This window comes from Mirounga angustirostris, unplaced genomic scaffold, assembly GCF_029215605.1.
Source record: "Mirounga angustirostris isolate CCGP_5_RB_7025 unplaced genomic scaffold, mMirAng1.0.hap1 SCAF_3, whole genome shotgun sequence".
NCBI lineage: Eukaryota > Metazoa > Chordata > Mammalia > Carnivora > Phocidae > Mirounga > Mirounga angustirostris.
This window is the reverse complement of record NW_026991711.1, coordinates 60007921-60152099: the sequence shown is the minus strand read 5'-3', so window position 1 is coordinate 60152099 and position 144179 is coordinate 60007921. Positions and strand designations below refer to the sequence as shown.

At 42.4% G+C, this 144179-nt stretch overlaps 1 protein-coding gene across 5 annotated transcripts; it reads right to left on the bottom strand.

The window, feature by feature from the left end:
* Window positions 1-54196: 54196 nt before the first annotated feature.
* Window positions 54197-138975, bottom strand: RNASEH2B (ribonuclease H2 subunit B). 5 transcript variants are annotated; one of them, XM_045869388.3, is made up of 12 exons: window positions 138506-138971; window positions 128254-128301; window positions 115858-115929; window positions 113914-114021; window positions 109867-109943; window positions 105635-105749; window positions 96394-96458; window positions 89940-90045; window positions 87089-87170; window positions 85449-85491; window positions 81044-81124; window positions 71738-78445 (listed from the first exon to the last, which is right to left on the bottom strand). In XM_045869388.3, exons 3-12 carry the CDS (start codon window positions 115901-115903, stop codon window positions 78329-78331), a joined length of 840 nt encoding a protein of 279 aa, XP_045725344.1. In that variant the 5' UTR covers window positions 115904-115929; window positions 128254-128301; window positions 138506-138971; the 3' UTR covers window positions 71738-78328. The 5 variants fall into 5 exon arrangements, with proteins under 5 accessions (XP_045725346.1, XP_045725344.1, XP_045725343.1 ...); XM_045869387.3 differs by lacking the exon at window positions 128254-128301 and having other exon boundaries at window positions 138506-138964; XM_064586136.1 differs by lacking the exons at window positions 128254-128301; window positions 138506-138971 and adding an exon at window positions 137908-137991.
* Between the last annotated feature and the right edge of the window lie 5204 nt (window positions 138976-144179).

Below are 144179 nucleotides of genomic sequence, written 5' to 3'. Positions count from 1 at the left end.
CTACTAGGGGGAGGTGGCTCTGGGGGCTGGGTGGCCTGCAGTCCCTCCCAGAGGCACCCAGGACCACCATCAGGGCATACAGGGTGGTCCTTCCACCACCCTCCCAGCCTGGGGTGGTTCCACACGAGGGAGGCTGGGCAGGGCTGCTGCTTTCCCAGAAGCCTCAGCTTCCTTAGCTCCCAAAGCAAATCTGATTCATCATGGGCTTAAGTGAGAAGTTCTCAAACAGTTTGGCCGTAGGAAGCCTTTTTTAATCTTAAAAACGATTGAAGACCCAGAGAGCTTTTATCTATTGGCATTTACTGTATTGGAAATTAACCCGGGGAAATTTTAATAGATGGTTATTTCTTGATTCGCCTAAAATGGCAATATAAGTCTATTACATGTGAGCATAAATAGCCCATTATTATGAAAAATAACTATTAGCCAAATAAAACAATTAGTGAGAAGAGAGACATTGCTTTATATTTTTTTTTTGCAAATCGCTTCAATGTTTGACTTAGGAGAAGAATGCTGGATTCTATTTTCTGCACTCTATCTATTGTGATCTTTGGTTTTTGTTGAAATTTATGAAGAAAATATAGAAGGAGGAAGCACTTTCAGGCTCTTCTCAGATCACTGTGGAGGTTCTTTTAAACCTCACAAAAGCTCCACTAGGTGGTAGTTTTTCCAAGGTCAGTTACAATGTTGAGGGCAAATCCTTTGGCCTCTGTTGCACTTTGAAATATCTTTTGCCATCATTTTGAACTATCGTGCATTAGTCATTTGGAAAATATTAGCTGGCTGAGTTATGCAGATCTTACGAATATTGCCATAATGCATCATACAATATCAAAATCACATTTGTCAATATCACCACACTCTCATCAAAGCCTCTAAGAATTGGGAAGCTAAAGAGCTCACAGTAGCAGATGCAAGTTTTCCAAAATTCCAATTCTCACTTGAGAGCTTGAGTTTTATCATTGGCAACAAATTCTGTCAGTTATTTTCCTTGAAGTGACAAGTTAACTTTGGTCTTTTCTTTTTTTTAAGAAAAATGTCTGCCAAATATCCAGTTCTGAATAACTGTTGTCCGTCTGTCAGTGGTTCTTTAAAGTAGAAATGATGTTGCATGAGAAAAGTGGCTAATTCGACTCACAAAGGCGATCATAAAAGTGCTTTTCCTTGAGCTGACCTAGGCCTCCTGTGTAGACAGTGGAAATGCTTTCTGCACTTCCTGCTTCGTCATGCAGAATGTTCAAAAGATTGTGTTATTGCTTCATTAAGGACGATTTGACATGGAACTGGCTTTTTCTTTACCACGAGTGCATGGCAGCAAATATGATTACTTAGTTCGGTTTAGTACCACTGACTTGATTCATGCTAAGGCCCTAACGGGTTTACCTACCCATGCTTTTGAACCATTAGAAGACATTTTAACCAGTAAAAAGGGCAAATAATGTCTTAATTTTATTATGCAAATAGTTTTGACTTCTTGGACCCTAGAAAGCTTCCTAGGGTCTCCCCCACCCAGAGCTTCCATGGAACACACCTTGAGAACTGCTGGTTTAGGTGCCAGAGTCATTCTCAGTGAATCTACATTGTGTGTTGGCTGGGAGGGTTGTACATCAAAATCTCCACGGAAACACTGACCTAACCTAATACTGTCACTGTAAAAATAAGAAATGGAGGAACAGCGAGATTTGTTTCAAGTCATGCAGCTCGACTGCGGTAGGGTCAGGATTCGTTCCTGGCTCTACTGACTCACATATGGTGGACACGTAAGCCTCTATCAAGTTAGGTCTCTCACACTTCGTAAACCTCTTATAACTCCCTGTCAGACTGCGATTGTGTGCCAGGTACAATGCTAGGTATTGAAGACAGGAAATCAAATGATATTTGCCTATTGGTTGGGGCCCATTGTCTAGGAAGCCTGGGGACAGGTACATCAAAGGTTACAGGTGCAGCCGGTCATAAGGCAGGTAAATAGCAGGGACTCGGGAGCTCAGACGAGGGGCGCTGGGATCTGACGGCAGCTCATAATGACCAGAGCTGGTGATTCTCAGGCTAAGTGGGGAAGGAAGAACAAAAGTTGGCCAGACTCTCCTTCCTATCAGGGGAGAATCCGTGGGAAGGAAATGGCATGGCTGGTCACAGGGACTTGGGGCATCTTGAGGAATGAGGAGGGGAGGTGGCTGGAGGTGAGGGGTAGGGTGCAGGGGCTAGGTTGTATGTGTCAACCCAACAAGTCTGGAGTTTGTCATGCAAGCCTTTGGGAGCTGGAGCAGTGGGCTAGAGCGTTGGCTAGAATGACAAGCTGGGACTTCTTCTAAATACCAGGTGGTCACGACACCAGGACACCAGGTCATGGCACCATGTAACTCTCAGGGCCTCTTCTTCCCCAACTACACCTTGAGTCACATGGTCACACACAAGTTTGTAACAGGAATTCTCTACCTACCAGAAAGGAGCTTTTGAAGGAACGATTTCCCATGGCTTAGGATGGATCCCATTTTCTTGGCCTGAAACTTGCTACAACGTGCTATTTATTTTTCCTGTGGGCTTTATGGCTCACTCTGGACTCTTAGAAACCATTACCTCAGTTTTGTAACACTGAACAATGTTAAGATCTGTAATTTGTAATGTGTGGCCTTGCCAGACTGAATCCTAGAAAGTGTTTCTGAGCAGTGGTTTCCAAACCTGGAGAGTCATCTGAGGCAAGTGGTTAAATAAATATGGATTTCCAGGTACCACCTCCAGGTCCCAGGAATCTGTATGTTTATTTTGATCCCCAAGTTATTCTGGAATAGGCAGCCTGGCCCTGGTTTCCTGCCCAGTTATTTTGGGTATCGTGAGTTAAAACTAACTAAAAAGGAACACACATTTAATGGCTGAGTATTCCAGTTAAAAACTAATTTGTCAGATCTCCTGAATATGTGTATATATGGTCACCTCTGTGGTTGGCATTTTTCACATTACATGAAATACGCTCCTCTTTGTGTGAGTTGGAAACATCAACTTACTTCATTTCCCACAATGCTTCTCCAATCCCCAATCTCTTCAAAATGTTTTTTCTTTTTTTTTCTTTTCTTTTTCCTTTCCTTTTTTTTTTAGAGAGAGAGAGAGAGAGTGCAAGCAGGGTTGTGGGGAGGAGAGGGGTAAAGGGAGAGGGAGAGAGAAAGAATCCCAGACTCCCTATCGAGCGCATGAGCCCAACGACTTGGGGCTCAATCTCACAACCCTGAGATAATGACCTGAGCCAAAATCTAGAGTGGATGCTTAACCCACTGAGCCACCCAGATGCCCCTTCAAAATGTTTTGTGATGGCCATTTTTCTCTCTTTCCCTTCTTATCAGAGGTATTGCCATCTCATAGGGAGTCATCAATTGGTTTATTTATTTATTTATTTATATTCTTGGTGAGCATATTGTTTCACTATAGCAGTTTGAATGACTGTATATTGCAAGTGTACATGGACTCTGTGGGAAGTGTTACATGCAAGATCACCGAGATCGACAAACAAGGCTGACAATTCCCGTGCAATCATAACAGTCTGGGCATGTCTGGCATTCCAGAAATGTGCAACATATATACAAACCAAATAAATATTTGACACTAAAGTGTTATCAGCTCAGCCTACAGGAAAGAAGAGGCTGCCAGACCCAGACAGGGAGGAATGGGTGGTCCCACCAGAAGCCTGAGAGGTGGCACAGAGCTTGTTACATTTTCAAGGGTCTTGGAGATGACATAATCCCTTTGGGGGCCTTCTGAATAAATTATGATAACACGTTAGGCTTCAATATGGATTTTGCTCATCATGTTTCTATTTTACTCATAGGCATAGAAGCAGGGTCCAAGTTTTCACAAAGGCCCACAGGCCCGGCAGGAGTGGATGGAGGGTGATGACAACATGGCAGAGATCATCCCACTTAAGGGAGGGATGGTGGTTAACAGCATCCTTTGTCTGCCCTGGGCCCAACATCCAGCTTCTCTGAACACTTGTGTCTGATGATACTTAGAGACCACTGTACGGACAGGGACCAAAATAGGAAGCTTGCAGGTGGAGAGCAACCCAGAGAACTTCTAGCTCAGTGATGGTCATGTGCAGGGGCAAGGCCCCTGTAGTCTGTTTGAGAAGCTCTAGCAAATGCATGTGGGCTGGGGAGGGGAGCGTAGATTTAAAAAAAAAAAAAAAGGTTAAGGAACACTGATCTTACCAGCTACCTCCCTTACTTTACTGATAAGGAAGTTGAGACCCAAAGAGAGAAAGTAATTTTCCCTCAGAGCTCATTAATAGCAGGGTTAGATTTGGAACCAGGGTGTCCTGTTTGCTGGCTGGGTCGCCCCCGGCACAGCATGGCACCTCTGTGCTCTTGCTATTATATCAGCTTCCCCCTGCGTCTGTGCGGAGGTTCTCATTCTCTCCTTTCACTCCTGTTACTCTCTCTTATCCTCATCAATACTCCTGTTGGAAATGTGGGACAAGTGTCATTCTCCCATTTAACAGTGAGGAAGATAAAGTCCAGGGAGATAAAGGCATGGATAGCTCAGGAAAAAAAAAAAAAGACTTAGGAATGAATAAGGATCTTCAAGTATTAGAGGGCTGGTATCTGGAGGTAGGAGCATCCCTGTCTGCATGTGCCCCAGGGGCAGATCCAGGACCCGGGAGAGGGACGGCAGGTGGCAAGTGCTAGAGCTAGGGCTTCAGAGCTCAGAACCCAAGACCCTCACGTGTCAGCTGGGGGATCCTGGCAAGACAACCTCTCTGAGCTTCCATTTCCTCCACAGTAAGTAAGATGATCACAAAGGATCTGTCATTGCCATGGCCAAAAGCAGATGCCCAATAAATAGAAGGTATTATCAGGGTCTAGAAGTAGGTGTTAGTTCATCATAAGAAAAAACCTTTCTATCAAAGAGAGCAGTCCGTAAATGAAATGTGCTGCCTTGCAGAGAAGTGAGCTTCCTGTCACTGGAAGCATTTAAGAAGAAACTAGAAGACTAGCAGTCAGAGGTAGTATAGAATGGAGAATTGGACAATTGGGAAATTTCACACTTCTCCCAATTCCGAAATTCTGTGCAGTGATCTGGGATAAACTCAAATGTTTTCTATTTTTTTCGGTTCTTCAAACATTCTCTCTGCTGCCTTGGCCTCTTCACTCTGTCCAGAATGCTTGGCTTTGCCTATCCACCCTTCAGTCTCAGAGGAACCGCCCTTTCTCGGGGAAGCACTCCCTGCCCAGCCTCCTGTCCCGACTTGACGGAATTGCTAACTGCAGTTGAATGGTTCACATAAGGAGCAAGCCAGGAGGGTAACTCCCAGGTGAAGCCACTTTTCACCGGGTTTGGCTAACTGTTAGAAGACTAAAGTCCACCCATAACTCCTAAAACATAGCTAACCATGTTTCAAAACAGTGAGATTCACAAGCAGCTGTTCTCCTTGCTTCAGAGCATGAGGCTCTGGGACCTCTGAGTTCCATGTTCGCTAGTGTGTGTTGGGTTCTTAACATGTGCCAAGCACAGTACCCCCTGCTGGGGCTTCAAAGATCAAAATAAGTCACAAGCCCATGCTCAAGGAGCACAGTCTAGGGGGGAAGACTAATAATCTTGATACCAACTAGGGAAACACATAGCCTACTGGGGATCCTTGAGAAGGGAGCTCTTGGCCCAAACTGGGGTCCAGGGAAGACTTCTTGGAGGAGTTGACACCTAAACACTCCATGGCCTCCCATTCCTGAACACCAAGAGTGTGATCTTATATCTTACTCAGTCAGTGGGTATATCCTGGAGGCAGAGCTCCAGTTAGTTGCTGGGTTTTCATTGCCCCTTGATTTCTCTTTCAGAGCCTCTGCAGAAGTGCAAGATGCCTTCATGACCTACACAGTGTATGATGACATCATCACCATTAAGCTCATCCAAGAGGCCTGCAAAGTTCTGGGTAAGGAGGAAGAGGGCTTGTTTTGGTGTCTTAGGGCTGTCGTACTGAAGTACAACCAGTTTCCATCATCCACAGTCGTTCTGTTAAGTCGCTGCGAACACTGAGTTAGCAATCCTGAGCCATTGCTCTGAGAAGGACAGGCTAGGTTCTGGAGAGACTTTGGTCCCATTTTCATCAACCGATAACTATATACCCTTGTTTTGGGTGTTTCTGTTTCGAGATCCCTTATTTCATATATATTGTTATTAACATCGGACGTGTGGGCAGGAGCACTATAACTCATACCCGAAGGAAGCTTCTCTAACACACATCTTTTGTCTGAAAGGCACATCACACCCTTCTTGTACTTAGGAGCACTAGGCAGCACTTCAACATTGTTCTTGGGGCATTTTCAGCAGCACAATCACCCACAAAAAAGCACAAAAATGTAAAAACATAGCGCGAAGTGGATTGCAAAAAGGCCACTTAATTTAGAGTATGAGAAATGAGACAAGAACGCAGAGCACTGCCTCATTTGACCTTTGCTAGAAACGTGTGTGTTGGGGGAGCTCAAGTTTTTGCCACTGCACCTGCTCTTGAATGACTGCAAATGCTCTGTGGGACTGATTTTGGGCTTGCAGATTCGTTTTAATGAGTGGGTCAGTTTGCAGATATGGGATCTGCACATGATGAGGCTCGATGGTACCACAAATTGGGTACTTTAAAACAAGGGAAATCTATTCCCTCATAGGGAATAGGTCAGGGGGCTGGAAACCTGAAATCAAGGTGTCAGCAAGGCCATGCTCCCTGGAAGGCTCTAGGGAAGAGTCCTTCCTCTTGCAGGTTCTGGTGGTCCAGGTGCTCCCTGGGGCAGCGAAACTCCACTCTCTGCTTCCATCTTCTCCCCGTGTGTCTATGTCTCTATGTCCAAATCTCCTTCTTCTTATATATAAGGACCCTGGTCGTATTGGATTTAGGGCCAACCCTAATCCAGTTACCCACCCTTTCCATTTGAGTAGCCTTAAGCTTCTCACAGCCAAAAATCGTGAATGTCACTCTGTGTTTCATCATCTGTACCACCACTCTCATGGGTGGCCTTGATGATGGCCTTGACAGAGGTTGTAAGACCTTTGAAATGGATCATCATGATTACCTCTGGGTGTTGTGGGGAACAGCTTTGGGAATCCTCTGAGGCCAACCATACTCGTGTTTATCTGGAAATAGAGGTGGTGTGTTTTGTGGAGGTGTTGAGGGCCCTTCTTCCCCATCTGCTCTGCCATGGGATGTCTTCCCATCTATCCAGACATGAAAATGCCATTGACAGGGTCATAATGGGGGGCCCAATGTGGATGGTCCCACTTACAATGCACCTCTACTTCCAGGATGATTCCTCGCACAGATGTATCAGCAAGGGATGGTTTATTATATTAACTTGCTCACTCCCCAGGCCTGGATGGGAAGAGGTTCAGGACAAAGTGAGAATACAGTTCTGCCTCTTTCTAGTTTAATGACTGAGGACAAGTTACTTACTCGGTTATAGTTTTCTCATTGGTCTACGAGAATAATATCTACCCGTCAGTTATTTTGAGGATTAAATGAGATGATATATGCGAAAATGTCAAATGGGCTATCTGGCATAATAACGGCTTTCAAAATATATTTCTTCCTTTCTTCTTTCTTTCTTTCTTTCTCTCTTTCTCTCTCTCTTTCTTTCCTTCCTTCCTTCCTTCCTTCCTTCCTTCCTTCCTTCCTTCCTTCCTTCCTTCCTTCTCTCTATATTCATTTCCTATTTCTCAATAAGGTTCTACTTGGAGGTTCCAAGTGGACATGGATTTTGGAGGAACACTTCAAACCAGTCACCCTCCTTTCCTTTACCCTTCCTTCTCACCAGCACGGAGCACATAGTGAGCTGGGGCCTGGGGAGGAAGGAGTTTCTACTGTCCCAGGCTCCAGGGGGCTTATGCAGGAAGGTGAGAGAGTCCTCTGGTGCTTCCAGGTTCTTTGATGACATCCCTCTTTAGGTCCCAGTTGAACTTCCTTTGCCTATTCTTACAGGCACTGTGGCTTTGGGTCATGTTGAGATGGCATCTGGGGATTACTGCAGGCAGACTCGGTGTCAGCATCCTCTGCCTGGCCCCCAAGACCCTGGGACAGAATTGTTGCAGGTGTGGGTAAGGCTCGGGAGCTCAGGGCCTTCAGGCTGGATCCGGTGCAGCCCCCAGGGGCTCAGGCAGCCGGGGCTGTGGTTTCCAGCTGTTTTTCCTGGAGTCTCTGAGGGCCCAGCAAGTGGCCTTCTGTCCTCAGGACCGCCTCCAAGGGTGGTCACAGGTAAAAGCCCGCCCCAGGCACGTAATAGTGCTGGAGAACGTACCAGGGCAGTTAGGTAACGCTAAGCCTGCAGACAGGTGGCTTCTCCAGAATGCAGATGTGGCAAGTGCTGGTGTTGGACGAGGCCCTGAGTTTGTTTCTCTTTCCTCTGAATATCAGAGAAATTCTCTGATTAAAAAAAAATAAATTGTGCCAGCTTTAACCCCATGCCCATGATTTTCCCCTTGGTTCCACATGGCAGTTTGACACCCGTGTCTCTTCTCACGGTTTCCTGGTCATTTCCTGGATGCAGAAAACCTTTCAGGTGTCTGCATCGGGGAGAAGCCCCAAATCTCTGCAGAGCTGGGAGGGGGAAGCTTTTGAGGCTCAGGGAGCTGAGCTCCTGGTCACTTGCCAGCCACACCTCCTAACAGAGCTAGACAAGGTTGTGTCTGAGACTGGACACCAGGTACAGGAATGAAACGTTCATTGCTCCTTCAGCTCCTGGAGCTCGGGCTCCAAGGGCAGCAACATGTCCTGGACGCCTTCTAAAGCCGGTGCACAGCCTCGCTCTGCAGTGGTCCTCGGGAGGCAGGCAGAGGAGGAGGGCCGACAGGGCTCATGGGGTGTCCCAGAATCACAGCTGAGCACCCACCACTGCTCCCCCCTTCCAAAGAGCTTCACAGAGTTTCTAGGAAAAAGAGGGGCCAGGGTCTGGGTAGCATCAACGGCACCTGCGAACGCGCCTCCTCTACCCTGTCTGACCTCTTTAGGGGCTCCTAGACCCCTTCGCCTCCCCGGCAGCGGATGCCAGGGCAAATTTATGCAGCGTTTGGGCTATCCCGAAGCGGGTCGAGTCAGGACTTCAGGAGCAGTCTGACCCCAGGTGTGTACTGTTTAGAGTGCTGTGCTGCCCGCCCTGGGCTGGGAGCCTGGAGACCCACCTTCTAGACCCAGCTCCCCGCGTAGGCAGCAGGCTTCTTGTCCTTCACGCAGCAGCTCGCCCGCTCCAGAGTGAGCCTCTCGGCCTTCTTGTTTAACACGCCTGCTGAAGAGATTATTTTCTTACACATTGCTTTTTAATATTTTAAAACATGTCATTATGGCATTATACATGCTTTTCAAAGCATGAGGGCAGACGCCTTCCTTATTCTGATGTGCTCATAGGCGAGGCCTGGCCCTTACCCAGTGCGGCAGGCCGGCCCTGACCCTGAGTGGGGGCTGCTGGGCGCTGGGCAGATCTGCGTGTAGAGGGGCCACCTTTCTCCCAGCTAAGTCGGGGGAGCGTCCGGTTCCTTTTCTCCCACAGAAAGAATAAAAATCACGAGGTGGGAGGTGACTCTAGACTTGACCCAAAAAGCTGGAGTTTTGACAGAGCTTAGGACATAAAAGGGCAACAGAGCTTGAACTGGATGGTGGGATAAAGCTTTCCTTCATTCTTTCCTTGATTTTCTTTCAAGGGATTGGGGCCCAAAGTAGGTGCTCAGCAAATGTCAACTGAGTCTGATGGGGGTGGCAGAGGCATTTCTATGTTTGGTGTCTCTGGCTTTTGTCCCTTAGAAGTAGGGCTAAGCTTGGCTGTTCGCCTTAAACGGCTGTAGTATAATGTTCTGGGCCCTCTGAGCAGTGACTGGTAAACCACACACAGCCCATGGGCCAAATCTGGCTCCCTGCCTGTTTTTGTAAATAAAATTTTATCGGAACTCAGCTGTGCCCATGTGTTTACATACTGTCCAGGGCTGCTCTTGGGCAGAGCTGAGGCACTGCAGCGGAGCCCTGGAAAACTGAAAATATTTACTATTTACCCTTTACAATTGTCACCGAATGCTCTGGAGAACGGATCTTCTTCACGATTTTTTTAAATCCCTTTTTACTTGAGAACCGCTATGGACCAAATTATATTCAACCCCCACCACATTCCTATGTCGAAGCCCTAACCCCTGATGTGATGGTATTTGGAGATGGGGCCTTTGGGAGATAATTGGGTTCCCATGAGGTCATGAAGGTGGAATCTTACGATGGGAGTAGTGCCCTTATAGGAAGAGGTCTCAGACCACTGGCGCTCTCTCTCAGGAAGCATGGGCATGTAGTCTTTCTCTCTCTCTCACACACACACACACACACACAAATCCCCAGCCCCACATTGTGTGAGGACATGGTGAGAAGCCAGGAAGAGAACTCTCTCTAGAACCTGACCACATTGACACTTTAATCTTGCACTTCCGGCTTCCAGAACTCTGAATAAATAAATTTCTGTGGTTAAGCCCCCAGCTCATAGTATGTTGTTACAGCAGCCCGAGCGGACTGGTGCAGGAACTTGAGAAAGTTTTTACAACTCCAGAAAGAACAATTTCCTGTGTCTAATATCACACCCAGGCTATTTGTAACTGTGTGTGATCATGAACACCGTTTGGGGTGGCCAGTACCATCAGCAGAGAGATGCCTTCCCACACCCACCCCTCATGCTTTCATAATTCCAGACCAACCAATACATTTGGAAGCGGCAATGATTTTATAGACTTTTGTAGATTTTATAGTGTGTGGGGCTTTCCACCAAAAGCCAAAGTCTATCACTGTGGTTTCTAACTTCTTGTTGCTTATCCCAGTAATATCTCTTGGCCTATACCTGAAGGGGTATATAAGTACGGTGAGTGCATTTTCAAATAAAAAGTTGGGATGTGGGATGCCTGGGTGGCTCAGTCAGTTAGCATCTGCCTTTGGCTCAGGTCATGATCTCGGGTCCTGGGATCGAGTCCCGCATCAGGCTCCCTGCTCAGTGGGAGCCTGCTTCTCCTGCTTGCTGTTCCCCCCGCTTGCACGTGCTCTCTTTCTCTCTCTCTCTCTCTAACAAATAAATAAATAAAATCTTTAAAAGAAAAAGGTGGGATGCAAAATTGAGTAAATAATGCATGTGTCTTGGAGTCAAGATGGCTCTGGGAAACATGGGCTGTAGGTTTCTCTCTCTCAATATATACATGCACATAAATATACACACAACACATACACACTGATATATATATTCCATGAGTCAGAGAGAGCATGGCCCTGCCAGAAGGTAGTCCACAGGAAGGACATTTAACTGTTTAACAAAATACACTGGTCAGTTGAGACAAACTCTTCTCTCAGACAAAGAAAAAAGCTCGCTCAGTTACCACTAGTCAATGCTTTGCTTTCCAAGTGAGCTCCAGAATGCAATTTCCCTACCTTTAAGCAAATTGTTGGGACTTTTCCAGACCACTCTGCCACTGCATAGCTCTGTGCTTTCAATGAGCATAATTCAGGATGGGACCAGATGGCAGGTTATGCATTGCATAAGGAATTGTCTGTGTATGAGTAAGTGCCTGCTTAGTGTGTAAGTGGGTTATTAGTGATCTGAAGTGACAAAATGCAAAACACTGTACAACAGCCATTTGGCACAGCTGTGTCGGTCTAGGCTTTGCTTGCTAAGAAACCAATAGTCAAACACGTTTCAACAGTTAGCTCCTGGCGAATGCCAGCGAGCCTTCTCGGCACTTGCCTCTTTTATAGTAAGAGTAACAATGTAAAATTGACAGGGTCCCAAAATCAGGCATTATGACATTTGATCTTTACCATGACCCTCTGAAGTGGGACCAGTAACCCTGGAAAGGCGACCACCTGAGGTTGAAGACTTGAACTCTGGCATGTGGACTCTGAGCCCGGTGCCCAAGCGCACAGACCGGAGGAGAAGCTGACCGGTGGGCACGGGCTCTCTAGCAAGGATTTTGGCATCAGACAGACGGGGGTGAACCCCTGGCTGTACTGTCCCGTAATAACTAACACAACCTGGGCCAAACTCCCCATCGGTAAACAACCATGAAACCTATGACCCTTACCTCAGAGGGCCCGTCCGAAAGATGAAGTACAGTAACATGAGCCAAGTACCTAACACAGAGCAGATACTCCACAAAGCTGACCCTCGCCCTGCCCCCTTCCCCGGCCTTACCCAGGAGGCCACTGGTTGGGTCAAATGCTCTGTTCCAAGGTTTGCCGGGAAGCAGGCACCTTGTTACCTGCTTCATCGCTGCAGAGGGCCTCCCACCTGAGCTGGTGTGATCTATGGCCCAGCTTCTTTTTCTCTATGCCCTGGTAAACGAACTGCTGCATCTGGACCCCGACCCTCCCAATTTAAAGTCTGTTTCTTCCTTGCAACCTATCGTACTCACATGGGTAGCTGTTTCCTGTTTTTTTTTTTTTTTTTTTTTAAGATTTATTTATTTTATTTTATTTTTTTTTTAAAGATTTTATTTATTTATTTGAGAGAGAGAGTGAGTGAGAGAGAAAGAGCACAAGAGGGGGGAGCGGGAGAGGGAGAAGCAGACTCCCCGCTGAGCAGGGAGCCCAATGCGGGACTCGATCCCGGGACTCCAGGATCATGACCTGAGCCGAAGGCAGTCGCCCAACCAACTGAGCCACCCAGGCACCCAAGATTTATTTTTTGAGAGAAAGAGAGGGGTGGAGGAGCGTGCACAGCATGAACATGAGCACCAGTGGGAAGAGTGGGGGAGGGGCAGAGGGAGAGGGAGGAGCCGATCCCCGCTGAGCAAAGAGCCCTATATGGATGTGGGGCTGGATCCCAGGACCCTGGGATCATGACCTGAGCCAAAGGCAGATGCTTAACTACTTAACGGACTGAACCCCCCAGGCGCCCCCTCCTGCTTTTAAGCTCCTTCCTCCTACTTACAAAAGATTTCTCCTACTTATTATCTCATACCTGGCTTAGGTGATATTATTTGAGAAGGAGAATATTCTAGATGAATGGCTTTTCCAGATATCTGAAGTGTATTCCTTTGGATACATAAGCCTTGGGGAAAAGTTACCCATTTTTGATGGAAAATTTTCTAAAATGTACTGCATACACATCCCTGTCTTGTGGGAGAACACATGCTTCTCTGGGCCCCTCAGGTGGGTCACTATGAGGAATAGCTCTTGTTCCCCGTATCTGAGTGATGGGAGGTGGGCCGGGGTCTTGGAGGGGCAACCCTGAGTGGGCCCTGTGCCCATAAGTCCCAGCATAGGCAGCTGTGGCTCTGTGACATTCTTCTGCCTGTCAGCCCTCACTCAGGGGTTAGCAGGTATCCTGTCCCCCAGCCCTGGACAGCCCACCTCGGCTCTTTCCAGTCCCTTGAGCCATCACCCAGGAAGAAGTCAACATTTCCTGGTGATGCTGAAGAGCCAGGCTTGTTGAGACAGAAAATTTGAGTTTAGACATCATTCCAATCGAAAAGCTACTTAAAAGGCTCCATATCTCTCCTGGGAAGCCAAGCACCTCGAAAATGGACACCTCCTGAGAGTGATTTTCCCGCCAACAAAGAAGTCTTCCATTAAAAAACAAAACAAAAAACCAAACAACCCTTTTAATAGAATGTCTCTCTCTCTCTCTCTCTCTCTCACACACACACACACACACATACACACGTAGGGAGAATTGTATACTTAAGCACTTGTGTCCCTCACCCAGCTTTAATAATTATTAATATTTCACCAATCTTGTTCCATCTCTCTGGTCCCTCCACCCTTTTTCTGGTTTTGTTTTTCCTGGAATATCTTAAAACAAATCTCAGGTTTCCCATAATTCTACCCATAAATATTTCAGTATGAGTCTCTAACAAGATAAAGACATTTTAAAACATAATCATAATGCCTTGATTATACCTAACAAAATTCATAATATTACAGAGGCCCAGAATCCAGCTGTCTCTCAGCTGGCCATGGAGAAATGTGGTCTTTGTGGTCTTTTTATATTAGATTTACTAAGGTCTTTTCAGGACAATCAGCAAAAACTTCTCTTTTGACGTAATTTCAAACTCACAGGAGGTTTGCAAGAATAACACAAAGATTTCCCATATACTTTTCATCCATATTCCCCAAATGTTAGCATTTTACTATATTGGCTCTATCCTTCTCTCTGTATCTATAATTTTTTTTCCTGAATCATTAATATGTTGCAGATATGATGTCGCAGCCCTAAAAATTCTCTTACATAACTACATTATAACTACCAAACTCAGGAAATGAACGTGTATGTAGGACTATTATGTAATCTACAGACGTTATTGAGATTTTTCCAGTTGTCCCCGTGACATCCCTTAGAACAAAAGAAAACCTTGGATCGTGGCAGTTGTCACATCTCTTCCGTCTTCTGACATCTGGAACAGTCCCTGGGTCTTTCTTTGGGTTTTATAACATTGCAATCTTTGGCAAGTTCTGGTCAGCTATTTTATAGAATGCCTCTCAACTCAGAATTATCTGATATTTCCTCTTGATTCAATTCACGTTGTGCTTTCTTGGCAGGAAGACCACAGAAGTGATGTTTTGTCCTTCCCAGTTCATCATAGCAGGGGGCATATGATGTCCATCTGTCCCATTGTCCCGTTATTGGTGTTAACTTTGATTGCTTGGTTAAGGTGGGAACTGCCAGGTTTCTCTACCACATCGTTCCTGTCATTCCCTTTGTAATTAGTAGTTTGTGAGAAGATACTTTGAGACTATGCAAATATCTAGTTGCTTCTCAAACTCCTCCCTCCCCAGTTTTAGTACTCATTGGTGATTCTTGCCTGAAGCCATAATCACGGTGGTGGCCAAATGGTATATTGTTTCTTTTACATTTATTAGTTGGATTTCTACTGGGAAATAAAGGATTTTCCCCTCCTTCCCATTTATTTATATCAATATGAACTCTTGATTATGATTTTTTAAATAGGTTGTGATCCTTTGATTTCATTATTTCTTTTGATGCTCAAATTCTCCAAGATTTAGCCAGTGGGAGCCCCTTTAAGCTGGTCCCATTGTCCTTTTGACACATCATCATTCTTTGATTATTTCTTTACTTTCTGGTGTGACTAGATGTTATAGGCTTGTCTTATCCTTTCTCTGCCCCAGCCCTGAAATCTACCATTTCTCCAAGTAGCCCTGAACACACACACATCCATCCATCCATCTAAAACCATGATGGGTCTTATTGTCTATTATGGTAGATTTGCTAATCTACCTCACAGACTTCATTCTGTTCTTTCCCTCTCCTTAACTGTAACTTCCTTCTCAGACAGTGAGGAACTTGTTCCCCATTTTTCACAATATATTTACTTATATGCTTAATCCTCAAATGTTCAGAAAGTCATTTCAGAATTGCTTACCAACACCATTGTGGGAAGGAAACCTACTAACCACAGTCAAATATTTATTTAAAGTTTGTTTGTTTGTTTTTGGGTTTAGCCTGAAGACAGAGCAGTGTAAATACTATGTTCAAATGTTACTGGGTTAATTTTTTTTCCTGGGTAATTAGATTATTCAGAACTGTTCTGTTCAAATACTATTCTGTTAATCTGTTTCTGTTTGTATTCTATCTCAGGGCTTTCCCTATCCTCATTGACTGGATTTGTTTTCTTTATTTTCAGTATATGAGTCATTAACATGATTACCCAAACCAGAACTGTCCAAAAAATTATGCTCAGAGAAATGTCAGTCCCCCACCCTCCACAATTTTTCTAACCTTTCTGCCTCATTCCCACCAATGCCCTGTAGGTAAGCAATCTCAATAGTCCCTGATTTATCCTTCCGGTGTTTCATTTTGCACAAATAAGCAGATAAATGCATATTTCCTTATATCCCGTGATTGGTTACACAAAAGATAGAATATTAAGCCTACTACAGATTCTCCTTTGCACTATCCAAACATATGTTAAGGCACCTATGGCTCTTTTAGTTTTCACATCTTCTTGCCATTTCCTATATATCCCTGACTCCCTGTGACTTAGAGAACTCACAGAATCCTAAATTCACTGAGCTGAAACTGTGTAACAACACAACACAGGCATTGGTCTTTAAAAGTTACCTTTGTCCTCTGCTAGGCAAGCATTCTCAACCAAGAATCCGAGAAGAAGCCCCAAACCCAGCACGGATGGAAGACGCCGCACCCAAACCCGAGATCCATGTTCAAGCAACCATTAGTCTCTGAACCAGCCGGCCTTTCCTATTAACAGAGCTGGGTGCCCAGGAACAAAATAACCAGGGTCTGGAAAAAGCATCTTCATGGATTTTTGTAGGTTTACAGATTTAAGAGAAAAGTCAAGCAGGTAGTCTTTCTACACAAGGCTGCCACTGTCACTTTGCTATACCTTGCTTGGCTTGCAGACAGCCCCGCCCTCCTGAGCATGGTTCCCGGGAGAAGGAGGCCTCTGGGATCTGTGCTTTCGTGGCTGGTAACAGGATGCACCTGCTCAGCACTCTAGCCCGGGGGACGCACAGCACAGCTGTTTTTTCTCAGCTTGAATAAGCTAGATTTAGCAGGAAAGGAGGGGGCAGGGGGAAAGAAAAGAATGATTCCACACCTGTCCATGTACTTTTCAGGAGTTCTCCCAGGGACTCATAAGCAATGGAAAGGACTTGAGTGGAATTTATTTCAGTTCTTTGGGGCTTAGCATGTGGCTCGTGATTGCTATTATGCACAAGTCTGCCTTCGTCCAGTTCGGGACAGACCCACAAGCAGAGAACGCAACAGAGGCAATTAACACAGGCCAGTCCCACCTTCCACTCTGCCGTCCCAAGCTTTGTCTAGATTCAGAAGACCTGGCTAGTGTATTTTTGGAATGTATGTATAACTCATCCCTGATAAGACCAGACCAACTCAGAACAGGAGTCTGTCCTGCTCAGATTGCAGAACAATTATCTGCCCAAGAGTCTGGGTGTGAACAATGAGTCATAGGGAATCTGCTTCTCTGACCATCTCAGGAAACAAGTAGAGGCTGGGAAGTGCCCAGACCTCCTCTGATCCCCTGCCCGCCCCCCCCCCCACCCCCCTTGCAGGAATTGTTCTTAGATAGCGCAAGAGACCTGGAAACGCCTTGCTGTGAATTCCAGATCCAGCCAGAGCATCACAGGGCCCTTCAAGGATCCAGCCAGGGATTGTGGTGATGGTGAATTCCGCAGGTCTCCCGTGAGCCTGGGCATTCCAGACCTTGTCCCAGCCCCCGAGACCTACCAGAGTCACCACACCACAGTACATAAGAGAATGTTCTCTCACAGATGCGCCAGTCCACCAGCATCAAGGAATGCCCTGTCTCCCGTGTCAGTGATGACAACCCATAAGCAGTCTCACCCTGGAGGAGACCTCTTGTTTCTTTGCTGCTCCAGAGACTGTGGGATGTGGTATAGAAATCACTGAATTTAGGGCGCCTGGGTGGCTCAGTTGTTAAGCGTCTGCCTTCAGCTCAGTTCATGATCTCAGGGTCCTGGGATCCAGCCCTGCGTTGGGCTCCCTGCTCTGCAGGAAGCCTGCTTCTCCCTTTCCCTCTGCCTGCTGCTCGCCCTGCTTGTGCGCTCCCTCTCTCTGTCAAATAAATAAATAAAATCTTAAAAAAAAAAAAAAAAAAGAAATCGCTGAATTTAGAGTTAGAGCCTCTGCCTCTGGTTTGGGTCAGTTCACAAAGATGACTCAATTTCAAAAAGGGGACACCTCACCTGTAATAAAGGGGATGTGATAATGAGATTAGCTAGCTTACAAGGTTTTGGCAAGTGCCGAGCAAAATATTTGGTGATTTTGATTAATGAGTACTTAATGATTAATGAGTGTTTCAGGAACCATAAAATATTCTTTAACAAAGACTCCTGCCTCAATAAAGCAAACCATCACGTTCTGTCTATTGCAACAGCGCAGAGAGCGGTGGCAGCCCAAGCAAAGGACAAATCTACCCGCAGGTATTTATCAAGCACCTACTTCGTGTCTGGCACAGAAAATGTGTAGAATGAGGTCATTACCCCTCAGAATTATCACATGGTTGGGAAGAAAATAAAATGCAACACTTAGGAAGAGTCCTCAGGGTGACGTGGGATATTCAGAGAGATCTTTATGGAGGATGCGATGTGCAAAGTGCACCCCACAGGGAAACGGGGACGGGGAGAGGATGAGCGAGAAAGGGGAAGTCATTGCAAGCATTTGGCATCATCAAGGTAAGTTTGTCAGTACTGTTTCTTAGTTGCGGTAGTAGTTCTTTCTCGGAGATTGCTTTTTATTCCACTTCAAGGCCATTGGATTAAAGATGTCTAGCGCTGGTAGAGGAGACTGCAGAGGGCCAGACACCGCCCTGCTCAGAGCGAAGCTCGTTCCGGGCGCCAGAGTCAGCCAGCATAGGGATTCGACAGCTTCCCGTCCCCTTCTGGACCGTAGAGGAATTGCTGCCGTGGGGGCCACAGAAAAGCCTGGGGTACGGTTAGGAGAAACTCGCGCTCGGTGCCAGGGCTGTACTCTTCCTCACGGTGGCACCACGCCAGAGACGTTATGGGCATCTTACTGCCCAGGAGAGTGAAACCTTTGGGAGCCGCTCAGTAACGTCTCACACAGGCAGGATTTGAACCCTTTGGAGATGAAGGAAGACCACCGGAATGAGAAGGAACACTTTGCCGGTGCTTTTATTTTGGGCCTATGCTTTGGGTTCCACAGGTGGGTCCATGGAAGCCATTCTGAAGCTCTTTGGAGAATACTTCTTTAAATTCTGTAAGAAGTCTGGCTACGACAGGATGTTATGGACCCTGGGAGGAAACCTCACGGAGTTTACTGAAAACCTGGATGCCCTCCACAGTTACCTTGCACTATCTTATCAGGGAAGGCTCTCTGAGGCCGGTCTTGGTGGCTCTAAGGGGAAGCAAATGCCTGAGGCAGTTCTGGGTCATTGCCCCCCACCCCCACCCCAGGAGGGGTGCAGGTGCAGGGGGCAGGCAGAAGCCTTGGTGCGCGGTGTCAGGAGTTCTCTGAGGGAAGGACTGGACAACGAACGCCTGTTGGCCACTTTTATAAGCTGGCCGGCAGCTGTCAAAGAAGGACAAGCTGAAGAGGGCGGCTTTGTGACAGAGGGCAGCCTATTCCGATAGTCGCTGGTGTGGCTCTGGAATGAAATCTGGAAGATTGGGGCGCCTGGGTGGCTCAGTCGTTAAGCGTCTGCCTTCAGCTCAGGTCATGATCCCAGGGTCCTGGGATGGAGCCCCGCATCGGGCTCCCTGCTCGGCCAGGAGCCTGCTTCTCCCTCTCCCACTCCCCCTGCTTGTGTTCCCTCTCTAGCTGTCTCTCTCTCTCTGTCAAATAAATAAAATAAAATCTTTAAAAAAAAAATCTAGAAGATTGATCACAGTGGGAACAAAGGCAGGGAAACAATCAGGTTTCAGTGGATTTGCAAAATCACTCCTCAGGTTTCCTGGCCTGGACGGAGCTGATAAATAGCTTCTGCAGCCAGATTCATTTTTTTCCTGTATCAGAAGGAAGGATGGGACAGGGCCAAGAGCCAGAGTTGGAAACCATCCCCGCGCTGAGTAACCCATGGTGTGATTGCCCGAGGGGTTAAGAAACTAATTCCCCTATTGGGATATCCTCTTCAAGTTCTTTCCTTGGTTTTCTTGCTTGTAGGCATCATTGGAAATTCAAATGCCTAGACTTCCTTTTCTTTTTTAGAAAAGAAAATGCTTCATTAAAAAGGCAAAATGGCATTCACACATTTTTTGATAATAGCTTATTTTATATAAAATTGTTTATATTTATTTTTAGGACTCTTTGTAGTTTACCAAGCTCTTTCTTCCCTATTTTTATATTGAATGTTCATAACCACCCTTGAGGGGTTGTCATGAGGATAGAATGGGAATATATAAATGCTAAAGTGCCTCCTCAACCATAATGCACCCTTATGCGTGTTCAATGGGAAAATTAGTATTTTCTCAGTTTTTCACATAAGGAATAAGAAGCTTGGAAACCTTAACTGACTTCAAGTAGGCTGAGTAGGTGGGTCTATCCTGTCCTTATCATGTGAACTACTCAAGGGCAGAGGGAATAGAAGGAGCTCCAGCTATGGGGTCAGATGGGCCTACCGTGCTGTCTGACCAGCTTACTAGCTGTGTGGTGCTCTCTCTGGACCTCGAGTTTCTCACTTATTCATTTAATAAATATGTATTAAGCATCTACTCGGTGCCAAGCCCTTTTTGTAGGCATTGGGCAAACACAGAGACAAAAAGGAATAAATAGGAAAAAAAATCCTATCTCATATTATTGTGTTAATTATAAGAGATCACATGTGGAAGTCCCTAGCATCGTGATCAGTCTAGAAAAGGCATTTCATAAATAATAAAAACTTCCTTCTTTTCCCTTTTCTCTCTGTTCAATATGGCCAGTTTTAAAAATGACAATAATTTATATGGCAACTTCCTTTAAAATTTCTTAGCTAAAGCACGGCAATTAGGATACAAAGAAATACAGTTGGGCCCCTTCAATAATCTCCCATAAGATTTTTTATTTTATTTTATTTTTTTAAGTTTTTTATATTTTCTTTTTTTTTTTTTTAAGATTTTATTTATTTATTTGACAGAGAGAGACACAGTGAGACAGGGCACACAAATGGGGGAGTGGGAGAAGGAGAAGCAGTCTTCCCGCCGAGCAGGAGCCCGATGCGGGGCTCGATCCCAGGACCCTGGGATCATGACCTGAGCTGAAGGGAGATGCTTAATGACTGAGCCACCCAGGTGTCCCTCCCATGAGATTTTTTAATATAGCATCTTTCAGTTGAAAATTTGGCTAATACTTCAAGTCACAGTTCTGGAGGATGTTAATGTTCTCCCATTCATTCATTAAACCAAAAAAATATTATGCTCCAGATACTGTACTCACCATATTACTTCCTCTCTAATTACTGAATAAGGGTGGATAGGATTGAGGGTCTGAAGTCCCAGCCCATTGTTTGTACACCCAACTCCTATCTTTCCTCTGGGGGTAGTCATCTGTCATTCCTTCACGTGCCAAAACCAATGCTAAAGGATAGAACTTCTCAGGGGCACCTGGGTGGCTCAGTCGGTTAAGTGTCTGATTCTTGATTTTGGCTCAGGTCATGATCTCAGGGTCGTGAGATTGAGCCCTGCGTCAGGGTCTGTGCTCAGAGGAGTGTCTGCTTGAGATTTTCTCTCTCCCTCTGCCTGTGGCCCTGCCCCACTTGTGTGCATGCTCTCTCTCTCAAAATAAATAAATAAAATCTTAAAAAAAAAAAAAAGAATAGAACTTCTCAGGGTGTAAGTGAGGATATTTTGCACATGATGAGGTGAATAAAATATATAAATGTTATAATATGCAAGTTGTAATAAAATACATGCAGTGATACCTGATAGCTAGCTATAGAGCTTTATACTGGGCAGAACATTATAGATTGTCTCTCTAGGCAAAAGTCAAATAAGACAATGCTGACTTTTCTTTATGTCTGCGTCCAGTGTTCTGTCAGTGCCTTAAGGCATACATTTCTGATTATAGCTGTGCTGTTAATCTTGTTTTTTTAGCTAACTTTCATTGGGTGCTAATTATGAGGCAGATGTTGGGCTGAGTAATTTATAAACATTGAATTGTCCTCCTTACACCCCTAAGATGAGGTATTCTTATTTTTTCTCATGATGTAGATGAGAAAACAGGTCCAGAGAGGTCAAATAATCACCAAGTTGCCAGGTCATGGTGGCCGAGCCAGGATGCAACCCCACAGAAGCCTGTCTCCCAAAGACCATGCTCTGGTCTGCTTCCCATTGTTTTCCCTTTGCCCTGATTCTCTACTTTCATAAAACCCTATTTTAATCAAGAAATAAAAGTATAGGATGGGTTAGCCTGGTGGTGGGTATTGAGGAGGGCACATTCTGCATGGAGCACTGGGTGTTATGCACAAACAATGAATCATGGAACACTTCATCTAAAACTGGTGATGTAATGTATGGGGATTAACATAAGAATAAAAAAATAAAAGAAATAAAAGTATAATCTTACTATTCAGAGAGTTAGATAGACTGACTAGAAGAATTAAAAACACAGACTTTGAGAAGTGTCTCTGGGAAGTGGCTTAGGCTGGGGGTGAGGGGTGAGGGTGGAGGTGGTAGCAAGAGGGTGTGAATTTTTCATTTGACCCTTCTGGACTCTGTTATTTATTTATTTATTTTTCACTATGTAGGGCTTGGGTATAATTTTTTTAAATAACTTTTTTTTTTTTTTAAGATTTTATTTATTTATTTGAGAGAGAGAGCATGAGAGGGAGGAGGGTCAGAGGGAGAAGCAGACTCCCCGCCGAGCAGGGAGCCCGATGCGAGACTCGATCCCGGGACTCCAGGATCATGACCTGAGCCGAAGGCAGTCGCTTAACCGACTGAGCCACCCAGGCGTCCCGATTTATAAAGTTTTTTAAAGATTTTATTTATTTATTTGAGAGAGAGAATGAGAGAGAGCATGAGAGGAGGAGGGTCAGAGGGAGAAGCAGACTCCCCGCCGAGCAGGGAGCCCGATGCGGGACTCGATCCCGGGACTCCAGGATCATGACCTGAGCCGAAGGCAGTCGCTTAACCGACTGAGCCACCCAGGCGTCCCGATTTATAAAGTTTTTTAAAGATTTTATTTATTTATTTGAGAGAGAGAATGAGAGAGAGCATGAGAGGAGGAGGGTCAGAGGGAGAAGCAGACTCCCCGCCGAGCAGGGAGCCCGATGTGGGACTCGATCCCGGGACTCCAGGATCATGACCTGAGCCGAAGGCAGTCGCTTAACCGACTGAGCCACCCAGGCGCCCTTAAATAACTTTTTAAAATATTTTTTTCCCTGTCTTATTATATGCTTTTTATATGTGCTGCCTCAAATCCTCTTAAGATTTAATCAAGATGTAAACATGCACATATACAAACATATTTTCTCTATGTATCTGCTTTTAGATTTTACATATATATATATATATATACATATATATATATATATATTTCTTTTTTTTTTAAAGGAACTCATTTTAACTGGAAACCCTCCCACCATAGAAGAAAGCGAAGATCTTGGTAGGAACCCACCTCACTAAATCTCTTCGCTCACTCAGACCACAGGCTCTGAGCCTGGGTGCTGAGCTGCCTACTAATCAATGTGGAGGGGGGAGGCTGTTTCTCTCAGGGATTCCCCCAGGCAAAGTCTGCATCCTTATTTCTTGACATACATTTACCATGAGATGGCACATACTTGAATGTCAACATTTGTTCCCAGAGAAAGATGATCCTTCTGATGTATCTTTTTTTTTTTTTTAAGATTTTATTTATTTATTTGAGAGAGAGACTGAGAGAGAGAGAGCATGAGAGGGGGGAGGGTCGGGAGGGTCAGAGGGAGAAGCAGACTCCCCGCCGAGCAGGGAGTCCGATGCGGGACTCGATCCCGGGACTCCAGGATCATGACCTGAGCCGAAGGCAGTTGCTTAACCAACTGAGCCACCCAGGCGCCCCCTTCTGATGTATCTTGATTTTCCAAATGTGCAATGTTACATTGCAGATGGCATTTTACTTCCATGATGAGAAACGAACTCGTCTCCAAATTGCTCTGAGCTCCTGATCTTTCTGAGGGTGAGGATGCCCATGGCCACTTGATCACAGGCCAAGCAGCTGGCCCCGTCTTGGACTGTGGTTAGAAGCAGCACATATGGTAGGAAGGCTCACTGGGGTCCAAACATTGTTTTACCCTTACTTTAGCTTTGACTCCACTGAGCCTGTTTCTTCCTCCATGGTGGATTTTATGTGATTGGAAAGGGGTTGGAGATACGGTTTTCTAGGCTGTAATGGGTAAGTACTGTTGTTGCACAAAAGCCTCAAAGGCATAATTTGAACAACTTGTGTTCACTGGGAGAAACATGTCATGTCTTCTGATTAGGAGATGAACGCACCATCGTTCCGCATGGAGAAAGGAGCAGATGGGAAAATGCTTCTCCACTACTACTCTGATAGGAGTGGTCTGTGCCACATCGTACCAGGTATGAGAATATCTTAACTGGTACCACAGTTATGAGGTCTCTGGAGTAAGGATGGTCTCCCCACAAATTCTCCAGGATGGTTAATAGCCAGCCCAGCTCTTCCATAATCTGATTCTTTGCCATCTTGATCATTACTCCCAAAGTCTTTGGGCCATTAAAATAAGTTCCCAAAGTGCCAAAAGAAGGAATAATTTCCATTTTTATTTTAACATTTTAAACTACATGAGTATTTACATAGTTATGATAATTCTGCATATATTATTTTGTATCAACCTTTCTTTGTGTATTCAGCATTATGGAGAAAGCATCCTTCCATGCTTTCACATCGTCTTTGAAACCCATTTTCAATGGCTGAGTGATACTCTATATTGTAATTAACTAGTCCCCTATTGTTGAATTTTTAGTCGATACTACTCTTTTGCTATTCCTGTGGTGAACATCTTCATGCATGATTTTCCCATGTTTATATTATAACCCTAGGATAGATTTCCAGAGCACCTCTTTTTAAAACCTGATCCTTAATGCTTTTACAACTAAATTTTGTTTACAATATTTCTAGAGTTTGTTTAGTGAGTTAATTGCCTTCCTGAAATAAACAAACAAATGAATAGATGCTGCACTAGAAATTAGAGTGGCAGGGCTATATTTGGTATCCAGACATATATAACTTAAACCTCTACCCAGAAGTCATTTTATTTTTAATTTTATTAATCTATCATCTGCTACCTGTCTTGATGCAGGGCCTGGGCTTAGTGAATTCTGGGATATTCATCTGAAGTCATATAACTTGATTACAAGTTTTGCTGACAAAACTGCCTCTTGCCATCCCCTACCATAAGGTGTCCTGTTGTAGGTATCATTGAGGCTGTGGCCAAAGACTTCTTTGACATTGATGTGACCATGGATATCCTCGACATGAGTAAGGAAGAGGAGAGGACAGGAAAGAAGGAGGAGCATGTTGTGTTTCTGGTTGTGCAGAAGTCTCACAGACAGATGAGAAGGGCAAAACCAAACAGGTTACAAGATAATCAGGACATCCAGAGAGACCAAGAGGTACTGGGTTTGCTATGTCTCCAGAAACACAGATCCTCCTAGTGGAGGTACCAGTCTCAAAACAATCTATGCAAAGAACAGAACCAAATGGACCTTCTAATAGTGGATTTAAGGCAGAGTTTCTCAGTCTAAACACTATTGACATTTTGGGCCAGATAATTCCTTGTTATGATGGGCTATGTTGTGCATGTTTAGCAGCATTCCTAGTTTACCCACTAGATGCAGGTAGCACCCTGCTCCCCGACTCCTTAGTTGTGGGAATTAAAAATGTCTCCAGGGATCATCAAGGGTCTCCAGGGTAGGGACAAAATCATTCCTGGTTGAGAACCGCTGGGTTAAGAAAACTTGGATAAACATTGGGAATTTTTCAGGGATGAACTTTAGCCTGGAACATTTTCACCTCTGAAAACCGATATGAAGCCCAGACATTTGGATTTGGTGGCTTATTTTGCAATCCTTCTAAAATAAATTGACCTTTCATGTCCTTAGCGCCCACTTCTATAGCTGGGGCCAGTTATGAGTCTGGAGTCAATTCCTGATCCTGTGATTGGCTGCCTCAATTGCAACTTGTGCAGTGAACATTATCTTCTTAGGTTCTACATATATTAGGTACACAGCTCTCTGTGTCCACACAGCTTATATAAATATCCAGATAATTCTGTGATTCCTGGAACACACAGTGTTTATATCTTAGAGCATTCAAAGCCCCCCTCAGAGTCCGTTCACTACGGAATCTTCAACCACAAGAAGAGATGTTCAGTGTAAATTTTCTGCCAGTCTTATCCTGAGATTTGTAAAAAGTCCTTGTGGCCTTTGGCAGAGAAACGACATGAGGGTTAACTAGATAAAAATCTCGGGGAATAACAAAGTCTTGCTAAAATTGACCTTGCAAGGCCTTGCTATTCCTCTGGTCCCAATTACAGCAAATGGGGCTTGTGCCTCTCCGGTCACATGACCAGACACACGTGCTTCTCTCCCTGCCATCTGCAGGCCCCAGAGGCGGCTTTCCTTAGGATGAAAGAGAAATATTTGAGTGTCTCTGTTTGTCCTGTGAAGAAATCACACTGGGAAATTGTGAGAAATATAGTCATGTTTGGAAAAGGTGAGTGGGCTGTTCACCCGACCTTGGCTCTCAGAGCAGAATAGTTGCTTGGTGTACACAAATGGGGGCAAAGTCTTCTATGATTATGATGTCACTGATCTCTGCAGAGCTTGGCTTTGGCAGGCATGATTTTTAACTTTAAAACATCAGACTCTAACTTGCCTTCCTTCGCCCCTTTTATTTGTGCTGGGTGACACAGAGACACAGTGTCCCCAGTAATCGGGGAAAGCCACTGGAGAGAGGATGGGCCTCAGTTCCAGTTGGTGACTGTGTTGAAAGGAAGGAGGATGAGCACCGACATATTCTCAAGAACAATGAATTTTCTATAGCTTCTCGGGCCTTCTGGATTGGGATGCATTTCTGGCCTAGAAGTCTGCAGTTAATAACCATGGTGTCCAGTGGCGCAAAGGACACTGGATCAGGAGCCAAGAAAGCGGATTTCTGGCTCTGTCCCTGAGGAGCTGTATGGCCCTGAACAAGGTCCTCCGTCTTCTGCGTGAAAAATGAAGGCATCAGGCTCTGAAGGTGCCCTTGTTGACACCGAGCCTGTCTCATGATCAGCACTAATGACTGAGCCAGAAGGAGAGCCCCGCCCCACTGGGAGCCCGGAGCTAGAGCCCTCCCCATCATGCCCCATGGGTCATGGTGACACGCATCTGGGAGGAGGTCTGCAGGGCTCAAAAGGCTGCATTTTGAGTCCCTCAAGCCATGGCAAGCGAGTCAAACACACAATTGACATCCTTTGTCTGGTAGATTTTCATATCAAAAAGGCTCCATTTCGAATCTCTACCCCCTGCCAAATAGGGCTGTTGGTTAAATTTTCATGTGCCACCCAAAACTGTCAGTCTAAAAAGCTCCATGGCAAATGTCCCTGACGCTGGGCCGGGCACACACGCTCTGCTTTGCTAGCTCATTGTCTGGCTGTCACCGTTTCAATGCCGGCTCTGTTTTCATGGCGAGACATACTCAATTGGCCCAGAAACTCTTCAGCAGCGGGCAGAAACTTGGCAGGGGGTGTGTGTGGGGGGGTGCTTCTCAACCCAGGAGCAAGTTTTCTGTTTGTTTTAATTTGGAAGAATTGCTGTGGCCATCTGGAGACGCTGAGGGAGCCTGTGATGGAGAGTGGGGACTGCTCTTTGCCCATGAAACATTTAAGACACTATCCTGAGCTCTGTTCTGTGCCAGGTTGGTGGTGTGAGCTGCTTGTGAACAGGACTCTCTTTTCCTACAAGCAGGGCATCTCGTGAACACCCTTGTGCCAGTTTATCCCGAGCGGCTCTCGATTGAACAGAAGACGTTCTGCAATGCTTTTCCTTTCCACATTGTGTTTGATGAATCAGTAAGAGGCCCTTTCCCTCTGTAGCTTGGATTAGGGTTAAGCTGGGAAGGGAATATGTCATATAATCTTTCATGGCTGGTGGGGACTTTCAAGTCCCTGAGAAGTCCCTAGGGTTTGGGAGACTAGGATTTAGCCTGGCATGACCATTGACTTTTCATTTTGGCATCCTCCAGAAACCAGAATGCAGGCTCTTCTCCATACGTAGGGGTCAGGAGCAGCACCAAGGGGTCTAGACTAGTGAGTGCGCGGGGAAGGTTTGTCATTAGAGAAAAAGGAAGTGACACCAAAGTTCATGCCACCAAGAGACGAAAGAACACAGTCAACAATGACAGGGTGAAATTTTAGATGTGACTCCTTGCCGTCCTTGTGGCCACTGTGGACGTCTCAATCCCACCAAGCTTCTCTTTCTGCATCTTTAAAGCAGGGGAGAGGTCTGTGCCAACTCATGCCACTGTTTTGTGGGAGTTATGAGGATGACCATTAATGGAAAACGTTTGGTTGTTATCAATTTCCTTGGATAAAATTATGTCAATCGAATTGATTATGAGCTCACTTAAAGGGCAATTAGGCAAAATAAATTTGGTCAAAAATATCAGTTAAAATGGCTTCAGGTAATTGCGATTTTCTCTGATATTTATTTGAATGCAGAGACATGTTTGAATCATCACCTGCCAGTTGACTGCTGGATAAGGGTTCTATGAAATTTACTCATTTGAGGGTCAGCTCTGCTTACAAAGAATTGATCTAACTGAGGAAATCAAACACTCCTATAAGAAACAACTAGGGAATTATAAAGCAATGTGCTCTGGTGTTTCCCTAGTGTCATGAGGATATTATTATCGCTACCATTAATGTTTTAAATTCTGGTGTATTTGAAAACTCCTTTTTCTTTTTAAGTTTTGGGTGTAGAATAACAGAACAGAAATTTAATGGTAGTTATTCTATAATGTTAAGTTGATTTCTGTAACCTAACAGACAGCCCATGGTTAGTGATATTGTTTTCTGGGGCAGTTTGTGTAGACATTGGACATTTTATGTACAGGATACTCATTTTGCTTCTTCCTTCTGAGTGTTCCCTGGAGATAGCAGGGAAAGATCCTCATGTCTGTGATGGACTCCTTCACCCAGGCCTGGGTGTCAGATCTAAGCTACAGAATTTGCTAGTTTCTTTATTAATGAATTCTAAAGGGAGGGAAGGGGCAGAGAGTCAAAGAGAGAGAGAGACAGAAAGAGACAGAGACAGAGAAATCCCAAAGAGTTAGGGAAGAACCGTTAGCCCACCTGAGACTTTTAAACTCTGTTTCTTGTTAGTCAGAGATATGCTTTTGAGCACCCCATACTATCCTTTTCTCTTTCAGAGATTAGCTGCTGATTTGATGTTTAAAATAATATTTATTATTTCTATGGTGTCTTTTCCATCACCGATCCTTTCTCCCCCTTAGTGAGTCACAGAGCATGAAAAGTCAATGGTCATGCCAGGCTAAATCCTTGTCTCCCAAACCCTAGGGACTTCTCAGGGACTTGAAAGTCCCCACCAGCCATGAAAGACTATATGACAAGAATGGTATTTCCAAGGGAAAGGGTATGGTGCAGGTTGCTCTCTGTTTCCCTGTCTTACATCTGTCCTCTGTGGATAGCTGAGGGTCAAGCAAGCTGGAGTGAATATTCAGAAGTATGTCCTGGGACTCCAAACCCAGAAGATTCAATTAGATGAGTATTTCTCCATCATTCATCCCCAAGTTACCTTCAACATTTTCAGCATCTGCAAGTTTATCAACAGCCAATTTGTCCTGAAGGCATGAAGAGAAAGGATGCCCGAGGCATGGAAAAGTCAGCCTGCACTCAAACTCCGAGGTAAGGAGCTCAGCCCTTCCCCATCGCTCTCTGCCATTTGGGCCATTGCTCAGAAAGGGACCAGGCAGAGTTTTCCAGTTTTCTCAAAAAAATTGGATAGAAAGCGGGAGGCTGCCACTGGAGAGTTGGTGAAAAGCTTTAAAGCCCCGAGTGCACCCAAGTGGTGGTGCTGGGTGGTCACTGAGGAACAGATTCAGGAGAGAATTAAGGCAGAAGTTGGCGACTGAATGGATTGAATGTCGGGGTTGCAAAAGAGAAAGAATACTGAGGCTAATGATTAGGTTTCTTGCTTGGGTAACTGGGTGATAAGGGTGTAATTAGCTGAGAAAAATACAAGCTGTGAACTCCTTGCGGGCAGGGACTTGACCGGTTTGAGTTACTGCTGTCTCCTCAGTGCCTAGAAGAGTGTACCCCGCTCAAAACCTGGGCTAGGTACACGTGCGAGGAAATAAACAGATCAGCAGAGGGGACTGAAGGTGAGATTAGTTGCAGACAACCATGTGTAAATATCGATGAGTAATTAAAACATCACTGTTGATGGGAGTATAAATTGTTGCAATCATTTTAGAGGGCATTTTAGCAATATGCATCCAAAATGTTAAAAATGAGCACATTCTTTGTCTCAGTAATTCCCTAAGATTATATCCTTAACAAAATAGCCATGATCATACACAGTGACTTACCTTAAACTTGGCTATTGCCATGTTGTTTATAGACTGATAAAAGGGACATAATATAAGCAATGCTAGCTAGTTGCTTAAATAAAATAGGGTATAATCAATGTAGGCAGCAAAAAGGTATGATCATATCCATATTTATGCTATTTAAATGAAAAGTTTTAAATGAAAAATTCAGATTACAAAAAGAAGATGGCAGATAACCCCACTTTTTAGTAATCACCTGAGTGGTGTGATTATGGGTGACTTTTATTATTTTCTTCAACTTTTTTCGTTCTCTGCCATGCATGCGTACTGCTTTTGTAATAAAATAATAAACATATCTATTTTTAAGAAACTATGCACCTTCAGTCCAGGAAGCAGGGTTTCTCTGGAAATTCAGATTCATTGTCAGCATGATGTAGGTTGCTGCTGTGGGATACTAAGAGAGAACACCTAGACAGAACCCTGGGGAACACCAGCACTGAAAGAATGAGCAAAAAAAAACCCTAAAGGAAAAATGGAAAGAAGTCGAGGGAATCTCAGAGAGAAAGCAGAGTCAGGGAAGTCTCTGGAAGCGCGGTTTCAGGGAGGCGGTTTCTGCATTACACCACCCAACAGCAGGAGGGCTCAGGAAGGGGGATAGACAGACTCGTGTTGGAGTAGGTGTCTTGGAAGTAGGGACGGGGCCACCTCCAAGTAAAAAAAAGGCACTGTGAGACAGGGAAGATGAGTAAATGGAGACAGGAAGTCTAGATTGAGCTCTCAAGAAATGTGGCTGAAAGGGAAGGAGTGAGACTGTGCAGGGGATTCAAGGGCATATGGTGTGGGTGACGATCTGGTGACGTCACTCACCTGTTGGCGACGTGCTATGTTGTCGCATTTCTCTCTGTGATGGGAAGGCCAGATGATCTGGATGGAGTCTGTGCGCTGCCTGATGTACCTGTGCTCCCCGAAGCCCCGCAGTGTGCAGGAGCTGGAGGAGCGCAAAATGCACCTCCCTGACGTCGCCCCCCATGACACCACCAGGGAACTCATCCTCCTGAACCAGCAGCGACTGGCTGAGATTGAGCTGTCCAACCAGCTGGAGAGGAAGAAGGAGGAGCTGCGGGTCCTCTCCAAGCACTTGGCCATAGAAAAGAACACAGAGACCCTGCTTTATGCCATGCTGCCCCAACATGTGGCCAACGAGCTGAAGGAGGGCAAAAAGGTTGCCGCAGGTAGAGCATTCCCTTCTCTTCGTGGGGACCTCTGAGCAAGAAGAGGCAGTGCTCCTCAGCGGTTAGGGCACAGGCTCTGAAACAGGACAGATCTAGCTTTGAATTCTGGCTCCGTCACTTGTCAGCGACATGACCTTGGGCTGGTTACGTAAGCTGCATGTCCTCAGTTTTCTTCTCCCAATATTAATAAAAATAGAAAGAATACAATTGCGAAATATGGATTAAATAAAAATGCCTGTCAGCTACACCCACCTATATCACATTCTCTAAGACCTGGAAGAGTGGCCTGAGACTGGCCTCTGTCGGGGACCACAAATGGAGTTCTTTCCTCGAACCGGAAATAACATGCCCGCACTTGACCTAAATCATGGGGTGCCTCTAAGGACCATTCTGGGAGGAAGGATGCTGTGTTTACTCTGAACTCACTTTCCATTTGTCACGGGTGTGTGTTCACCCCCAGACACACGTGGCAAAGCCAGTCAATGCCAGGGTGCTGTCAGGTCTTGAGGACCCAAAGGAGTTCATAGTCTTGTGGGTTTGACAGATATATACAGGATATATTCATGGGGGACGGGGTAGCCAAAGGAAGGGAAACTCGTGTGCATTAAGGAGCCATGATTGTGCCAGGATCTGGATTAGACATTTTCATATAGGCCATTTCATTTAATTTTCTGAACATTTCTATGAGGGAGGTGTTAGGATCCCAAACAGCTGAGTGAATTTACATTCACCCCAGTTTATGAGTAAACGAATTGAAAATCAATCAGAAGTCCCTCTAACTCTAGAATTCATACTTTGTCTGTAGCAAAGGTGTGGAAACACAGATGCTAGGGAAGTTAATAAGTAGAAGTCAGAGAGAAAGATACAGGGTCAGGGGCTATGAGGCTTTACATAAAGTGTATGGCACTTGAGTTAAACCTTGAGACTGTATTTCAGCGAAAAAACAAACAAACAAAAAAAACAAGAAGAAGGGAGAGGCATTGCAGGAGAATGGTATGATAGGAGCGAAGGTGAGGCAGAATAAGAAGGTGGATAATCACAGATGGTATGAATTATAATTAAGGTCATCTGGGGGCATGAGGTAAAGAAGGGAAGAGGGTTAGATATTGAAGCTTAGGGAACACCTATTATTTAAGAAGGAAGAAAAGCCGGTGGAATATATAAAACAAGATCAGAAAGGTAGGGAGAATATGAAGAGAGAACGGTAGGCCAGAAGCCAAAGGGAAGAGAAAGTTACATGAACAGGAGATTATTACCAGAGGTGTAAATAACACAGAAAGTACCCAGCTCTGTTCAAGGAGTCATACATTCAGTCATCCACAAATATTTACTGAGCATCTACTATGTGCCAGGCCGTGCTCTAGGTGCTGGGGATATAGCAGAGACCAAAAAAGTCTCTCATCTCATGGAGCTTATAGTCCAGTGGGGAAGACAGGCAATAAGCAAATAAACAAACCCATATAAAATAGGCCATGTAAGGCATATGGGCTTGGGGGCAGCAATGAGGCTAAAAGGATAGAGTCGAGGGACTGTTATTTTAGATAGAGTGATAAAGGAAGTCCTCACTGAGGTGGTTACATGTGAGATGTGAGACAGAGCTCCTTGGATATTTGAGAAATGAGGGGTCAGGCAGAGGAAGCAGCAGGTGCAAAGGTCCTACGCAGGAGGCACTTGAGAAACCCAAGGAGGTCAGTGTGGCTGGAGTGGAGTAAGTCAGAGAGAGCGTGGAGACGTGAGGTCAGAGAGGTAGCGGCGACAGAGGGGGCCCCTTATTGGCCACAGTAAGCATTTTCTGTTTTAGTCTCAGTGTAATGGAAGTCGATGGATGTGAGGCAGAGGAGTTGGGGGTCTGACTTAAACAGATCATCTAGCTGCTATATGGAAATTCTCAGGATCAGAAGCAGCCTGATGCATTAGGAGGATGTGCTGAGGATATGGTGGCTTTCTCACCATACTCGGATAGTGGAACTCACCACGTCATGGTGATCAGTCTCTATCAGCCCTGCCCCTGGGTCTCTGCCTCAGCCTACCTGCCAATGGCTTCTCTGTCAGCCAGTGCCCACCCAGCCCGTTTCTGTCCTGCCATGCCTCTCATCACACCTTACCGGGTGTTCAATTATGCTTACGTCTCCTCCACTGGACTGGGAGCTCAAGGGCTGAGGTCCTGTCCGCTTCATGTTAGGTGATTCTCCCCGCATGATGACTGGCTCATAGCAGGCCCTCAGGGAAGGTCTGCTGGCTGAATGGCATCCGGCTCCTTCACCCCAAGGCACAGTCAGATTTGGTTCCCAAGGGGCACCTGAATCTAGAATTCATAGGATTATTATTATATACATAGCATCATACACTAACCCAGGGGCTTTGTCTTCTCTGGAACTTGTTTCTGCCAGAAGCAGAAAGGCCTTTGGGCTCTCTCATGGTTGTTTGTGGAATCATTTTTCTTCTTCCCCCTTCCCTCATGCTCCTCATCCTCCTGGCAAATAACCACCAGCTTTAATATGGTCCTTCTGTCAATACACGGAAAATGACAAAAGTGTTTAGTCATACGTTTAATGCATTCAGGAGACCCTCTGAATGTCCCTTTCCCCTTACAGGTGGAAACAATAGGAAATGCTTACATGGCGGTGGGGGGCGTCCCGGTGCCTATTGGAAGCCATGCTCAAAGAGTGGCTAACTTTGCCTTGGGGATGAGAATTTCTGCAAAAGAAGTCATGAATCCTATTACTGGAGAACCCATCCAGGTAGAGAGAAACTGAGTACTTTGCTGAATACCAACCATCTCACGCACGCAAAAGTAGAATTCTGCTTATTAGTCTGTTCAGATGGTTACTGGGTATGTTACAGTGATTAAAATGGGTGGTTTCTCCCAACTCTTGTCTTCTCTTGCACATGTTCTAAGTAATCAAGTAAGGATATCACCATCCCAACTTTTCTTAAATTTCAGAGGAGGCTTTGGAGCTTGGGATTTTCATGGGATTCACTGCAAGCCTCTTTGCCCATAGTGCTGAGCACATCTCTCCATTTACTCTGCAGGGCTCAACCCATTTTGATAGCTGGCTTTTTTATGATTCCGGCTTTTTAATTTGAGCATTCAATCCAACAAGTGGTTCAGGTTTACTGAAGAGCCAACCCCTTCCCACCCCAAGGGAAACTGTGTATTCGACATGCCTTCTCAAAGGTTCAAGAGTCAGGCTTAGGGGGGAAACTGCCCTCAGCAGTAGGCTAGACACCAGGGTGCTATGAGATATTTAGAATAGCTTTCCTCCCACCACGTGGCCCTGAGTGAGACATCTGCTCACCTCTCTCACAGGAACCTACTCTTCCAAGCATGGAAGTTCATTCACACTATAAAAGATGGATAATTTTGGAGATGAAAAGTAGGTGTCCTCTTCTGTCTGCTCAGCAGATCCTAGCTGCCCTGAGATGTCTTAGAGCAGTGTTTCTGTGGTTTAAAATGTAATCCCTTCTCTGTTTCTGGCAGGCAGCTCTTCAAGATAAACTACCCAGCCAATTCAAAATAAATAAAGACAACTTTAAGATGGAATACGAATTTTCTAAACTACAACCCCTACATAGGAGATTCTGAAGATGCAGTCCACTCCCCCTCATGATGAGTCTGACACTGAGAAATGCTGCAGGTTCTGCTTATTGTGCCCACTGTAGCCTTCTGAGCAAAAGCTGCTTTTAGGTAGTTCCAGGAAGAACACATCCACAATACTCAGCCCATCAAAAACACACAGATACAACTGTTGACAAAAAGCCCCAGTGAAAACTCAAGATGGGAGAGAAGGAGGGAATGAGAGAAGGTCAGATAAGAGATATGTGTTTCGGTTAAAGGGCTGTAATATAAGCCACTGAGAAAAAAATAATTGAAAATATACTGTTGGGTAAATAGAGTGTGTGTATAGGGTTGTGTGTGTGAGAGAGGCGTGGTTGCAGAGATGATGGTAATGCTACACCAATAAGAACGAAATTAAACAATGAATTCCGGGACACTCTCAGGGTGGATTTACCAAGAAGAAAACAGGAAAAGATGTTATCAAGTTTAAGATATGACTAGGGACATGGTAAGAGCATCATTAACTATCCACCAGAAACAACATACCCTGTGGGTTTATTTAAGGAAGTAGGGAAAAGGACCTGAAACATTTCTCTCTCAAGAGAATTGAGATAAGATAGTACTCTTGGAGATCTTCTATTATTTCATTCACATAGCCTTCAGTCTACAGGTACTGAGGTCCTACTATGCACGAGGCAGTGTTACTCGGTATTTGACAGGCTCCTTTTCCTATAGGAACAGGCAAATTCATCTTCGGTAAAAGAAAGAAGAAAGTGGTTACCTCTGCAGAGAGGGACGGAACTTCACTGGACAGGGGCACAAGATAATTCTGCGAGGTCATGAAAGTAGGCTGTATTTTGTTTTGGATGGCAGCTACAGGGCTATATGCTCTTGTCAAAACTCATGGAGCTAACTACTTAAGATCTGTCTTCTTATTTTATGTAAATGATACCTCGATTTAAAAAGAAAAGCAAGAGTATTCGATGGTCCCATTTCGGTGAGGTTCTCTCTGTGCAGATCAGAGTCGGCATCCATACGGGACCAGTCCTAGCAGGTGTGGTGGGAGCCAAGATGCCCTGGTACTGCTTGTTTGGTGACACTGTGAACACAGCTTCTAGGATGGAAAGTCACGGGCTTCCCGACAAAGCGCAGCTCAGTCCCACGGCCTACAGGTAGCCAACCATGTATTCATGCCTTCCTTTGACTTCCCCTACTTCCAGAATGCACAGAGTGCCTAGCCACCATGGGATGGGGGTTGTGAAGGAGACCTATGGTTCTTCTTCCATGCCACCCAGGCTTACAGAAGACCTTGTGTCGGATAGTAAATATTATTGAACCTCTACTATAAGACAGCTTTGCTCCCAAGGAGCTTATGATCTAAAGCAGGGACTGGCAAAGTACAGTCATAGGCCAAATCCAGCCTGCTGCTTGTTTTGTAAATAAAGTTTTATCGGAACACAGCCATGCTTTTTAATTTCCTCGTTATCTATGGCTGCTTTCATGTGACAACCCCAGAGTTGAGTAGCTGTGGTGGAGGCTGTCTGGCCTGCAAAGCTGAAATTATTTACTATCTGGTCTTTTACAAAAAAAAAAGTGTGCTGACCCTTGGTCCAGTAGAAAAAGAAAGACATATTTGACAAAGAATTATTTTGAAAGCATGATAAGTACAATGATAAAGATAAGCATAAAATAAGTATTATTTTAGAACTTACCGGAGGCCAGCCGAATTCTGTTCTAAGTTCTTTTACGTATGTAAGTTCATTTACTCTTGCAACAGCTCTATGAAAATGTACTATTATTATTTTTATGTACAGATGAGAAAAACAGTCAGGCACAAAAGGTTAATAACGTGTCCCAGGTCCCAAGTCCCAAGTAGGCTAGGAAGGAAAAGTGTCTTGGGAGCCTAGGCGAGGGTGACCGAACCCAGTAAAGAAATCCTTTGTGGGGGAGGAAATTCCTGAGCTGAATCTTCAACAAGGAGTTCAGAGGAGGATTTAGCCAAAGCTGAGGTTTGGGGAGTGAAAAACCGGCAGTACAAGCACAGAGAGTAGGAACAGAGAACTACAAACAATTTAGCTTGCTGGAGTGGAAGACATGAAGCAGAAAGTAGTGGGAGCCGGGCGCCTGGGTGGCTCAGTTGGTTAAGCGACTGCCTTCGGCTCAGGTCATGATCCTGGAGTCCCGGGATTGAGTCCCACATCGGGCTCCCTGCTCAGCAGGGAGTCTGCTTCTCCCTCTGACCCTCCCCCCTCTCATGTGCTCTCTCTCTCCTCTCATCCTCTCTCTCAAATAAATAAATAAAATCTTTAAAAAAAAAAAAAAAAAAGAAAGTAGTGGGAGCCGGGTGTTCCCCGTCGAAGAGCAAGGGGGCTCGCTGTAGGTGAAGAAGAGCCCCTGGGGAATATGAGACTGGAGACAATGGTGGGGTCAGGGTCCTCTTTGAAGCTGACTCTCAAGACCATGCAAGGGCAGATTCAAGCATCAGGAAACGGGAAAGAGAAGGCCCGTGAGGTTGGGTTTGAACCAGAGCACTGGTGGTGGGAGTTCAGGAGAAAGTAAAATCAGCTGAGCTTGGTAATTGCTAGAAATGGAGAATGAGAAAGAGGGAAGAGCCTTGAATGTCTCCCAGACCTCCATGCTGGGTGACAGGGACCTGAATCTCACCACCAGAGATAGGACAGGTAAGAGGGCTTCTAGTTCACAGAGGCAGATGATGAATTCAGGCTTGGAAGGGCTGAACTCAAAGGAACTGTGGAGCATCTGAGGTAGAGGTGCCATTACACGACTGGGTGAAATTTGGAGTCGAGGTGTTGGCTGGGAATCCCGACTTGGAGAAGGCAACATATAGGTGGCAATTCAGCCATGAGACTGAGGACATCACCTGGGGAAGGATGCAGTGGGAGAAGAACAGTGCAAAGAGCAAACATTTAAGTGGTAGGTGGATGAAGACAAGCCCATGTTAAGAGGCAGAAGAAAAAAGAAGGAACAGGCAGAGTTCAAGCACCCTTTTGGGTATTTTTAGGGAGGAGGAATTGAACAAAAATGTCAAAATAGTAACAAGGACAGAAACATATGCACCAGAAGTTTTAGGGACACTATCAGACGTGGTTGTGGTGGAATGGTGGGGATAGACAATGGGCTATGAGTTGAAGGATTAAAGGGAGAGAATGTATGGGATTAAAGCAGGAGATAATAAAGTGGGAAGGTTTTTGCTTCTGTTTAGGATGGAAGAGACCTTAGCAGGCTAGTGGGTTGAGGGAGGACACAAATGGTGGGAACTAAAGAGAAGGGGGGAGGTGGCTGATGGGGCCAGCCCTTGAGGAGGTAGGAAGGGAGCATAGATCAGGTGCCCTTGCACAAGACACCTCATCCTCAGGAGACTGGGGAAAAAGGGAAGTGTGGTCACGGGGGTGAGAAGCTGTGGGGTCTTGCCTAAAAATGATTACAATTTTATAGAAGAATCACAAAGGTCACAAAGTAGGAGGCACAGCCAGCAACTTGAGAGTGAGGAGAGCAGGTGCCAAGTGGGGGAACTAGAGGAGCCCAGTGAAGGTCTGAAATCTCCACGGAACTGGCCAAGGACCAGGGAAGGTCGGTGAATGCCGAGAACTGGCTGAGGCACCTGACCATGAACTGGAAACATGGCTGGTCTGCACTGTTCTGTGGTTTCTCTCCAACACCTGGCAGCCAGCCGCCAGTAAAGAAATGAACAAGCAAACATTTCACAGTTATCCCATAGCTCTGTCTTTTTTCATGGTCCCCTCCCTATATCTTCTCTTTGGTTCCTTGGCAGCCAGGGGCCATGGAGAAAGCTTGGGGAGTGAGAATGAGCATGACCACATGGGGTAATGGGGTGCTTGGGGAAGATGGAAAGGAGTGCTGATTTCCAAGGAGCCTCCTGTTTCAGAACCACGTGGGGCTGGTGCACACACAGGCAGAGAGGACATGGTTGCTGCAGCGTGCGGGCTGTGGGTATGAGCAGTGTGTTGGAGGGAGGAAAGGAGGGCTAGGGTCACAGGATTTTGATGGGTCCCCTGTGCTCTCACTCTGCCTCTGGCACCCTGTTCAGCATGTCTGAGCTTCATCCTCCCTCCTTGCCCCACTTAGCAGGACTGGCTAATGTCCTGGGGTCACCCTCCCCCCAACAATCCGTTGTGTGCCCTGGGACCCAGACTCCTCCTGAATCACCTTCTCCATTGTAGCCAACTCTCAAGTTGCAGACCTGTGATCTTTGATATCTGGTGCATTTTTTTCCACCCTCTGTGCAGCGCTCTGGAAAATCAAGGCTTTGAAATAATTGAGGGGGTGAAATCGAAGTGAAAGGTAAAGGGAAAATGACCACGTACTTTCTGATCCGGAACCTGAATGCCTCAGAGGACGAGATCATGGGCAGACCTCAAAGCCTGCTTGATCGCAAGGGTGAGCATGAAGGAAAAGCCACATCTCAGTGCTGGGATATTTTTTCCACTAACAACCTTGGATGTGTTTCGTGTGGCCCTTAGTTATGCAGGGTCAGCAAGGGTATCATCCGGTCGCACCCCCTTCCATTTGGTCGAAGCTCCCGAGAATCAGAGTAACCAGGATGAACACTTGCATCCTGGATAGTTTGATGTTCCTTGAGCTGGGCTGGTGGGCCCAGCCTAAAGAGGCCCTCATGCGTTCATTTTCAAGGTTCTTTCCTGCCCCAGAAAAGGCTTTTTCCCATCAGTCTCTCCTGTAGCTGGGGGATGATTTTAGAATCTCTCCCTGCTCCTCAGCCTCAGAACGGGCTTTCCTTGCAACCTTCCTCATTTTCTTCTGGCTTCGGAAACTGGGAAGAAGGACAAGATCTGTGACTCACCCAGCTCCAGGAATGACAGGAGAGTGGGTTTCGGTTAAAACAACCCAGCGCTAAGCCAGCCCAGGGATCACCATTTGGCTCATGTGCTCACACACAGCAGCAGTTGGAATCCAACAAGGAGGTCTCCATCAGCCGCCCTCCGCCCCACGCGGCCAGGACCCTTAACATCTGCCTTGGTTAACTCGGGGCGCTGCTGACCCAGAGGGGAGACCCAGTAGCAGGAGGCAAACCTTCCTGAACCTCCAAAGCAAATTGGAGGAGGAAATGGATTCATTTTGACAGGAGCTAATCTTTAGCTGCTCCGGACGCCTGCAAAGGAATATCTCGAAATCCAGAGATTTCTCATTGCTAATATGTGCAGGATGTCTCTCTGGGACACATGAATTATGGTTAGTTTTAAAAAGTGAGGCTATACCAGTAAAGAGATAGGTATTGGAAGAACTTTTAGAATTGTTTTCATAGTGTTTTCGGCACATGTTAGTATCCCTGTGAGCTGCGATGGGTTTTGGCCACATTTTAGTGCGAAAGATACTGAGATAGAAAGATATAAATTAAAAATCAGAAATAACTTTGGCTAATAAATACCAGAAGCCACCCTTAACAGAGTTTTTGGCCTCTGAATTTCTAGGCTCAGGGTGCCTTGCCCACGACATCACCTTCTCCCTCCCCACAGGGAGAATTGCTAGAAAGGGATAAGCAATTTCTTTGTTGTCAGAACTAGACAAAGTAAACCGGGAGAGGTGTTTTGCAACCTGATTGTGGGAGAGCGGAGACAGCCCGAGGCTTTAACTCCAGGACAGGGCAGAATCCTGCTCAGAAGGTACACCTAGCTCAAACTGGATTTCACTTTCTCCCGTTCCCCCTGCAGGGGTTCTCAAATGGGAAAGTCTGACAAACAGGTTTCTAGAATGTGGTGTGGGTCAGTAGACTCTAACCCACTTTTCTGAGCTGGAAAAACAAAACAAAACAAAAATAACTGAGAGTAGAGTATGAGTAAGCTTGTCTCAGTTAAATATCTCAATATGGACCCTGAGAAAGAGGAGAAAGGGTATGAAAGAGGGGGAGGGGTAGCCCTTTCTGGACCCTAACCAGCTTTTCTGTGCAAGCTGGGAAAAGGCCTATTTTTCCCAGCCCTCCAGGTATGGCTTATGGTGAAGGAAAGTTACCCGCTCCTCTGGGCTGATGTCAGCCCCCCAGCCTGAACTTCTTGGCCAGGAATCTCTGCAGAGAAAGGGCACAACCCTGTGTGCAGAACCCACAAAGATCTCTCGGCCTCTTTTCTTTCCATGCTTGCCTCTCCCCTTTCCCCATCAGCCGAGGATCTCCTGCCATAAGCCTCAGCTGTCTGGCCCTGGGGAAGGGAGTGCCTGTCCCTCCCAGCCCCACTGCGGTGCAGTGCTGGAGATGGCCCCAAGAACATGACCCCATGAACTTCCAGGGACTAAGGGACTTTGCCCCACACAGCAAGACGGAGTCTCTCAAAGCCAGTGATGGAGGAGGGGGATACAGAAACACTAACATGCACGCTAATATTCTTCCCAAATTGGCCTCTTTCCTCAGATGATCTTCCATAGGAGACACACGCTGGCTTTTTTGGGTGATTTGGGGGAGGTGTGGGAGGAAGACCAAGAAAATGAATGTGAGCAGATTGGAACTGCAGCCAACACTAAATCATGGGTAGATGGCAGTGGGGCCGGGTGCGGGGGCCTCAGCAGTGACCCTCCTGTGCCCTCCTCAGGCTGAGCTCCTCCCCTACCTGGCATGAGAGGACACCCAGGGGGTGACAGGAGCAAGAAGGGACAGCAGCCCGGAGAGCTCTTCCTCAAACCATTCTCCTTTCTCCCTTTTGTTCTCAAAAGCAGGTGCATTTGCTCCTTCATCTTCTAGCTGGTGAAGGCATTAGACATGTTAAATGTCCTGTGGTCTCCCCAGCACTGTCCAGTTGGTCCTTCACATGGTGGGCACCTGAGGAGATACCCAAGGGGCGGCTGATATTCAGAGGCATCAAAGAAAGGCCCCCCACCTCTGCAGCTCATGAAACTGGCTGGATATTCTCACTCTTCCTTCCCCACATGCTTGTTCACAGAGGCAAGTGCTCAAGGAAGTCAAGACAGCAGGACTGTTGCCATCATGCAGTACGAGCACAATAAGCCGCTGTCCCCGAGGAGTGACAAGGCAGACGGTGAGTACACTGACCGTTACACCCCGCCCCCCCTCCAGCACTGTGGTGCGTGGAGGGAGAATCGCTGGGTTCAGACGTGTGGCTCATGGTGAGTGGCAAAGAGCCAGATGGGGACAAGTGGAGTTCGGGGTCCTGGGGCAGGATGCTTCTGATGGTTGCTCATTGCATTTTGAATACACCCCACCCACCTCCCCACCCCAAGTGTGCTGGGGGGCCCTCATTCTGGAAGGGTTCTCTATGCGCCCCCTCCAAAAGAATGTTTCATACTCAGAAAAACATATTGGTTTCCAGGTACCAGGGTACCCAGGGTACCCACGGTACCTGCGAAACAAAGTTTGTCTGGACATCATGCCCCTGTAGCACGCCACCTATGAATAAGGAGTACCAGAGATTTCTGCACTGTTCCCATCACAGGGTCCTTCAGAGAGACCTCGGAGCAGGGACAATAAAGTACAGGCCCAGTGACTCTCTTCCCTGTTTGTCCCTGAAGGCGGTAGGAATGGGAGGTTTCCCTCAATCCATGGCTACTCTTTTCTGCCCTGGTGAGCCATTCGGCTTCCTCGAGCGCCATTCGCAGCACTGACACCCCCGGGTTTTGAGGATGGGGACACAGAGTGGTGATGAAGGACCAGGGATGAGCCTGCAGAAGGAAGTGCTGTCATGGCAGGCCCCCGCCCCCAACTTGTCCTCTCTGGCTTTGGGCAGCCACTGCCACCCTCTTGTTTTCTGGAAGCCTCATGCGAGCGGGTCCGGGGGGCATTAAGCTTTCGAGGCAAGGCAGCAGTGTCTGTCTGTTAAAGAGTTTAGCTCTAGTGATTTTTATTAGACAGTATCTTTTGAGCGTTGCCTGAGCCCTTGGCGTTGGGTGCTGTCCCGATGCCTGAAGACTTCCCTCTAGCTCAATCCCAGAATCTGAGGTCGAGGGAATGATCAGCACCCTTCTATTCAATTCCGAGGGGAGACAGGGTAAAACGCCCCTTACTTGGATTGGGGCTCTGGGGGAATCTTGGACTCTGGGGCATGACTTTCCGCCATGACTCAGAGGCATTGCCCTCCCCTCCCCACGGCCTTCCTTCCTATAACTGCATGTTTCTGAGTGACGTTCGATCTTTGATGTTATTATGGTATGGGATTGTAATGTTCATCTTACATATGGGATTGTAATGTTCATAGGTTCATTCAACAGCATCTCTTGGAAAACTGTTGATGCTCCAGGGAAACAGAGAGTGGAGGCCAGGCCCTAGGTTGGGGTCTGTCAGTGCGCGCTGAACTATAGCCATGAGTCCCTGCCTCATACGGCCTGCATTTTAGTAGTGGAAGACAGACAACATGCAGCAGAAGAAATAAGATCACTTTAGGTAGTGACAAACGTTGGGAAGAAAATAAAGAACTGAGTGATAGAGAAGAGGGCCAGTGAAGGCTTCTTTGGGGCTGCAGCATTTGAGCTGAAGTGTGCAGGAAGGACCAGAGCTGGCCATGAGGCTACCACGGGCACTTCCAGACAGCGCCATGGCTGAAGGCAAACATGAGCTTGGCAAGTTCAAAGAAGACTAAGAAGGCCATTGTATCTAAAGAGGGGTGGAAGAGGAAGGGAGCAGTAGGGGAGGAAGTCAGAGTGGTCTTGAGCTTTCCTAGCCCCATACAGAAAGTCTGAGCATAAGTAAGGGGCAAGGCAGGGCGCTGCTGGGCTCCATGGGAATGTTCCCCAGGAGAAGGTCTCTGGCACTTGTGTTCTGAAATGACTGCTCCATAAACAGCTCAGGATGGGAGGTCTAAGAACTCTTTGTGCTCTAAGAAGGTGAACAAACTCATTTTTCAAACTTGTGCTACATGGGGATCCCTCCACAGAAGAAATCAACAGGTCTGGGCTGGGCTGGCCTTCCTGCTTAAAAAGGAGACAGAAGTTTCTTAGGTAGGCCCCTGATTCCATATCTCCCCCAGCTGCTGCTTTCTTGGACATAAACCAGTATCAACAACTATAGGTGGAGAAACTGAGGCCACTTCAGTTTGGGGGTGAAAACGGGATGGGTAGAGAACAGGCATTTGTTGGGCAACTAGCTAGTGCTGGGCATTTTACCCACTTTATCTCATCTGATACAACAGTCCCTTGACTATTCCCATAACAGAGCTAAGAAACTTGAAGTTCACAAAGGTGATATAATTTAGACGAAATCCCACAAGTAGTAAGTGGAAGAAGTAGGACTGGATCTTTATGCTTGCTTGTCTCGGGCAGCCCGTGTCCATGTGAACAATGGACCAAAAGGACTTCAGTTTCCCCAGGTGGTAGACTGCTGTATGTGGACCTCCAGACTTCACAATGGCTCTGCCATGTTTCTCTCAGATCCTCTGGGCCCCAACTGAGCAGCTTTCTGGTTGTTGGGTGTGATGAGCAGGTGAATTCACGAGGACCAGCTCATACCCTGAGGGGATATGATAAATTGTGGTGTGAGCCAGAGGTTTGGAAATGAGGACAAAGCCAGCCAGGCCACTGGACCTCACTCTGGCTACCCAAACTAAGACCTACCAAATCAGAAATCGCTTTTCACAGCTTCCCCAGAGAATTTGAGTTTGGATTTACCACGACACAGGCTTCTTCCTTGTCTGTGATGATTGGCACCAGACCTAGAATTTCACCTTGAAGGATTCGGGACACCTGCTCCCAGGGCCTGCCTTGTCCTTGTGATGTAGGTGTCAGTTCTCGTAGGTTTGGGGCTACATCTGATAATATTGTGCTTAGCTCTGAGGTAGGTGAGGGCTGCCAGAGGGTCACTGCAGGAGCCCCTACTCTAACCTCCAGCCTTGGGGCCATCCCACCTGGCCCCTATGTGGGCCCCGTTATGGGAGAGTGCTTCCATTAGTAGCCAAAACCTGCCAGGACTCCGAAGATTAGGCTGCTGGCTCTTCCTACCTCCAAGATCTGCCTGTTTCCCAACCTCTAGGCAGTTGGGAGGACATTCAAGGCTCACCTCATCGATCACGTCTGCCATCAACCTCACCAGGTTGTCAACTGGTTGCCAAACTTAGGATCACTTTCCAGGGGCATGCATTTCCATCGGACTTGGCTCCCAGATGTGGGAAGCAGGTGCTCCCCTACGTCCCCCTCCCCTGTGAGGACCACCACTCCTGAAAAATACCTTACGGCCTCAGCAGCACACGAAGCTGCAGAGGTGAGGCGTGAACCACAAAGACCCCTCTCTGAGGGCCAGCTGAGATGTGATGCTCATCCCTTCCCTCGGCCCTCTTTCAAAGCGGGGACCTCACTGAATCTCTGCAGGGCCCAGCCAAAGTGTCTGCCCTGGCAATAGGAAACACTCCAGCAGGACCCAGGCCTGCAGGCTGCACCCAGGACCTCATTTGCACTTCAATAACACGCTTTTCTTTTACTCCACTATGGATTTGGGTGTTAGATGTGTCAGTGGAGAGACTCCCCGGTGCAATTAAACGGGAGTATTGAGCCGGAGAGAAATCAGTGTGTGTTGACTCAGATATTTGAGCAACCACCTTTCAGTATTGACTAAAAAATTGGCCTTCCAGCTGTCCCTGCTGGCAGGCTCTTCTGGCATCTCGTCAGACCCCTGTTAATGTGTTTTTCAAATTTCAGCTTGCTTCAACTTGTCTCCTAACTGATTCTCCCGACAATTAGAATAATGGGTTCCAGGCTGACCTGCATGCAGCACTTAGGCACACAGCCCAGGCTCCTCTCTGGAGGTGACCCCTTCTTATAAATCAGTCCAAGGGGGTCCGCTTGCCGGGGTCATGGCAGGTTAAGTCAGTTTGGAGGACTTTGTACACCCACTCCTAATTGTTCCTCTGTGGCCTGTTAGTGGCAGGGGTCTCTCTCTGAGTTCCGTGGTCTACCTGCTGGGGGCTTTGCTGATCCCCTCAAATCTGACTCCCCCTTCCCAACAGGAGGAACCTCCCCACCCTGAGCAATCTCCCCGGGGAGTGAGTCTTGCGTAAGTTTGTGGTCACTTAATTGGCAGGTCCTTGCCCCTCACTTTGCAGAGTCCTGACAATACAAGTGCCTTTCCCAGACGTGTCTAGTGAGCTGGGGCCCAGCTGGTTCAGAGCCAGGCTAAGGAGCTGGGCCTGTATTCCGGCCCCCCAGGCCTTTCAGCAGCAGCCTTTCTGAGGCCTTCGTAAGCATGGCTGTCAAATCTTCCTGACCTTTTCTACTCGGGACTGACGAATGGCATAGTTGTTCTGTTTGTTTTTGCTAGAGGACTGGTCTTCGTATTTATTTATTCAGATGCAAGTATAGTTGCATATATCCATGTCAGTTTCAGGTGTACTACACAGTGATTGGACAAGTGTCTACGGTATGCTGTGCTCACCACGTAGCCGCCATCTAGGACCAGGTGGCGTTCTTACGGTACCATTGACTATATTCCCTATGCTCTGCCTTTTATCCCCGAGGCATAGCTGTTTTTTTTTGTTTGTTTGTTTGTTTGTTTTTTAAAGATTTTATTTATTTATTTGAGAGAGAGAGAATGAGAGAGAGCACATGAAAGTGGGAGGGTCAGAGGGAGAAGCAGACTCCCCGCCGAGCAGGGAGCCCGATGCGGGACTCGACCCCGGGACTCCAGGATCATGACCTGAGCCGAAGGCAGTCGCTTAACCAACTGAGCCACCCAGGCACCCCGGCATAGCTGTTTTTAACCTCAGGCTTTCTAGAAGTTGAGCTGTTAACCCAACAATGTTCTGTAGAAGGAAGATCCTGGGAAGTATGAACGAACTCTTGACAAATGAGGGGTTTACCAGTGGAAGAACATCATCAGTGTTAGGGCTGGCCTCTCAAGTCCTTTGTTGTCAGCTTTGTTATCATCGACTGGGATGTGGCATCAGGAGCCAGTCAGCATGGGAAGGCAGTGGGTGGCAAGGCATCAGACTCAGATGGCTGGGCCTCACCCCAGAGGTGACTCAGTAGGCTCGGGGCAGGGGGTGTCTTTCAACTTTGATTTATTAACCATCTCCAAAGGGTTTTCTGATGAGCTGCCAGGCTAGGGGACACCATCATGGTGGAATGAGAATTAGCTTAAAATCGGAATTCCTGGGCCTGTGTCCACGGCCTGGCGCCCAGTAACCAGCTGTGTCACTTTAGGCAAGTCCTCTTTGCTTCATTTTCTCAACCTGAAAGCAGATTGCCTGCTTTACCCAGTCACTTTGAGGAATATATGAGATGCTATGTATTATCTGGAAACTGTAAAGTGCAGAAGATCTGCCCATATGCCAACCACTTTGTCAATTAGGGACCCTATGGTGGGGAATTCACTCACTTAACAAATATGTGATGGCAGGAACAGATTTGGCCTCTGCTCTGGTCTCTGGAGAATGCAGGGGCTTCTGGAAGCTGGAGATCTGGTCCTTCCAGGTCATGGCCTCTTTTGCCCATGGATAGAAATAGGAGACAAGGGGGAGGGTGATTCTAGAATGGCAGCCACCCTCATCAAACCTGGAGACCCCATTGCACCATTTGTATAACTAGGATAAAATTCTCTCACTGGTGGAGTTTCCCCCAAAAAACATCACTTCTAGAATTCGTGGCCCCTTTCTCTGTTCATACCTACAAACAGTATGGTGTGGCCAGCCTGACCTTCCCCCCAGAGCAGGTGGATTCATTGGAAAATAAATCCAGATGGAACCAAGTGGGAGGAGATAAAGTGTTTCTGCATACATGGAGACCATTCAGAGTAAAGGCCAGGGAGGGTGCAGGGTGAGAGGTACAGGTGGTGGGGGAAGGACCCCCAATGGCAGGCCCCATGTGGAAGGCACCCAAATGGGGTGAAGTCTTGAGGACGACTGAGAAGACCCAACAGAGAGTCAGACTTCAGGTTCAAGCCAAAAGCCCCACCCCCATCATGGAAAATCAGTACTGAAATCAAGACTCGGTTTCCCACATCTTGTTCTATCTAGGAGGTTAGATACAGATGAGGAATGCAGACAAGGAATTATTGCCATTGCAAATGTAAGAATTCCTTCTGATAACGCCATGTCATACCCTTTATGACTCATAGAGTCCAGTCTGTAATTACCAGCCAGTGACCCAAAGTACGTATATATTTCCCAAAGCAGCAACATTTCCCCAAACTCCTCTTTGTTCTCACTGCTGCGCTATGGCATCCCCCAGTTTGGCATTTGATAACACTGTATAAGCAATGGTTGTTTTCCAAATGGGAAGATGTCTCCTACAACCACTTAATTCATTTTTAATAGCTATCGAAGCGGGTTTCTGTGCAGCTTTTAATTCTTTCCTGGGCTGTGTTGGTTTGCTCAACTGAAAATTATTTGTTTGTTCATTTATAATATAGAAGGAATATTGAATTATTATTACTATCTTAAAACCAGAAAGTGCAGATAAGTTAAGACGAAGAAAGCAGAAGCACCCGCAATTCCATCACCTGGAGAGACTACTACCAAATTTGGGGGGCCTAGCTGCCAAACTTATGTACGTGAGGGTCCCATGATGCATGTGTATACCTGTATTCTTCTCCTTACAAAATTGGGATTGGCACACATACGCTGCTTTGTAGCTTGGGAGGTCATGAATTTCTTTCGTTTGAACATTTAAGCACATTTCAAAACAGAAGAGGGAAATTTTAAGAAGACATAATGTGCCCGACATGGTATAGTTGTTTCCCACATGACTTAATGCTGTTTGCTGCATACCGAAAGTCACATTTTGCATCGCATCAAGTGGAAACTCCAATTATTTTGTGCTTCTGCAAATTGTAATACATCTGTGATGTCTCTGATGTTCCTTGAGTCCTAAAGTTGCCTCTGAATTTTCCAAGAAAGACTAACCAAGTTCAACCTGAGTTTTGGTGTTTAGATGATTTCATGTATCTAGATATCAGTAGTCCATGAACGATGTACATTGGAATTCTCAATCAAAAAACTTAATTAGCCATGACACTACATTTTCCAACTATGCACAATAATGAGCATTAACTCTAGCAAGGCAGTCCTTGGGGGTTGTGAGCAATGGTATTATAAGAGCTAAAGATGATGAGTGAGAATTCATCTCCAGCAAACAAGGAAATTCTTCCACCATCTGGAGTGTGGAATTGGATTGGGGTAAAATGTCAAATATATATGTGTAGAAATTCCAGGAGAGTCTTGCAATTCCATACTGATCAAGTCTTGTTTGAATAGTCAGGCAGCATTGGCTCAAATTGACGAGGTCTTGTTTGGCCCGTTAGCTTTCAATAATTCTGTCTCAATTCTCCCAACACAATGCTAGCTGGCCATTTTTTTCTCCTTGTCCATCAGGGAGTTTTTCCTCATGGACAGAAAAGGGAAAGAGGAAGATGAGTTTAATAAAAGTGCAAGGGAAACGTGGGCAGAAATGGAGGAGAAAGAGGACCACAGTTAAGACACAAGCGAGAAAAAACAAAAAACAAAAAACAACAACAAAAAACAAAAAACCCAGCCCAGTTAGAAGAGAGAAAAACATGCCATGGGAGCAAGAGACACAAAGTGGGTCGGGGAGGGAGGGAGTATGTTGAAAACTTTTTGAGAAGAGAAATTAGAAGGAAGGAAAACACAAGAAAGTGTTGAATAACAGGGAGGCTAAAGGGTCTGTGAGATATTCTTTCCTAGTGTTGAGTTTACTTCCAAAATTCTTTCTGAGAGGTAAAGCCAGAAAATAGATGAGTTGTCTTCGCTACAAAGAAATTATGTGCTTTCTGGAAGCAGGGGCACATCAGACACAGAACCTGCCTGTGGATAGCTAAAGAAAAAGGTTTCCTTTGCTAGAATCCCTTATTTTAGCAATTCCAACCCCTTCTTGTTCGGTTTGTATTTTTGTTAGGGCGACCCCCACTTCTGGTACAATTCCAAAGACACAAACCACATTTTGGCACTCACAATACTATCTTGTGGAGATTTTCTCTTATAGGTTCTCATAACATCTCTATGAGTTGAGTGGGAGGCAGATGTATTGCGCAGTTATCTTTTTACGTCTGGAGAAACTGAGGCACGGGACGTTAGATGGGGAGAGTTCAGTTGCCCCTTTTAGTGCTGATGGGCAGTGACAGAGCCGGGGTGAGCCATGTCTTCTCAATAGAAATAATTACATTTCTATCTGTAATCCACTCCTTCCCCCTCTGTTTGCCGCGATACCACAACAAAACTGATCCTCAAACTTTTCAAACACACTGTCCTTATCACTAATCTTGCACATTTCCATTTTGGAAAAATTTTGTTCCTTTAAAAATGGTAATAGTGCTTACAGTTCAAAGAAAAGCTATACCACAATAAACTCTGTGATTCAAAGTGAAAGGGATAAAGGGTATTGGGAATAATAAAACTCATAGAGAATTGGCAAACAAAAACACCTGTGTAATTAACAGTTTCCAAAGAACATAAAATATTGCTAAGCATGATTCAGGGGGAGGAGGGAAGGATGTACTATGGAGTTAAAATGAATGCATAGCTAGTGACATGTCCACTTAAGTAAATCCCCTTTGGCCTTACCTTATAAAAATGCCCCATTTGAGGGTCTTATGAACTGATTCCTTGTCAGATTAGCCCTAACTTATGCATGAGCTGAATACTCCATATGAAACATCACCCAGAGTCGCCCCAGTGAGCTGGTTCTAGGTGCCCCACGATCTCCCTCCTTGTATACTCCAGGCTCCTCTCCCAAATTCTCACCTCATCCTGGGCCAGAGACAGGGGAGAGAGACTGGGGACAGGCCCACTAGCCCCAATTTTTTCACATGCATATCACCCCTTATGTTCCTTCATGACTAGTACCTTAGCAAATTATTCGTGCTGAGAACTACCCATTGCTTTTAGGATCTGAAAACAAGGTTAATCACTGATCCAGGTTCAGGAAGATGTCTGAAGTGCTAACAGTCCCTTCTGGTGAAAGAAGTCATTCATTAATTTGGGAACAGAAGGCTGAAGCCAGGCGCTCCTCCTGCATTTCCTGATTTCTAGAGCCACAAATCTATTACGTGACCCTCTCTGAACTCAAATATCTCTGGAACAATGACGAAAGAAGAAAAGAAAGAAAGAAAGAAAGAAAGGAAGGAAGGAAGGAAGGAAGGAAGGAAGGAAGGAAGGAAGGAAGAAAGGAAGAAAGGAAGAAAGGAAGAAAGGAAGAAAGGAAGAAAGAAAGAAAGAAAGAAAGAAAGAAAGAAAGAAAGAAAGAAAGAAAGAAAGAGAAAGAAAGAAAGAGAAAGGAAGGAAGGAAGGAAGGAAGGAAGGAAGGAAGGAAAAGAAAGAAAGAAAGAAAGGAAGGAAGGAAGGAAGGAAGGAAGGAAGGAAGGAAGGAAGGAAGGAAGGAAGGAAGAAAGAAAGAAAGAAAAGAAAGAAAGCAACGAAACAGGAATGACATGACTTGAAAATCTTAGATGCTAACCTTTCCAAATGAAACCGCAGGGAGAGCAGGATGAGGTGGAGATGGTCTTCCATCAGCCTTCTTTTTTCCATTCCTTCTCTGAGACCTGCTCCCTCCCTCCTTCCTTGTGTGGCTCGTTCCTAGAGGTAGTTCTTTTCCAGTACCTTCTCTCTGGGCTCCCTTCCATACTTAGAAATAAGAACCGGCATCTTTGAGTTCGTACTCTGTGTTATCATTGTGTTAATCACTTTCTGTAAATCATATGATTTACTTATTACCACAACCCTGGGAGGTAGGTGTAATCATCATCTCCCCACTTTTCAGATGAGGACAAACGAGGCCCAGAGGGGTTAACAAGGAATGTGGCCGTGCCGGGTGTGAACCTTGGCCTGTATGATTCTGATGCTTGGACCTCACAGACAGTCACAGGGCCAGCAAAGTCTGGAGGCTTGGGGCTGTTGTGTGAGTTATGCACAAGTAAAGAGCTGGTATGTGACCAACAAGATGACACAGGTGGGACAAAAGAAATACAATAGCAACAAGGCGGAGGTCTGTATGGGCTTTTTCAGCCTCAGTTCCGAAGACGTTCTCCTGCCCAGGAGGTAGGAGAGTAGGAGGTAGGAGAGGAAGCCCAGAGAGGTCACACTGTGTTTGCTGGGGCCTGGCTCAGACAGAAACCCCCTGACCAGAGAGACCAGTCTGAAGCTTGACTGATGTGCTCACCTCATTGTCTTGTTTCAGCTTCTGAGGAATCGACACCTGAAGCGGGTTCAGTGGCAGGACAGGACTCCGTGGAGGCAGCTGACAGACAACGGTCTTCAGATTGGACAGGGACACCTCACTTTCCTAATGACGCTCTGCCGTCTGCTTTCTGTGCTCTGTTGTAACACAGGGAAAATGAACCCCCTGGCTTCATTTGTCCCCTCCTCAGTTTTATGGAAACAAAGAAAAGTACCTTTTCATCTCTCAGCTCAAAACTTCTTAAGCTGCGTCTCTTCCTCATGGTTCCTTTGAGAGTAAAAGTCTAGAAATGAAACAATCCTGACAAGTTTGGAAAATGTGCTTTTACAATTCTCAGTTCAAAGCCAACCCCCTCCCCTTTGAGACTGAGTCCTGTTTGTTCCCACAGATGATAAGTTCAGCTGTGGGGCCTCTTTCTGTTTTCTTCTAACAGGGGTGAATGGCTTTCATGCTCTCATCGCTATGGTTCCACTGAATCTTCGCCTCTAAGCAAAAGCCCCAGTGGCCAACTTCAGAGGACACCCTGACCTCTGAGCACGTTGTGTGCAATGTCTTGTTTTAAATGATGGTGGGAGGGAAGCGGGGGAGGAGGTGGAGGAAAGAGCCCCAGACCCTGCAGTTTATAAATCACCCCATAACACAGCCGGGATGTGAAAGGCACCCGGCCAGGGGTTGTGAAAGGAAATAATTTTCATTCCCAGCCCTGGGAATTATGTGAAGCAATAGAACAAAAGCTGCATTCCCCAGGGATTTTCTGAGAGTAAGATGGAGGGGAAAATGTGAAAATCACAGGAAGGGCAGAGTTAGGAAAGATAGGGAAGCAGAGCAGAATGCAGCCAGACACCCAGCTTCCTTGGCCAGCCACCTTCAGGACCCAGAAAACTCCTCTACTGTGTCTCGCTGTGGGGATGGAAACACCTTCTGCCTCGGAGAGTGCTGGAGATGTTCTTTCTCAGAGGCTGGCGGGGTGGTGGGGTTGGGGGAAGCAGACGGGAAGCGGACCTGTGGGTACAGGCTATGCATCTGCATTTGGGGATGGCCGGAAAATTATTTCTATCTTACCTAGATAATAAAGAAAACCTGAAGGCACACATAACGCTGTGATTCACCCTTGCAAGGGCCCAGGAGGCATTAACTGCTTTCAACAATTCCCAGGAGGGCATGGGCAGAACCTGATTCTGCCCCCAGCGAATCCCAGGGGCAGAAGGGGAAGGGAAGGCAACAAGAGTTGAATTCCTTGCTCCATCCTTCTGGGAGGCAACTGTGTTTGTGTCTGGAAACAGGCAGGTGTGGCCCGTAGTTCAGCAAGGCTACAGTGAGCCAGGATTAGACTGAGCGCAAGGTGCAGAGTCAAGAGATGTGGGTTCTTGTTCTGACTCTACTGCTTGATACCTTGGTATCTCAATCTCACCCGCTACGAAATAGGGTCAGTGATAGCAGTCCCACCTACCTCAAAGGTTTTCTTGGTGGGGATTCAGTAAAATATAAGAGCACAAATATGACCATGAGACTCAATAATAGTAGCTAACATTTATTAACCATCAGACACATGCTAGGCGTCACATATGTTACATGTTACTACTGTTCCTGGCTCTTCCAGGGCCTACTCAACAGATGAGGAAACAAACTCAGGAAACAAACAAACAAAGCACCTGAGCAAGACACATCCTGCTCAATGTTCTGACATCAAAACACACAGGACAGCCTGGAGGTATGGAGCCTGGAGCCAGGTGGAGCCAGCTTTCAATCCTGGCTCTACCGCTCACCAGCTGTGTGAGTTTGGGAACGTTGCTTAACATCTCTCTGCCTCAGTGTCCCTTTTGTAAAACGGGGATAATTAGAGGACTTGCCTCATAGGGATGTCAGATACATACACAAAGCATTTAGAAGAGTTACCCACACTTCGCAAGCCCTTTTCAAGTGCTAGGATTTTTTTTTTTTTTTTAATGCTCTTATGGTTTCCCTGCTAAAGTGGGGACAAGGAAAAATGATCCAGCTCACGATCTTGTTACTTTCCCTGTATACTTTCCTTCAAAGTCCTTTAGCTCAGTTGTAAGCAAGAACCCAACCCAAGACTATGAATGCTGTTAGGTGGTAGCACTGTTGGAGAGATGAGAGCAAAACAGTTGTTCGGTAGAGTGGCAGCTTTTTGTTTTGTTTTTGGAAGGAGAAGAGCAGGAGCCCGCAGCCTGGGCTCCCAGCCGGCAGCTTGCCTTGCGTCCTTGGCCCCAGTAGAATACGCCACTTCAATGCCTAGTTATACCCAGGCCTGCCAGAAATTATGAAGCAGGTGCCCTTGCCCTGGTTGGAAATGGAGAGGATTTGGTTCAGTGTTTATTATGATTGGAATCATTATTTCCAGCTGTAAATGACTACATCCTGCATTTGGTATCCCTCTGGAGCCTACTGTTTACTCCGGAGTCAGCACTGGTGGAGACAAACTTCAGGTGCCCGGGGAAACCCAGCCAGGCTGCCGACGTGCTCTGCGAGCCCCTGGCACTCTCAAGAGAGCATTCTTTCTTGGATGCGCTTCTCTGGGTCGGGCCCTCAGGAGCCCCCATGCCAAGCTGGGGCATGTGAACATCCACGAAGAGGGCAGCTCAGCTTGGGGGGTGCCTGCCCCTCCACACGCTGCTGCAAGTGCTCCGCTCTAACAACATCTGGTGGTCGGCCTGATGTCCATCAGCCGAACATCTGGCTGTCACTCCAGAAAGATTGTTTATGAGCCGCAAATGCTTTACTCAGCAGGAAAGGCACAATGAGGCCACACTGAGCCCCCTCCAGGCCTTAGGACCTTGGAGAAGAGGCACACTCCCGCACCTACAACCTGTTAGGTTCATTTCACCCGGCAGCCCCATCTGGCTCCAGCCCCTCAGCTCCCTGCACTCCAGGCCACAGTCCTGGGCACGGCAGACTCAGATCCAAGCAGATGGTGCGTCCGGCTTTGGACCCGGTCTAGCTAGCCAGGGACTGTTACAGACTCACTGGCCTGCAGCCCACCAAGAGAGGTGGACATGTTCATTAGTAAGAACTTGAAAACACTACCCACCATCCTTCCTCAAGGGAGCCCAGAGCTTAATCCTGTGGCTGCCCCAGCCAGCCCTGCCCAACCTCCCAACCCTTCTATACCAAGCCTCTGGAGGTGGAGTTCATGGACGTGGGTGGAAGGGATAATGACACGCCAGGATGCCCCTTCTGCTGCCCCTGTCACTGTCCACCTGGTCTCTAGGGCCATCTGAGCCTGGTTTTCAAATGCTGGAGACTGGCAGGGGCTGGGGTCTCACCCCTCCTGTACGTACCACTGCTAATTCTTTACAACAACCCCGATTCCCCACCCCTTCTTTCTCACCCTGTCTTCTTTTCCAACTTTCCTTCAGCTAGAGTTGTGTGTGAGAGAAAGAAGGCAAATCACGTGCCTGGCTGAGGAATGAGATCATTTCTCTCCCCTCTTAGCAGGCTTGCTGTCTGCTAGTCGGGGTTACTGGAAGAAAGCGGGAAAGCTCGATTTCCACAGAGAGCCATCTGGCTCCACCAGACTCACGCTGATGCTAATCTGTTGGTTTCTTTTTCTTTATTCTTTTATTTTTTAATTTTTTTTATTTTTTGTTCCTGAGGAATACTTCATCCGCAGCTGTAAACTCAGACCTGGTCCATCTGAAGGCAAGAGTGCATTTGGTGCACGTATTTATTACAGCATTATGCACCCCCCATGCCCTTGTAGGTGTCAGGACATCACTGTTACCACGGGTGGGTCTATGCAGTTGTAATGTCAGGGCTGCACTTTCAAATGGAAATCAGGCAATTATGCTCCACATGGAGAAATCTGACAGATGCAGAAGTTTTATACCACTGGCTGTGTGATGGGGACAAAGGCGACCGGCACTCCCAGGAGATGGTTAAATAAATAGAATATGTTGCAAGGGTGCAGAAAAATCTAGGAATAATTAACTGTGGGATGAGAGTTCGTAGATCCTGTGGCTGTTTAACTTCACAACGTGATAATGAGAGGTCACTGAACTGCTGCACTCATCCGTGTGAGGGCGGCATTAGCGGACCGAGCACAATGCGCGTTCGGACACAGGCCGACTCTGCTCTGTGCATCTGGTTCTCGGCCTCCAAATGCACAGCTTCAGAGTGTTTTCGCTGGTTTTGCTTCCCTCTCACAGGGGGCTCCGGTTAGTCTAAAGAGAAGCGGAGCTGGCTGCAGCCTGAGGTCTGTGTGATGGAGCGGCTTCCTGTCAACGGTCAGTGTTACAGACAAGGTGCTCGTGCTGGAAAATGTGGCGGCGACCCTAGTGTGGCTGCTCCTGGCCGCATACTTGTTACGTGCCAAGCCCCGGCCAAGTGCTCTGGTCCTGTGAGCATGAGGTAGGGACTATTATTATCCGATTTTACGGATGGAGAAAGAGGCACAGGAGAGCCTGGGTGGCTCAGTCGGTTAAGCGTCTGCCTTCGGCTCAGGTCATGACTCCGGGGTCCTGGGATCGAGCCCCGCATCGGGCTCCCTGCTCCATGGGGAGTCTGCTTCTCCCTTTACCTCTCTCTCTCTCATGAATAAATAAATAAATAAGTAAATCTTTAAAAAATAAAAGAAAGAGGCACAGAGCTAAGTGCAAGAACTGGGCTTTAGTTCTAGACCCCCAGCCCCACCACCACCTCTGGTCTTGGCTCCGGCAGCTTGGCTGCAGACTTGCTAATGTTTCAACAGATAGTAGGGGGAAGATGAGGCACACTCGCTCATGCACCCTTGATGAAGCCCGATGTCAGACACATATAGTTGGAGCGAACTAAATACGAGAGACCTAAATAAAAGTTAAAAGCTAGGGCGCCTGGGTGGCTCAGTTGGTTAAGCGACTGCCTTCGGCTCAGGTCATGATCCTGGAGTCCCGAGATCGAGTCCCGCATCGGGCTCCCTGCTCGGCAGGGAGTCTGCTTCTCCCTCTGACCCTCCCCCCTCTCATGCTCTCTCTCTCTCTCTCTCTCTCTCAAATAAATAAATAAAATCTTTAAAAAAAAAAAAAGTTAAAAGCTAATTTTTCCCATTAAGATATCCAGCAGTGGAAACGAATGGTTAGTTTGGAGCCTGAATCATGCAGTAAGATTCATCACTCAATGTGTCTAAAACCGAGTTTAACTTCACTTCTATTACCAAGCAGTGAAGTGCCCCCAAATCCTGGTCATGGCTTTCTTCTGTTGGGGAAGAAACAACTCAGAGCAGGCTTTGGCTCGTGGCTTTGGACTTTAGCAGTCCCTGAATTTCCCCACTACGTGGCTGCCTTGGACTAACATGAAAGCTGATGACAAATGCAATTGAGAGAAAAGGGAAGGCATTTTATTTTTCTGAAAACTTATTTGTAAACTAAGCATATGACAAAATAAAATAAAACAGCTGTACGTAGGAATCTCCGCTACTTTTCCAGATCAACAAGTACCATTTTGAAAGTCCATGAAGCGCCACTGCAGGGAGATAACATTAATGCAACAAAACCAGAGGCTTCAGGAGACAAAACGTTTACTAATTTGCTAGGGACTAGTAAACACTAATTTGCTAGGGACAGTCACACACACAGCACCCTCTGATTGTGACTTGTTTTACCTTATCTATCCAAGGGTGGAAAAACTAAGGGATTCAAAACTTTTTAGACTATTGGCTTTGTCTTACATTAGGAAGAAATTAAATTTCTGCTATGGAAAATTTTACTTTGTCCATCTCTATTGAATACATTTGTTTGAAAATATGAGAATAATAAGCTTGCGTTGCAGAGATGAAAAATATCATGAAAGTATTCCCATACATAAAGGCCTTAATAGAAAAGGGTTGAAAACACTAGTGACAAGCATAAGACACTGAAGCCACAAATCACTCAAGAAGGGGTCACTTAGGAGCCTAACAAAGCAGCAGGGCCCTCACCCGTGGATGGGATGAGCCATCCTGAGTAACCCACCACGCCAGCAAGGTCTTGCGCCATTGAGACCAAGCACTAAGGACCAAAAGGAGGAAAACTAGGAGCAAAGAAAATGGGAAAACCAATTAAAAATCGGGAATTAAAAATCTTAAAAATCAAAAAGAGCTAAAACAGAGGTTAATTAGCCTCAAAATATATGTCATAACTAATGTCATTCAATTGGCTAGTGTCCACGATCAGTTATTAGCATATAATACCTTTCCATAAAGAACTTTAACGTCTTCGTAAGTTCTTTACATATCTAAAAGTATTTTTAATTAAACATTTGACCAAAAAATAAATCAGTTCACAAAGAAATCTCTAAAAATTCTTCAGATTCAACCATTTATTTGCCACTGAAAGTTTTTCAAAAACACCTCTGATTGAAGAGGAAGTTTGTTTTGCTCTTTTCTTTTCTTTAACACATTTATTTGAAAATATAATGGTAATCTTGTGATTGTGACTTTTTCAAAGTGAGTATATTTGGTAAAATCAAAATTGATTTTGACCCAACTCTTCCAAAAACTAATGGGGGTGTGTGTGTGTGTTTGAGTATGAACCTGGCTCTCAGGTAACATGTATTATAAATGTATTGTAACTCTGTATGTGACTATGTGTGCATATCACCACAAGACTTAGCATCTTAAGAAAAGTAAAGCAGGTTGCTGTCCAACGAGGGTACAGTAGGAATGCGACAGTGCAGGAAAGCTTTCCATCAATCATTCTAGCAAAAACATGTCAAATTTCTTTATACCTGATTATGGACAATGTGCACTTTGAAAAACCATGCCATTTATTAGAAGAAGAAATAAAATGGGACAGTGAGCAGACCATATAAAAAACATGTGGGATTTTTCAGATTACACCTTTCACACCTTTGAGAAAAATCTTTTCAGAGGGAGCCCCAGTTACTCACAGTTATTCATGAGTCACAGCCCTCAGAACGATTGAAAGCCCCTGGTTTAGATAAAAATGTTCACAGTGGTCATCTTTGGAAGTTAGAATTATGGGTGACTTTATTTTCCTTCATCATGAGTTTCTGAGTTTTCCAAGTAATAATGTGAAGCGTTTACAGGCTGATGCTTAAATGAGTGGGCACTGGAGCCAAGCCACCAGATTTGGAGTCTGGCTCTGGGGCTCATTGGCTTATGCAAATCATTTTCCACCATTGGGCTCTCAGTTTCATCTCTGTAGAATGGAAACCATCATAGTGCCTGTTTCAAAAAGTTGTTAGGATGACTAGTGAGATGATGCTTGCAAAGCACCTAGTATCTTGCACATGTAACCGTGCAATACATGTTAACTACTTAAGAAAAATCCTTTCCCGGTCCATGTCTGCACAGTTTCTTACAGAGACAGAGAAAGTGGAAACCCTAAGTCTCACTGATGAAGTCAGTATAATTTCCATATACCACCTTGCCCAATCCCTGGTGTAAGTGAGCACCCCTTCTGTTCCTTCTCTTCCACTCTTCCCTGTGTTTTTCATTCATACACCCATTGCAACCCGATGCTAATTTATTTGTTTATGTGTACCGGAAGTAGTCGCCATAGTCAATTTCAAGCTACCAGTGGTTTAACAAATGGCTTGGAGAACTCCTGAATATTTAACAGTTAGCACACCACTGGCTAATCTTCTATTTTGACAATTTTGACATATTGAAAATTACATTTGAAATGGCACTTTGGATTTGACAATGAAGAAAAATAACCCCCTCTCCATACCCTCAGACCAGCACAAATATGGCAATTAATTTGTAGGCAATATTACTAGTGGGGGCCATTGGCTATAACTAAACATATGACCAAATGGACTATTTTCTGAGTTGATTTTTATTATTGTGATGGTGAAATGAAGATTTTTTGGAAACCGATGGGACTGTCAAAATAGAGCCCATCACACGGGTCCCCAAATAGCTCCAGCACCCTAAGGAAATGAGCAAGGTAGAGCATCTTTGCATTCCTTAAGATGTTCAAGTATTTTGTTTTCCAATTCGATTTCAAAAGTCAAAATAACATAAAAAGGCCTATATTAAGATGTCTTTCTCCTATCTCTGAACCTATCCACACACTGCTCTCATTATAGATAAGCATTTTTAATCGGCTTCTTGTTAATGTTTTCTTTATGAAAATAGAAGCAAACACACATAGGTGTTTTTATTCCCCACGCCTACTGACTTTACACAAAAGATGCTATTTACATTGTTCTATGCTTGGTTTTTTCACTTAACAACAGAACCTGACATTTTTCCACGTCAGTACCTACAGAACATCCTCATTCATTTTTACAACTGCGTGTTTTCATTATGTGACACATTAAAGAGAGCCCCATTTTCTTTGTTCCTTTTCCCCATTGAGAGGCAGGTTCTACTTCCCTCCCCTTGAATATGTGACGGCCTTAATGATTTGTTCGATTAGTAGAATACAGTGCAAGTGAGGCTGTGTATGCAGGTTAGGCATGAAGAGGCCGGCTGCCTCCACCTTCTGCCGAGTGGGACACTCCCCCGGGGGAGAAATCTGACTACCCTGAGACCATCATGCTGTGTGGAAGCCAAGCCAGCCACGTGGAGAGACAGCATGCGAGGAGGTGTTCGGCCAGTCCCCGGCTCCTTTAGCCATGCTAGCCTGCGAGCCAGGGTGGCAGTGAAGACTATGGAGGCCTCCGATAATCTCAGCCCTGCCACCATCTGACTGTAACCCCATGAGAATGCCGAAGTGAGACCCGCCCAGCTGAGTCCAGTCAACCACGGAACACTGAGCGATAACACATTTCTGTTCTAATCACTGTATTTTGAGGTCGTTTGCTACATAGCAATTGGTAACTTGAACACATTATGCAGATGCACATAATTCAATTAATTAGCCCCTTCTAGATAAACATCCGGGTTGTTTCCAGTCTTTTGTTATGTCAATGATCTCATGAATAATCTTACCTATATATTGTTTCGCACAGGTGCAGGTTTATAAATTCCCAGAACTGAAATTAGTGAGTCAAAGGACAGATGCATTTGCAATTTGGTGCATTTTCGTTCATTTAAAGTGCCAATTCCTTGCCCATTTTTCTATCGGTTTGTTCTTTTATATCTCCGTTTCTAGAAAATTGGTTCTTTGTGCTATGAGGTACAAATAGCTTTTCCCAGTTATTGTGTCTTTTGACTTTGCTTATATTGATTTTTGCCGGGAAGAATTTTATTTTTAAGTCTCCCATATTTCTTCCATTTCTTTTATCTTTTACCATTTAATCTTTGATCCATTTAGAATTCATTCTGATGCATCTAACTTTGTTTTCTAAACTGCTACTTGTCTTAAAAATCACATATTAAATAGGCCCATATTTTTTGCTACTGATTTGACATGTTACTTGTATCATAAGTTTTAAAATGCATTTAGGTCTATCTGTAGTATTTTTATTCTGATTCTTTCTCTATTCATTTAATATCACATCTTAATTTTTGTAACATAAAACTATCATTTAATACGTGAGATGGCTAGTGTGTGCCCTGTTAGTCTTCTTTCAAAGAATTCTTCTGAATATTCTTCCTAATTAATTTTCTCATATGAGCTTTAGAGTCAACTTGTTGAGTCACAAAATAATCTGGCATTATACTAATTGGAATTACACACAGGGAGATTTAATTTAGGGAGACTTGCCCTCTTCAGGAGAGTCACTCCTTTTATCCAAGCATATGGTATGCCTGCATTTGTTTAAACCTGCTTTTGTGTCTTTCAGGATCAGTTTAAAGTTTTTGTTTCATAAAGATCTGGAACATTATTCTTGGTTATTTTAGCTTTTTTGTTGTTATTCTAAGTGTAAAAAGGTCTTCCATTACCTCTCCTAACCAGTTGTTTAAATGTATGAAAGCTTTTGAAAACTATATATTGATTTTATATTAAGCCACCTTACTAAATTCTTATTTTCATAGTCTTTTTCAGATGATCGATCCTCTTGGGTCATCCAAGCATACAAATATATAATTTGCAAATAATGATGATATTGTATCTTTTCAATTCTTATAGGCCTAATTTCTCTTTTCTGTTTATAACATTTTTAGCTCATTCTTGACTTTAGTAGGAATGCTGTTGGTATTTCGCCTTTAAACATAACGTTGACTTTCAGCTTGGTTTATGTTAGCAAGTACACATCTATTCCTATGTCACTGAACTATTTTAGATCAATAATGGAAGTTTAATTTTGCTACACATCTTCAAAGCATCTAAAGAGATAAATACATGGTTTTTTTCTTTGATCATTTATATGGGAATTCATATAAGTAGACTTCCTAAAATTGAACCATCTTTGCCTGGAATAAATCCCACTTTGTCATATTATACTATTCTTTTAATGAGTCGCTTGAGTCTATTTGGTAAAATTTTGCTTTGTATTTTTAAATAACTTTGGTTTTTAAAAATTATACAATTATTACCAGGTTTTTGGATCAATCTTATGCTCACTTTTTGTGTCCTGTTTAATAAATCTTTCCCACACCCATATCCATTTCATTTTGTTTGGTTTTCTCATTTTGATCCTCTGAGCTCCTGTGTTTTATTATTATCTATTTTCTCTCCCAATTCACCTTCGTTTCTTTGACAGTTTATTTTTTCTCCCATTTCTACCCTGAATCTCTCCAGTTCACTCTTGGTCTCTTGTCTTGCTGTCACTGCCAACAGATAGTCACACCTCTGCTTTATGCCCTGGCTTTGTAGAGGTGACAGCAATTAAATATTTCACATTTGTAGTAAAATGCCTTTTCCTATTTTCATCCGCTCTTTGGTAACACTTCATCTGCCATTTGTTTTTCCTGATCTTTTTCTTTTTTTTATTTCTTGAATCTCTAAAATAAATTGGGTGGGTTATCTTCAATGTCTCCCCTTTGCGGCCACCGAGTTTTTCTTGGACCAAATATTTGCAGGATCACATTCTATCCTAGTAAGGATTTTCTTTATGAATCAAGGTTTTGTGCATGAGTTTTAGATCTATTCTCCCCAGCCAATAAAGACAGGCGCTATAGGGGTTTTCAAAAAGCACCTCTCTTCTTTCTTGCTGCTTGCAGATAGGGCTTTCCCTGCAAGTGTGTGTGTGTATGAGGGTGTGTGTGTGTGTGTGTGTGTGTCTGCTCACGCGCACACGCACGCGTTTTAATCCCATCATTTCTACTTTTCACAACTGGGTCCAGAAAGTTCTTGCTGCCCTTATTTGTATATTGTTTCCTCTATAGTAAAACATGAAACTCAGATTTTGTTCCTCACTTCATCTCTCCCTTTTTATGAATGTATTTTACTGACTCATCTTGATTTCTGAAGCCATATACTCTTCTCTCCTTTTTTCCATTCCCCAGCCTGCTCCCCTGCTGTATGCAGGCCTTCCAACTATTTTGCTGTTCTTAGTTTTAACTCCCTCCTAGTTTTGCTAGTAACGGATATTTTATTTTCATTTCTTATTTTACTTTTGCCTTCCACAACTTCAAAGAAGGGGAGAGACAGCTCTCCCATCTTTATACTCAAACCGGAAAAGTCCATGGACATTCATATTTCAAATTCAATGTGAACAGTCTAAAGGATCGAAGCAGTGAATTTTGAAGATATTTTAAAGGAAAACCATATGGGGGGCGCCTGGGTGGCTCAGTCATTAAGTTTCTGCCTTCGGCTCAGGTCATGATACCCAGGGTCCTGGGATTCGAGCCCCGCATTGGGCTCCCTGCTCCGTGGGAGGCCTGCTTCTCCCTCTCCCCCTGCTTGTGTTCCCTCTCTCGCTGTCTCTCTCTCTGTCAAATGAATAAATAAAGTCTTAAAAAAAAAAGTAAAACCATACGAGATTCACTTTCCAGAGCATGTAGATGTTTTGAAGCCTCAAGATGGATTTAAAGTATTCAGGATATTTTCTTAGCTTATCACTGGGGCAAGTCATCTCTCTGGACCTCATTTTTCCAGTGAAGGGAAAGGATTTCTAAAGCCTGACGACAGAGTGGACAACCCAAGGTTTAACTCCAAGAAATGAATCACCTGTGGTGGAAATCAGGCTCAAGGATACTTGGATGGGGTAGAAGACCTTCCTGGTCTAGGAGCTCCGTGTTCTTTCCAGAACAATTCTCTTTCGTGTGCTGGCCTGTCCTGCTGGAAATGCATGGACTATGGTAACATTTCCAGTCCCCAGGCCCTTCTGCTCCCCTGCCTTCCTTCCTATCTCTGTGGTAAAAACCAGACATTTTAATACACATCGTATTGATATAATCATGAATGCAGCCAAGATAATTGGATCCACTCTGCTATTAATCCCCCAATGACCAAATCAGGCTGTGTTAAGGTAACTACATTCTGTCCAGGCTAGTGCTCTGCAAACTATACTCTAAACAACACGGTATTCATTTACTCAAACTTTAATAAAATAATTGTAGGCAAATTAGCCATTTTTAAAATGGACAAAATAACGTCTTTTACCGAGCTTATCTTTTAAAACAGGACCAAACAAAAAAACCCATTGGTATTTTTGTTCCCATTTAAAAAACATAACCCTGCATTTCAACCATTTTTCATTGTTCACTAACGAAATCAATGCAAATAACCTTTATATTTGTTAAGAGAAAAAAAGGCGAAAAATTCATTTCCTAAAAATATATTTGCTTAGAAATTCTTTTTACCTTAAGAACTTCCTTTGTCTTATAAACCTGTCAGCAGAGCAAACTGGGAGCCAGTTTCCTGCAGCCATAAACCCCACCACCCTTTTTACAAGTCTTTATTCTTTGGAAATGTAAACACTAGTGTTGAAAAGCATTCACTGGGAAGATAAATGAGTAGTAAAATGATTAGTGCCCATTCAGTGATTACTTACCTCTGGGCTGGTTGACAACGGAGGGCTGGCTTGAGGGGCTCTGAAAGCTGACTCCTTCTCCACACCTGGGTAGATGGGGTCTCCTGGGGCCCTGCCTGGGCCTGCCGACCCCATGGCCCCTGCACAGCTGCTCCTCACAGGTTCTTAGCCAGCCTTTGTGGTGTCTCCTTGGGGCGCACGTTCTAACCACAACTCATCTTGAAACTGCAACTGCCATCTTTCCCACGGCACCAGGCCGAGAGAGGTGAAATGCTATCCCGAAGAGATTCTCCAAACCCCTTAGGAGCTCTGACCGCGTCCTCCTGAGTTCTCATCTGCTTCTCCTTCTGAGGAAGGGTCAGGGCCCTTCGGCCCCTGGCGCCTTGCCTCAGGCCACGCCCACCTAGAGCCCCATCATTCCAGTTTAGGCGCACCTGCCGGTCTACACCGCCTAAATCCTAATCATTCCAGTTTAGGCGCACCTGCCCGTCTACACCAACGCCGCAATCCCCATCTCCCTCTTTTTGTGGCTTTTCTCTTCTGTTGGTGAAGCTACATTTCCATCCACTTCCGAGACAAAGTCCTCGGCCTGATTTTCACGCCCTGGACAAGCTTACCTCACCGAATTGACCTCGCACTGCTCGCGGATTCCCTGAGCAGCCATGCTGGGGGCTACAAAGTTAAGATCGCTCACAGCTCTGCCCATGACCAGCTGATGGGCCTCTGTGTCTGCAGTCTTCCCTGGAGAGAAGTATAAAGATGGCAAATGGATGGGTTTACATTTCAAGGCGGAGAGCGCTTCCCCAAGGCAGTAGGTACCGTATGAATGCTCATTACTGAGAATGGCTCTTGCCAAATATTTAAAATCAATATTAAAATTAATTGGCCTCAGCTTATACCTCAAGCCAAGCACGTATAACAGGGCGTGGTGCCGAGTGGTGGTGTAGACTGCGGTCATTCTCTCGAATGACGTTGTTCAGCACTACCAGGATATTCTTAGGAGCGACTAACTGAAATCACCCTGATGTTTATGGTTTTGAGTTCTTCCGCTTGTCCTAACTGCTCCCTTCTTCTCATGCTATTGAGATAAAAACGTGGTGTTTTTTCTTCTCAGTGAGCCTGCCCATTGGCTGTGAGCTAGGAAGCCAGAAAACAGAAGTTTTAGGAAGTCTTTGAAAAATAAGAATAAATTGGCCTTGAGTGGAAGCCTGGACCTTGTGAAATAGGATTATCAAAGGCAGGCCCTGGCGGGGGTGGGGGATAGGGGAGGAAGGGCAGGGCAGTGGGGGAAATCCCAGTGCCCAGACCACACCGCTGACTAATTCTATCAGAATTTGTAGGGGAGAGGCCCCAGTGTCAGTGTTTTTTAAAACCTCCAGATGAGGGCGCCTGGGTGGCTCAGTTGGTTAAGCGACTGCCTTCAGCTCAGGTCATGATCCTGGAGTCCCTGGATCGAGTCCCGCATCGGGCTCCCTGCTCGGTGGGGAGCCTGCTTCTGCCTCTGCCCCTCCCCCCTCTCATGTGCTCTCTCTCATTCTCTATCTCACAAATAAATAAATAAAATTAAAAAAAAAAACAAAAACCTCCAGATGACTACAACGTGCAGCCAGTGTTGAGAAGCACTCCCTGCTGCCCATACTGTGTGTCACTCTATGTGATGGAATTGGCCAATGTGTGGTGGGACAGCAGGGAGATGAGAAAACCAGGGAGCTTGCATCCCGGCCATTGCTCCCCGTGCCTCCCCTCACTTCAGATACAGGAAATTCATCTTCTTGAGAAAAAATTCTGACTAGCTTGGACTGTATTAAATTTCCTGAATCATTTTTTATTCTGCTTGTTGGGGAAGAATGAATGTTCTTTATTTGGGTCATGGGGATGTAGTTAATAAACTGTAATGTTTCTTAGTTCTTTTGAGAGTTTTCACAGGATAGATTTAACTCCAGCCCTCTGAAGTTTTCACTTTCTAAAAAATAGGTAATAACCAACTTCATAAATGTCAAGTACCGCGTGAGTTTCTGGGGACACAATGGTGTGTTGAGGGGTCCTCAAGGCCACTCCCATGTTTGAGTATCTGCTATCAGGACTCACAGGAGTTGTCAAATAGTTGTATTGACGGCTAAGATTTCTTACAGTGGCGTCCTAGGGGTACACAGAGCCTAAGGGACAAAGACACAGGTGGAGTCGGGAGAAATCATGTGCAGTCTTCCTTAAACTCTCTCTTCCTCTCTCTCCCTCCCCTGAGGGGTCACAGAGTGTAGCTAAATCTTTGCACACATTCATGGTTGTTTCCTATATTTCTAACAGTGGGTATAGCTGAAGGAAAGGGAATTCAACATTTTAAGGCTTTTGATACGTTTTTTCCAACTTGGCCTCCAGAAGTTGTCCTTTTTTTTTTATAGTTTTCCTAGCAGCACTCATTTCCCACATCCTTTCTGGCTCTAAGCAGGGCTGTTTTCTAAACGTCCTTGATAATCTTACAAGAGAGGAGTATCTCATTTTATTTGTGCAACAGTGACCCATGTGATGAGGGTGGAATACGGGAGGCCTGTCCAGCTCTGTGGGAACTAGAGACATGGGCCATATGGTCTCTGCCCTCAAGACTGCTGACAGGCCAGCTGGGAAACAGCCTTACGCTTGGTGGCAGTGGCCGTGCTGAGGAATGGGCTCTTTTTTTTTTTTTTAAAGATTTTATTTATTTATTTGACAGAGAGAGACAGCGAGAGAGGGAACACAAGCAGGGGGAGTGGGAGAGGGAGAAGCAGGCTCCCCGCTGAGCAGGGAGCCCGATGCGGGGCTCGATCCCAGGACCCCGGGACCATGACCTGAGCCGAAGGCAGACGCTTAACGACTGAGCCACCCAGGCGCCCCCTGGGCTCTTTTGAAACGACCAGGGTTTTATTGCTATTGATCTGCTTTTAGTTTTCCTATGAAGTATTTCTGAAGGAGAAATCAATAGGATAATATAATATCATATAATATATATAACATAAAAATATATACCAATTTAATAAAATAATATAGGTAAAGCAATGAAGTAGATTGTATGGAAAGTGAGTGTGGGGCTGCCAGCTAGAAAAAGGATAGAAACTGGATATTGGAAATTGGACGACTAAGAAAAGAAGCAGATTCAGGGCCGAGGAAACACCTAGAGGAGCCTGGGCAAAGGTGGGGGTAGGGGTCATTTTTGCCTATGCTTGTCTTTTTAACTTTTTTAGGCATATATCATGAATTACTGTGTAAAAATTTAAAAAAGTAATGAATTTTTATAATTTAAGTGTGTTGAATTTAAAGTGTTATTAGTTCTTCAAAGTTCAGAGGCCAATGGGGTATGAGGTTGGGGCACAGGTAAGAGAATGGGGCTTCCAGTGACAACTTAGGTGTCACCAGTATTCAGTGACTGGTCACCAAGGAGTGGGTTACTATTTGAGGCAATAAGTGAGGGGGTGTGTGTGTGTGTGTAGAGGTGGGGGGGGAGGGGAGAAAGAGAAAGAAGGGAAGAGGAGAAGAGAAAGAAGCAGGGGGCCAAGGACACAATGGATAAGTGGAGTCAGTGGAAGACACAGAGCTGTTCCAACAAGACTTTCTGAAGTTGGGGCAGCCTTATACACGTGGGAGCATGGTGCCCACATGGAGGTTTCCCAGAAGTGTCTTTCGGGAGGAGAAAGAGATAAGGAACAGCCATCACATTAGTTGGTTCTCCTGCCCTGAAATGAAGTCCTGAGAGGCAAACCGATTTGCTCAAGTTGGCAGGTGATTTCTGCCGAGCACTCCCTCTTGGAAGCCTGTCATACACCCAATTTCCACAGGGGACTCTCTAGAGTTGTGTTTCTGAAGAGGAGGGTTCACGTATCAACTACAGAGCATCAACTACAGGAATATTAAAAGTCCTTCAAAGTTAATGCAAATCTCTATATGTGAAGGGAGGTGTGGCAAAAATTACAGAGCACTTTCTAGAACCAGGTTCTACTTACCTGCTGGAATCAGAGAATAAGAAACAAAGTTGTTTCTTGAAGAAGAGGTTTGGGGTCCTGTGTGAATGCAGGAAGATGACTGAGTGGCTTCTACCCTATTCCTCTTGTGTGTCATGTAGACGAGCCAGCTCAAATCTCTGGGTATTTTTGCACAAATCCCTCCACTACCCCCCTAAAACGTATTCAACTGTGCATCAGAATTCCCCACTAAATTACTTTTTGGCCTCTACTTTCAACTTTCCCCCCATGTCTTATGACCTCACTCTAAAAAATAATAATAATACACATATTAGACTTCTTTTAAAAATGAATCAGTGTTTATAACTCCAGCAGATTGTAAAATGCACATGTTCAGTTATCATTTTAACTTAGTAGCTGCCAAACTGATAAGGAGTACAGAAAAGTCAGGCTTTTTCTTTTTTCTTTGAAGTCAGGGTAGGAAGTTGGCTCGTCAAAGCTTTTAGTGTGGAATCAAGTACTGGTAGTCAGCACACATGTACCTACACCACGCTAGCTAGCCCCAGGAGAGGACACAGGCCAACGTGGGCAGGTTTTAGAAAGGACCCCAATTTCACCATGCACCTTCTCCTCCCACTGTTTTGAAATCAGAATCACTATACTGTACAATGGGAGAAAGGCCGGGGGCTGAGGGGTGATGTGGCTTGAGTTCTCAGACTGTGGACCCTCTGGGAGTGCATTCAAGTTCCACGATGGAGTTGCCTCCAGCGCAAAAGGCCATTACCCAAATGCACTAGTGGTGTTAAAGAAATAGATTGTTAGGGGTTAGTTCTTTAAAGTATACTTTTCGGCATTTGCAGAATTTCTAGACGGTGCAGAAGAAAAAGTCTTAGCCCCTTGAGAGTGTCTTAAGTTATAGAAGAAGCAGCCAAGCTTTGCGTTGGACCTGCTGTCACTTGCCCCTTTTCTGTCTTTGTGCTGCCACCTAGAGAGAAAAGGAAAACATATGTTGTATTCTGGTGAGCGGAAGCAGTCACCTCAAACCCCAAGCACTATCTGCACCTTCTAGAACAAAAAAGCAAGGTGGGCTGTTTTAGTTCTGAGAAAGGGCAGCCTTACACTTTTGCTTCTGAGGGAAGACCTCAGATAAGGGGCGGGGTTCCTGCTGTGGCCAGCCTCCCTCCCTGAGCTCATCCTGGGGCTAATATTGGTCTCCTGGAGGAGCGTGGGTGCGAAGGAAGCATATTTTCTTTCCACTGTTCAGAGGGAGTGAAATACAAAATCTTAAGGTCACCCAAATTTATGGAATGCACACCATCATTTTAGAAGAACACCCAAAATATAAAAACACATGAAAACAGGGTTCTAAGACAAAAATTCTTAAACCCTCTTTCTACTCGTTTCCTTTTCCTTTTCTTTTGAAAGGCAGATCTTTTTTTTTTTTTTTTAAAAGTAGGAGGCCAACGTATAAAAAATAGATAAACGTAGACCAGCTGGAGGCAGTAGTGGTCCCTAATATCTCTCTGAAGAATGCCTCTGAATACGTTTAATGGCAACATGCTGGTTTCTGACTGCATACAAGGTCAAACATAATTTATTCTGCAGCTATTATGTCTTCAAAAAAAATTTTTTTTAAGTTGATGGAAATCAGATTTCTATGCCATAATGTGGACAGGTTGAGGTTAGACCTTCCCTAACCACCTGCCTCCGAAGGACTCTGTCACCCTCTGCTCAGCCTCTTCCATAGCCCTGGCACCATGTGTGACATGCCCCCTCCCGCCTGCTCCTAGAGCAGAAACTTCTTGAAGGCAGGTGTTTTGTGGGCCATGTTGACAGCTGCATTTCTAGTGCCTAGAACATTTGGCATGTAGCAGGTGCTCAGTATAAGTTCTTAAGAGGAATACATGAATCTGAGCTTGTCCCTTGGCTTTTTTTCTTTTGAAAGAATGAAACAGGGTGCCTGGGTGGCTCAGTCGTTAAGCGTCTGCCTTCAGCTAAGGTCATGATCCCAGGGTCCTGGGATCGAGCCCCGCATCGGGCTCCCTGCTCGGCAGGAAGCCTGCTTCTCCCTCTCCCACTCCCCCTGCTTGTGTTCCCTCTCTCTCTGTCAAATAAATAAATAAAATATATATTTTTTAAAGAATCACATGACTAACTTTAATTATATACATATTCTGATTAAAACACATGTGTAAGGTAACAATTCTTTGAACATCTATGAAGTCAATTCCTCTATAAATCATATTTGGTGATCCCTCCCTCTCAAATAGGCTTGATTCATGTGAGACCATCAAAGTAACGTTTATTAACAAAAGTACAGTAAATGCTAAAAAGCTGGCAGCTGAATTAAAAGTCTGGCATGGAAATACACCAGATGAGTAGAAGCTTTAGTCAAATTCTGGCCCACCACTGCCGAGGATAAAATAACCAGCAGAATTCATTTGGAATAGAGCAAGACGATGAAGCACAGTAAATCTGATTTTTCCTTCCTTAAAATAAAATTCACAATTAAAACAGACTCATGATGGGAAAACGGTCATAAAGCTACACACACAATGGTATGAATAAGAAGCTGAGGTCAGTCAGCAGAAAGGAAAGAGGCCCAGGCTTGAGGATAGAAGGGCAGCGGTGGACTCTGCTATTTTCGGTCTGCGGCACCTACTTTTCACCAGAGTGGACCAGAGGCACACCCCCTTTCCGGGCTACCTCAGGGGGTAGCTGTGAAGATCAGTGTAGCTACTGACAAGTGGTTGCTGCAGAACCTGTAAAGGACTATTAAACATAAGGTAGGAAACCTCTTTGTCAGTCTAATGACCCTGAGGAGTGTATAAATCCCAGCCTATGAAAGGTGTATAAATCCTGTCATGTCTTCCCATTATTCAGACGAGTCAAACCCTGTGGATATCTTCCAAAGACACTAAGAAAATACCAGTGCCCTTCCCATCCTGGCCTGGGAGCTCTCTGTCTTCCATGAAGAGGTCCGACTGCTCAGTGCAGCTAACTCTGGAGCTCTCCAAAGCTTGGGTTAGTCTGGAGAGAGGGCTATTTGGGAGGACATATGTGATACAAGGTGTCTAGTCAAGTTACATCACCTTTAATAGCAGAGAAAGTCAGTCCTGACCATGTGTGGAGACTATCCTTCAAATCTAGTGTTGGCATGACTTCCCAGGGTGTAACGGAAGTCAATTCCTCTGGGGAGAGGGAGTTTGGTGTAGAAAGTCTGGGAGTCTGAGGTCCTGAGTTGACCTTCTGGCTCAGCTCTTTATTAGCTGTGTGACCTTGGGCTTTTTCAACTGTAAAATGGGGAAATAACACCAATGGTGCCATACTGTTTCTAGAAGGATTAATCACATAAATTCATGTGAAAAGTGCTTAAAACCTGCAAAGCACTTGGTCAGCTTTTGTTATTACTTCCCAATAACTGCTCTTCACATTTCTTTTTACTGCAAGGTAATGTAATCTATGGAAAATGAAGAAAAGAGACAAATATATGCCAGGAACATCTCAAGAGCCAGAATGAGCATGTTGGCGGATTTCCTTCCAGACTTTCTCCTAGGGAAAGAGATAAGATAAGCCAACTAAAGAATTGAGAGGACTGCCTGATGCATGGTAAGCACTGGATGGATACTAACTCTACAGCATTTCCTGATGGGTATAAAGGAGATAAGGCTCCCCATGCAGCAGCAAATGCAGGGAAGGACATAAAAGGACTCAATGATCTAGTCTCATTTCACAGGAAAGACAGGACTGTGGGCCAGCAAAGCTAGTGATTTGTTCCTGGGCCCAGAGAGTTAAGGCAGGACCAGGACTACAACCAGGGACAGTAATAATCCAGCTACTTTAAATTAATTGGTCTTTTAGTCCAATTACTTTTACTTTTTAAAAGTAACCTTCTTAGTTTAGTTTGAAACATGGTTGGTCATTTATCTGTTTACTGATATTGTCATAAATTTGCATGTAACAAAAGCAACACTGTACATTTGGTTAAGTAAATGGATACTTTTTAGTTTCTCACTTCCAAATTGCCTTTGTGTCTTGCTAAGTCTCCTAGTAAGAGAAATATGATCCTGGGAATGGGCTGTAGCACACTACAAACACCCAAACTAACAAAACACAATTCCACTTGACATCCACATTAAACCTGATGGAGGAGAATCTCTTTGGGAGTGCAGAACCAGAGAAGTACAAACCTTGAAAGATGAGAGAGCCTGAGAGCCAGAGTACAGGGAAAATTTAAATTGAAGATAAACCAGACATAAAAAAGAAAAGAATGTTGGCAATCCAAGATCCGTTTCAGAAATATGTATGGTTTGACGAAAACGATGGAGGCTCTTGTGTGTGTACATAAGTGTTTTTATAGTTTGCAGAAATTTTTTGAAGCTTACCCCAAATCAGCACATTCATCAAAAAGATAACAATGTAAGTAAAGAGAAGTGAAGGGCCGAGGGATTTAAGCAAGCCCTTTGGGTCCCTATCTTGACTGCTAGGGCACCCAGCCCTGCAACTCTGGCTGTTGTGGGGAATAAAGGACTTATACGTAGAGCAAAGTGCTCAGAACAGTACTATGTAAATGTTATACAGTGTGTGTTGTTAATCAGAATCACTATTAGTATTATGAAATGATCACATGAGAAACAGGATATTAGCATCGTTTCAAAAACTGAGGGGCATTTTTACAAAATAACTGACCAGTATTCTCAAAAGTTTGAAAGACAAAGGAAGACTGAGAGGCTCAAACATTAAAAAAACAGAAGAGATATGACAACTAAATACAATGTGTAATGATGGACTGGATTCTGGAATAGAAAAACAACATTAATGTAAAAACAGGTGAAACCCAAATAAGGTGGTAGATTGGTTAATAGTGTTGCATTGTTGTAAATTTCCTGGGCTTGGTAATTATACTTTGGTTACGTCAGGTGTTAACATTAGAGAAAGCTGGGTGAAAAGTATAAGTAAACTCTACTGTTTTTGCAACTTTTCTGTATGTCTAAAATTATTTCAAGATAAAAAATAAAGAAAAAAGAAAGAAAGAGAAAGAGACCCAGAAGTGACAGAGATGATGCAACCAGTAGACAGGGACAGTAATGAAGTATTTAAAGAAAACACAATGAGAGAAATGGAAAGACAAAAAAAAGAACCAAATAGAGCATCTAGAACTGAAAATTCCCATATTTGAAATAAAAATTCACTAGCTGAGCTTAATGGAAGATGAAACACTACAAGACAAAGTAAACTTGAAAATATAACAAGAAAACTGTCTAACATGAACATAAAACAAAACCAAACCTAGAAACTCAGTTAAAGGACGGGTGGGCTATTATCAAGTGGTCTAACATACATGTAAATGAAGTCCTAGAAGCTGAGGGGGTGAGCAGAAAAAAGCAGAAAAATATTTAAAGAAACACTGGCCAGAAATTTTCCAAATTTGATGAAAATTACAAACTCAAAGATTCAAGAAGCTCAATAGACCCATAAACAAGTTAACACAAAGAAAACCACATCAACACATCATAATCAACTTGCTGAAAACTAATAATAAAGAAAAAAATCTTAAAAGAAGCCAGGGAGGAGAGGGGACACCATTTAATATAAAGTAGAAGAAATAAAAAAATTATCACAGATGTCTCATCAGAAATAACACGAGCCACAAGACAATGATTCTCTGACAGGATCAAAGAAGTTAAAAAATTTTTAGCTGGATTAACCAAGAAAACAAAAAAGATACACATGATCAATCAGGTATGAAAAAAGAAAACAACTACAGATCCACAGATATAAAAAAGATAATAAAAATATGAGAAACAAGTTATGGCAATAGATTTGACAACACAGACGAAACAAACACATTTCTTAAAAGACATAAATTACTAAAACTGGTACACACACATGCAAAAGAAAATTAGAATAGCTCTATTATCTATTATAGAAATTGAATCAGTAATTAAAAACTTTCCTAGAAAGAAAATTCCAGGCCCAAATGGCATTTGTTGAATTCTGTCCAATATAAAAGGAAGAAACAATTAGTAATTTCATATAAACTCTTCCAGAAAATAGGTGATGAGAAGATATTTCTCAATTCATTTTCTGAGGTCAGTTTTGCTCTGATACCAAAACAGACAGAATTATTACAAGTAAGGAAAACCACAGACCAACATCCTTCATGAACAGAGATAACAAAAATCCTTAACAAAATATTAAGAAGTAAAACACAATACTGTATATGAAAAGAATAATACACTATAGACCAAGTAGGGTTTATCCCAGGAATGTAATGTTATTTTAACTTTCAAAAATCAACCACTATACTTCAGATATTAAAAGATAATCCATTATTAAAGGAAAATGACATGATCATCTCAATAAATGAGGAAAAAATATGTGACAAAATTCATATCCATTTCTGACAAAACTCGGTGAACTGGGATTAGGAGAGAAATCTACAAAAACTACACACATTGATCGATAGAAGGATTGAGCACATCTTGTGCCTAGATTTTAATTTCTAAATATCACTCTCCATGAACAGGAACTCTGGCTTTTTAGGAGAAAGGCTGATTCACAGCCTGGGCAGAAAGAGTACAAGAGCCTGGAATACCCTGTCACAGAAGAAGAAACCCACTGGACAAAATACAAAATACAAAATCTACAAGTCCATACTGATATAAGTTCATAAATGAATAAATAAGTAGAGACAGGAAAGCTATTCCTCCTAAAAAAAATGCCAGCTAAATATAAAAGAATATAGAAGAAATGAAGGAGTTAGAAAAATCACCAGTCGATTCTAAACCTTGTGGGTGAATTTTTGATGAGGAATAGTATACCTAAAAGTCCCAGAGTATTTCCCGCAAATTGCCTATTAATTACAAAGAAAAAAGTAGTAACTCTGCAGTGGATAAACCTGTATCAAAGGGTACCACCACCTTAATCAAAGTGAACATCACTGGTAGTGGGTCACACTATTACTGAGATGGTGCACTGAGAAAGACACATTGTTACGTCTGTGGGCGCCCATAGGTATTGCTCGAATCTAATCAAGAGGAAACATTAGGCAAACTCAAAGTGCGGAACATTTACCGAGTAACTGGCCTGTACTCTTAAGTAATGTCAAGGTCAAGTAAGACAAAGACCAGGTGAGAAATTCTTCCAGATTGAAGACTGTAACAATAACAAAAAAGAAGTCTCAGTGCTAGACAGTTTTACCGTTTTCTTTAATATGGTCCAATAATAGAATATTCCAATGCAAAATTATTCCTTCCAGTACATTGGTCAAGATGGGAAGGTAGCATAATTCTAACACTGAAACCTAATAGCAATATTGCTTTTGAATACAGATGCGAAAATTCTAAGTAAAAGCCCAGAAAAACTAATTAACAACTAGATTTCACATGGCTAACCCAGAAGCATACACTGTGGTATTCTTTATATAATGTCTGGTAAGGGTTATTGTAGGAACTCAAATACAGTTCAACAGTGATAAAGACTCCCTCGTCATCTCAAGAGGTGTCAGAAACATATTTGATACCAACCAACACCAATTACTAATTAAAACTTTAAGGAAACTAAGTATGAAAGGAAATACCAAAAATAGATATTCTTTATCATATTAACAACAGCTAGTGTCAGAATTAATGGTAACATACATTAATCAAATCACAAATCAGACCGATTGACTACTATTAATACTCTTCAACACTGTTCCAGGTATTCTCACCATGTTATAAAAGATATATCTCACCCAGGATATAAAAGATACAAAAGAGGTATAACTATTAGAATTGAACACATTTTTTGAAGATTGTTATAATTTATGCATCAAACCCCAATATGAATATAATAAAAAATTAAATTAATAGTTCGGTAAATAGGTTATTTAAAAGGTAAATATATAAAAATGTAAAATTTTACCACAAAATAGCCAGTTAGAAGATCTAAAAAATAGATTTCATTAATAGCAACAAAAATACCTAGAAATATGCCTAAAAAGAAGTACCTATATGAAGATGAAGAAGCAAATGTTAGTGAAAGGTATGGTTAGGATTTTAGCAAATATAGAGAAATACTATATTCCTGAATAACAAAAAGGAATTTTATAAACATGGCTGTTTTTCCCCCGAATAATTTATGTGTCTAACAAAAGCTCAATAAAAAATCCCCTTGGAACTTACTCTTAGAACCTGACAAAATAATTGTACAGATCTAATGGAAAAATCAACAGGTGAGAAAACAATCAAATTAGGGCTTTATCTCACAGCATATTTAAATACAAATTCTGCAGATGATTTAAGTAATTAAATATAAAACAAAAAATTATTAAAAAATGAGAAGAAAAGAAGTGACTGGTTAACTTTCCTGCAAAGGGAAGCATCTAAGTATAACATCAATGTAAAGGAAAAGTTTATATATAGATATATATGTCTCTCTCTATATAGTGGTATGTTACCATTTATATATATATGTGTGTGTGTACATATATATATGTCTACATAAAAACCAAAAACATCTGCATGACAAAAAAATCATATACAAAATTAAAGACAATTTACAGACCAAGAAAAAGTTTACAATGGACAAAAATTAATGTCTTTAAGTCACAGAGTATCTTTAGAGTCCATAAGAAAAATACTGACACTCCCACAATTTAACAGAGGACATACACAGATAATGCTCTATAAGATGATGAATGGTTAAATAAATGTGAAAAAAATGTTCAATATTATTAATCAGGGAAATGTGAATTAAAACCACAATAAAATGCTTTTTTCCCCCACTTATTTGCAAAGCTCACATTCAAAGCTCACAAGGTGGCAGTGAATAAGAGAAGAACTGAGACCACTCTTTGTTCCAGTGTAAGATTCTGTATACTTTCTGTGAAAGATCTTCCCACAAATATGTATTTGGAAAATTCAGTTATAAACTGGGAAGCCCACATCTAAAATCCATTCTAAGGGAGCAATAAAAGATATGAGCAAACATTTACTTGTAATCTGATTCTTCAAATAGTGAACATTTGTAAGCCATCTAAATGTCCACAATAGGGTCATGGTCATTAAATAATCACATATCCAAAGAATTAAAAATGACCATCATTAAAAAAGCATATTTATGAAGCCTACTTTAGTAGCCTGGGAAAAGACTCACAAAATGATGTTGCCAAGAAAGAAGATGATACAATTACTATTATAATTCCTTAAAAAAATTATTATTATAAGAACATGTGCCATAGGATCTCCGGGTAATGTCAAGTTGGAGATTACAATTTTAATTTAATACCTTTCTCTATTTTCTACAACAAACACAGATTCATAGAACAGAAAATATTCAACAAAAGATTTACCAAAAGCTCAAGGCTTTTAAAAAGTAGTGGTTTCTCTGATCGCTGTAATCGGATTTCTGTCCGTACGCTGGAAACCATGTTGCTGTTGCTACCATGTGGCAGAATGGCATAGAAGAATAGGCATACACTCAAATACTGTCACATGTCAGTTTATTGAGGAAACTGGGATGCTAGCTAGAGGTTAACTCTATTCACTTGATTACTTTTCATGATGCCAAACAAGAGTCTGAAGGCCACAGGCCATGAAAGTTACACAATGACTTTCCTACATTTTGTTCAGAAACACAAAAATCAAATACCAAGAAATGTTCGACTCTGCAAATTGCCCTCCTTTTTTTTTTTTTGGTAACTAAGGGTCAGGAAGCACGGTGGTGTGGGGGAAGGACAAAAATGGAACATGTAACAGGCAAATATTCTTGCTAGATTTCATTTTCAAAGTTTCAGATCTTTCCAATTTTTTTTTTATTTTTTGTAGCAAAAAAGGAATCAATACTTTTCATTCCACTCTTGTCAACTTTAGCCAAAGCCTTCTGAGCTGCAGTCATTTTGCTATTTTTCTGTTAAGGAAAATAAGAGAAAAACTGTTACAAATGTAACCTTTATAAATCATACATGCAAATCAAACAAGACCATGCTTGTCTCAAAGTTCATGAAGAGAAGTATTTGCTGTTAACATGCTTCATAAGGGAGTGATTATTATTATTATTATTATTTTAATTCTGATTTCCATTCAGAATTCGGATCTAAGACACAAAATCTGGTAAAAGAGGCAGGAGAAAAAATCGCTGCCTTCTAAGGAGTGGAATGTTACAACCAACGGTTTACTTTGGGGGAGTAATTCTGGAGGGTGTATTAAGTACAATAACACCAATAAAGGAGCTGACTCAGGCAGTGATTGTCAGAGGAGGAATTCCAGCCTAGTATTACTGCGTGATGAATAATTCACCACAATGGACTGTTGCATTTTATTCATAGGCTCTACGGGAAACCAAGGACAACACCATTATATTAAAAAAATAACTTGTATCCAGCAGGATAACTGCCCCGGTTTTCCTCCAACAAAGAAATCCTTTTCAAAAAGCTGACTTCAAGTAACTCTGCCTTTGAAATTCCTCTCTCTTCCTGGTCACTGTTTTCTCTGTTTGTTTGTTTTGCTTTGGTTTGGTTTTGTGCCGTGTCCTGGAACTATCACTACTAGAAGGTAAATAGCAGCTGATTCTACTTCAGCACATCTCAACTTCTCCAGCAGAAGCAAACATGATGGGACTCAGCAAAGGAAAAAAAAATGACGTCTCCCTGAGACTGTGAGACAGTCACTGCCAAAGAATCTTTTAAGGGCACAGTATATGATCCCGGAAATCTTGCTTCTCACATTCTGTCACTTACATTTTAGGAGGCTTGTTTTTTGACTGGATGGTGAAAAGTGACAGTCTCTTTGAAACAAGTTATCCCCTGTATTTAACTGACATCCTGGTCCAACCCCTTATTTCCCTGGGGCTGTGCCCAAGTAGATACAACAAAAAGCGGCAGTTACAAGGGTGGGGCAGAATTAGTTCTCCCAGAGAAACTCAAAAACATCCCTGCTTACAGAAGCCATAGAGATAACTAGCCATCTTGCCAAATCTCAACTGGGATTTATCCCCTGACGTCACATGCCCAGATAAATTGCATATAGATCAAAGAATAAAATTTATAAAAAACATTAAATGCTAAGGGGGGGTAAATGTTAAAATCTAAGAGGAAGTGAGTTTATCTTGGGATGGGCAAGCATAAAAATAATGAGAAAGTCACAAGGAAAACCAATTCCTACATTTAATCCTCAGAAAAACTTAAAACTGTTTAAAAAATCGAATGAAAAGGCTAAACACAAATTAGAAAATTATTTGCACCCTATATGTCGTGAAGTGTTAATAATTCCTAATCTAGAATAAGCTCTTAAAAATCAACAAGAAAAACACTACTATCCCAATACAAAAAACAGGCAAGGGGCATGAACTGACAATTTCCAAAAATGCAAATGGGCAATAAGCATTTGGAAAAACAACTAACCTTTCTCACCAAAGAAATGTACTGTAATTAGACAGTCAAAAATTTTCAAGAATAAAAATAATATTCAGTGTTGTCAAGAAAGCAAGATGAGCAATCTTGCAGCAATAATGGTTGGGAATTCAAATTTCTACATTTTTGGAAAGCATTTTATATATATATGTGTGTGTGTATATATACACACACACACACATAATCAATCATATATATGATTATATCTGATGTATATCATATATATGATAAAATCATATATTATTATGTATGATACAGTATATATGATAAAATCACAATCATACACACACACACACACACACATATATATTCTCTCAATATTCATGGAAAGAGCTCATGTTTTCTAAGCCCTTACTCTTAGTTCTAAATTGTGTCTAATGAAATAATCAGAGACACAGACTATAAATGTTTATCACTTCATTAAAACAAAGAATGAAAAAAGCAGAAGTAACCTATGTGTCCAAAAATAGGGGAATGACTAAATAGATTATATTCCATATGGTGAAATAAAATAATACAAATGATTGAATATCATGAAACCATTAATAATTTGTCAAAGAATGCCTAATGACATGAGAACATTTTCACAATATAGTGCTAAATGAAGAGCATAGAACCCCAAACTGTAAATATATTAAAATGCCAATTTTAAAAGCTATGTATTTATAATGTATGTATTATATAAAACTTTGTAAGAAAGGTTATGAAAATATTTGTTGGGGTGATTGCTGAATGGTAGGGCTATTAATAATTATTGTCATCATCATAAATTCTGGGAAGCTTCCAGGCAGTAGAGTTGACAAAAAATGACCTGTGGAGGCTCCCTCCCTCTGTGCCCCCACCCCTGCTCTAAATATAGATGGCAAAGTGTAGGCATGCTCTGGCTAAGTATATTGCCTTGCTTGGTTCATAAAAAGTCTTCCTGGCTTGACATATTCATTGTCATTCACAATTTTGAATTACTGAGTCACAGAAATGCAAGTTAATAATCCTTCATGGTTAAAAATCACCATCAAGCATGAAATCATTCCTGGATGTCCTCATGCAGGATCACCTACTGAATCCAGGAATGTACTACTACAGCTGGACACACATACCTTTTCAGTCTTCCAATCTTTCCTGTTAAACTTAGTGTAATCTTCTTTTGCTTCTACAGGCTCATCAGATAACTTTACTTTCTGCAATGTTAGAGCAGTGAAGTGATGTCAAATGTCACCTCGACACATCAATCCATTTTTAAAAAAACAATGGGGTCAATTTGGACCCGCATCCAAGCCAAATGGAACAGCAGACCCTGCAAAGGGGGCTCACTCTGCATTTTGCCAATTATCTGGGAGAATGAAGCCACATATACCTTCTGGGAAGCAGCCTCGGTGATGGGGGTATATGATAGGGTGAGTCCATGACCCAGCCTGGTGGGCAGTCTAGAGGTACTGATCACATACTTTGTATGTACCAGGACTGGGAGGCATCTGGACGACTGCTGACTTCCAGGACAGTCTAAGGGGGTGAAGGCAGGCACAGAAGTCAAAGACAAGAATTTCCTTTAAGGGGCCAGGTATCCAGCTAGAACCCCCACTTCATTCACCTTCTGGGCTGGGGGTGTAATGTCCATTTAGGAATAAGGCACAACATTATTCTGTTATTACCATTTTTGTATCGCTTCATGTTCTTACCTCCTTTCAATTCAACTATCTCATTTTGTCCAAACAAGGACAACCTTGCAAGGCAAGCAGCCAGAAGGAGAAGGAAGCACAGAGAGATTAAACAAATGACTTAAGCCCACTTAGCAGAGGACAAGGCGTGAGAGCTCCATTTCTGTACAAGTGTTCTTTCCATGAGGCCCAATATAACTAAGTCCACCTTTACTTCATGTTTTTACCTTTCACATGAGCATTCTGCACCAATGAACGTGGGAACCTTGTCAAGAGCTAGACTGTGGCTTTAATGTTCACATTATGGAAGGAATTGTGACACATTTACTATGTAAAAGGCACATAACAGGGCAGGTAAGTCTTGATATTTAACACAGAGAATTGACTGCACGTGACCACAACTTGGATTTTTGCAGATCTTCAAGTTCTTTGTGGAGACACCAGGGTTGAAAGACCCAGTGTGGATCTTCCTCAGGAAATGCAGATTTATTCCCAGCTTCCCTCTTCCTACCCCAGAGTTTGCTAAGCAAAGAGCTGTACAGTTAGTGTTAAAAGATGCCACGGCACATGTATAAAACCCAACGAGGTAAAACAACGTGTCTTGAAATTCTTCGCTGTAAAAAAACAGGGGGGCATCGTGGAAATACATAACATCATGTGGCATCACCTTCTCTTGGTCACCCAGCAATCTCTAGCAAATGAATCTTCAAAAGAAAAAGACTAGCTTATCACGAACGAACTACTACCAGCACAGTATGTATATAAGCAATTTCCTTAAGAATATGTTTCTACTTAAAAATTAAGATCAGTAAAGGGCATTTAGGTGATGCATATTTTTGCTAGAAAAGTATCTTCAACCAGGAGAGTGGAACTCACAGGTAATAACGATTAAGGCTGTAATTGTCTCAAATTGCAAAAAGCTTAAAGTTATAAGATGGTTTGCTCTCCTCTGTGGCAAAATGTCCTACTTTAGGTGTCATTATAAACACTTGGGCATATTCACTTTTTGCAGGTAAGTCAAATGAAAAAATGTTCAAGGCAAGAGCTTAAGATGAAAAGTGCTTCTTCATAAATATGCAGTGGTTAATAAGATGATGTACTTGCTCAGGTGTTTTAATGGCTCCTATCAAACAGGACACCAGTAATTAGTGCTCGTAAAAAATAAAATTATTGTGGTGGGCCTCTGCACTGAACTTTTTCTAACATTACTCACAGCACATGCTGAATATGTTTGAAAGAATCACAACTGTTACACTTATTTGAATTGTTGTTATTTAAAAGACCAAACAGGGGCGCCTGGGTGGCTCAGTCGGTTAAGGGTCCGACTCTTGATCTCAGCTCAGGTCTCTATCTCAGGGTTGTGTGTTTAAGGCCCGCTTTGGGCTCTGCCTACTTAAAAAAAAAAAAAAAAAAGACCAAATCGCTACAGATGTCAGGGGATGTTTCAGAACAAACAGAAAAAGGGCTCAGAAAGATAGTAACAAAGGCTATGACTGAATGGGTACAGTTCTGGAAGGAGAAGAACAAACAGCAGAGTACCACAGGAATTAATGCTAGGACGGGTCTTATTCTTACAGATGATCTGCAAGAAGGAACTCAAGAATATCTCCAATCCACTGACTGCACTCAGTTCTGCCAGCTGACAGCGATAAATTACAACGATGGAAGGGGGCAAGGGTTGGAAGCTGAGCTTCGACACAGGCAAATGTAATAGTGAGAAAATAATGCAAAACACATTAAGGATGACAGGTTTTATACTATCATTACAAACAGATACAAAGATACCTAATGACCACTGGAATGGATTTCCTGAAAACCATCAACCATATTACTGTAAAAGTCAATCAAATCTGGGACACAGACAAGAAGGCTAGCAGAAGATGTTATCCTAAACTTGTTTAAAGTGTGGTACATCATCCAGTGCAGTTTGCACTCCATACACTAGAGCCCCAGCAAGATATAATAGACCAGGAGACCTCGAACAGCAACTAAACAATCCAGGAGATGAGGCTGAGATTTAGGAGAAACAGGATTGTGAGATCCAAACAGAGCTTGGCAAACTGCCCACGGGCCCAGCCCCGCCGGCCGCCTGTTTTTATAAATGAAGTTTTGCTGGAACACAGCCGCCCGCATCCGTTTATGAATCGTCTGTGGCGGTCTCTGAGCTACCACAGCAGAGCTGAGGAGTTGTGACAGAGACCATCTGCCTTGTGAGGACTCAAACAGTCACGAGCTGGCCTTTACAGGATAAGCCTGCCGACCCCTGACCTAAATCATACACGATGACATCACAAACGATTTAAAGTTTGGAAATTAACATAGGCAAACAGAAAACCGGGTTAAAAGTTAACGTAGGAAATGCATTACCCCGGATGGTATCAAAGGCCAAAACCTTCATTCATGAATGATCTCTAAGTTCCTAAGGAAGACAGATATTTGGAAGAAAGAAAGATGCTTCATTTTTGGAAGCAGAAAAGTAAGAGAGGAACACATATGCCCATCGTCTTAGTTCCAGCAAGGCAATCATGCCTCTATTCCCTACAGCTACTGTCAGAGATGAACTACTAGACTGGAAGAAGTATGGGTCTGACTTAGAATGACCTTGGGTCTTACAGCAACTGACCTCTGCCCAGCGCTATTCCTCCTAAGGGAAAAGGATGGCCCTCCTTTGACAGCCTGCTGAAAATGGCCCACAGCTAAGGTTGATGCACTTGAAATTTTCTGTCCTTCTCATAAGTCAAAGTAATGAGTGCTTCTGGAACCACCACCACCTCCAAACAGGACATGATACAAAAAAAGCCCTGAGCATGTTGGCCACCTTGAAGGCAGGGAAAGAGGAAAATTCTTTAACATCCACTTTCCATTCTCAAGGCATCCATTATTCTGTTGGCAAGAGAATGACCTCACTGACGAGCTGTTTTATTTCCCTGCCTCTGAGCAGCGCTCACTTGTCTGAGACCAGGCCTGGACTGAGGGATGCCGCGATTTGCCATCAGGTGTGGTTTATGGCTGGCTTCTCTACTCTCTGTATCTGGGAGACAAAAACAAGCTGCAGCCCACGAAGCCGAGGAGCTGTGGGTGGCAGTTTGAGAACATCTGGAAGAGGAAGGGGTTTTTGCAATACACAAGTTGCGTTGATCATTCCAAGCACAGGAAAAAAAAAAGTTTGGCTATCCTTGCTCAAAGGGATTCTTTGTGTTGCAAAAATCTGTTCACCTGTTCACCTCTGCGCCAGTAACAATTAGATCTGGCCAAATGAGTTTTAGTTATACGTTGAGTATTCCTGATGATTAATAAAGTTAATTGCAGGGCACCTGGGTGGCTCAGTTGGTTAGGCGACTGCCTTCGGCTCAGGTCATGATCCCGGAGTCCCTGGATAGAGTCCTGCATCGGGCTCCCTGCTCGGCGGGGAGTCTGCTTCTCCCGCTGACCCTCCCCCCTCTCATGCTCTCTCTATCTCATTCTCTCTCAAATAAATGAATAAAATCTTTAAAAATAAATAAATAAATAAATAAATAAATAAATAAATAAATAAAGTTAATTGCAGGACCTGGCTAACTTAAGAAGGCCGAATTTTAATTATATATCTATGAGACTTTTAGGTAGGTGTCTGGCTACAACCAACTCTTATCTGGTTTTCACAATGTTTTTTTTATCATTCAGGTAAAATCTACAAAAATAAAAATTACCGATGGAGAGCTCATTACAATCTTTAATCCACATAACATCACTCCACCCAAGGAGGATTTAGTATGCTTTAAAATGGACTAGAACACACTAAACCTATGTGGTAAAAATGTACTATCTTTCCAAGCCCCCCAAAGATATCTTAGTAACAGCTCCTTACCTTTGATGGAGGGTTTGGCAATGACGCTGAAGGTTTCGGAAGCCTATGGAATAAAAAATAAGAATCACAGTTATGGTTTTTCATAGACAAGCAAACAGAGAGACTGGGCCAACTGAGGACTTAGCAAGTGCTACTTTCATGGACTAGCTTCTCCTCCATGTGTCCTCCTGGACTATCACCTCAGTGTAAAGAATGACATTTCTCAAAATGAAGAAATCTACATTTTGTTCACATTGGAATTGTCTGAACTAAAAAGTAAATTAGAACTTATTTGTTGCAATGGAACTGCTTTTCTTCAGCCTCTATAAATTTACATTTTGGCGTTGTAGTATTTTTTCCTTCATAAATGACGAATCCAGCATATATTTTTTTTTAATTTAAATACAATTTAGTTAACATAGAGTGGAATCCAGCATATATTTAAAAGTGAAAATTATTTTAACTGTTGACAAAAAGTCAGACAAGCTTGACTTTTCTTCAATTAAAGAGAAGTTTAAATGACATATCTTCCTTTGGGAACCTTTAACCAAAAGCTAATCACTTCTGAGGAGAAAAGATTCTAAAAAATAATGGGAGTACAAAGACATAGGTCTCGAATGAGACAAACAGGCACTGAGAAACCCAGGGAAATATTGAACAAAAAGATAGGGTTATCAATTTCCACCAGTTTCCACTAATTGTTTTTTAAAGTAAGACCTATGCAATTTGCTAAAAACAGCAACTATGTATCTCTTAAGAAGTCACTTTATCTTCATGTATCAGAGGAGAAAGCTATTATAAGAATCTGGAAAAGCTATTATCACACCCATAAAATCTTAAGAATAGTTGCTAAAATCTAGAAAAGAAACACATTCTTTTCAGCCTAAGGTAAAGTCTTTATATTATATTAAATATCTTTATGAAGGATATAATAACACAGAGCAAATCATTCTTAAACTCATTTTCTACCCTCAGACACAGATTGTGTTTCATCCTTTGAGTTCCAAGTGCTGGGCATAATAAAGGTACTTGGCAAACATCTAATGACAGTGAAAATGGTACAAAACCTTTAAATGTAACTTTCAAAAATATTCTAGGGGTGCCTGGGTGGCTCAGTCATTTAAGTGTCTGCCTTTGGCTCTGGTCATGATCCCAGGGTCCTGGGATTGAGTCCCTCATTGGGATCCTTGCTCAGCGGGGAGTCTGCTTCTCCCTCTCCTTCTATCCCTTCCCTCCACCTCCCCCATTCCCCACTCTTGCTCTCTCTCTCTCTCAAATTAAAAAAAAAAAAAAAAATCTTTAAAAAAATATTCTACATTCCATCTCTTGTTTCTTCTAATCTTTATTTCTCCTAAAATGATCTTCACATTAGTGAAGTCTAACTGGAGATAAAATAGTATAATGTTAACACTCTAAAATCATACCAACTCATAATTCCAGTCCTAATACTCATCAGTTTCTGCAATCAGTATCCACCAAATCAATTTGTTCCAATAAATAAGTGTCTATTAAAAATCACCTTCAAACCATAGTCTAGGAGGTAACTCAAGAATAATTTATCAGAAACAGTGATGTGATAAAGTCATTAAGGAACCTATTGCTGGGAAACCAAGAAGCACCAAGGTACTTTCTAATTGTGACTAAAGATGAACGATACTTACTTTAAATATTTTGATAAGTCATCACTTAATTCTTTAGGGATATAATCAGATATCAGACCATGTGCATAACGAATATAATCCTCTGAAAGAAATAGAATGGAGAGTATAAGGAAAAAAAAATTAGTAACAGCTATGGTAGTTTTACAGTCAAACTGACCAGAGTTAAAATTCCGGCCTTATCTGGCCTTAGAGACTCACTTAAGCTCTTAGCCTCCATTTCCTCCTTTGTAAAATGGGGATGCTAATATCTCTGGTTAGAGCAGTGAGCTTTATGTCATGGATGAGATATGACAGGGTGATATCGAAGAGATAAGATGACAGAATACAGCAGATGCCCACCAAATGATAGTTAAAACAAAAATTCAGGGTCTTTTTCTTAGTTGAGGCCTTTGAATACAAATAAAGCTCAAAATCAGCTGTAACGACATGACATATTCATGCCTTTTAAAGACTAATCTTTTCTAGGTGTTTCCATATAGAATAAATATAATTAATGAATAGTAATGAATATATTCATTTAAGAGACGTAATATATGATATGTCTCTGTCAAGTACTTGCTTTATAAGAGTCCTGAACATTATATATACTCTCAAACTAATAAAAATGCCTTCAGAAATGTAAAAAACTAAGCTCGGTAGAAGGTATAATCATTAATTCTAAAGCATGTGGACACTCAGTACTAAAATGAAGCCTCAGTATCAATGAGATGCAGTTATATAAGTCAAAATCTGTTGTTTTTTTTTTTTTTTAAGATTTTATTTATTTATTTGACACACAGAGAGAAAGCACAAGTAGGCAGAGAGGCAGGCAGAGAGAGAGAGGCAGAAGCAGGCTCTCCACTGAGCAGGGAGCCCGATGCGGGACTCGATCCCGGGACTCCAGGATCATGACCTGAGCCGAAGGCAGTCACTTAACCAATTGAGCCACCCAGGCGCCCTCAAAATCTGTTTTAAAGCCTTGTTTTTTAATTCAGTATTTTATGTAGAATACTAGTGGATAATCAAACTTAACATATGGGATAATCATACGGGGATATAAACTACCAAAAGCACTATCTCAGGTTTGTTGCTGGGATATTCATTTGCTTCTTTTTTTCTTTCTCTTCTGCCTCCAAACTAAGATAATAATTTGCCTAAGCATTAAAGTGACTGCTTCCTGGAGCACAAAATCTCAAAGTCTTCAGTGAGAGATTTACACTACCAACGTAGAACTGAAAGTTATCAACGGGCCCTTCTTAAAATGTGTTCTTGGTTCTAGGTTAGTAATTATCCAATAAGTCATGAATAGACAAAGGGAACTAAGAAAGCCAACACATTATTCGTTTGCCTCTTCTGGTAGCTTCCTGAACTAAAGATCTAAAAAAAAGGAAAGCTTACTTTATCACTAGGCCCTACATGGCAATATAGCCGTGTCCAGACCCTTATATTTAGAGACTGGTACAAACACTGGATTCAGAGCGGAAGACGTGGCCTAGCTAGGATGGGTGACCTTGGATAACTCATCTACTCTCTGAGACCACAGTTCTTCACTTTTAAAATGAGATCTGTCTAAATAATCTCTAACATCCCTTTACCTTCTTTAAAAAAAAAAAAAAATCTATGGTCCATCCATCCACTCCTTCTCTTTTGTTAAAGCCAGTAAAAAACCGTGAGAGCTGGTAAACTCAGTGTGGCCAAAGCTGTCCACTATTTCCAGAATGGCAGGAGTCCTCTACCATCTACATGTGCAAGGTGTTTTAAGGTAGATTTCTGCAAATCAAAGACTGCCTGAATTACCTTCAATCACAAACAGACTCCTGGTCCTAGTTTTATTTGTTTTAATGATGAAACTCAGATGCTTTGGAATTGTATGCCCACAACACGGGAACACTGAATTGGAGCTTAAAGTCAAAAAAGTTTCTGTCCCACCATTTGGGAATGTTAATTGCATTATATAGCTGTTTTTATTCAACTATACATAAAAAAATAAGAGGACACTACACTGGAAAAAAACAAAAGAATGTACCATAATAACCTAAAAGAAAAAAAATTGCCAAGGGAATCAATTTTCATCTAAAATCAAAACATTAAGACCGATAGTAGGACATACACTTCTTGAGAATAAGATGCAGAGAGGTGCAGCCCATTGGAAACCCAGGGCCATACAAACAGTAGGACAAAAAAAGTAAGAGTGTGGGCTTCAGAGTCAGGCAAGCTCCATCAGTAGCTCAGCTTCACCATTCACTCACTGTGGAACTTTGGGCGCAGCCTCCAGACTCTCACTGTCAAATAAGACTTATAGGGAGGGTCATCGGAGATACTGTATCCACAGGCAACTCAAGCAAAGGGCTTGACACACAACACACCCTCCATAAATGATAGCCAGAGTTGTTAGGCTGGTTATGACCATTAGTGCAAAATAAGTATGTGTCAAAGGCACGATCTAAGTATCAATTAGTGACAGAAATGATCTATGGTAGAAATCTTACTGGGTTCTGAAATAAAATGCACATGTGCCACAAGATCCAAGAGAACACATGGGCAAGAATGAGAAGCTTCTGAGACACTAAGATTGTAAAATCGGGGATGCCTGGGTGGCTCATTGGGTTAAGTGTCTGCCTGCAGCTCAGGTCTTGACCTCAGGGTCCTGGGATTGAGCCCCGTGTGGGCTCCCCGCTCAGCAGGGAGTCTGCTTGTCCCTCTCTCTCTCCCCCTCCTCCCCGCCCCCATACTCGTTCACTCGCTCTCTCTCCTCTCTCTCAAGTAATAAATAAAACCTTAAAAAAAAAGATTTTAAAATGGTAAGACAGGCATTTATACATCAGCAACTTACTCCAGGCAAAAATGATTTCTGACAAAATGATTTATTCACCTTCCTTGTCACTGGAAACCTGGTCACCAGAGAAAAATGCAGTTGCCTGTACCCGGCCACCGACATTTACGTTACTGCTTTTTAAGGCTGATACAGTCTGATGAACCTGTGAAGTAACCAAAAAGGGAACATCAGGGTATTTCCAACTAATGTTAGAAATCCACCACCTTCCAGATGCTTCTCAATCCATTTAAGATGCAGGAAGGAGCATCTGAGGATCTAGAAATGTCTTCACCAGGTATCAGATGATGAGAGATGGCCACAGCATTTTGGGATGATGTCATGACATGGACTTCTTAAGGCCTACACAATATGAGAACACCGGCTCTGGAGTTGGGCTGCTTGGGTATGCTCTGTGACCATGGACTACTTACTTAACCTCTCTGTGCCTCTATCTAATGGGGACATGAGTAGTACCTAATGCATAGTACAGCTGTGAGGATTAAATGAGTTCATGTAAAGCCCTTAGAACAGAACCTGGCACAAAGTTTATATGCAATCATTTTTCTAAACAGAATAAATCAGAAATTTCCTACTTCCGAGATGCTGGAGGAGCAAGACGGCAGAGGAGTAGGAGACCTGGATTTCATCTGGTCCCAGGAATTCAGCTGGATAAGGATCAAACCATTCTGAACACCTACAAACTCAACAGGAGATTGAAGAAAAGAATAGCGGCAACTCTCTGAACAGAAAAGCGACCACTTTCTGGAAGGTAGGACGTGCGGAGAAGTGAATCCGAGGTGATATTCGGGAGGATAGATGGCGGGGGAGGGGGCCTCCGATGCTGCTTCTGGCAAGTGATAGAGCAGCGGAGCACAAAATCGGAACTTTTAGAAGTCGGCTCCACTGAGGGAAGTCGCACCAGTGGCTAAGTGGCAGGTGGAACCCTCACTGGGACAGTGTGGTCTCAGGACCCTCGGGGTCACAGAAAGACTGGGGGTGCCTGAGTGCAGCAGAGCTCCCAGGTATCAGAGCAGGGAAGCCGGTTGCAGAGACAGAGCCGAGGCCCGGGCTCTCAGCTCGGGGTTGCCATAAACTGTGATCCGTGGCACAGTCAGGCCACTGCTCCTCCAGCAGGGACCCAACAAGCGGCAGATCCGGGAAGACTCCCCTTCCTTCCCCAGGAGGAGCGGCTCGGGAGCGCACTGCAGGGATCTGCTGGGTTTGGAGACTCCGCATGGGGTCGGGTGCCAGAGAGAGAAACGCTGGGTCACAGGCCGGGTGAGCACGGAGTGCGGCCAGAGACCAGGGAGACGGGAGTGATTGCTTTTCTCTGGGGGCACACTGAGGAGTGGGGCCCCGAGTACTCGGCTCCTCTGGGGCAGAGATTGGGAGGCCGCCATTTTCACTCTCATCCTCCAAAGCTGAACAGAAAGCTTGCAGGGAACAAAAGCTCCCAAGAGCAAACCCGAGCAGATTACTTAGCCCAGACGGGGCAAGGGCGGGGCAATTCTGCCTCCGGCAAAGACATTTGGGAACCATGGCAACAGGCCCCTCCCCCAGAAGATCAGCAAGAACAGCCAGTCGAGACCAAGTTTACTGATCAATGAGAACGGCAGAACTCCAGCACTAGGGGAATACAGCACATAGAATTCATGGCTTTTTTCCCAAGATGCTTTAGTCTTTCAATTTTTTAAATTTTCTTTATTTTTTTCTTTTTCTATTTTTTTTGAATTTTTCTTTTTCCCTTTTCAACCAACATCGTATCAATCCCTTTTTTAAAAATCTTTTTTATTTCTCATTTTTAGAGTCATATTCTATCCCTTCATTGTAGTTAACCTTATTTTTTGTATATATATAAGTTGTTCTCGCTTTAAAATTTTGGGATACAGTTTCTTCTAACAGACCAAAATATACCCCAAATCTAGTGTATGGCTTTGTTCTAGTCTTCTGCTTGATCACATTCTCTCCTTTTTAAATTTTTCTTCTTTCTTTTTTCAAACAATTTCTTATCAATTCCTTTTATAAAATCTTTTATAATTTTCATCTTTACAGTCATATTCCATCCCTTCATCATATTTATCCTTATTTTTGTATATATGTAAGTTTTTCTTTCTTTAAGATTTTGGGAGGCAGTTTCTTCTAACAGACCAAAATACACCCAAAATCTAGTGTGTGGCTCTATTCACCAGCCTGATCATATTATTTTTTCTTCCTTTCTTTTCCCCCTGGTTGCGGGTCTCTTCTGATTTGTTTAGTGTATATTTTTCTGGGGTCGTTGTTACTCTTTAAGCATTTTGTTCTCTCATTCATCTATTCTTCTCTGGACAAAATGACAAAATGGAAAAACTCACCTCAAAGAAAAAGAACAAGAGGCAGTACCAACTGCCAGGGACCTAGTCAGTATGGACATTAGTAACATGTCAGAACTAGAATTCAGAATAATGGTTATAAAAATACTAGCTAGGCTTGAAAAAAGATACTAGAAGATACTGGAGAATTCCTTTCTGGAGAAATAAAAGAATTAAAATCTAACCAAGTTGAAATAAAAAAGGCTACTAATGAGGTACAATCAAAAAATGGAGGCTCTGATAGGATAAATGAGGCAGAAGAGAATTAGTGATATAGAAGACCAAATGATGGACAATAAAGAAGTTGAGAAAAAGAGAGATAAACAACTACTGGATCACGAGGGCAGAATTCGAGAGATAAGTGATACCATAAGATGAAACAATATTAGAATAATTGGGATCCCAGAAGAAGAAGAAAGAGAGAGAGGGGCAGAAGGTATATTGGAGCAAATTATAGCGGAGAACTTCCTTCATTTGGGGAAGGAAACAGGCATCAAAATCCAGGAGGCACAGAGAACCCCCCTCAAAATCAATAAAAATAGGTCAACACCCCGACATCTAATGGTAAAACTCATAACTCTCAGAGACAAAGAGAAAATCCTGAAAGCAGCTCAGGACAAGAGGTCTGTAACCTACAATGGTAGAAACATTAGATTGGCAGCAGACCTATCCACAGAGACCTGGCTGGCCAGAAAGGACTGGCATAATATATTCAGAACACTAAATGAGAAAAATAGGCAGCCAAGAATACTATATCCAGCTCGGCTGTCACTGAAAATAGGAGAGATAAAAAGCTTCCAGGACAAACAAAAGTAAAAGAATTTGTGAACACCAAACCAGCCCTACAAGAAATATTGAAAGGGGTCCTCTAAGCAAAGAGAGAGCTTAAAAGTAACAGACCAGAAAGGAACACAGACAATATACAGTAACAGTCTCCTTACAGGCAATACAATGGCACTAAATTCATATCTTTCAATAGTTACCCTGAATGTAAATGGGCTAAATGCCCCAATCAAAAGACACAGGGTATCAGTTTGGATAAAAAAAACAAGACCCATCGATATGCTGTCTTCAAGAGACTCATTTTAGACCCAAAGACACCTCCAGATTGAAAGTGAGGGGGTGGAAAGCCATTTACCATACTAATGGACATCAAAAGAAAGCTGGAGCGGCAGTCCTTATATCAGACAAATTAGATTTTAAACCAAAGACTATAATAAGAGATGAGGAAGGACACTATATCATACTTAAATTAGTCTATCCAACAAGAAGATCTAACAATTGTAAATATCTATGCCCCTAACATGGGAGCAGCTAATTATATAAACCAATCAATAACAAAAGCAAAGAAACACATTGACAACAACACAATAATAGTGGGGGACTTTAACACCCCCCTCACTGAAATGGACAGATCATCCAAGCAAAAGATCGACAAGGAAATAAAGGCTTTAAAAGACACACTAGACCGGATGGACTTCACAGATATATTCAGAACATTCCAACCCAAAGCAACAGAATACACATTCCTCTCTAGTGCCCATGGAACATTCTCCAGAATAGATCACATCCTGGGTCACAAATCAGTTCTCAACCGGTACCAAAAGACTGGGATCATTCCCTGCATATTTTCAGACCACAGTGCTTTGAAACTAGAACTCAGTCACAAGAGGAAGTTGGAAAGAACTCAAATACATGGAGGTTAAAGAGCATCCTACTAAAGAATGAATGGGTGAACCAGGAAATTAAAGAAGAATTAAAAAAATTCATGGAAACAAATGAAAATGAAAACACAATTGTTCAAAATCTTTGGGATGCAACAAAGGCGGTTCTAAGAGGAAAGCATATAGCAATACAAGCCTTTCTCAAGAAACAAGAAAGGTCTCAAATACACAACCTAACCCTACACCTAAAGGAGCTGGAGAAAGAACAGCAAAGAAAGCCTAAACCCAGTAGGAGAAGAGAAATAATAAAGATAAAAACTTTTACACAGCAAAGGAAAACAGTCAACAAAACCAAAAGACAACCGACTTAATGGGAGAAGAGATTTGCAAATGACGTATCAGATAAAGGGCTAGTATCCAAAATCTATAAAGAACTTACCAAACTCAACACCCAAAGAACAAATAATCCAATCAAGAAATGGGCAGAAAACATGAACAGACATTTCTGCAAAGAAGACATCCAAATGGCCAACAGACACATGAAAAGTGCTCAACATCACTAAAACCTCAATGAGATACCACCTCGTACCAGTCAGAATGGCTAAAATTAACAAGTCAGGAAATGACAGATGTTGGCGAGGATGTGGAGAAAGGGGAACACTCCTACACTGTTGGTGGGAATGCAAGCTGGTGCAGCCACTCTGGAAAACAGAGTGGAGGTTCCTCAAAAAGTTGAAAATAGAGCTACCCTATGACCTAGCAATTGCACTACTCGGTATTTACCCCAAAGATACAAATGTAGTGATCCGAAGGGGCACGTGCACCCTAATGTTTACAACAGCAATGTCCACAGTAGCCAAACTATGGAAAGAGCCTAGATGTCCATCAATAGATGAATGGATAAAGATGCGGTCTATATATATACAATGAAATATTATGCAGCCATCAAAAAAATGAAATCTTGCCATTTGCAATGACGTGGATGGAACTAGAGAGTATTATGCCAAGCGAAATAAGTCAGTCAGAGAAAGACAATTATCATATGATCTCACAGATATAAGGAATTTGAGAAACAAGGCAGAAGATCACAGGGGGAGGGAGGGAAAAATGAAACAAGATGAAACCAGAGAGGGAGACAAACCATAAGAGACTTAATCTCAGGAAACAAACTGAGGGTTGCTGGAGTGGAGGGGGGTGGGAGGGATGGGGTGGCTGGGTGATGGACATTAGGGAGGGTATACTGTGGTGAGCGCTGTGAATTGTGTAAGACTGATGAATCACAGACCTGTACCCCTGAAACAAATAATACATTATATGTTAATAAAAAAATTTCCCACTTCCTAGGAATTTAAGAAAAGAGACACAATCAATAAATATAAACGTCACTTTGCTATTCGTGACATTATCATTTGCTAAGGACAAAAACTAAATGCCAAGATCCTTCTCAGCACTTACCCTGATTCTTCACCTACTACTAAGGCAAATGAAGGGTGAACCACAGGGACACTTTTAAAATCCTTCCACTATTTTGTACAGTAGGGGCCTAACTCTGCAAGGTTCATTTCCATGTTTCTAGGTTCCCTGTGTGCCCCGTAACATGATATGACAAGCATGTTTTTACATACAAGACAGAGGAGAATCTTAGGAATCAGTACTATACTGGTATCCACTGACCTTGAAAAACTTTGTTATCAATAGACCCAGTCTGGTGAGATTCTTAATCAGTGTGTAAGTACACAATCTTAGACCAGTGGCTTTCAAAGTGGTTTGTTTGTTTGTTTCTACTATGCCCACAGTAAGAAATATATAGCAACCCAATACTTAAACACATATATAAATATATGTTTCAAACTTAATACTTGTCCTTACTCTCTGCTATATTTTAATATATCCCATCCCATCCCATCCCATCCCATCCCATCCCATCCCATCCCAATCCCATTCCATTCCATTCCAAGAGAAATACTGGTTTTGACCCACTAAATCAATTTGGAAAACACTGCCCTAGACTTTATATTATTTTAGGATTTTAGGATCACTAAGATCCCTCAGGCAACCAGAAGCTGAGAGTGAGACACGCTTCCTCTAAGCCTGAATCCTGTCTGCCTCAGCCCCCTGCCTTGCTATGTGATCAACGTCAACCTCTGAGACAACAGCAGGACTGAGAGCAGCAAATGTGCATCCCACCTGATACTACCTGGCGTGGAAGACTCAAATCTACATCACCAAGTAGTGAGAACTTCTTTTGTCCAGTGGTGAGGATCACGGGCAATGGGGATGCAGGTCAAAGGAAAACATCAAGCTAACTCCAGAGACACATGAGTTAGGGAGGATGAAAAGTAAAAGATTTCTTTTCATATTTGGATATCTTTACAGTTTTTCTCCTTTAGCTGGATATACAAGATGGCCTTTGGATTCAGACTTAGCACCTTCTCTAAACAGTTTTTAAAAGGAGCATTAAAACTTTTTCTGCCATAAGGTATTGGAGATGTACTATACCTTTTTTTCCAGCCACTTTATTGTCTTCTCCTTGCTGTACTTGTAATATTTCTTTTTGTCTATTTCTGGATTAAAGAGAAAAAAACAGAAGAGTGTATTAAACAAAAAATAAATTCATGATATGTATATATACATATAGAATATCAACAACAATTAATGTTTCATAGCAGTTTATATTCTTGAAAAACTCAATTTATAAGCCTGAGAGCATATTTGAGAGGTTAAAAAAAAAAATCCCCAAACAGAACTTGGGTGCCTCAGGTTTCATCCAAAAATTAAATGAATGGGAATTTAAGGAAATCATCAAATTTTACTAAGTTATCATCCCAAGGAGAAATTATTTTTCTTTTCCTTTTATTACATCTATATGAGATGACAGATGTTAACTAAACTTATTGTGGTGATCATTTCATAATACCTGTGAGTCAAACCATCATACCATACACCTTAAACTTAGACAATGATGTGTATTAATTACTTCTTAATAAAACTGGAAATAAGTACACAAACAAGTCTGTAGAAAATCTGTAATTTTTAAAACTCAGCAAATTAACATGCCAAGCAACCTTCATTTTTTTTGAAATAATCTGAAGCTTAGCTCAGTGTTTTCAATGAGAGACTTCTTTTCTAAAATAAGAATGGAAATCCCAAGAAAGGAAACTGAAACTAAACACAGATGCGTATGAAGTGCACTGCAGGCATTGAGGGAAAAAACCTTGTTAACTACGTGGTACTGTCCTGGTGGGATTAGCGAGAAAGAAGAAAAGATATGCCTATCTTTGAACGCATTACCAGTATAACCGTAACTATATCTCAGGGGAATTTGGATTTACGACAGGCTTGACCTGGCCCTTAATGGGGATAAAACTTTCACCTCTTCTAAGTTATACTTCCTCCCCTCACAGTCCACCTAGCTTTACATACTGTGACACGAGGCGTTATTTCCTTGGTAACACTTCATTCATGGAGTTTTTTGCTTTCTATGCAATCGGCAGAGGCAGAGGCTTGCGGCTCCCAGCCTCCTGCCTCATGCAGGAGTGATCTTTGAGATCCCCGGAAATCTTAGGGCCAGATGCAAACTCCCCCCGTGTGACTTTGCTACCCGGATAGAATGACATTTTCTCTTTCCTCCATAATCTTTGTGGGAAATGGAAATGTATCTTCAAGCCTGTGTACGTTCTTTATATACATCTCTCACTGATGTTCAGAATGAATCTCAGGTGAAAACCACTGTTTGTCCCCACCTTAAACGACTGGGTTAGAGTGAAGTGAACTACATTGTCCAAAGTCACTGAGCCATTAAGCAGGGTACCAGACTCCTACTAGGCTAACTTCAGAGCTGCGGATCTGATGTTCATTTTATCAAGATCCATTAGGTCTTCACCCTTCTCAGTACTTTTGACCCTGTTCTTTGTGGGAAAAACTTCTCCTCCATGATTCTACAAAAACTTTTCCTCTTGGTTCTTTTAGGTCTCTGGTGACTTTTCCTCTGATTCTTTTTGGGCTCTGCTTCATCCTGCTCTGAGGCCAGGTGTACCCTTCTCTGGGGGTGAGTTCATTTTGTTTCAAGAAGACCAAATAACCCCAATCAGGAAGCCCAAAGCCCTGAGCTGAGGCTCTGTGCCTAAAGACAGACTGTTCATCTTCCTCCCAAACCATCCTCCCGGTCAACCAGGCTCGGATCTCAAAGCCATCACTTCCTCCTGCCTTGCTTTCCACATTCTATCACTGGATTCCAGCGTTACCTGGTGGAGGCCGTGGGGGAGGAAAAAACAAAACAAAATGAACAAACAAACAAACAAATGCCATGTCAGAAATGAGGAGGCTTAGCTTCTCATGGATCAGTAACTACTTCCATTTTTTTTTAAATCACCTTTATTTAGAAATAATGTTCATATGGTTAATATCCCCATTTTAAGTGTACAATTTGAGGAGTTTGAACAAATGTATACATACGGTCATGTAACTATCACCCTAAACATAAAGGCTGCTCTGAACATTCTTGCACAAGTCTTTGCATGGAGATGTGTTTTCATAAGTCTTGGGTAAATGCCTAGGAGTAGAATTACTGAGTCTTAAGAAACTGTCAAGTGGTTATACTATTTTATGCTTCCACCAGCCAGGTAGGTGAGTTCCGGTAGTTCCTCAACTTATTGTTTTTCCTTTTTATTTCAAGCCACTCTAGTGAATACTAATGATATTTTCCTGTGGTTTTAATTTACATTTCCCTGGTGACTAATGATATTGAACCTGTTTTCGTGTGCCTATGGGCTATTTATAAATCTTCTGTTGCTAAGTGTCTGTTCAAACTTTGTGCCGATTTTTTTTTACTGGGTTGTATGTATATCATCTTATTACTGTGTTAAGAAAACTCTATATATTTGAGATACATATCTTTTATCAGATAGACCATGTAAACATTTTCTTCCAACTGTGGTTTATCTTTTCTTTTTTCTTAATGGTGTCTTTCAAAAAACAGAAGATACTAATTTTGATGAAATGTAATTTATGGTTACATTTATAATTTTTTTTTTTATGGCTAGTGGATTTTATGTCCTAAGAAATCCTTGCCTATCCCCAAGGTCACAAAAGTTTTCTCTTATGTTTTCTTTTAGAAGTTCAGTAGTTTCCATTTCTGCATGTAAATTAGTGATCCATTTTGAGTTAATTTTTTCTGTATGACTGTGAGGTGAGGGTTAACATTGTTTTTCATATGAATATCCAATTTTTCCAGATCATTTGTTGAAAAGACTATCTTTTCTCCCACTGAATTATCTTGACACTATGGAAAAAATTCAATTGACTATATAAGTGTGGGTCCACTTCTGGATTCTCTATTCTGTTCCCTTATCTATATATTTATCCTCATACCAATGCCACACTTTCTTGATTACTATAGCTCTAGAGTAAGTCTTGAAAGCGGATTGTGTAAGTTCTCCAACTTTGTTCTTCTTTTTCAAAATTGTTCTGGTTATTGCAGGTCTTTTGCAAATTCATATTAATTCTAGAATCAGCTCATCATTTTCTTCCCCCCACTCCCTCCAAAAAAGTCTGATAGACATTACATTAAATCTATAGATCAGTTTGGAGAGAATGGACATCTTAACAATACTGAATCTTCAAATTCATGAACATGGTACATCTATTTACTTAATTCTTTAATTTCTCAGCAATGTTTTGTAAAATCCAGTGTACTGGTCTTGCACATACTGTGTTATATTTATTTCTAGGACTTCATGATCTTTGATGATATTCTGAATATGTTTTTATTCCATTGCCCAATTGTTCACTGCTAGTATACAGAAATATAATTCATTTTTTATAAATTGACTTTTTATCCTGTTTATTAGTTATAGTAATTATTTTTTTGTAGACTCATTTGGGCTTTCTACATACATGTCCATATTGTTTATGAATAGAGATAGTTTCACTATTTCCTTTCCAATCTATATACCATTTATCTTTTTCTTGTTTTATTGAAACTGTTAGGACTCCCACTACAATGGTGAATAGAAGTGGTCAAAGCAGACATGCTTACCTTATACCCAATCATAGGGGAAAACTGTTCAGTCTTTTACAGTGAAGTATGATGTTAGCTTAGGTTTGTCATAGACACCCTTTTCCAGACTAAGGAAGCTCCCTTCTATTCTAATTTGCTGAGAATTTATATTATGACTGAATTTTGTCAAATGATTTTTCTGCATCTATTGGGATCGTCATGCAGTTTTTCTTTTGTCATGTGTAAATATGGTGAATTATGCAGATTGATTTTCTAATGTTCAACCAACTTTGCATTCCTGAGATAAATCCCACTTGGTTATAATATGTTATCCTTTTTACATATTTGATTTGCTAATATTTTATTAGGAATTTTTTAGTCTATGATCATAAGGGATATTGGCCTGGTTTTCTTTTTAAAATAATTTTGACTTTGGTATTGGGATAATTCTGCCTTCATAAAATTAGTTGGGAAATATTCCTTCCTCATCTAATTTCTGAAAGGATTTGAGTAAGTATCATTATTTGAGTATTATTTCTTTCTTAAAGTATGGCAGAATTCATCAGTGATGCTAACTGGGCCTGGAGGTTTTTTCTTAGGAAATTTTTAACTATCAATTTATTTCTAATTGAACAGTCCCTGGACAAGATGATCACTAAGAAATATCCAACTCGGATATCCCAGAATGCTACAAAAGGACCAAATGCATGAGCTACTGCTTAATTTTGAAATTTACAAATTTTGATAAGTAAGGGGGTTCAAAATATTCATGAAGGCCACAGATTACCCAAAATTATGACAAATACCATAACATGTCTGTTCGTGTCTTAAATTTAATATTTGCAAGAGTTGGTGAGTTAGACAATATGTACATATGCTGGAAAGGTTTCTTTCCTTAATGTGTCTGGTGCCTATAAAACTGGTCTCAAACATCTGGAAAGATTGGGTTTACAAAATAAAGATGGAATAAAAGTGACTCCACAATTAAATAACATGTTCAGCAATTGGGTAATCGGCTCACAATCCTGAATCTCCCTGATGTATTATTGAACAAACTGCCTAGAGCACATTTTCACATCTACTTTCTCAATGTTTTCCATAACAGAAACTCATATGGTCTCTTTTTTTTTCCTGCCTCCTGGGGATAGAAACTTGGCAACTGTACTTGGGGTATTTTAATCAGGTAAGTTTTCCCGGCTCTTCCTGTTAATCACATCGGACAGCCTAGTGCAGCTTTGGCTTGCAATATGAAACAGTGTTACACTCAAGATGAAGTTCATAACCCTTTATTAGGCCTTTCCCCTGTCATCCCTCCACTGAATGTGAGCTTCTTTGGCAAGAAACATACTGAGCCCCAGGGCTAGCAAACACAGACACATCATTTCCTTCACTAATAAAGCAGGCAGTGCTAACTAAGGTCACGGTCATCGTCATTTGGGATACAAACAATCGTGGCTGGGTTTACTCAGCAGGGATGAGGTGGGTAGGGGGAGGTTCTCATAAACCTAGCAGGCTTAACCAGATCTTTAATGCCACAGACTTTTGAGACAGCATCTGGAGTTTAATATCAAACCAGCTGGCTGGGGAATCTGAGTATTTCAGGGTTTGCTCTATCTGCAGAGTGCCTATGGAGAGAATGGACGTTAAAGACAATCAGCTCTCTCCTTTATCTTTGCTCCCTCTCATGGATACCACCTGACCACTCCTTAGCAGTCCTCTTTGTTTAATTTGAAAATCCTAGCAATAAAATATGGAGCGGAACCAAACAGTAACTTATAAATGGACAGTAAGCTAAATTTGAATAGGCAGCTGGGACCCAAGGCAATCGCTAAAAGAGGGGAATGGGTGCCTGAGAACAGAAAGCTCACTGCTGGGATGAGAAACTTGTCTTTTCCTTACGTTATTGTAGTTCTCTGTCTTCTTTCCTGACTCTCTCTTTTTGCCTCACAAAGGGAAATTATGAAGATGGGATATACAAGATTTTTTTAAAAAATAAGTTTCTATCTTTGCATGAGATACCACCTAACAATTCTACCCAAGTCTTCTGGAAGTGTTACACAGTTGCAAGAAGGAGAGGAAAGAGTGGTTGTCAGACAAGGGTTCCAATTCTGGTTCCCCACTTCTACTTCTGTGATGCTAGTCCAGTAACTTCACCTCTTTGAGCCTCGGTCTCCTCATTTGTAAAAATGTAGGTTGTAACAATAACAAGAGGGAATTACTGTAAGGATACAATAACGTATGTAAAATACAGATGATACATAATTTCTCATTAGATAGTAGATATTTTTATTATTACCTGATTATCCCCATTTCTACTTAAACCACTTCAATATATATTTAGCAATGGACCATCAAACAGATGCATGCGGGTGTGCCCAGTACTTACACATCAACAAAGAATTAATAATTTCTAATTCAGAAGCCTTAATAGTACTAACATTTACTGAGCATTTACTATATATCCAGTACTCTTTGGGCATTGATTTACTTGTATTACATCATTTAATTCCAGAAGCATCTCTTTATGGTAGACACCAGAGACTCTTAGCTGCAATATTTAAATAATGTTCACATCCCGGTCATTCAATAATCTCAACACTATAAAGGTGAGAAAATAAAAGCTTTATTTTTTGATCTAGAACAATTTTGCAAAGTACTAACTATAATGTATGGGGGATACTCTCAACCCTTCAAACTCTTCATCTTACAGACCAAGGATGCTGAAAATCTGATTTCTTCAAAACTATACGGCAAATATACTTTTAATTTTCCTTGCATGCCATCAGATGCTGAGATCAGATTACCAGACTGTTCTTAAAGAAATTCTTTCCCAAAAAAGATATGAAGCAAATATAATGAAATATAAACCTTTGTTGATTATTGGGTCGAGTGCAAATAATATTTGCAGTTTTTTATCTGAATTTTTTGTATCTTTAATTTTCTTAACTAAAATAATTGTTTTATTGGCCCATGTACTTTTATTTTCAAAGCAGATATGTTATCAGCCTATATACATTCCAGGTTTCTAAACACTCTTAGCCTCAAATTTTTCTTTCTTTCTTTTTTAATGATGGTAAGGCAAAACATAAAGTGATAATTCAGATTAAATTTCATATAGTAAAAGATGTATGCAATTTTCTCTAAAAGTCTTGACAGTTTCTTCATAATTAAATTCTTCCCCTAATAAATGACACTCTGTAAATCTTAAAATAATGAAAGGTTTAAAAACAAAACCAAAAATTTTAAAAACAAGGAAAAAAAAGAAATTGTAGGATCTCTTCTATCTCTTAAGTATGCTTCACCCTCAAAAAGACCTCTTTATCAAAATGCACATAAACAATCTCACATTACTTGCCTTACCCCTTAACCCAGAGCACAAATATGTGAAATATTTTCTTTATGTCAGTTCTGTATGCAAGGACAGCATACTGAGATAGACATCTTTTCCCATGAAGATCCAAAGGGAAATTCATAGTATTTTGAAGTTTATTTAGAGCTGGTCAAACAAGATAAGTGCAGGCCATGCACTTTCTATTTCAGCAGAACTTCCAACTGTTAAGCCATGTTGAGGAGTGACAGAGATTAGGACAGGAGTTCAGATAATGATTTAATCAATGGTCAGGGGTTCCGTGTGAAAGAGGGAAGGAATGAGAGGGAGGGAAGTTCTTGCTTTGAACTGCAGGCTGGTTTGTTAGGTTTGTTAGGCTAAGCTAACAAATGCCAGCGTATTAACACCATTTCTCAATCTGGGTTTCTGGGTTTGGGTTAAGATAACTGTTCTTTGTACAGCTCATGTAAGCATTTGGGATAATGAATTCATTGCATTTTCAGTTTACGTTAGCTGGGCAAAATTAAAATGACTTGTACTTATTCCTCATTATTTAAGCTTTCAAAAATGGCTATGAGCTACTTCATTTGTTCACCCACAAAAAGACTGTTATCCCCTCCAAGCTCAGCATCAGGGAATGTCTTTGAGAGAGCTTGTTTGGAGGTTCTAGCAGGGGAGTGCAGCTACTCGTATACCCTTGACCCAAGAACGGTCCTCCTCTATCGGGGAAGGTCGTCCTCTTCGACCGAGCGCGCAGCTTCGGGAGGGACGCACATGGAGCGGTGAGGGAGGAAGGGGACACCCGCCTAGCCAGCCAGATCAGCCGAATCAACCCTGGCGATCAATGGGGTGACAGATGTCGCAGCCAGATCGCCCTCACATCCAGGGAATGTCTTTAATGGGACTGTTTTGATAAAACCTTGGTGCCACATTCCATATCCAAAATGAAGCTCTAAGCCTGGCCAAGGGTGAATTTAGTTGAACCTAAAATGTAAAATGCAGTCAGTGAGGTTCTCCCCTTTCCCACTGTAAGCTTACACTTCTTGGAACGACCACTTTCTTGGGCTCAGAACTGTCACGGTTGCCAAACCGACCATGAACAACCACAGCTCATCAGCCTGTTGTTTTGGTTCCCATACTCCATGTCCATATTAACCCTGAAACTACCTGGATGACTTTTTGGAGACACAGATGCTAAGTTTGTATAGTGTTTCTAACTTAACAAGACATACTTACATACACTGCCTCACTTCCTTCTCTCAGAATTCAAATGAATAGTATCTACTACTCCTCTCTTCAGTACCCGCAGCCTGCTCTTCCCACCTGTGTCTCCAGGAGGCCACCCCCACTGCGGGTCAGGGCACAACTCAACAGTCATCCTTGACTCCTCCTCCTTCTTGACTACCACCCAACCCCGAATGGGGCTGGTTCTACCTCTCGGGGCTACTTTCTGCTAGTTCCAGGTGCTAAGCTCAGACTACCATCATTCCTGCCTAGACCACTGCAGCAGCCTCTGTGGACCCGGCCTTAGATTCTCCAATAGGTTTTTCACATTATAGCTCTTCCCTGCTCAAACTCTGCTGACACTCCACTACCATTAGACAAAGTCAGACACACATCAGGCCCTTCATCATCTGAACCCTTGCCCTGCATTCCCACCCCTTTCCTTCCTTACCAACCTAAATGCATCCCTGGCATCCTATACTCTGGCTAACCTGAACTCCTTAGAGCTTCCTATACAGGATGAACTTTCCCATATATCCTTGCCTCTGTTATGCTGCTACTCTGACTTATCCTTCAGGGCTCCACTTAGAGGTCATTTCACCCAGGAGAGCAACACCATAGCCAACTACATGCACTCCCCACCGGCGAGGTTATAAACCGGTCCTGTGCATCCCCAGAAAACCAGGAGTTCACTTCTGTTACTTTCTGCTGTCATTGCCCTATTTGCATTTGTCCCCTATAGACTCAAAGCTTACTGAGGGAAAGGATAATGTCTTATTTATAATTAGTTTAACTCTAGTGCTCAACATATGCTTCTTAGTAGACACTCAATAAACACTTCTTGACTCAATGAAGGTATAGGCTTTATGTAATTTTACAATGAGAAATCTGAGGTAGAAAGCAGTCGAGGAACTTAACTGAAGTTACATACTTAGTTCAAAGAAGAGCTGAGACCAAAGCCCAAGCCTCATGATCCCTGGCCTTGTGGGAGATAGGCCACTGTATTCCACTGGTTAGAACTTCTAAGACTGAACAGTCCAATGCAATAGAGGACTAGCACTGATGAGTGGAAGCAAGTCTGAATGACAGCTTCCCTTCCGACTGGCATAGAACAAGCCTTCCATTCAGTGGGGCAGGTGCCCAGCCTTTCCAGCAGCCATAAGCTTGATTTAAAAGGCCACATACTCTACCTTTTTCCTCTGTCACATGTCGAAGTAACTTCTCAAGATCAGGAAGTTTCAGCAACAAGATGCAATTTGGAAACATGTCATCCACCACAACTTGCTCTAGGGGCTGGAACTTTCCCTGAAAGAAGACTTCAGTCAGAATGCAAGCACTCCAGTCAGCAAACTCATACATTATAAAAAAGAAAAAGATACATCATCTCATAGCTGGATCTTTAAACTAAGTTCAAAGCCACTTGTCTCACCTAAGGAACCTCTCAACTGGGATAGGCTCCAGAACTGACTCTCAGCTCCCTCTAGGAAGCTCTTGAAAGCACTGGGGTTCCAAACAGTGTACCACCCATATCAAAAGTACAGTCACGGGTGCGGGGGGAGTTCTGGAAGAGCGCTAGAAGCCATAGAAGCTTGTGGAGATGGTAGAGATTGCATTGGGCTGGTCCAACCCATTCAGTGTGTGGGAAAGGATATAAAGCTGACGTCACAGAGCAGGAGTCCTGACCATCACTTAGGAATAAGCCCAGATCACACACAGAGCAAACAGCTTCCCTCCCTATCCTTACCCCAGGGCTGAAGGAAGAAATACTACAGCAAGGAGAAAATTACCAAAATGAATCTGCTCCTGCCAGAGCTGTCTGACAATGCTTCCAAATGTAGACCATGATAAAATAAAAGATAGCCAGAGGGATAAGTACAAGGAAGCTGCACACATATTAAATCAGGCTCATCTACAGAGGTGTGTAAGGCCTGGAAACCAATGGGCCAGAATTCAGAACACAGGAATTCAGAACATTCTTCTTCTCAATCAGGTTATTTTTACTTAATTGTGCAGGAGCATGGAGGGGTGAATTCTGTCTAAATGATTAGTTCCCTGACTTGGGGATACGGACTTTATAAAAAATGTATGGTTCTGCCCATGTCCCACTTCTAGCTCACTCTGCTTTTCTGTTTTAGCAACAACTCCACGAAGACAAAGAAACCATCTGATCAGTTTTCTTTCTGCAAATGCAGTTTTATTTGGTTTGAAGGGTGAAATCTCACTCATTCAGTAGCATGTGTGAAAGCTCGTCATACTTTGTTAAGTCAACAAATGGTAAGAAATGCCTCAATTTCAATGCTGTCTTTTTCCTTCAGATAGTAAGAATAATCCACAGATTTTCCAAATCTTCTTGTCTTTAGATATCTACCTTAATCTATATTCTATCATGGTCAACAAATATTTTAAATATTTAGCAATTTAAAACAATACTCTAATTATATACAATGGACTGCCACACAGTTATAATAATTTCATAATTAACTAATATTTCATTCTCACTTTCTTTACCATATATACCCAAAAAGGAAATGCAATAAGCAACTTGCTTTGAATATAAAGTTAGTAACAGTTGGGATAGCTAGAAAGAATTTTTCTGAGATTAAAAAAGACTAGGTCAACCTTTCGAAAGTGCATACCAATATTCTTTAACTCAGTAGGAAAAGATCATGTGTAAAATGCAGGGAAGGAAATACCTAAATGTCATGAGTTATTTTATAGGGCACTTCAAGTATTTGAGAAGAAAAAGTAAGATGGTTTACAATTAAAGCCAACCACCACTTCGAGCAGGATTTCTGCTTCATTCTGTATCTGTCGACCTGAACCAGCCCTCAGGACTCCCAGAGGGCCAGGGTGAGGGTTAATTTGCCACAGTCATGGTCTCAGTGGGACACAGGGAAACAACCCACAACATGGGGGGAGGGGCTTTAAATGTGCATCATTACGGGAGCTAAGGCCGGTTGGTGACTTTCTCTCTGTTAATGTATCCTAGAAAACTAATGGAGCCAACTGAAGTATTCAACTGAATACTACCAGATCCTTGCTTCTGGTGGTGACCAGCCCACCTCCATTCATTAGAGACGAAGACTTACTGGCCTCGCCGCTCATACACCTTAAATACACTGGCTCCATGGTAGCTTCCAGATAATGAGCACCATGAATGAAGTAAGGAGTAAAACTTCACCAATCCACACTAACAGACAGAGGATATAGGAAAGGAGGGAAATAAAAGAAGCTAAGCTGCATCCGGAGAGAGCATGACTTAAAGTTTGAAGTCTGTTTTATTGCTTTTGGTTTTTACAGCAAATTAAACTGAGGCACCCACTGTATGGAAGTTTTGGAAATTTGGTCTAAGGACTAAATAAGATGAGCCCATAAACATTTAAACTATAAGCAAACAGCGTACGAAAACCCAGATTCTTCTAAGCAGTTTAAATAACACTGATTCCTCAAAATTGTTAATTTGCAGATTTTCAAACGGTGGTTGGTAGATGCCTGGGAGTCTCCAACACCCTTTCAGGGGGTCCAGAGCTTAAAACTATTTTCACAACAATGCTAAGATGCGATCTGCATTTTCACTGTGCTGACATTTGCACGGCCAAGGTGGGGAGAACTGCAGGCTCCTTAGCACCAGTCACGGCCACGGCACCGACCTGTCCTACAGCTACTGTGCTCTTCACTGCCATGCAGGGCAGTTAAAAAAACAAAACAAAAGCCATGTCACTTAAGGATATCCTTCATCAAGAAGTAAAAGCAATTACTGTTAGTTAAACCCTGACCCTGAGTGCAAATCTTTTAAAGATTCCGTGTGTTAAAAGGGATGCTAAAGCCCTTCTGCCGCTACCCAGGCGCAGTGATTACCACAAGGAAAAGTGCCTGCGTCACTGAGTCAAGAGCAGAAATAACTACTTTTTTGTGGGATACCATTTTTAACCGAAAAAAACATTACAGACTAGGGCTGTTCAGACTTGGGTATTTGGCAGAATATAAAAGAAGTGAACCTGTGACTTCAAGGAAAAGACTGAAAGTACTTGCAGCCAATGATACAATTTTAACTTCCAAGCAAAAATTAGAATTGTAGAAAAGTTGTATCGGCTGCTATGAGAGCTTCCCAAAATATAGTTTTCTGATGAGGTCAGTGGTGATATTAACAAAGGAGAGGGAGAGACAGAGAGAGAGAGAGAGAGAAATGAGGTGTGTCAACATTTGGAAGATCTGCAGAAATCAGTGAAACAATATTTTCCAAATGACCAATGCATGATATTACAAAGTCATACACGGGTAAAAAAATCCATTCTCAATGCAAGACAGACCAATGGATTTTCATGTAAACAGAGCACGGGAAATTCATTGACACGGTTTCAGATTCCACACTGCAATGAACTTTTAAGAAATCACTACCCCTTGTTGATTTTTAGAGTAGTATCAAAGAAGAATATCCGCAATTATCTGAAAGAGTTATTATACTATTCCTCCCTTTTCTGACTACAAATCTGTGTGAGGCTGCGTATTCTTCATCTACTTCCACGGAAACAATACATGGAAACAGACTGAATGCAGAACCAGATATGAGAATCTAGATGTCTTCGATTCAGCCAGACATTAACAAGATTTGCCAAAATGGAAAACAGTGCCATGCTCTTCACTGAATTTTGTTGTGTGTTTCATTGAAAACATGTTATTTATGTTAACATGTAATGGGCTCGTTATTTTTATTTCAAAATAAATTAACAAAACTATTTTTAAGTTTCTCGGTTTTAATTTCTAATGTAGTAAATATTGATAGATAAAACCCACAGGAACAAAAAGATTTTGGGGATCCTTAAACATTTTCAGGATTGTAAAGGTATCTTGAAACCAAAATGTTTTAGAACCTCTGGCTGAAACGATTACTGTTAATGAAATCTGTCTTTATACTGGAAGGGTAAATTTCATCTAACTGGGATTCCTTAAGTCTCAAGTACAGCTTCCCCATGAATGAGCTTTTACTAGGCACACCCCAGTTTACCTATTTAATAGTCTCACAGAAAGAAGAAAATAAGTCTTTCCTTTCTTAAGGCCCGAGGTCAGTTTCAGTTTCTTAACATTTGTATTGTATTTTCAAAACCAATGAGTACTTAGTGATAAAATTTTCATAATTAGGCTTTTTCTCAAACAAGTAAGGCACGTGGCATGGAGGCCTAGGCCATTCTCAGAAGTCACAGGTAAACTAGTCAGAGATGAGTGCTGGTTCTCAGGTCTGTGTCGGTCCTCTAATCCATCCCAGCACATGTTCTAGACCAAATCTACCAACCTGAATCAAATTAAATTACATCTGAATTGTGGGGAATCTACATTTGGGTCATTAAAAGGAGAGAGAGAAGATCAAGCAAAAAGCTATCTATTCTGTTCCCTCACTGTTAAAGTCCCAAACAGGGAAACTCACCTCTTTATCAGCCTTTCTGAGGTAGTGGAGAAGCAGAAATAGAGGGTCCATGGGTGTGGCAAAGTGGAGAAGACCTCCTACAGATTAAAAAGAGAACAAAAGGAATTAAATGTCTTGGAAAGACAACTTATTTCATCTTAATCCCAATGTGGAAACCATTCCTTGAAAAATACATGTGAAATTCCAAATTCAGAAGCTCTTCTTACATAGGCACAAGATTTACATGACGCTTTCGAAAGGCAGAATGTGCTATAGTAAGTGTAGTCACCATCTGTCACCAAACAACATTATTACAATCTTATTGACTGTATTCCCTATGCTGTACTTTTCATTTCTGTGACTTATTTATTTTACAACTGGAAGTCTGTACCTTTCAATCTCCTTTATCTATTTCAGCCACTCCCCAACCCACCTTCCCTCTGGCAATCACCAGTTTGCCCTCTGTATTTAAGAGTCCATTTTTTGGGGTGGGGGGGGTGGGGCACCTGCGTGGCTCAGTCGGTTAGGCATCTGCCTTTAGCTCAGGTCATGATCAGGGGGGCCTGGGATTGAGCCCTATGTTGGGCTCCCTGGGGGGCCTGGGATTGAGCCCTATGTTGGGCTCCCTGCTCAGTGGGGAGTCTCTGTGTCCCTATCGCCAACTTGTGCTCTCTCTCAAATAAATAAAAAAAATCTTAAAAAAAATTGAGTGTTGGGCGCCTGGGTGGCTCAGTTGGTTAAGCGACTGCCTTCGGCTCAGGTCAGGATCCTGGAGTCCCAGGATCGAGTCCCGCATCGGGCTCCTTGCTCAGCAGGGAGTCTGCTTCTCCCTCTGACCCTCCCCCCTCTCATGCTCTCTCTATCTCATTCTCTCTCAAATAAATAAATAAAATCTTTAAAAAAAAATTGAGTGTTTTTTTGTTTGTTTCTTTTGTGTTGTTTGGTTTCCTAAATTCCATTTATGAGTGAAATCATATGGTATTTGTTTTTCTGTCTGACTTATTTCATTTAGCATTATACCCTTTAGGTCCATTCACGTTGTCACAAATGGCCAGATCCCATTCTTTTTTTTATGGCTGAATAGTATTCCATTGTGTGTGTGTGTGTGTGTGTATATATACATGCAAGGGAAACAAAAGCAAGGGAAACAAAAGCAAAAGCATAAATGAACCCTATTGGAACTACACCAAAAAAAAAGGATTTGCACAGTGAAAGAAACCATCAACCAAATGAAAAAGCAACTATTGAATGGAAAAAGATATTTGCAAATGATATAGCCAATAAAGGGTTAATACCCAAAATACATAAAGAACTTACACAACTCAACACCAGAAAAACAAATAATTTGATTAAAAAATGGGCAGAAGACCTGAATAGACATTTTTCCAGAGAAGACATACAGATGGCCAACAGACCCATGGAAAGATGTTCAACGTCACTCATCATCAGGGAAATGCAAATCAAAACCACAATGAGATATCACCTCACACCTGTCAGGATGGCTAAAATCCAAAATACAAGAAATAACAAGTGTTGACAAGGATGTAGAGGAAAAGGAACACTTGTGCACTATTGGCAGGAATGCAAATTGGTTCAGCCACTGTGGAAAACAGTATGGAGGTTCCTCAAGAAAGTAAAAATAGAAATACCATATGATCCATTAATTCCACTACTGGGTATTTACCCAAAGAAAATGAAAACACTAATTCAAAAAGATATATGCACCCTGATGTTTATTGCAGCATTATTTACAATAGCCAAGGGATGGAAACAATCTGTGTACTGAAGGATGAATGAATAAAGAAGATATGAAATATTTAGAAATCATTTTTTTTATTATGCTTTGTTAGTCACGGTACAGTACTTCATTAGTTTTTGATGTAGTGTTCCATGATTCATTATTTGCGTGTAACACCCCGTGCTCATTGTAATACGTGCCCTCCTTAATACCCATCACCAGGCTAACCCATCTCGCCATCCCCTCCCCTCTAAAACCCTCAGTTTGTTTCCCGGAGTCCATAAAAATCATTTTTAACAGAGGTCCTCCCACCACCCCCCAAAAAGGCAAGAGATGGGGGAAATATTGACAGAATGTGAACCAGACAAACATCAGGAGAACTGTATGTATAAGTTTATCTATAAAGCTGCAGTAAAATGTAATTTCCTATGCACTTGAGGATGAAGCTATGGGCAAGCAATATTATTCTCTCCAAACATAACTCTTTCTATAATCTGTGGGTTCACAGCTTAGAATTGCCAATGATTCAAAACTCAGAAGGTGGTTCCCCACCTGAGACCCTACCTTATCCAGACCTTACCTTATCCTCCTACTCCCTAAGGAAAAGGCAAGAGGAAAGAAGTCTAACAAGACTGAGCATAAGGAACAGGAAACTCTGTAGTAAGATTAATGGTACATCCAGGCTAAAAGGAAAAAAGGCAAATCAAACAAACTAGCCTATTTATTCCCCACTATTCTTTCCTCTATCACAGCCCCTCCAATCATCCCCGACTCCTTCTTCCATGGAGGTGAACCAGAAGAGATATTTCATCAAATGGAACAATAAACAATTTCTTTATCTTCATACTTATTTTGGTTTCAGGAGACATATGTACTTACTTTTATTCCCTAAAAGAGCAACCTACCTATACAGCCAAGAAATTCTAACCTTAAATTATATATATGATTTCATTTTATAGTAAGTAAAAAAAAAATTAAGAAAGTAATTTTGTAGTTGATTATTTTTTTAAAAGTAGAAGAGAAACTTATGAGAACAACCTATCAGAATCTCTAAGCTCATTTTATAGGAGGCATCCATGATAGAAATTAGGAACAGGTTTCTAGGTCTGAAAACAATATCCTGGTGGCTATTCTTAAAAGCAGCTCTTTCTTCAAGGCTAAGTTTAAAAAGAAGACAATGATGAAAAAAGCAGGCACCTTTGCTATGAACGTAAAACCACTTGAATAAATAAGGTCTATTAAAAAGAAAAAAAAAAGCAGGTACCAACTCAGACAGTCCAGGAGAGGTGATCAATCACTGCCTCCCAATATTTCCCAGTTTCATCTGGATATTACTGTGTCTATCTAGCTAAACCAGTTGCAAGTGTATTACGTTAGAAGTTAGAACTCTCATATATTGCCAAATGAATAAGCATAGCAGCGACAATAAAAGGCAATACACATACTTTCCACCTGCCAGACTATATACACAGTCTGCCGTTGCATTTTGGCAACTGAAAGCCATTTCAAGTATTCTCATGCACATAGGTATATGAAATTTATCACCAGCAATAAACTCTTGTTCTGGAATGTCTTAGAAGAAAAACAAACTGGCCTTTCTACATTGGCACTAAGTGGAGACATACACAGTCAACAGAAAGCAGAGGGCTTACAAAGAAATAGAAAATACTCTCTGGAAACAATGAGAAAATAGGCAGAGGGAATGCAGAATGCCTCAACTATCCCTGACTCCCCCTCACCTCCCCGACTCCTTGAACCATTAGAACATGCAGTATCCTTTTTCCTTCTGAGTCAACACTGCCCCCAAATTAGAGGAACATTAAAAGAACCAGAACTCTGGTGTTGGGTGTGTGTGTTGGGGGGGTTTAGAGGTGGGGGCAGTAGTAATTTATATGACAACACATTAAAAAATCTTTGTTATATTCTATTTTATTTTAGAAGCATATCCATTTGCCAAGAGATAAGATGTTAAACCTTGAAGATCCTCAAAAGTGTCTAACAGAAGAACAAAGAGTCCCCAGTCCATATAATGTATGTTCCCGTGTTAGAAAGATCACCTAATTTCTGACTAAGGGCGCATCTGTGTTTTAGGAGACCAAGTGGAGTTACTAGCTTAAATTTTCCTACTATCTAAGATACGTAGATATTGATTTAAACTTGCTCAAACTATCCTTCCTTTCCCCTTGATTAAACCCTACTCTGATGCCAAGGAAGGCTAAGACACAGACCAGACTCCAAACTGGGCAGACAGGCCTGCACCCCTATGCATGAAGGATGGAAAAGCTAGAGTATGTGTTTAGTTAACGGAAATATATACACTAGTCACTTACCTGATTGGACTGATTGATTTATAAACCAAGAACGGTATTTTTCCTTGAAAATTTTTATTTCAAACAGCTGCTGTAGACACATATTGAACAAGTAAATGGTTCCTTCCCCTGTTAAGACAAATCTGTTTTTTATTTTTAAGTTTTCACACACACACACACACACACACATACACACACACAAAATCAAAAGACTGTCCAATAGTTCTGAGGAATGTTCCTAATATGGACATAAACATACATAGATATATTCTATACAAACTGACTCCCAGGAAAGTTCACAGCTATTATATACAGATGCTTGTTTTCCAGCTCTATAATCCTCACTGAACTTAAACCAATAAATAAAAGAAAGTGCAAATCATTCATCTTAACTGCTACAAAGCCTCTCATTGAATCCTCCATTAGATCTCAAGGGGAAACCCATTCTTAAACTACCCAAACCTAATGCTTCAATCAGCTGGCATGTGGCTCCCTGTCACCAGAGGGCCCAAGAGAGGGACAGGGCCTGAGGGCCAGCTCTAAGTGAGAAAGACAAGGGCCCTTCGAGGCATGAAATTTTTTTCTAACCACAGCACTATCAAGGACCCTGAGTTTGAATCTAGTGTACCACATGCTGTGCATGTGCCCTCAGGGAAGTTATGTAAACCTTTCTGTGCCTCTGTTTCCATATCTGTAAAATGGGAGCAATAGGGAACCTACCTCACAGGTTTTTGTAAGGATCAGAAAGGCAGAACACATGTAAAGTTCCTAAAACAGTCCTCGGCTCATAGTAAATGCTCAGCAAATGTTAGCCTTTATTTTTCCACAGTCAATGTGGTAAATGCAAACATTTGCTCCTCTGTTGTTTATGGACATTTAGATAAAACAGAAATTGTACAAGAAGCCTGACTTTTTGTGTACCTTTACTTTCATTAAATGCTTTACAACCTTTACTGCTACCTAAAACTTCTCTTGAAAAAATTTGCTTGCCTCAATTTAGTCTTAACATAAAATTAGAAGTTCCAGATAATATGAATTTTCAATTCAAATTCAATTCCATTTTGAGGAAAAGGAAACTGGAAGAAGCCAGGAATTTTTGCCTTTCTTTTGGCTTCTATTTATGCCTGTCCATTAACAACGATAACAAGGCTCTACGCATGGACTTTCCCTTGTTTTTACTCTTCAATATTGTACCCACCAGCACAATGCTCTAATTTGCTAAGTATCAAATGTCTACTCAAAACCTTATAAAATTAATAACAACCCTCTAACAGAAATCTTGTGAAATAAATTAACAAAAAAATAATCTCACATAGAGATAAATATCAATATTACTATGTATTTATGGTATATTTTAATATTTTTGCCTAAAATTAGAAAACAAAATGCACTGAATATAAAGTTATAATGAAATTAGTTGTAATAAAATATGTATCTCTGTATAAAATGCTTTTAATATAAAAAAAAATCACCTCTTGACTAGGAACAAATATACTGCCTTTTCAGAAGAAAATAAGGAAAGTACCACTAAATATGAAAACACTCAAAATCTTGGCATGTCAAGTAAAAACTTTGTTTTTTCTTTTTTACTCTGGCTGTTTATTTTACTTTACAACATAAAATGAATATAAGTGGACGCTAATGTTGGATAACTACTCTAAGAAGAGTTGGCTTAAGAAAGCTAAAGAAAATCAGTCTGTTTTCAGAGAGAAGCCAAACACACCACTTTCTGTCTTGCATGCATTTCTGATGAGTGAACAGTTCTACGGATTTAAATTAGAAGAACAAATAAACAATGTTTAGGTCAAGGTTGCTTTTGTCACCCAGTAATGCCATCTTACCTTTAAAAGCTATTAAGGAAGAACAAACGTACAAAGGTAAATAAGTATATACACTTTTTGGCAGCAATGTTTAAAAAACATTAAAGTTACTGTTATCGGAAGAGAAGGGGGGAGGAAAGCTTACCTGAACATGGATTAACCAATTTTACAAACATAAGCCCACTTTTCATCTTCTTTGAAGCATCTTTTAAATATTCTGAAAAGAAACGATAAGTTTGTAAAATTAAAAGACATTTGCTTTGTTGCTCACCTTATTTACTTTATTCTTTTTTTCCTTCTGTTTCTATGATTTTTCTTTGTAAACTCTCTGACTCCAATTTGGTTGTACCCTCTGCATCATACTTAAAAAGGCCTTCTCTTCCTCAAGCCTGTATGAATCACCTATATTTTCTCCAAATAATGTTGTATCTCTATTCTATCTAAAATATAGTTGGATATAAGATATGGAGAGGAGATCCAACTTTTTTTTTCAATGAATTGTCCAGTTGTACCAACGCTATCTTCTGAATAACCCATGATTGAAATAATTCCTTTATGCTAAATGTTTAAACTACATTTATAAGTCTGCCTATGGAAATTCTAATTTGGTCTACTAATCTGTGTCTATATTAGCAATACTACTTCAATATTTTGATTACTATAGCTTTAAAATACATTTTAATATCTATTGAAGTAAGTTCTCTCATTATGTTTCCTCTACAGTATTTTACTGTCAAAGTTTTAATGGTGTAGATGAAAACTCAAAGACCATGACCATTTTATTTATAACATCTTCCATACATTTTGAATGCACATTCATAGAACTCATTTAGAGACTCTCTCTCCAAAAGGAACAAAGGGGCTCTCCTAATCTGGCAGAGCAACTACCAAAGAGCAAATCAGAGAGCTTTGGGGTAAGGAGTGGCACTTTATTGTTTTTATTTTCTGGGTCCCCCCCTCCCTTCACCCCACTTCAGATCTTCATAAACTTAAATACAGCAAGCATGATTAGAAATCGCCTTACTCGTAAATGGTTAAAATACAACTTTCTTCTTAAAATAAGAGGAATATTAAATATATAAAAGAAAAAATAAACCCTAATTTTGAGATTTCTACTTGTAACTAAATGGAGTAACAAGAACTTTATTTATCCTCCCACCTAAAACCACCAAACCAACAACTACAAAACATATGAAACAATCATGTTCAAGACCCTGGGCGCTGAGCCATGTGGGACAGTGATCCCTGCAAGATGGGCAACAGTGGAGGTGAACCCTATGAATCCTCTGCTTACTGCCATGAGAGAGTTTCCATCTGCAGTGCAGGATGGAAAGCCCCAGGGGAAGGCTGGCCGACTCCCTGTGTTGAAGACGTGGAGCTGAGGGTTCTAGAGGCACCATGGCTACGGTTCACTGGGTGGCGTACAGAAAAGGAGAGAACTACAAAGAAAGGAAACTTTCTTTGTTGTGCAAAGGATACTGCTTGAGTATCCAACCGAGTACTGATCAGTGCATGCAGATGATGAAGCTACCTGAGGGCCAGGAGGATAGAGGGGAGAGTACCTCACGTTCACGCAGGGCTCGGAACTCCAGACAGACTGGAAAGCCTCTCAATTCAGAGGATTCAAAAGGGGGCCTTGCCTCAGCAGCAGGGAACAAAGAGCCCTAGCCTGAATGCTGCTGTGGTACCAACAAACTAATTTTAAAGAGCAAGACCTAAAAGGATCAAACTGTTTCTGAGTACCCTCACTGTGCCCCAGAATGAAGCTCAAGATTATTTATAGGAATACAAAAATATATTAATCGGCCAAAAAAGGTAAAATTCACAATGTCTGGCATCTAATCGAATATTACTGGGCATTCAAAGAAGCAGAAAAATTGGCCCATAATGAGAAAAATGAAGAACCCAATTATTGAGGGACGGGTCCTGATATGAGACACAGATGTTAGAATGAACAGGCAGGGGCATAAGAACGGTATTCCTCATGCACAAAAAATTAAGTAGAGACATAGAAGTTTTCTTAAAAGACCCAAATTGAAATGAAAAATACACTGGATGGGATTAATGGCGGAAGAAAAGATTAATGAACTGAAGACATAGCAATAGAAACTATATGAAATGAAAACACAGAGAAAAAAGAATGAAAAATAGACATTAGTGAACTATGGGATAACTTCAAGCATCCTAGTAATACATGTGTCACTGGAATTCTGAAAGAGAGGATGTGGGAATGGAAAAAATATTTGAAGAAATTATGGCTAAATATTTTCAAATCTGATGAAAACAATAAACCTACACATCCAAGAAGTTCAATTAAGCCAAAGTACAGGAAATAGGAATAAACTATACATCATAATCAATAGTTCAAAGCCAATAATAAAGAGCAGATCTTAAAAGCAGACAAATTTAAAGAAGACACATTATGTACAGAGGAACAAAACTAAAAATGACAGCAAATTTCTTCATTGGAAACAATGCAAGCCAGAACACATCTGTAAAGTACTGAAAGAAAACACGATGATCCCAAAGAAATTACCCTTGAAAAAATGAAAGTGATAAATACACTTTTTCAGACATTCAGGAGCTGAGAGCAATAACCACCAACAGACCCACACTACCAGGAATGCTAAAGGAAGTCCTGGCAGAAGGAATAGGATACCAGATGAAAATATCAATCTAAACAAAGAAATGAGGAGCGCTGGTAATGGTGACTACAGGGGTAAATCAATAAGAATTTTTCTCTATTACTTAAATCTCTTTAAAGATCACTGACTAAACAAAAACAAGTTAGTGTGGAGTTTACAACATACATATAAATAAAATATATGACAACGACAGCATGAAGTCTAGGACAGGGGAAAGGAAAGCATACTACTGTATGTTTCATCCTATTGTGAGTTTCTTCTGCCATATGTGGAATGCCTGAAGTAGATGGGATCAATATACGTGTGCAATAAACCCCGAAGTGACCACTAAAATTAACAAAAAATGCTGTCACTAATAAGACAACATAGGAGATGAAATAGAACCATAAAAAAATACTCAATACAAAAAAAAAAAAAGGCAGAAGGGGAATAAAAGAAGTTATAAAGGACAGATGAGACAAAGAGAAAACAAACAGCAAGATGACAGACTCAAACCTAACCCTATCAATAATCACATGCAATGTAAATGTGCACCCTAATTCAGAGGCAGAAATTTTCAGATTGGTTAAAAAGGTAAAGTAATAGGGGCGCCTGGGTGGCTCAGTTGGTTAAGCGACTGCCTTCGGCTCAGGTCATGATCCTGGAGTCCCGGGATCGAGTCCCGCATCGGGCTCCCTGCTCGGCGGGGAGTCTGCTTCTCCCTCTGACCCTCCTCCCTCTCATGCTCTCTGTCTCTCATTCTCTCTCTCTCAAATAAATAAATAAAATCTTTAAAAAAAAAAAGTAAAGTAATACTATATGCTGCCTATAGAAACACACTTGAAAGATGCAAGTAGATTAAAAGGAAGGAAGAAGATATATCACCCTTTTCATGCTAACACTAATTAAAAGAAAGATGGAATGGCTCTGTTAATAAGACATAGAACACTGCCAGTAATAAAGAAGGTCATCTCATTGACTGACTTATTGCACTTAGCATTATACCCTCTAGCTCCATCCATGTTGCTGCAAATGGTGATTTCATTCTTCTTTATGGCTGAGTAATATTCCATTGTATATTCATATACCACCTCTTCTTTATCCATTCAGCTTCCTACATCTTGGCTATTGTAAATGATGCTGCAATAAACACAGGGGTGCATGTATCTTTTCAAATTAGTGTTTTCCTTTCTTTGAGTAAATACCCTGTAGTGGAGTTACTGGATCATATGGTAATTCTAGTTTTAATTTTTTTGAGGAGCCTCCATACTGTTTTCCATATGATTTCACTCACATTTGGAATTTAAGAAACAAAACAAATGAATAAAGAAAAAAGAAACAAACAATAAAACAGACTCTTAACTATAGAGAACTGGTGGTTGCCCCAGGGGAAGGTGGGTAGGGGGATGGGTGAAACAGGTGAAGGGGATTAAGAGTACACTCATTGTGAATGGATAAAGAAGATGTGGTATATATATACAATGGAATATTATGCATCCATCAAAAGGAATGAAGTCTTGCCATTTGCAACGACGTGGTTGGAACTGGAGGGTATTATGTTGAGCGAAATAAGTCAATCAGAGAAAGACATGTATCATATGACCTCACTGATATGAGGAATTCTTAATCTCAGGAAACAAACTGAGGGTTGCTGGAGTGGGGGGTGGGGTGGGAGGGATGGGATGGTGGGGTGATAGACACTGGGAGGGTATGTGCTATGGTGAGCGCTGTGAATTGTGCAAGACTGTTGAATCACAGACCTGTACCTCTGAAACAAATAATGCAATATATGTTAAGAAAAAAAAAAAAAGATAGCAGGAGGGGAAGAATGAAGGGGGGAAATCGGAGGGGGAGACGAACCATGAGAGACGATGGACTCTGAGAAACAAACTGAGGGTTCTAGAGGGGAAGGGGGTGGGTGGATGGGTTAGCCTGGTGATGGGTATTAAAGAGGGCATGTTCTGCATGGAGCACTGGGTGTTATGCACAAACAATGAATCATGGAACACTACATCAAAAACTAATGATGTAATGTATGGTGATTAACATAACAATAAAAAATTTTAAAAAAAGAGTACACTCATCGTGATGAGTACTGAGTAATGTGTGGGATTGTGGAATCATTGTATTGTATACCTGAAACTAATATATGTATGTTAATTATACTGGAATTAAAAAAATAAGTAAAAAAATTTTTTTTAAAAAGGCCATGTGATTTCATAATGATAAAAGGATCAAGAGGAAATAATCCTAAATGTTTATGCTCACAAATACAGAGCTTCAGAATGCACTAGGTAAAAGCTCATAGAGAACACTCTGCCCCATTTCCAACCCCTGGAAACCACTAATCTGTTCTCCATCTCTATAGTTTTGTGATTTTGAGAATGTTATATAAATGGAACCATACAGATTTAATTTTAAGAATCTTTTAAGACTTTCCTTTCTGCAACTTATAAAAATGTGAAGGATAAAGTTTAGCACTGTTAAAAACTTTTCCACAAAACTAAAACAAGCTGTGGTTTTTTCCCTCCTTCACCCTGCCGTTTCTCACTATTCCAGCATCACTGTCTCCATTATGTCAAGGAACAGAAAAGGGGACCTCTGTCTTTAGCAATACACCCGTGATTTTACTTCAGTACTGTAGTAAACCTTTCAACTTTAACTTGGTGAATCATTATTGGTTTTTTGTTTCCTTTTTTTCAATAGAAAGTTCTGGTTCTAGTGATTCTTGCCAGCTCTCCTTCAGCCTTCCCATTCTTCCAGCGCTTAATTAAAATTTATAAACACCAAAAGTCTAATATATATATATTTAACAACTATACAAGGGAAGCAGTGTTTCCATTTTTCTCAGAAAGAGCACTAAATCCAGAGGATTAGCTATAACCTAAAATGTCAAACTGTAAGAACTTTGGAATTACTAAGTACAAATAAATACTGAAATTAATGTGTTCTGCTGCAAATGCCAGGGTTCTCTGAAATATACTTTGAGATGTATTAGTGTAGATAATGCTGAAATGTCTATGTAGTAGGTGAAAAAAGTCCTCTTTTCTCAGTTGTGTCAATAAAATAACCTGCTGTTGGACTGAATCTTTCAACACAGAATTCCAAGTGAGATGCTATCCTCAGGTTGTTTTACCTCATTAACGATAGAATGGATTTTAAAATTAATCTCTCCTGCCTACTTCACTCATTCATTTATTAACTATTGATTAGCAAAGCAGACCCAATCGGCTCCCATGAGGAGCTTTTGGATGTGCCCTGGAAGAGACAGATAATGAGTCAAACAATCATACAAATGTAGACTCCAAATGTAACAGCTGCTAAGAAGAAGAAATACATGGAATTTGAGACCTTAAGATAGAGGATACTACATAGATGAGTAGGTCTGAGAAGGCTTCTTGTACCTCCCATTAAGTTCTTTGCTTTGATGCCTAAGAAGTCAAAGGAATTATGCATTCACTTCACCAGTGAAATCTTCAGTAGGCTCCTGGGCCAAACTTAAGCCACAGAAGCGTTTTGTTTGATGTGCACGTTTGAAAAAATTTGCATTTAGGTGCCAATATTTGGAAATCGGGTGGTTTTTACATAAAGTGAAGACTTCAAATATGTTTTCCCTAGATACGAAAAAAAATTACTAGGCAAAGATTTTGCCTTGCACAATCAAACCTGGCAACAACAAATGAACTTTGTCAAACTCCAACTACCACTTTCTAGTTCCCCTTAGTCCTCTGTACCATCTTGTATACCCACCTCATGGCCAGATGATTATCAGATGCCATGTATGTCTTCACTAAACCGCATTCTTGTCTGCTAGAATCTATGTACCCACAGCACCAAGTATCAGGTGCTGAATAAGCATTACCATTTAGTAATAAAACACCCTCTTATGGAATCATTTTTTTAATTACCAATCTTTATTTCGTTACCAATTTTCTGTTCCCAGCTCATGTACTATCCTAGGCACTAAGGATACAGCTGTGAATAAAACAAAGCCCCCTGCTCTCAGAGCAAGACTGCATTCATAACGTCTCTTTATCTGTCCCACCTCCACCCTCCACCCCCCACCCCCCACCCCCATCTACTTCTCCAGCCCACTTTATCAATGCCCATGCTCCACCGTCCCCTCTCAATCAACCAGTCTTACAGGGCAGGGAATAGGGCCCAGATCTACCAGATCCCGGAGGCCCTGGGTCCAGAACAGAAAATGCATTCCACAAAGGTGAGCCACTTACAAAATTTAAAATTTGCTAGGAGCCACATTAAAAATAGGTAAAGTAAGTGTTGATAATATATTTTACTTAACCCAATATATCTAAAGTATTTTCATTTCAACATGTAAAGAAAATTTCATATGAACTGTGTTAGCATAATGTTACCTGGGGATTTTTTATAGATGCCCTCTATCAGATTGAGAAAGTTCCTTACTCCTAATTTTTGGACTGTTTTTTAGGATGATATAGTGCCATATTTTCTCAAATGCTGTTTCTGTGGCTATTAAAATGGTTATGTGGTTTGGTGCTTTTATTTTATTAAAATGGTATATTATATTGATTGATTTTGGTATGTTGAACCAATATTGCATTCCTAGGATAAATCCCACTTGGTCACGGTATGTAATACATACTCTTTACATACTTCTGGATTTGGTTTGCTAGTTGTTGAGGACTTTTGCATCTATGTTCATAAGGGATATTGATCTGTACTTTTCCTATGCCTTTGCCTGGTTGTATGAAAGTAATACTGGCCTCATAGAATGAGTTGGGAAACGTTCTCTCTCTTTCCCTTTTTGGGGAAAACTTTGTAAAGGATTCATATTCATATGTTCAATGTTTAGTGGAATTTACCAGTGAAGCTATGTAGGATTGGGCTTTTTTTCTGTGGGAAGCTTTTAACTTAATTTCTTTACGCGCTATAGGTCCATTCAGATTGTCTATTTCTTCCTGAGTTGGTTTTGGTGATTTATGCCATTCTAGGGCTTTGTCCATTTCATCTATGTTATCTATTTCCTTGGCATACAGTTGTTCGTAGTGTCCCCCACGATCCTTTCTAATTTCTGTAAGGTCAGTAGTAATGTCCCCTCTTTCATTCCTGATTTTAGTAATTTGAAACTTTTTTTTTCCTTGGTCATTTTAACTAAGGATTTGGTAATTTTGTTGATCTTTTCAAAAGGACCAACTGTGGTTTCAAAGATTTTTTTCTCTCTGTTGTTTTTCTATTCTCTACTTTATTTCTGCTCTGATCTTCATTCCCTTCCTTTCTATTTGCTTTGGGTTTGGTTTGTTCTCCTTTTTCTAGTTTCTTAAACTGGAAGTTTAGATTATTTGAGACCTTTCTCCTTTTTAGGCATATACAACTACATATTTTGCTCTGAACACTGGTTTACCTGCATCCTTTATGTTTTTTATATATTTTGTATCATTTTCATTCATTGCATTCATTTGATCCATTGGTTATTTTAAGAGTGTATCATTTAATTTCCACATATTTGTGAATTTCCCAAATCTCCTTCTGTTACTGCTTTCTATTTTCATTTCAGTGTTTTTGGAGAGCATATATTGTATAATTTCAATCCTTTTAAACATAATAAGTTTTGTTTTATGGCCTGTGATATGGTCTTTTCTAGAGAATGTTTCATGTTCACTTAGGGAGAACGTGCATTCCATTGTTGAGTTTTCATTTCAGTTATTGTATTTTTCAACTCAAGAATTTATATATTCTTTTATAATTTCTATTTCTCTTTATTGATATACTCTATTTTGTGAGACTTCATTGTCATACTTTCCTTTAATTTTTAAGACATATTTTGTTTTAGTTCTTTAAATATATTTATAATAGCTGATTAAAATCTTAGCAAAATAAGTCCAACAACTGGGCCCCCTCAGGGACAGATTTTTTTCTCCTGTATATAAACCTACCTTCCTTTTTCTTCAGGTGTCCCACACCTTTTTTTTTTTTAACTAGACATTTTAGGTAATAATTAATGTGACAATTCTGGAAATCAGACTCCCCTGCCCCAACTCCCCCAAGATTTATTGTTGTTGCTGCTTTTTGTCATCATTGCAGTTGTTGCTGTTTGTTTAGTGACCTTCCTGGACTAATCCTATAAAGTCTGTATTTCCTGTAACCATTGATGCCTCAGTTAGTTTAATGGATAGCTAATGATTAGTCTGAGATTTCCTTAAATGTTTTGAACAAATAAGTCTCCCAACATTTGCTGAGGAGCTCTGCATGTGTTCTGGGACATGCCTGCAACACTCAAGTAATTTAAACTTCTGCCTTAGCTTTTATTAACTGCTTGCCTAAGACCTCAAAATCAGTCAGAAGTGAGAGATTAGGGCCTTGTCAGGTCTCTCCTGGGCATGCACACAGTCCTGTATATGTGCTCAGCCTTTTAATTTCCTAGGACTATGTCAGAGCTTTTCAAAGTCCCTTATGGGGATATCTTATCCCCCTATCTCTCTTTTAAGTTTTTGGCCAGGTCCTTATTTGCCCAACTGCTATTGCCCCCTCAGCAGCTGATATGTTAAACAACTGCCACTGATTATTTTTGACAAAGGCCCTGGGGACAAGATATTTCCTGCAGAGCAAGTTCTAAGCTCCAATCAAGCTTTTCCAGGGAACTATAAGACAGGTAAAATAGGGACAATGCTCTGGGAATGGGACTTTTTAAGACGCTCCAAACGAGGCCTGTCCAGTCCAGTGGTTGCAATGCTGCTGGTTTTTACACGTACCATGTTTGCAAGACTGCTGGGTTTCAAGGTTACTGTAGACCTGAAGAGAGGGATATGTGAGCAGTTCAAGTTACAATGCCACAAACCTTGCTTAATGAGATTCAGCAGTTTTTCTTGAATAAACACTTCTCAGATTGTTGGAAGATTTTGGCTAATTTCAAGAGTTTTGAAAAAGTTGATTTTGGCCATCTTTGCCAATGTTTTCATTGCCTTTATGGAGGAGTGGATTTACCCCCACTGGATTTTGAAGGCTTAGGATAAGTAAAGAACTCATATTGCTATAAGACTCAGATAAATTCTTTAGTCTACACCTGGCCTTAGGCACACGAAATTACTTGTGACTATAAATTAAAGGCGCTATGAAAGTTAAGAGGTTTTTTTAAGTTTTCACTAAAATGTGGAAAATCCTGGGTCATCCCATGGACCAATTCCTCACCCACAGGCTTAGAAGCGCCATCTTTTTTCTAACTTTTACCTACATCTAGCATAGCTGAAGGATAGCTAAATTAACTAAGGAAGAAAAAAATCTGCTTTTAGAATAATAAGAGGGGCACCTGGGTGGCTTAGTCGTTAAGCATCTGCCTTCGGCTCAGGTCATGATCCCAGAGTCCTGGGATCGAGCCCCATATCGGGCTCCTTGCTCAGCGGGGAAGCCTGCTTCTCCCTCTCCCACTCCCCCTGCTTGTGTTCCCTCTCCCGCTGTCTCTCTCTCTGTCAAATAAATAAATAAAATATTTTAAAAATAGAATAATGGGAAAGAATCAGAAAAGTAAGAGAGTGGGGGGTGCGGTGAAGGTTTCTCCTCTATTAACCTATTTTTAGTTGAGGCCTATTTCTTTGATAATGTCAGCATAGAAAGAGCACAAGATATGGAGACAGAGAGGTCCATAATCCACTTGCAGCCCCTCTTCTTGCTTAGCAGTATGAACTTGGGCACGATACTCAGACTCTGGTTGACTCAGTTGTTTCATTTATAAAATGGGCATAATAATAATTATTATTTTATAGGTTTTTCTTCAGCTTAAAGTGCCTAGAATTTGTAATAAGTGCTCAATTAAAAACCAGTTTCCTATCTCTCAATGATATGGAAACATCAAGAATATGTAGAAAATAATAAGATCAAAATATAAAAGTCAAAGAAATTCTAAGCACAGAATTATCTAAGGGGCTATCAATTAGCTTTCCAAGAAGAGATTAAATTAGGACCTTTAAAAAGGATATCTTTTTTAAAAAGCCAAAATATAATGCATTTTATGTGTGAAAATTAAGATCATATATAGTAAAGTACCCAGTTTTTGGCACATGTGATATGCTCAATAAATGTTACATGAATGTGTTGTTTGATTTTGGAAAAATCTCAGTAAGAAATGGTAAAACAAGTTTTGATACCTAATAAGTTAAACTTCATTTATTTAGAAAATTGACTCATATGAAACACCTTCTTCTAAAACTATTCTGAATAAAGTAAGACTTCAAATCATATCTTTTTTAAAGATTAGGCTTTACACTTTATTTATTTATTTTTTTGGCTGTTTTCTCTTACATAAGAGATGACATAAGCCATGCTGGCCAAAAGAGTGTTTTCACAAAAATAAAAAAAAATGCAGACAAATCAGAAGCGGGTACTCAGTCTTTCTGGTCATTTCGGACTCAGTAATATCTTAAACTTCCCAATTGTCTCCAGCCCTGCCACTCTAGCTTCTTACGCCTAACCAATTCCAAAGCAGTTTTCTCATGGTCTTTGTGTTTTCTATAAAGATGCAATTTTATGTCCCACTGGTCACCATTAACCCTAGCAGCAAATCTTCCATCTGTTTACCATCCTAATCTAAATACCTCAACAGAAAGGAAAGTCTGATTGCTTCTTTCCTGACATTTGAACTTTAAAGAAAACATACCAGTGATAAAGAGACAACTGTGTCCAATGAATGTTAACGAATAATAGCTAATATGTACTGGGCATTTCCTACACACCAGGCAATGTCCTCGATATGTTCCATAATGTTATCCTTATAACATCTCTATGAAGTAAGTACTATTTTGATTTCCATTTTTTTGCGTGAGAAACTTGCCCCAAGTTAGGAAACCTGCTGAAGGTCACAGAGCTACTTCACTGTACCAACAGTTTACACTATGATACTTTAGAGAAACTCTTAATCCTCAATCTCATCCGTCTTAACTCAGAAGACACAAGCTGCAGCTCTGAAGCACAATAACTATCTTGTACAGCTGTTCTCTTATGACACAGACGTCTCAAACTCATCTGTCTCCTCTTGTGTCCTGTCCGACCTTGAGGACCAGAGAGTCATCTAATCAGCCACCCCCACTCCAGTGCAGCCAGCGTCCCACACTGCCAGGGGTGTGTGCAGCAGAAGTAAAAGGGGGGGGGGGCTGGGGAAAGTGAGAAAGATAAAAGGGTTGGATCAAAAAAGACATAAATAAAGGATGAATCTGTTGCGGGATACAAGAAACATCAAGTGATAAACTATAGATAAAGTCAAGCTTGACCAAATGCGAGAAAAGAAAACCGATCTTCCTATTAGAGAATACAATATCCTATACATAACCACATACAACCCCAAGGCTTCTGTGATAACTTGAGTACACAGCATGGATCAATGCATGGACTTAACCATTCTGTAACATTGTAAAGTTAGTCAGGAAGTCTTGTAGAAGTCAAAATGGAACATTATTTTTCATCTCCAGACTACATGGGGTAGGTGATACGGTTGATATGAAGTTATTTATCAACCAGTTTTTAAACTTGGCAGCTCTTTCTTTTTTTTTTTTAAAGGTTTTATTTTTTATTTATTTATTCATGAGAGAGAGAGAGAGAGAGAAGCAGAGGGAGAAGCAGGCTCCCAAGGAGCAGGGAGCCTGATGCGGGACTCAATCCCAGGACCCTGGGATCATGACCTGAGCCGAAGGCAGACGCTTAACCAGGCGCCCTTGGCAGCTCTTTCTTATCCCTCTCTTGGTTAAGACAAGTGTCTTCACATCATTTAGAGTTCAAAGACATGAGACAGGAGAGAGAGCCACCTTTTTGCCAAGTGTTCTTATGACTTGGAAGCAATGGACATTTGTTCATGGTCCTGTCTGATTTTTGGCACACAGCAGATAAGCTCTGAGAAACACACATCTACCGTTACATGGAAAAGAAAGAACAGACATCAAAGCACCACTTACTTTATTTTTAGATACCATATCAAGCCTATTCAGCTTTCTTAAGAAGATCTAATAGGAAAGAAAAAAAAAAAATGAGCGCATCACTCTCATGCTCATGCAATACAGTGACCTAAATAGGTTCCAGTTTATTTTCTATAGTCATCAGCCATCAGAACATAATCAACCCCCTTGTTTCCCGTCTCTTTGATCGCCAGGGATAGCTCCTTGGAGACACTTGGTTAGGACACAAATACAATGCATGCAAGACAAATCAGCATAATCTTCAAGTTACTTGCCACTTCCAGGAATGCTAATTTCAGCAATAACTATATGTCTTCCCTTCCCAAGATGTTACCACTGCCATCAAAGAGATCTGAGTCATGTTCCTGGCTTTGAAGCTCTCAGCTTCCTTAAACACTACAGGAGACAAACCAAGAAAGCTAGAGAGAGGCATGCACCAGACAAATAATTTTCAAGTTATGGGTTCCTCTAAGAATATCTTTTTAATTTTGAAACTTGGAAGAAAAAAGAAAAAAGAAAAAAGAAGAACTGGCCTTCGCCAAGACCATAGAAGATAAAATCTCCATTTTCTCAGGGCTGTCCCTATCAATAGCCATGTTTCTAGGATTGGCCTCTGTGCTGAAGAAGAAACTGATGAAAAACTTCAGGTGTGCAGCCAATTCAGAGCCACAGAGACCGACAGTACATTGAGATGGAGCTCAGCTCTTGAAATATCTGGGAAGCAGGAAAATTCTGGAGAGGTTGAAAGGACAGACTTGACTGGGATGTCCAATCATAACCAGGGCTAACTCCAGAATAGGGGATATGCCTGGTCACTGGTCATCAACCTGACATGCGAGGGAACCCCAGCCTTTCTGATCCTCCCACCTCTCCCACCCTGGTGAGGTACCACCATTCGGTCAGCAGAGTGGCACATAGCAGGGGTCCTAGAGGACTGAGGAGAGCCTTGAATCTCTGCCATTTAGTTCCTGTTGAGTGTTGGACAGATGATCTGACTTCTCGGAGTCTTGTAAAATGGTGATTATAAAGCTTGCCTTGACTACTTCCCAAGGCCATGGAGAGGGTCAACTACAATAAAATACATCAAAGTGTAGTGCGAAGGTGTAGGAGCTAGAAGATACAGGCCCTAGAAGATGGGTTTCCTAAAAATTATATAAACCCTGAGTAAATGAACAGCCCAAATCTACTTCTTCATACAATAAACCTCTGCCCCACCTATATGCCATCCAGTCAAAGAGACCACCAATAACTGAGAAACTGAGAATGCTCGGCTGAGACGAGCCTGGTCCCATGCGGCTCTGGCACATGGGTGCATGAGGGCAGTGGCTAGCTCTTGTGGTGCCTAGCCTCACCTTCCCTTCTCCTGGAAAAGTGCTCCTTACCCTCAAGCACCCCTCCATCCTCCCCGTCTCCCACCTGCTGCTGTAGTGGAGCTTGCCCCTCATGGCTACAGCTAATAGGGGGTGCTGGGGTTGCATGTGATCGCAGTGGGGCCAGTCAGAAGGCTGTCTTGAAACAAGAAATAAGAGAAGAGGGGCAGCTTCTCCCAGCAGACACAGGGAGATCTGAGGCTTGGGTGCAGTGTGCAGCCTGTTTTCCATGAAGTGGAGGACGCTGGTTTGAGAAGAGGAAGTGAACTCTCAGACAGGCAGACGCTCTGGACCTCTCGGTGCTGCAAGGTATAGTTCCAATGTTCTGAGACTCTTCACCCTGCCCCTGTCCCCGACACCCAGCTGGCCCTTCCTAGGAATAGATGAACCGGCTAGGAAACTCCTAAAGAAGTATGGGCCAGGTTTTGTAACACAAGTAGGATGGACTGACTCTACTAGATTAAACAGTAATTTCCATACTAAGGCAGACTGACTCATGGTCTATTCAAACTGTCATCCTATTTATGGCAAGCACCCCAAGGGATGTTTGCAGGAGGCTGTGGTTGTCCTGAAAACTTCTACCTCGAATGGCTTTTGAAGAATCCCAGCTGGCCATTGTGCCCACTACAGTTCTGTGAATTTATGCTCACCTCTCTGGCATCCATTTGTATTTTCAGTCTTTACCCACTCTTAAAGATAACCGATCCAAAATATGTACACTGTGAAGCAGTACTTATTTGGTATATTTGTTACAATAGAAATAAACTTGTAAGTAGAAAGAGTAAATAGTGAAATACGGGTAAAAATAGAAAAATGAGAAAAAAATTAAGAACACTGACTTTATACTAGAATACACACAATATATAAAGACTAGAAAGAAATATTTCCAAAATTGTTATTTCTCAGTGGCAAGATGATAGATGATTTTCTTCTTTATATTTTTCTGTCTTACTAAAGGGTATGTAATACTATTCTAATAAAAGAAGTTACTAAAAGAAAACTGGGAGAAAAATGTCTAAATGAAGATTTAACTGGTCAAAACAGCAACTGATACAGCAGAGCCTCGCCAAATGTCTTAGGCTCCTGCAGGAAATCAGCTCTGGCTAGAGACCTTGGCCAACTCGGATCCTAGTTGTTTCAGAGGCAGATAATAAAACAGGAATGAGAACACACAGATCCGACCCTTTCAGCACTCAGCCCATTCCACTCAGCGACAATCATACCTGGAAAGGAAAGTTACCTTTTAAAGATATTTAAAAAGCACATACAAAGGACTTCTGGACAAAAAGGCTGAAAGTCTAAGTGGCATGCTCCTTTCAGAGACACTGGGCAAGGGTGGGCTCTGAAGCTGAAGGCCAAGGTGCCCAGCGATGAGCAGCTGATGGTGGTGACACAGGAAGTACACACCTGGATTCTCTCCAGCCACTGGCATGTACTGGGGGTTCAATACATCTTTATATAAAAATGATGGCTAACTGGGGCGCCTGGGTGGCTCAGTTGGTTAAGCATCTGACTCTTGATTTCAGCTCAGGTCATGATCTCAGGGTCGTGAGTTCAAGCGCTGTGTTGGGCTCCATACTAGGTGCAGAGCCTACTCAAAAAAAAAAAAAAAAAAAATGATAGTGAACCAAATAATCATGATGAAATGTGTAGGTAGGTTCAAGAAGTACCACTAGCTTGCTCACTAACATCAGAGAGTCTCAGAGGGAAGATGTCTTGGAGGAGCTGTGGGCTGAGTTTAAAGGATTAGTAGGCATTTGCCAGGCAGAGAATGTGAAGAGCAGACAGAGGTCCAGGTAGACCCAAAGTCATGGGCATTAAAAGAAAGAGACATTGTATAACCCCAATATCCCTCAGTATTTTAGTGAATGTTACAGTGAATAAGTAGTATGAGTACACAGTGAAATAAAGGCAGAAACTGAAAAATGAGAAAAATTTAAGAATACTGGAATTCATTTTGTGATCCATACAATGGCTTAGCTTTGTGGAAACTGAAGTTGAACTGAGCCTTGAAAAAGGATAGAGTTTGGGTAGAAGTGGAAAAGGAGGACAAAGGGCAGTGTAACAAAGACTGCAGGAAAAAAATGGAATGTGAGACATTTTTCCTTTCAGTGAATGTTTACTGGATGCTTACTCTGTCCCAAGTCTGGAGCTAAGAGCTTGGGGCGCAATAAGAGCTTAGGAGGCTGGGACTGTTCTCCCCACTGTAAAGATAAAGAAATTGAGGCTTTACAAAGAGGATGCAATTTGTTGAAGGACATAGAGCCAATAAATAGCATAAGCCTAGTTTTAGGTGTGTTTTATTATAACACTTTAGAAAATATTGATGAGTTGTTTGTTTCTTAACATCATGGTGAAAGCTTAGAGGATATGGGGGAAATCCATGCAGCTCCTTTTCTGCTATTCAAATTAAAAATTATGTCTTCTTTAAGTAAATACCCAGTAGTGGAATTACTAGATCTTATGGTAGTTCTACTTTTAATTTTTTGAGGAAGCTCCATACAGTTTTCCACAGTGGCTGCACCACTTTGCATTCCCACCAACAGTGCATGTGGGTTTCTTTTTCTCCACATCCTCGCCAACACTTATTATTTCTTCTTTTTGATTCTAGCCATTCTGACAGGTGTAAGGTGATATCTCACGGTGGTTTTGATTTGCATTTTCCTGATAATGACTGATGTTGAGCATCTTTTCCTGTGCCTGTTGGCCATCTGTATGTGTTCTCTGGAAAAATGTCTATTCAGGTTTTCTGCCCATCTTTAAATCAAATTATTTGGGTTTTTTTTTTTTTTTTTTTGATGTTGAGTTACAGCAGTTCTTTATATATTTTGGAAATTAACCCCTTATTGGATATATTATTTGCAAATATAGTCTCCTCTTTTGTAGGTTGCCTTTTTGTTTGGTTGATGGTTTCCTTCACTGTGCAGAAGCTTTTTATTTTGATGCAGTCAAATTTTTTTAAAAGCTTTTTATGTTGATGTGCTTTTGTTTCCCTTGCCTTAGGAGACATATCTAGAAAAATGCTATTATAGCCATCCCTATGTTTATTGCAGCATTATTTACAAGAGCCAAGATATGGAATCCAAGTGTCCATCAAGAGATGAATGGGTAAAGAAGATGTGAGATATATATATAAAATAGAATATCACTCAGCCGTGAAAAAGATAAGATCTTGCTATCTGCAACAAATGGATGGATCTAGAGTGTTTTATACTAAGTAAAATAAGTTAGACAGAGAAAAATACCATGATTTCACTTACATGTGCAATATAAAAACAAAACAAAACAAACAAAAAGCAGAAACAGACCTATAAATACAGAGAACAAACTGATGATTGCCACAGGGGAGGCGGGTGGGGGGTAGACAAAATGGGTGAAGGGGAGTGGGAGATCCAGGCTTCCAGCTATGGAATGAACATGTCATGGGGATAAAAGGTACAGCATACAAAGTATAGAGTCAATGGTATTATAATAGCATCACATGGTGACAGATGGTGGCCACATTTGCGGCGAGCACAGCATAAGGTATATATAGAGTTGCTGAATTATTATGTTGTGCACCTGAAACTAAGGTAACATCGCGCATCAACTATACTCAAATGAAAAAAGTTATAAACATTTCTTACTCTCCTTTTATGAAAAATTTTTTCTGCCCTGGAGGATAAATATGTAAGAGTTATAAGTTCTTATAAATGTCCTAAATCTTTCAGAACAATTACTAACAGGACAACATCAGGCTCAGTTTGATTATACCAACTGACAACTGATTAAGTCCACCCCCTTCAGAACGTGCTCCGCCAGCAAAGGGACCAGATCTAATGGCCATCTGAGAAAGGTCAGTGGGGGTCCCACCAAAAACAACTTTGTAAAGACAAAACCAGCCTCGGGATTTGTGTGGGAAATATCAAACATGCTCCATGCTGGAGAATTCAGAGACTCCCACACTGCTGAAGGCCTGCAGAAGACTATTCAGTAAAAGACAAATCTTCCAAGAAGCTGAACTTAATTAGTCAGAGGTTGTCTAAAATCAGCACTTGAATTATTCCCCATCCCTCACCAAGCTAAGCACAGGTTCCTCCCCTGTGAATAAGCTCTTCTGAAAGTAAGGAGGCTTTCAGCCCACAAGCTATATTTCCAAACACAAACATGCACGCATGCAAACAGTGTTGCCAAAGAACAAAAAACCGGCTTAGATTTTTCTTCTGAGATTAACTCTGTGCCCTTACCTAAGTAAAGGAGGAAAAAAGTTCTATGTGTTTTTTTTTTAGGGTCACTGAGAAGTCATTTAGGTCTAAGCAATTCTTCCTTTACCATATACTTTCTTTTTTTTTTTTTTTTTAAGATTTTATTTATTTGAGAGAGAGAGAATGAGAGAGAGAGAGCATGGGGGGGGAGGGTCAGAGGGAGAAGCAGACTCCCCGCTGAGCAGGGAGCCTGATGTGGGACTCGATCCCGGGACTCCAGGATCATGACCTGAGCCGAAGGCAGTCGCTTAACCAACTGAGCCACCCAGGCGCCCTACCGTATACTTGCAACTGTTACTTTTTTTTTTTTCCCCAAATAAGAAGTGTTTCTTGTGGGCTTACTAAAAAGCTATAGGACTCTAATCAGAAATAACATTAATATAAATGGTCTCTACCACTAAATAGGAAAATCAGTTTTGCCTTTTAAATTTGATTTCTTTTTTAATCATTTAATTAGAACATGGTTCTAAAGCCCGCATTCATCTAATGCTTTCAAATCTATTTTTGTATTCTATTTGGAGAGACAAATCTGATATTATTATTTGTATTATCATGCTGACTCTCATAAAAGGCTCATTAATATATTTGGAATGACTAAGGCAGGCAGGCCACCTGTGATTCTTATTTCCCAAAAAGCAACCCATCCTCTAACCCCGCAAGAGCTGACATTACTCATGCTGTGGGGAAATAAGTAACAAATATGACTCTCCCTAAAATACTTTCTAATGTGTGTTTTCTTGAGATAAAGGGGAATAACGTCACTGCAAAAACTTGTCTACAGCTGAAGATGGGATGTGGTCTACTTTGATCTTAGGGCTGTTTAATCAGGGGGCCGGCTGAGAGATGCTTTCAAACTAAGCTAGCCCGAATGAATTTAGTGGTCCTATGATCATTTCTGTCCTTCCTTTTGTCCCTCACACAACATTAGGGTTTCCCAATGTTCTGACATCTACTTGGAGCTGGTGCAGTGACAGGGTTCAGCCATGCCAGCAATCCACACAATCTCGTATCCTCCACTCAGTGAACCTGTTCCCAGCCCACCTTTCACGTTGGGGCCCATTCCAACTTAGCAGAACTGACCAGTGTACAAAACTTGCACTAGAGAAAAATATTAAAAATAGGACTTAAACATTTACTTTTGGGGCAGCAAAGGGATAGAAACTTATACCAAATTTTAAAAAATAGAGATGTTAATGGTCTAGAGATGTTACAGTAACTAAAACTGCAAATAGGCTAGTACCCCCAGGCCATTTTGGAGAAACCTTTAAGACTATTCCAAACTACAAGAAATGCTTACCTTGCTGAAATGGGAAGCAGTTCTGTCCCCACCGACCTATGAAAGTCAAGGGCCTAAGTCGGGCTACTTCACAAGTATCCCTTCCAAGTTCCAGCTTTTGTTTTTCTGGGACATTCGACTTCTCCAAAGAAATTGAAAACAAGAGGCCTAAATAGTGCTTTTTAATATATCCTTCAACATATAACACAGTGTAATTATAGGCAACTTGATAAACAACACGAATTAAATGGCAGGAAAAAAGTATCATTCCAAGGTCCACTGGCTTTGCATTTGTCTCATGGATCAATTTCTAAAGTTCTGTTTGCCTCTTGGTTAATGTGCTCATGTTCCAGTATACAGAGTAAGCTCTTCGGATCCCAGAAAGTTTCTAAAACTGAGTAAAACTGCTTCCACCAAATGCTTTTGAAAAATTCTTAATTTTTGTTTTCTTTCTTAAGAGCCCAACTTCACTGTAGCTATGGTGCTCACTCCAACCAGGATATAGTCTCCTTCTCTCAAATGTACAACTTACTGGGGCTGACTTCTCATCTGCTAGGAAAAAGAGAAAACACCAACAAGTACGTATCTGTGAAGACAGGCCTCCTGGCCTGTGCTTCCACGTGCACCCCTGATATTAATTCTGGCCCCCACAAAGACAGCTACACCTGAAGCTGGCCAATCCTGCCTCGTAGCCCACTCCCAAGGGCTGTCTCAGAGCAGGAACAGTGGTGTCCGCACACCAGCAGCATCGGCTTCACCTGGGAACTTGTTTGAAATGCACATTCTCGAGCCCCATCCCAGAACCAAGGAATCAAAAACTCTGGGGGTGGGGCCCAGTTGCCCAGGTGACCAATGCCCTCAAGTCTGACCAATGTTCGTCCACTCAGAACCTGCAGGTGGCAGTAAAGGCCGGCTAGAAGGCCAGGAGCAGGAAGCTCAAGTTGTGTTACAGAACCTGCCTGCCTGACAACAGGGTCCTGCACAGCCCGCTCAGCCTCCTGCAGTAAGTCCAAAGGTCATAGGACATCTCAGTTTTGAACAGGAATTGGACTGAAATTCTCACAGCCCAGCAGTAAACACATTAAACCTACAATTTTCAGGGATGCAATCGATACTTAATTATTTTGAAGGTTTTTGTGTTTAATACAGTGAGGATACAAACACACCTCAAGAATGAAAATGTAGGGGCACCTGGGTGGCTCAGTCGTTAAGTGTCTACGTTCGGCTCAGGTCATGATCCCAGGGTCCTGGGATCGAGCCCCGCATCGGGCTCCCTGCTCAGCGGGAAGCCTGCTTCTCTCTCTCCCACTCCCCCTGCTTGTGTTCCCTCTCTCACTGTCTCTCTCTCTGTCAAATAATAAACAAATAAAAATCTTTAAAAAAAAATAAAAAAAGAATGAAAATGTCAATACCGGTTAAACAGAACAAAATAAGAAACTCAAATTATCATCAGCCCTTGTGTGTACCTGAATCATAACAAGGCCCTTCATTCTGAAAGAATGATTAGAGTTCCTACCCTCAAAATCTCATCGAATTGATGTGATAAAGGCAAGAAGAGGATTTTTCTAACGTAAAGCATGTATCCACATAGGCCTTTGCTAGATTCTGCCAAAACCCTGAATTTTGCTTTAATGGTTTTAGTATACAAACATCTGTAGTGAGGATGTGGACCAATGGGAACTCTCATACACTGCAGGTGGGGGTATAAATCGGTATAACCACTTCGGAAAACCGGTTAGCAGCATCTACTAAAGCTGAATATACAGGTACCCAGAACCAGCAATTCCACTCCTGGGTATACACCTCAGGGAAATGAGTGCCTCTGTCTACCAAAAGCCTCATAAAAGAACGTTCTTAGAAGTGTAACTCACAATAGTTACAAACTGGAAACAATCCAAATGCCCACCCACAGTGGAGGAAATAAACATGGATGTTCATACAATAAAGTATACACAGCAATGAAAACACAAACCAACCAATAAACGAAACCACTGCTCCACACAATGTGGATGAATTTCACAGATATAATGCTGAAAGAAGCCAGACCTAAAGGAGTACACACTTATCCAAACAGGCAAAACATATTTCTAGAGACAGAGGTTATCATAAAGGTTACTAAAGCTATCTAGCAACAGACATGAGCTTGCTGAAAAAGTTCTACTCCTTGACTTGGGGGGTCATTACAGGGGTGTATACATATGTATACACAATGAAAATACAGGGGTGTATTCATTGAATTGCCCTTAAATTTGTATACTGTATGTTATACCTCTTTATAAAGGAAGAACAAGTTAAACATACACACAAAAATTATTCTTGACAGACTGTCACACAGTAATTTTCAATATTCATTATAAAAGTCGAGGTTGCTGGGAACTATAACATCATCAGAGTATTGTTTGCTGTAAAAATAATGCATTTGCTGAGCTAAATCTAAAAATTAAATACAGCGAGCAAAGGATTTTCCTTATTTCCAATGTTTTGCCACCACATCAATGTATCATCCTTTAAGAGGGCCAAACTTTTGACTTGCACTCCCTAGTCCCAAACTCCTTTTATCCTGACACTTACTGGAGCCCATCGTGTGGAAACTGACTATCCATTATTCCAAGCTCCTGCAGACCCTGGATGGCTCCTCATCACCCAGGGGGAGGCTGAAAAGGCTTGGCGCCAGCATTCCTGTCATGATCTACCCACCTGAATTTCTTTGAACCACCTTTGTCCTAACCCCTACCACCATCTGGCTTCCCTCCTGCACACCCACCCAAGGCCTGGCCCAGGGCTGGGGCCCTGTTAAAAAAGTGCGGTGTCCGAGCTTTTTCCGGGTCCACTGGATCCGATCCGGTGGGAAGCCAGAGGCGGCCAGCTGCCGAGCGCGGAGAGCGGGGGACAGCAAACGGCACCCTAAAGCAGACACTCCAGGGCCCCACAGCGTGCCGCGAGACCCTGAGCCCACGTCGTTCCCCGCAGGCCTGGGCCACTCCTGCGGCCCACCCCAGCGTAGGCAAGACGCTCGGTCCGTTTCTGCGCTTTCGGATTTGGGTTGTGAAAACGGCAGCTAGCTGTAACCAGCGACCAAGATGAGGAGAACCGCTTTGGGAAGGGAATCCCGTCCCGCACCCGCGTCCGAGGGGCGCGCAGCACCACTGCCCACGGCGCGTGGCTCCGCGCGGGTAGCGCGACCCGCTGGGGTGCGCGCGTCGGGCCGCGGGCGCCGAGGGCCGACGGGGGGCGCGCCCCGCCGCTCCAGGTGGAAGTCCGGCCGCGCGCCGTCCCCGTCGGCCGCTCCGCGCGCTCTCGGGCCGGGCGGGGCGGGCGGGAGGCCGGGCGAGGCGCGCCGCCGCCCGGGCGGGCGTGTTTACCTGGAAGCAGGAATACATGTTGCCGGGCGCGAGCCCGGTTTCCAGAGTCCATGCCGCCCGCGTTCTCCGCGGGGCGCGAGCCCGACGCCTGCAGGCCCGGCGGCGGCAGGCCTCACCCGCGGGGCGCGGGGCCTGCCAGGAGCCGGGGGAAAATGGCGGGAGAAGGGTCTATTCCGGGTAGGGCCGCGCGCCGAGGCGCCGGCAGAGCCCGGGAGGCGGCCCGCGGGGACGAATTCACTTTCGTTTCCGGAGCCAGCCAGCTGCGCCTGTTAAGTTTTTAAATTTAGCGCCAGGCCGAGGCGGCACGAGTGGTGGCGCGTCGCCCGCCGGCAGGGGAAGGGTCGCGGCCTCTCCCCTCCGCGGCGCGGCCAGTGGTAGGTGCTCACCGAGGGCGCCGAGTGACGCGGCGCGCGGGGCGGCCGCCCTGGGACGCGGAGGCGGGAGGGGTCGCCTCGGCCCGCGGAGGGGTGGCGCGGCCGGCCGGGAGGTTCCCAGGGGCGAGAGCCGGGGAGGCCGCGTCCCCGGGGAGCGGAGCCCCGGAACCGAGGAACCGCCACCCCCGGAGGGCTGGAGGATTCGCGCACACCCAGCAGGGAGGAAGAGCCTGCGGCGGGTCCATGTTTAGGGCAACAGCTCTCCTATCCTAAGCCTGATGTCGCTCTTCTCAGTGTATCTTGCTCATCAGTTGCGTTCTGCTTTGGAATTAATGCCGTAACGCGTTGTAAGCAGTCCTCAAATTGGGTTTAGCCTTCACCACTAAACAGAAGTGTACAATTTGAGGCTCAAAATACGAATTTGTTATTTTGGAAGACTCTTAGTAATGAGTTAAAAATTACATTTGGAAAGCGTTGTTTAGAAAGAGCCATGAAATTTGGGGATTTAAACTTCGAAAAATAAAATTTTGTTTGAGAAAGTGGTGCCTGATACATGGTTTTTAAAAGGAAGATAATAAATGCATCTCTCATACTTTAAAGAAAAAGAGGTCTCCCTCCTCCCCCAGATCCCCAATCCCCCTCCCCAGATCCCTAGTCCCCCTCCCCAGGGGCAATTACTGTTAACAGTTTCTCGTCTGTTCTTCCAAAATTTTTCCATGCACATACAAGTCCATGTCTTACTTTTTTGCACAAGTGGAAGAATAATATTACATAACTTTTAGTGCACTTCACTTTTCTTGAAGACAGTTAAATCTGGCAGTACTAGATCTCGGCCTTCTGAAAAGGGTTTTAATTTCAATTCCATTCCCCGTGGGGGGTGGCAAATGCAGTTGAAGTCAACTGCAGAACACACCTCTCTGGCTGAGGAGGGACATCCAGGTGCCAACGCTGGAACAGGCAACAGATTAGTATTTCTCTGATCTCTTTCCTCCCCCAAGATTATACCATGGGAAAAGTTATGGTGTGTAAGCTAAATCCCCAGGCACACCATAATCATTACTAACAGCTACAAGAGAAGCGTTTACCCACAGTTCCCTCGCTCTGACATGCAGAGTTGTTTTCATTCTTCTCTGATCCTTTCCAGCCGTTGGCTGTATGAATATGTATTTGTTATGTGGTTGTTTTCACGGAGTAAAGACAATTTTGTCTGCTTTTCTCCCTTAACATTGTATAAACATTTTTTCCATGGCATCCAGAATATTGTTAATGGAGACATTATTTCACACTGCTAATGTACCAGGGTTACTTAACCATTCCCTAGTGCGCAATATTTAGGTTATTTCAGCCTGTTATTATAAATAATGCTTCAGTGCATACTGTCCATGGACTTGGCTGAAGTTCAAAGAAAGGAACTAGATGTACACGTAGCAACATGGATGCTTCATATCAAGAGAAAAAAAAAGTTAGATGCAGGACTAGATTTACAGCAGAATACCAAGTAGATAAATTAAAAATACACATAGAACAACACTATATCTTTTTTTTTTTAAGGTTTTATTTATTTATCTGACAGCAAGAGAGCATAAGCAGGGGGAACTGTAGAGGGAGAGGGAAAGCAGGGCTCCTGCCGAGCAGGGAGCCTGATGTGGGGCTCGATCCCAGGACCCTGGGATCATGACCTGAGCCGAAGGCAGACACTTAACCATCTGAGCCACCCAGGTGCCCCATCACTGTATCTTTTATAAGGATACATGCACCTTTAAGACCATGTATCAAACACATAAGGAATGGTCTTCAAAATGGAGGGGAATGGGATAAAGGACAGATAAGGAATGAGGGGGCAAGAAAAATCATGAGAGGGACCAGTGCGCACATGGGCAACTGTCAACTATGTTTTATGAATGAGAGTATAATTAATTCTCTGACATTTAGGTCCAGGGACAAAAACTTTTTTTTTTTAATGTGTTGCAACAAACATTTCTAAAAAATTTCCTTTATCCACTCAAAAAATGTATTTTAGTACCTTCTTGGAAGGCATACCAGTGGTGATATGGGAAAACAACTTGTCCTCGGGGTAAATAAAGTCCAAGGTATTAAGCTTGGAACACAGGGACCTTGAGATCTGGTCCTCACTTGCCCCTCCAGCCACACTTCCCACTGCCTCCCACCCTGTCCACAGTCTGGCCACGAGGACCTGCCCTTGTCACATCTAGCCCTTGACACGGTTCCCAATTCCAGGGCTCCACTGCCCCCCTCCCCCACCCCCACTAGCCTCATTCCTTCACCTTCTCTCTCACCCTCCACCACTGGTTGGCCAACTCTTACTCATCCACCAGGGGCGCCTGGGTGGCTCAGTCGTTAAGCGTCTGCCTTCGGCTCAGGTCATGATCCCAGGGTCCTGGGATCGAGCCCCGCATCTAAACCCCTCATCTAAACCCCTCATTGAAACCCCGCATCGAAACCCCGCATCGAGCCCCGCATCGGGCTCCCTGCTTGGTGGGAAGCCTGCTTCTCCCTCTCCCACTCCCCCTGCTTGTGTTCCCTCTCTCGCTGTCTCTCTCTCTCTCTCTCTGTCAAAATAAATAAATAAAACCTTAAAAAACAAAAAAAGAACTTACTCACCCACCAGGTCTTAGACAATTCCTTCTCTACAGCACTTCTCCTGCTGCCCCCCAACACTTCCCCAAGAATGAGTGAGATGCCTCCAGTCTTCCCAGTTATGTCACTAGGTAGTGGAGCCTAATCCTCCTTCAGTTCCTTGAGGAAGGACAGCATCTTGTAACTCACCACTTAATCCTCAAAAAATAACAATGGCTCTCTCTCAGTACTAACTGTGACAGCACTGTGCTAAACACTTAACTCAGATGATCTCTTTCCATCCTCCACAGCCTTAAGGGGAAGTATTAGTGTGATCCCCACGTTTTACAGAGGAAGAATGTAAAGTTTAGAGAGATCAACTAATTGCCCCAAATGCCCAATCAGCAAGTGGCCGAGCAGGAATACCAACCCAGAAACAGCTCTTCATCTTCCCTCCCTCCTTCCCTGGTGTCCAAGCCTAGGGCAAAGCTTACCAGCACAGCATGAGCTTAGCGTGGATCTTTTGAATAAACATGTATATGGATAGATAGGCAGTTATGGCACAGTATGGCTTGTGGTGTTCTTAAGTGTGACAAATAAGAACAAGTTGATTACACCCAGTATACCATAAAATATTCCACAAATTAATTTTTATACTAGTCACACTAACATGCAAAGAGACAAGCAGGTCATTCTCCAAAGAACAAGAAACAACAAGTAGAGAATTGAGTGAAGAATCATAGAAGCTCCTCTAAATGCCAGAAGCAAGAGATGTTCGTTTTCTAGTTTAAAAAAAAAAAAAAAAGGAACTGGGGGAAAAAAAATAAGTTCAGAGTCAAAGGACCTTTAGCAATGCTTAGTGGTGGCCAGAGCAGAAAAAGTTCTAAGGGTAGAGAAAGGATTTTTCTCTCTCAGAGATTATTAAAAACTTATGAGAATGCTTTTTTCAAAACAAAATGCAAATGAAAAATTGCATTTATCATCACTTTTATCATAAGAAAAGATCGTTGCCTTGTTTTTGTCTTGTTGCCAAATGTTCATCTTAGTGACAACAGAGAAGGCAACATCAAGCATAAGCTGGGGAGGGGAAAGGGATCAGCTCTCACAAGAGCCAATTGTTTAGAAAGGGGACCAAAGAGTACTAGTGAACCCTCCTTTCTGGGGAGAATATTTCCTTTATGTTCACTCTCTTAACCCACCCAACCTAAAAGTGGATTGTGCTTGTTGCAAAGGGGCAGTGGGCACACATAAACCAGTGAGATCTGCCAGTTCTGGAATAAGAATGTGCGAAACCAAGGCAGAAGAAAAATTATTAAATTTCCTAGAGCCCACTGACAAGTCCTTGAAACAGGAAGAGTGACACTCCCCTAGGGACTCAACTGCCTCCCTGTTAATACTTTGCTAAGGGCAAAAGGCAATTCTAGTCTCCCCCCCGCCTCCCCACCCCCCGCCTCCTCCCCCAGGATCCTGTAAGTCTACTTTAACATATAAAATTTTCTTTAGAAATTTCCTTTATCTGTACACCCCAAGATATGTGTTGGCAATCACCCCCCAAGTATGTGGCCCACCGATATACATCTGAAGGGTCTCATGACTAAGGTTTTATTAGACGGTAAAAATGGTCTTTTCCCAACAATAGCTAGTCCCCTCAAGGTCCTGGAAACCTTGCTTCCAAAATTCCTTAGAAACTTATGCTATCCCTAACCCTCTCCCAACTTGAAAGTAGACTATCGGCCACTCCTCATGACCCCATTGCAGCTCTTTTTGCCCACGGGTCCTGTCCCCATGCACCTTTTTGCACCAAAGACGTCTCAAGAATTCTTTCTTGGCCATTGGCTTCGAATCCTAACGTCTTTCCTACATCAAGAATAACTGAAGCTATTACGAAAGGAAGAAGAGCAACCCCTGACATGGAGAAGCTGCCCTGGGGCTCACAGCTGGACCATGTGACTCTCCCAGGAGACATAAACAATTTCCCAGAATACCAGCCTCACACAAGTCTGCCCTGAGACCAGAATAAAACGACACAATGCCAGGCCACTTCATGCTTTTGGCAAAGCGCAGACAAAAATGGGTTACTGTGGCATCCACAAAATGCCACACACCTCCCCTCTCAGCCAAAATGAGTGACTGCTACTTCTTTACTATTTCTGGCTTTCTCCTCATTCCAGCTTCCCCTTTCTGTAGATAAGATTCATTGAGATACCCAATCCCAGAACTGCCCCACTTTCCAACAGCACCCAGTCTGGAGACAATTCCTGTTTCCTTAGACTCTCCCCCAAGTCACCCAACCAAAGCCCAAACTCCAAAGCTTCCTTCTAACACCCTCTTACTAAGCCCGGTGAGTTTCCATAGCGTGTTTTCACCCTCCCTGCAACAAGTAACAAACCGAACTTGTTCAGCTATCAGTGTGTTCCTGGTAGTCTTTTGCTGAAGCCTATTGACACCATGTTTACACATTTCAGTCTGTGTGTGTGCATACAGTTATAAACATTACATATATTTACATAAAATCAAGGTAGCAAGAAAATTCAGGCAACTCAAGCTCCAAAATCTACTTTTGTGCCTGAAATATCTGTAGAGATAGGCTACCATGATCAAATGAGTTAGATAATCATATGGTTACATATTTTGCTGCATGAATGCCTGAGCAATCACCATACACTTCAGAAAATTTTAATAACTTGATGTCCCAGTTATTCACTTAATTTGCTTTTATATAT

What these genes read in the sequence shown, in the direction of transcription:
- RNASEH2B (XM_045869387.3), bottom strand. Translation starts at nt 138,557, where the DNA reads ATGGACTCTGGAAACCGGGCTCGCGCCCGGCAACATGTATTCCTGCTT. An exon ending in ATTGGTTAATCCATGTTCAG is followed by an intron (nt 114,022 to 115,857) that starts GTAAGCTTTCCT and finishes TTGTCTTAACAG; the next exon opens with GGGAAGGAACCATTTACTTG. An exon ending in TGCCAAACCCTCCATCAAAG is followed by an intron (nt 81,125 to 85,448) that starts GTAAGGAGCTGT and finishes CTAACATTGCAG; the next exon opens with AAAGTAAAGTTATCTGATGA.